The sequence below is a fragment of the Budorcas taxicolor genome, chromosome 4 (genome assembly GCF_023091745.1).
Source record: "Budorcas taxicolor isolate Tak-1 chromosome 4, Takin1.1, whole genome shotgun sequence".
NCBI classification, from domain to species: Eukaryota; Metazoa; Chordata; class Mammalia; order Artiodactyla; family Bovidae; genus Budorcas; species Budorcas taxicolor.
This window is the reverse complement of record NC_068913.1, coordinates 73796609-73922378: the sequence shown is the minus strand read 5'-3', so window position 1 is coordinate 73922378 and position 125770 is coordinate 73796609. Positions and strand designations below refer to the sequence as shown.

Sequence of the window (125770 nt, the reverse complement as noted above, 5' to 3'; positions counted from 1 at the left end):
CACTCCAGTATTCTTGCCTGGAGAATCCCACGGACAGAGGAGCCTGGCAGGGTACAGTCCATAGGGTTGCAAAGAGTCGGACATGACTGAGCAATTTCACTGGTTCATAGGGTTGCAAAGAGTTGGACATGACTAAAGCGACTTAGTAAGCATGCACATTAACTATGAATTACTGATAAGTGTATTGAGACCTCCTGTGTGCCATTTCAATTTTTTTTGGTCCCCCTCTAACCACAGTACTGCTGTGAAACACTTCCAAGCAGACTTCTGACAGCTTCACATGGAAGCTGTTTGATGGCACTCTGTCTTGGGACCACGCCATTACTCTCTTGCTGTATTATCTAAAGATCCTCTGACACTGTAGCTTGGGATGCTCACTGGAACCCCTCTGCATCATACATGTTAGTGCATGTGGAACATTTACTATGACTGACTACATTCTATGACATAAAACAAGTCTCAATGCTTTTTTAAGATTCAGATAATAAATTATGTCCTCTGACTCCAATGGCATTAAATTAGAAATCAGTAACAAAGATGTCCCAATATCTGGGACTTCGCCAAATATTTGAAAGTTATACAACATATGTCTAAATATCCCATGGGTTGAAAAAGAATTCAGAAAAAGAATCAAACCACTTAATGGAATGAGAATGGAAATAAAAATATGTGTGATTCAGCTAAAGCAGTAGTTAGAGGGAAATTGAGAGTGGCAAATGCCTATACCAGAAACGATTTCAAATCAGTGACCTCAGCTTTCACCTTAAGAAACTAGAGAAAGAAGAGAAAATGAAAATCAAAATTAAATAGGAAAAAGGAAATAATAAAGATCAGAGCAGAAATGGAAAACAGAAAAGTTATAGAAACATGAATAAAACCAAATGCTGTTGTTTTTTTTTTTGAGAAAAAATTGATAGACTTCTATTAATAGCTAGATTAATCAGCAAAGGAGAAAAAGCACACAATTCACCATTAGGGACAAGAGTGGTGATGTTACCATAGTTTCTGAGATAGTAAAGGAATGTTATCAACAATTCATGCCAATGAATTTGCTTACATTCCTTAAAAGACACAAAATGTAAAGTTCATTCAATAATTAATAGATGACTAGCCTTAGATTGATTTTATGCTGATTAGACTTTTTTAATTAAAGAAACTGAATTTGTGGTTAGTGGCATTCCCACAAAGAAAATTCCAGGTCTGAATGGCTGCACTGTGAATTTTACCAAATATTTAAGGAACAAAGATTACTAATTCTATGCAGACTTCTTCAGATAATTGAAGTTAGTAGTTTTTACAGCTCATTCCGTGTGGTCAGTATTGCTCTGATAACCAAACCAGACAAAGACATTGCAAGAAAGGAAAATTTCAGACCTATATCCCTCTTGAACATACATGCAAAAATACTTAATATTTTAGCAAATCTAATATAAGAATATATAAAAAAAAGAATACATCATGACCAAGTTTTATGCAAGGGTTGCAAGTTTAGTTTAACATTTGAAAATTAACCAGTATAATTTATCAAGCCCAAATTGATCATTTGGGCTTCCCTGGTGGCTCAGTGGTTAAGAATCTGCTTGCCAATGCATGAGAGGATGGTTTGATCTCTGGGTTGGGGAAGATGCTCTGGACAAAGAAATGTCAACCCACTCCAGTATCCTTGCCCAGGAAATCCCATGGACAGAAGTCTGGTGGGCTACAGTCCATAGGGTCCCAAAAGAGTAGGACACAACTTAGTGACAATAACTCATTGTAGTTAACAAATTAAAAAAGAACCACATGATCATTATCACAGATGCAGGACTATTTGATAAAACAATATACATTCATAAAAACTCCCAGCAAACTAAAAATAGAAGGTAATTTCTTCAACTGGTAAATGGTATCTACTAAAACTCTACAGCCAGTAACAATGGAAAGAAAGGCAGTGCCAAAGAGAGTTCAAACTACCACACAATTGCACTCATCTCACACGCTGGTAAAGTAATGCTCAAAATTCTCCAAGCCAGGCTTCAACAATACATGAAATGTGAACTTCAAGATGTTCAAGCTGGTTTTAGAAAAGGCAGAGGAACCAGAGATCAAATTGCCAACATCTGCTGGATCATCAAAAGAGCAAGAGAGTTCCAGAAAAAGATCTATTTCTGCTTTATTGACTATGCCAAAGCCTTTGACTATGGGGATCACAACAAACTATGGAAAATTCTGAAAGAGATGGGAATACTATACCCGGCTCTTGAGAAATCTGTATGCAGATCAGGAAGCAACAGTTAGAACTGGACATGGAACAACAGACTGGTTCCAAATAGGAAAAGGAGTACATCAAGGCTGTATATTGTCACCCTGCTTATTTAACTTACATGCAGTGCATCATGAGAAATGCTGGGCTGGATGAAGCACAAGCTGGAATCACAATTGCCAGGAGAAATATCAATAACCTCAGATATGCAAATGACACCACCCTTATGGCAGAAAGTGAAGAAGAACTAAACGGCCTCTTGATGAAGTGAAAGAGGGAGTGAAAAAGTTGGCTTAAAGCTCAACATTCAGAAAACAAAGGTCATGGCATTTGGTCCCATCACTTCATGGCAAATAGATGGGGAAACAGTGGAAACAGTGTGAGACTTTATTTTTGGGGGCTCCAAGATCGGTGCAGATGGTGACTGCAGCAATGAAATTAAAAGACGCTTAATCCTTGGAAGGAAAGCTATGGCCAACCTAGATAGCACATTAAAAAGTAGAGACATTACTTTGCCAACAAAGGTCCGTCTAGTCAAGGCTATGGTTTTTCCAGTAGTCATGTATGGATGTGAGAGTTGGACTGTAAAGAAAGCTGAGTGCCAAAGAATTGATGCTTTTGAATTGTGGTGTTGGAGAAGACTTTTGAGAGTCCCTTGGACTGCAAGGAGATCCAATCTGTCCATCCTAAAGGAGATCGGTCCTGAGTGTACATTGGAAGAACTGATGTTAAAGCTGAAACTCCAATACTTTGTCCACCTGATACGAAGAACTGACTCATTTGAAGACCCTTATGCTGGGAAAGATTGAAGGCAGGAGGAGAAGGGGATGGCAGAGGATCACATAGTTGGATAGCTATTTATGGACTAAATGGACATGAGTTTGGGGTAACTCCAGGAGTTGGTGATAGACAGGGAAGCCTGGCATGCTGCAGTCCGTGGGGTTGCAAGGAGTGGGACACGACTGAGAGACTGAACTGAACTGAATACAGAGCAAGGAACTATTGATACATGTGACAAAATGGATGAATCTCAATTATACTGAATGAAAGAAAACAGAGTGGACACGCTGTATGATTTGGTTAACATGAAATTCTAGGAAATGCAAACTGGTGACAGAAAGCAAAATCTATTACTTGGAGTAGACGGGGGCCAACGACCATAAAGGGACAAGAAGAAACTTCCGAGTGCGCTGGGGGGCGTGGGGGGGGGGTGTGAAGGAAATGACTGTCCTCTTAATTGTGAGGTTAATTTCAACAGCGTACACATATAGTCTGTCATTAATATGTGTACTGTTACTACTTTACTGCTGTATTATTGTATATAATACTTCAAACTGGCAAAAATTAGTGGAGATAATTTTCAACTGTTGTGCAAGGTTTGCCAGAAAGTGTAACATCTGCTCATAACCAGATAAGCTATATTAATTACCCACCCCCCCCACCCCCCGCCTTAATGTGAAAAACGCAGCAACGCGAGCGAGAGCTGACCCTAGGCTGGACTGAGAAATGCTTGCAAAGCTACTAACCTGAGCATCATGCTTTCATCATTTTCCCCTTTCTACCTTGTTAAAAAAACAAAAATGCTGGGATTCTTCCAACTTGGGTATTTAAAATAATTTAAGCAACATGTACAAATTACGAAAGGACACAAAAGTCCACACCACTATCTCACGTCACCGTTTGAAGTTTGCTAAACGAGACAGCAGACGGCCATTAGTCTACAGGTGCTGGGAATGCCGTCATATAAAGCCTGTGCGCAGACTCCGTGCGCTCCTCGCAGAGCGCGTGGTTCCCAGCCGGCACGCCCCGCCCTAGGCCGCATGCCCTGATGCTCACGTGAGCGAGGCAGTTGAGCAAAGGCAGGATGTTGGCACAGCAACGAGCGCGCAAGCGCCGTTTGGAGACCCAGTGGCCAGAACACGTGAGGTAAGTGTGCACGTTTGCGGCGGCGGGCAGAGAGCTGAGGGCCCAGCATGTGGGGCCCGGGACATTCTTCTAGAACTTCTGTGGCAGGAAGTGCGAGGTCAGTAGCAGTGCTTTCGGTGGGTTTGGTGGTGGTAGCACCGTATTTTTACCCTGGGTTGTCTTTTAGGTCCACAAGTGTGGGCGTGGCCGTTTCCTGGCCTTCTTGGTTTCCAAGCTGCCCGCTGCTTCTGAGGGTGAAGCCACCCCAGTCGCTAAGTAAGGGTGCTGCCAGAAGGCGAAGCTGGCCTGCAAATAACTGGGCCTGCTGCTCTGGGTGAAGACAGAGGCCTGCAGACCAGTTGTAGGGTGGGATTCTCTCTTCCAGCAAATTCTGTGCCCTTTTAAACTTCGAAATGCCTGCTAAGACAGGCGTTGAGGAGCGACCTGGACTCACTCCTAATTCTCGATGTGAATTGGAAGTGCTGTTTGGTAATCCTGGTTTGCAGATAGTGGGTGCAGCACCACTCCCTTCTTGTGAGTGTGTGAAAGTCTCTCAGTCGTGTCCGACTCCCTGAGACAGACCTGGTGAACTGTAGCCCCCTCCAGACTCCTCCGTCCATGGGATTCTCCCGGCAAGAAGACCGGAGCGGGTTGCCATTTCCTTCACCACTCTCGTGTTAACCATTGCCAAAAAGTGTTTTTGACCCCTTTAAAAATAAGACTTTAAAACATTTTACGTCGTGTGGTGCCATTTCCAAAGTAAAGGTTTTCATTTTAGAAAGAAAACAAAATGAAAGTCATTCAGTCGTGTCTGACTCTCGCGATTCTCCAGGCAAGAATACTGGAGTGGGTAGCCAGTCCCTTCTCCAGGGGATCTTCCCAACCCAGGAATCAAACCGGGATCTCCTGCATTGCGGGTGGATTTTTTACCAGCTGAGCTACCAGGAGAGCCCCCTTCTTTTAAATTAAGCGAGTGTCTTCCAGCGAAATAAGTTTCTTTGGACAGATTCTAACTTGTTTTTACAACTTTTTGCTCAACTTAAAATTTACCTTTTGAGTAGTATATGAGCAAGAATCCTTGTTTTAAAGATGGTTTGATCCTACTTAGTGTATGTGAAAAATGTAAAGTTGTAACAAAAATCCTAATAGTTTAAAATTTTTTATGACCTTTCCCCCACTGTGACACAAGATTAACTTCTTTTCCTGTGGTTGGGAGAGGATTTGGATATTTGGTGTTGTGATGTTCTTAATTAACTCTTAAAATTCTTTAAAAGATCTATTTTCAATTCCAAAACCTAATGTTTATGCATATAAAGTGCCATATTCTAGTGTTTTAAGGGCAAAGTTAGAACTAGTACACATCTTGAAATACCTTGCATTTGGGAAAGCAAATTATGTAATGAAAATTTTTGAAGTTAGGGGCACAATTTGATTGACTTTGCAGTTTTTAAATGCAGCGTATCTTCAAAAGCAGAAACCATAAAATGGATATTCTTGTTTAAAAATGAAATACCAGTCTGAAGCATTTGTGTTATGTATATATGTTTGTAGTGTTTCTTTTTGTTTTAATTGTGGGAGTGCTACTCTTGTTTAGTGCAGGTGTGTTTAGTTGCCCAGTTGTGTTAGACTCTGCAGCCCTTTGGACTGTAGCCTATCAGACTCTGTCCGTGGGACTTTTTCAGGCAAGAATACTGTAGTGGGTTTCCATTTCTTCCTCCAGGGGATCTTCCCAGCTCAGGGATTGAACCCACCTCTCCCGTGTCTCCCACATTGCAGGTGGATTCTTTACCTGCTGAGCCATCAGGGAAGCCGCTACTCTTGTTTAGGAAAGGCATCAATTATTTTAAAGAATATACACTTTGTACTGAAATATTTATGTAACTGAAAAGAGTGTGCATCAATTATACTATTCAGTGTAAATTTATAAAAGTTTGTTTAGAGAGATAATTTCAAAGATAGAAATTGCATCCAATGAAATTGCAAGATATACTCAAAATAATTATTGCAGAACACATCTTTGAAGTTGTTTTTAATATAGAGTTTGGATTTTGATAACTTTATTTGGGACAAAACATGCACAGAGGAATTTGAACGTTATATGATTTTGTCTTTAATTCACTGTTAATGGCCAGATTAATAGAACGTAATTCAAAGTATTGAATTGTTTTAGTTTTTCAGGAATTGTCCAAATGGAGGAAGATAAACATTGCAGTAAAGGTACTGACACTAAAAATTATTTTTGTATGTAAAAGTTAGATGATCTTGATGAATTTCTGATTTTCTTTGCATTGTAATTTGATTTTAGTTGAAGATGTGGTTGGAAGTCACGTGGAAGATGCAGTAACATTTTGGGCCCAGGTAAAATAGCCTGACTCATTTCCTCTCCCACCTCTTCCTCCACTAACCCAGATCCTCCCCAACAAAAATGAAAATAAAACCCTATAATATGATGTATATATATGTCATTGTTACTGTCCATGCTTAATTTTTATTGAACATTATTTAACACAGGGCATTATTAGAAGACAAATGGCTAAAAATTGAACTTAATACCAGAATTATGAATGTGAGGTTTTAAAATTACACTTAATTTAGCATCAGCAATCTAGGCTGCATAAATTACTGAAGATGCTGAGAAACTTGTATTTGTGAAGTTACAGCTCCATCTAGAGGTCTTGGGTGTGATTGTTTCTTAAGTGATTCAGTTCAGTTGGGTGCCTCAGTCATGTCAGACTCTGCGACTCCATGGACTGCAGCACACCAGGCTTTCCCGTCCATTACTAACTGCTGGAGCTTACTCAGACTCATGTCCGTTTAGTCGGTGATACCATCCAACCATCTCATCCTCTTGTCATCCCCTTCCCCTCCTGCCTTCAATCTTTCCCAGCATCAGGGTCTTTTCAAATGAGTCAGTTCTTTGTATCAGGTGGCCAAAGTATTGGAGTTTCAGCTTCAGCATCAGTCCTTCCAGTGAATATTCAGAACTGATATCCTTTAGGATTGACTGGTTAGATCTCCTTGCTGTCCAAGGGACTCTCAAGAGTCTTCTCCAACACCACAGTTCAAAAGCATCAATTCTTCGCACTCAGCTTTCTTTATAGTCCAACTCTCACATCCGTACATGACTACTAGAAAAACCATAGCTTTGACTATATGAACTTTTGTTGGCAAAGTAATGTCTCTGCTTCTTAATATGCTGTCTAGGTTGGTCACAGGTTTTCTTCCGAGGAGCAAGCAATACTGTTTTTAAATTTCTTAAGTGATATTGTTTTTAAATTTCTCTTTTTTCTGTTGGCTTAATTTTGAATTTGAGGTACAATATCTTTTTCATCATATAATTGAAAGTACTAATGGAACATTTATAATTTTATATTGGCAGTCTTCAAGGCAAATAAGTTTACTCAATTTTAAATACAAAGCGAAGCACCAAAGTGCTTATGTTCCAGAATTTAAGAAGGTGAATCTCTCTAATGTACAGTTACTCAATAACTTTTAATTTTATGAGCTGTGTGATATGAAGGGGAAGGGAATAACATTTCTGTGTACTTCTGCAGCCTGAGAACAACTCTCTCTGTGCGGGTAGAGTGAATTGGCAATATGGGAAACAGGATTTATGAAAAAGAATGATTAAAGAAGAAATAAGATTAACTCAGGCTTCTTAAATCTACTTAGAAAACATATTTTAGAAGAGTGATATTCGTAGAAAAATTCAACAAATTTCTATCCTGGCTTATGGACACATTTTCTAAAGGGTGCCCACATGTTCTGGTTCTTTGCCCATTTCCCTGTTTCCTCTGCATTAATAGCACCCGTGTCCCTCTCAGTAGTGTCCAGTGTTAGATGATAAATATTTTTAAGCTTATTAAATAGGAACAACATTTGCTATCTTAATTAAATAAGATTTTCTAGACGAGTACTGCCTGGTAGAAATATAATTTGAGCCATATAAGTAATTTAAATTTAAAAGACACATTCAAAATGAAAAAGAAACAGGCAAGATCAATTTTAATAAAAACATTTTATGTAACTCAGCACATCCTAAATATCTTTTTAAAATATAATGAACACAAGTATGTTAACAAGGTATTTTATTTTCCTTTTTTCATAGTAAGTTTACAAAACCCAGTGTATATGTTAGACTTACAGTACAACTTAGATGAGCCACATTTCAGGTAAGAATTGGCTAGTATTGGTCAGTGCAGCTCTAGACTTCAATTTTTGTTGACATTTTGTGAATTTGTAGCCTGAATTTGAAATTATGATTTAAACCAGATGTCAGCAAACTTTTTCTGTTTAATATTAGTAAGTATTTTAAAGCTTGTGGCTGTTCTGCAACTGTTCAGCTCTACAAAAGTTGCTATTGTAGTACAAAGGCAGCCATAGACAATATATAAATAAATAGGTATATCTGTAAATAAAATTTTATTTACCAAAACAGCAGAACTCATAATTTTCGAACCTCTGATTTCAGCCATGAAGTTGAGGCCCCTGTAGAAATTGAAACACATTTCAAAAAGAGAGAAAGCATGTCTTAATTGCATGAAAAGATTAAGAAATAAAACTACTAAAGTGTCCATATGAATCAGATTTTTTTTTAAGAAGCAAATTGTTTGTGCACACGTGAATCCATATTGGAGACAGGCCCTATGTGTGCCCCTTTGACAGTTGTAATAAGAGATTTCCTTAGTCGACTAACCTGAAATCTCGTACCTTAACACATGCTAAGGCCAAAAACAGTCATTAAGAAGAAGAGCAGACCCTTCTCAACCTTGGGAAGCATCTTCCAGAAGGTTGGTTGGGAATAACTGTGTTTCTCCTTTGTATGTTGTTTCTAGGAAAAAAATTTTTAAATGAATCCTGTACATCTAAGGGACATCTTTTGATGTTTGATGAAATTTTGATATGTTTTGATAAAATGCTAAAAATGTTAAAAATTCAGGATGACATTGCTAAGATGCTCTATCTTGGTCTGTAATCTCATTTCAAGAACACATGCATGCTAAGTCGCTTCAGTCCTCTCCTACTCTTTTACAACCCCGTGGGCTATAACCCACAAGGCTCCTCTGTCCGTGGCATTCTCCAGGCAAGAATACTTTAGTGGGTTGCCGTTTCCTTCTCATAGGGATCTTCCCGACCCAGGGATTGAAGCCACATCTATGTCTCCTGCATTGTCAGGCAGGTTCCTTACAATTAGCGCCACCTGGGAAGCCCAGGTCATTTCAAGAACACAGTATTTTTGTAAAGTGTGGTCCCAACAGGGGGACACTTCATGAATTTCACTTTAAAAGACATTTCTTCATATAGCAGTGCTAAGCATGGAAGGACTTCTCATATTCTTATAAACATGAAGCTCACTCTGTTGCTTAACAGTTGTTTTCATTTTGTGTTTTCCAAGTGTGCATGTGGTATACTTTGTGAGAATAGACTTAGTATATGTGATTTTTCTGGAGGTTGATAATTTTGCATGCAGTGGATTTTCTTTAAAAAGAATGGTCAGTTACATACCTGCTTCAAGAGTATTTTCCTGTAAAAAAAGACTTTTTTGCTATCTTAATTTTGGTTTTATTATTTGATGTTAACATATTTTGTATAATTGTATTGGATCTCTTAGTATCAAATAGTAGATGTAATATAATAGTCACTTTTTTTTCTGAAAACCTCGTCACTTTTTTTTTTCTGAAAAATGCTGCACGATGCTAATTTTCTGTGTAATTTCCTCCCCTGCTCAATTGTAAGATGTACTTTTTAACACCTGATATGTACATACTGTTTAACAGAAAAGGCAACGATAAAACAGTAATTCTACAGAAAGAATATAGCAGAAAAAAAGCTAATTATAGCATTTGATTAGGGTTTTGATAGGCTGTAGATGAAGAGTAAATAGAGATTTAGAAACATACGGAGGCAGGTCAAGATGAAGATCTGCTCACATGTATTCTCTGTTTTTCTACCACTTTGGATTTTCTGCCATTTAAGCCACTTACATGAGAACACTTTGAAAATTTCAGTAGGCCTAGTTTGCTGAGTAGCCATTGGAGGAATCCTAAGGATTTGACATTTGAATAAAGAGCTTCCATTTATGCTAGTCCATATAGCTACAAAATCTAATTATGTAAAATGTTTTGGTGTATTCTGAACTTCAGAGAGTTCATTCCTGGGGATTATTAAAGACTGATTTCAGTGTGTTTTGGGGTCGGTTTGAATTCACTTCACATTTTTACTGTGCATAGAAACTCAAGAGTTTGTTTTCATTTATCGAAGATAATCATATTCTTTCTAGCCTTATTGACTGTGTTATTGATATATTTTTAAAGAACATACGTACTTAACGGTTTACTTTGAAATAACTTTATACTTACAGGAAAGTTGTAAAATTATTTTCAATACTATGCCCTTCACCTAGCTTTCCTTGTTTCTAACATTTTACATAACCATAGTACAGTGGTCACAGTCAGGAAATTGACACTGGTACAGTACTAGTAACTCTTAAGTACGGCCCTAATTCAAATTCCACCAGTGTTTTTCTTATTTTCTTTTTGTTTCTATTCCAGGATCTGCTTCAAGATCTCACATTTTACTTAGTTGTCATGTATCCTTAGTCTCATCCAACATTTGGTAGTTCTTTTATACTTTTATCTTTCATGATTTTGACATTTTTAATGAGTACTGGTTACTTTATAGAGGATCCCTCAGTTTGTATTTGTTTATGGTTTCTCGTAAACAAATTGGCAGTAGTACTACAGAAGTGACTAGCCCTACGGTACATACTACAGTATGATGTACTGAAATTATGTCATATTGAGGACTTATAATATGGAGATATTTCTTTATTGGTGATATTAACCTTGATGCACTTTATAAGGGGATAACTGCTATGTGTCAATTGTAAAGTTACTGTTTTTCCTTTTGTAAGTAATGAGTGTTTTAGAAGAAGATACATTGAGACCATCTAATCTTGTTTTTCTTAAACTTTTTACCCACGGATATTTTATTTATGACTATGGTCTTTGATGATGATTTTCTGTTTTCCTCATTCCCTCTGCATTTGTTAATTGGAATTACTCATTAAGGAAGAGTTGTTTCCTCATGACCTTTTGTTTAGTCAGTCAATTATTTATATTAGTATACACCTGTGGCTTATAATCTAGTACTGTCATTTATTTTGTTGTTTACATTGTTCCAGCTTTGGCCGTTAGGAGATTGTTCACGTTGTCTAAGGTATCATTTAAGCTACACTCATTCTTTTTTTGAATATTTCTTTACTTTTTGGCATCGCCAGATATTCCAGGATCATCATTTATTTCCCTGTCCTTGTCCTGGAATGATCCACTCTCCAGAGAAATCTTGTTTCTTTTATCAGAGAATGGTGTTTAGAAATCAAGATCTGGGTACTAGGTGTGCTTGTCGCTACTTGAGTATTATTGCTTCTAGTTCCTCTTAGCAGACAGAGCTAGGAAATAAATTTATCAATGTAATACAAAAATACAAATACATATAACTAACACGTGCATATTTATATTTATCTGTATTCTTTCATATATACATATATTCACACATAAACATGTGTACTTGTGTACATATGTATGTATATATACATGAATTCATACTGATACTTCACAATTGTAATCAAACGTTGCAGGTTCATTCTAGCCTGCCTTCCTTATTTGTAATTTCTTTCTGCCTGCTTTCATTATATACAGTGTATTTATTTATTTGTTCAATCCTCGTATACATCTAAAGTAGTTTCAAAATCTTTAACCCATGCCCCTATGAGAAATAAATTTACTAAGTAGATAACAGTGTTTATGTACAGAGGAACCTATATATTTTGAAATCAGTTTTACATCTTTTTCCTGTACACAGCAACAAATATGTGAGAAGACCCATGTCACTTGACTAAAATACGGTACCTATTTTGAGCAATTAGGATTTGATTTAAAGTAAAATCCAGAGACAAAGTTATCTCTTCATATGATATTAATAATATTTAGTATCTAATTTTGAATTCCATGTAATTTGAACTCATTGGGAGGTAAAAATTTTCTATAGCCTAGTTCCATTTCTAGTAAAGAACTCATTTGAATGATGAAAAGTAATGATGTGAGAATTTATTTAATTTCTAATGCTCCAAAACCTTTTAAGTATCATGCGTAGTAGAACTCTTGTTTGTATAACATTGCAAATATTAATAATATTTTACTGAATTTATGTCTGTCCTTCCTTCTAGAGTATCAATAGAAATAAGGATATTATGAAGATTGGTTGTTCACTGTCTGAAGTCTGTCCCCTTGCCAATTCAGTTTTTGGGAATCTTGATCCAAAGAAGGTGAGCCATATTCTTGGATACAATTATTCCATCTTTCCTGTTAGCTTTCCTGATCTTAGATTTTATAGATTTTGGAATTTTTGTTATATTTGAAGAAAGAGGCACATTTTTAGAATTTGTATAGACTATAGTCATTATAAATTTATTTTTTCAAAAATACTTATGAACTGTCTGCTATCTACCAGGCACTGTGTTAAACACTGGTACTTAACACAGTGGTGAACAGAATAGAATCATTGTCCTTGACCTTGATTCACAAAAATTTATAAGAGAGATGTTTATGGAGAACAGTTTGACAGTATATATGTGCATGTATTTTTTAATTGGCATAATTTACAATGCAGTATGTATCTTTTAAGTACACAGCTTGATGAATTTTTCATATGTTTTCATCTGTGTGATCACCACCCAGATCAAGATACAATTCTGTCAGCTTAGAAAATTCACTCAGGCCCCTTTCAGTCAGTTCTTAGTCAGTAGTCCTTTAACAGAGGTAACTATTATTCTGACTTCTGTCACCATAGGTTCATTTGCCTATTCTTAAATTATACAATATATATACTCTTTTGTGTATGTATGGCTTTTTTTGTTCAATGTAATTTCTGAGATTTATCCATATTATTGTATGTTTGTTCTTTTTCAACCTATGCAGTATTTCAGTGTATGAAAGTGAAAATACTAGTTGCTCAGTCTTGTCCAACTCTTTGCGACCCTATGAACTGTAGTCTGCCAGGCTTCTCTGTCCATGGGATTCTCCAGGCAAGAATACTGGAGTGGGTTGGGATTCTCTTCTCCAGGGGATCTTCCTGACCCAGGGATCAAAGCTGGGTCTCTTGTATTGCAGGCAGATTCTTTACCACCTGAGCTACCAGGGAAGCCCAAATATATAAATACACCAAAATTAATCTCCTCCTTTGCTGGGCATTTGGATTGTTTATAGTTTTTGGCTACTGTGAATGAAACTGCTATGAACTCCTTATACAAGACTTCTGATGGATGTTTTAACTAATTTATTTTGTGTATATACCTAAGAGTGAAATTGCCAAGTCATAGAGTAGGTGTGTTTCACTTTAGTAGGTACCAGCCAGTCAGTTTGGCAAAGTATTGAACCACTTTGCATCTTTACCAGCAAAGTTTGAGAGTTCTAGTTCTTCTGTGTCTTCACCAACCCTTTACATTGTCAGTCTTTTTAATACTAGCCATTTCTGGTGGGTGTGTAATGTTATTTTGTGATTTTACTTTTATTTACCTTAGGAATCTGAGCTTAAGCATGCTCTTCAAGTTTTATTAGCCATTTGGATATCTTTTGTGAAGTACCTATTTAGATCTTTTTCCAGTTTTCAAGGTTATTTGTCTTGATTGATTTATAGGAAGTTCTATACAGTTGGGCCTCCATTATATATGTATTCCACGTTCATGAATTCACCCAACTGCAGGTTAGAAACATTCCAGAAATTTTTCAGGCAATTGCAATAAGCAGAACTTGAATTTGCCACATACTGGCGACTATTTGCATAGCATTTTCCTTGTATTAAGTGTTACAGATAATCTAGAAATGTTTTAAATTGTATGGGAGGATATATGAAAGTTATGTGCACATATTGTGACATTTTATATAAGGGATTTTAGTGTCGAGGGGGGTCCTGGAAACACTCCCCTGTGGATACCAAGGGACAACTGCTTGTGTTCTTTATATATTCTGGAAATGAATCCTTTGTCTTACACGTGTTGCCAGTGTCTCTTAGTCCATGGCTTCCCTGCTCACTTTCTTAATAACATTTGAAATCCATTAAATTTTTCTTTTTTGGCTTCTGCTTTCTGTTTCTGACATAAGATATCTTTACTTACCCCAAGGCCTTGACTGTATTCTCCAATTTTGTTTTTCCCCTAGAAGTTTTTGCATTTAGGGCTATGGTATTTACCTCCAATAAATTTTTGGTTGTGATTTGAAGTTGAAAGTGAAAGTCACTCAGTCATGTCCCACTCTTTGTGACCCTATGGACTATACAGTCTATGGAATTCTCCAGGCCAGAATACTGGAGTGGGTAGTCGTTCCCTTCTCCAGGGGATCTTCCCACCCCACAGACCTTCCCACCCCAGGGATTGAACCCAGGTCTACCACATTGCAGGTGAGTTCTCTACCAGCTGAGCCATAAGGGAAGCCCAGGAATACTGGAGTGGGTAGCCTATCCCTTCTCCAGCAGATCTTCCTGACCCAGGAATTGAACCGAGGTCTCCTACATTGCAGGCAGATTCTCCACCAACTGAGCTATCAGGGAAGCCCCTGATTTCAAGTAGAGATCACATTTAATCTTTTTCCATATGAATATTCAATTATATCAGCCCCATTTATTGAAATGATAATCCTTTCTTTGTTCAATTGTATTGGAATCTTTTTTTTAAATCAGATGGCTATATATGAGTGTTAATCATCTTTTTCAAAACAGTAAATGCCTGTAATCATGGACACATCAACTTCTCTGCCAAGAATTTACCCATTGGACATTTAAGTACAGAAAGTACACAAAGGTGTCTATACAAAGATATTCTGTATAGCATTATTTGTAATAGGCAAAAATGAAGATTAGCTAAATATCATTTAATACATACAGTAGTAGTAGTGATGATAATGATAGCTAGCATTTGATAATGATAGCTAGCATTTGCGGGGAAGGTGTTGGCACCCCACTCCAGTACTCTTGCCTGGAAAATCCCATGGACAGAGGAGCCTGGTAGGCTGCGGTCCATGGGGTCGCGAAGAGTCGGACATGACTGAAGTGACTTAGCAGCAGCAGCAGCATTTGAATCTTACCCTCTATGAGACAGAGACAGTGTTCTAAGCACTTCGCTACTAACTCATTTAATCCTTACTCATTTGTACCAAATTATTTAATCCTCACAGCAGCCCTGTGAGGCAGATACTTGTTTTTTCTTTTTTTGGAAATTGAGACACAGCTAGAATAACTTTATGAAAGTCGCCAGCTAGTTAATGGTGGATCAAATATTTAAACTCACAGAGCCTACCTTCTTAACTGTTATCTATCTTGGAATAGTTAATGGATTGTGGTAGATCCTTATTTTAGAATACAAAGTAATCCTTTTTTTCATTTTGCCCTTCTGAGGCACTTTTCTTGCCAGTGGGTCTCCTCTCTGTAAGACATTTTAACACTCCAGATACACTGCATATCTGTTTATGTTGTCAGGTAGGGTTGAACTCGGGAGGGCTACAAACCACTGTAATATCTAAGATTCTCCTCCACACTCCAGGAACCAATATTCACTCCCTTAGGGATATTATTTCTCCCATTCTCCCATTAAGAATGTGTGATTTAAAGTAATTATCAACTTGGGATGACTTTGTATCTCCCATTTCCACCCTCAGGAGACATTTTCAACATTTGGGAATAATTTTGTTTGTTACAACTGGAAGGGAGGCTATTGGCATGTTATAGTGGTAGAGGCAGGGGGCCTGGGTTGGGGGAATGCTAAACACGTAGAATGCTAAACATTCTACAATGTATAGGAGAGAAGACATCTCCCTCCCTCCCCCACCAAAGAGTTCAGTTCAGTCACACAGTCGTGTCCCACTCTTTTCGACCCTGTGGACTGCAGCACGCCTGGCCTCCCAATCCATCGCCCTCTCTTGGAGTTTATTCAAACTCATGTCCATTGAGTTGGTGGTATCACTGGCATCACCAAAGAATTATTCTGTCTCAAATGTCAGTAGTGGTGCGGTTGACACACTGACTTAAAGGATGTAAATTTTTCTTTGTTCTTTTATTAAACATAATTAAGATATAAATTTAAAATAAATGAAGGTTCAGTATTAAGGATATTATCTAATATCATTTGTTTATTTTTAAATAATACCAGGGTCCTTCTGTGTGAAGTAAAAAACGTGTTAGTTGCTCAGTCGTGCCCAACTCTTTGCGACCCCATGGACTACAGTCCACCATGTTCCTCTGTCCATGAGATTTTCTAGGCAAGGATACTGGAGTGGGTTGCCATTTCCTTCTCCAGGGGATCTTCCCAACCCAGGGATCGAACCCAGGTCTCCTGCACTGCAGGCAAATTCTTTACTGACTGAGCTACAAGGGAAGCCCGAAGTAAAAAATGTGAGAATCTTTTTTGGCCGGTTGAACATAGGAATCCTGTAATGGTCAAGAATTATAGTTAAGTGGCATATACCTTGGCATGTTTGTGTTTTAAGAGCGATTAATGTCTTCAGACATCAAAACAGCATGATTTGAAGTCTTTGATGTTTGTGCTTTTTTTTTTTTTTTGAGTTTTCAGTTTTTATGCTTTTTGTCTTCTCTTTTTTTATTTTTTAGAGAGGCAGTATAATATGATGGACTCTAAAGGCAATTGCCTGAGTTTGAACTGGTTCTGCTGCTTACTAGCTTGTGACTTTAGGCATGTAATGGTGAAAACAAAGTACCTGCCTCATAGGGTTGTAAGAATAAAATAAGTTATTATACATAAAGTGCTTAGTAAATGAGCCAATCTACTTAGCATTACTATTCATTAAAATGCCAAATAATTTTGCTTTCTTTTTCTGTCTGTAGATTTATGGTGGATTATTTTCTGAAGATAAATGTTGGTACAGATGCCAAGTACTGAAAGTCATTAACGATGAAAAGGCAAGAACAAGTGTTCAACATTTTTTTGCCATGAGGAATATTTATTCTCATTCCAAACTTTGATGCTTATTTAGCCTTTCATTGCTTATTCATAGTGGTATAAAATATGGTTGAATACCACTACAATATTGTAAAGTAATTAGCCTCCAATTAAATAAATTTTAAAATATGGTTGAATAACATATGAATTGATTAAAACATACATCCCCCCGCTCAAAAAACAACAAAAGAAATGAAGTGCTTACAAAAGTCAAAGTTAGATTCAGAAATATTCTGATTTTACGTTGTCATATAATCACCCCGGATTATCAAAGAATAGATTACCTAATTTGTGCATTATTTTTGGTGACCAGTTGGTTCTTTGTATTTTAGTTCTTAATAATTATATTTGAGTCTTGCTGAGTAAGTTAAAGTTTATTCTATTAAGATTGAGTAGAAAAAGAACATTTAATTCTAAAATTACGTTTATATTGTACTTAGTAGACATGCATGCCGTTAATAGTGAAGATTTGCTTGCCTCTTTTTTGTGCCTTGGTTAAATATGATGAATTTTCTTTGCATTTAGCTATTTTGTCTTTTACATTGTGAAATTCTGGAATATTTTTAAGGGAATTTGTGGAGATAGGATTCTAAATAGTTGTTTGGTGGCAGTTGGACATCTCAGGCTGTGTAAAAGCATCTCTGTAGGGTTTCTGTTACTATTTTTTTTTTTAATGTCTGCTTTCTTGGACTTAAAAATATGTTATAATATATAATATTTTGTAAATATTGTTCTTGGTGCAATAAAGTAAGATAAAACGCTTTGAGTAATGTTCCAAATATATTTTTAAAATCTTGTGATTTATTATTGTTATAGGTTATGATTTATCTTAGTAAAATAGACCTGTTCCCCACAGTTTGACAACTGGAAATGATATTTTGTGTTTTCTTTTGATTTGGCTTTAACTTTTTAAATTAAGGGCGAAATGGCTTTTGACCTTGTGATAAACTATCTATCTTTTTTACCTTTTATAGATATAGAGCTGGAGGAAAGGGTGAATTTGATTCATTTCAAAGGTCTAATAGCTGGAGTTAAGTTTATCAAAGAAAGTTTCCTAAAACTTTGCCTTTTCAGATTTTATTGTTTCCAACTTGAATTTAAGAATGTTGATTGGTTTTTAACATTAGAGATAGAAGAGAGTCATAAGTTTCAAAGACTTATGTTTATTTAAATACACTGTTTAAAAAAATCAAAATGAGAAATGGTACTGTTGGAAATAGTAGTTTGGTACTAGTTGAACTAGTACCAAATAGAAAAGTCCCTGGGATCTCATGGACTATGGGTTTTCTGTATTTTGAGGATATTGCTGGAGCTCTTGTTTCTGAATGCATTTAGACAATTTCAGGTGAAATGCTGTCATGATTTACAGGTAATTGACAAAAAGCAGCAAATATGTGATTTTTTTTTGAGATATTGAATCTAAGTTCTGTATTAGTATTTATCTGATTATTTTCCAGTGTCTGGTGAGATATATTGACTATGGAAATACAGAAATTCTGAATCGATCGGATATAGTAGAGATTCCTTTGGATCTGCAATTTTCTAGTGTTGCCAAAAAGTATAGACTTTGGGGACTACAAATTCCTTCTGGCCAAGAAGTTACCCAGTTTGATCAGGCAAGTCACAGATTTAAAATATTTTTGTTAATGGAAAGAAAACTATGTGCTTGAAAAAAAAAATGTCTGGTTAAAATCCATTCATTTTCTATAATATGAAAGCTTGTATAAATTAGTGAAAAATGTGACATTATGGAATAATTCAGAAGCAATTATATAATAATATATTTGTACTCTTCTTTGCTAGGATACACATTCTAGATCAGATAAGACTGGTGTTTGTGTGTATACACATATAATAAATGTAAATAGTTTCTTCTGATGAGAAAGCTTCAAAGAATAGTCTCTTATTATTGAGAGACTGATGCATATAATTATTGTTATCTTTTGCTTTTGAGAAAATATTTATAAAATAAAAGTGATCTTTAGCTATGGCCATAAACATGACAAGTTTGAAATAAGCAGAGTTGTAAATTAATCAGATTTTATCTTCTTGGCAGAGGCTCATAACTGTTCAACATAGTAATTGGCAGTGACGTTTCTGTTAATCTAGATTCCAGTTTGCATTCATTTCCATTAAATTTTAGGTTAGCAACCTGATTCTGGAAGACCTCATAATTTCAGTGGTAGTCTTAAGAGGAATCCTACCTCCTTTTAAATCTGTGCAAAAATGTTATTCTTTTGGTAACTGATACTGCTATTGAAGGAACGTTACACTGTGCAGTAATCAGATACGTATTTTATATTCAGCAGCTCAAATGACTTATGTGAAAATAATCAGTACTAGAAGGAACAATAAAATTTGAAAACCTTCTCTTTGCCTCTTTTTTGTGAAGTTTTTAGTATCTTTTAGGTCACTGACTGTAGTTTTGTCTGCACTATACTTTTAAGAAACATTTCTGTACCTAGAACTGTGTTGTTCAGTTACCGAGTCGTGTCCAACTCTGCGACCACATGGGCTTCCCTGTTCACTACCTCCCAGAGTTTGTGCAAATTAATGTGTTTTGAGTCAAGTGATGCTGTCTAACCATCTCATCCTCTGCCACCATCTTCTTTTGCCTTCAGTCTTTCCCAGCACCAGGGTTTTTTTCAGTGTGTCGGCTGTTTGCGTTAGGTAGCCAAAGTATTTCAACTTTAGCTTCAGTGTCAATCCTTCCAATAAATATTCAGGATTTATTTCCTTTAGAACTGGTTTGATCTCCTTGCAGTCCAGGAGATTCCCAAGGGTCTCTAGCACCACAACTCAAAAGCATCAATTCTTCAGCTCTCAGCCTTCTTTATGGTTCAACTCTCAGATCTGTACATGACTACTGGAAAGACCATAGCTTTGACTATACAGACCTTTGTTAGCACAGTGATGTCTCTGGTTTTTAATACACTGTCTAGGTTTGTCATAGCTTTCCTTCCAAGAAGCAAGGATCTCCTAATTTCATGGCTGCAGTCACCATCCACAGTGTCTTAGAGCCCAAGAAAAGAAAATCTGTCACTGCTTCCACATTTTCCCCTTTTTCCTAGATACCAGATTTCATTTTTACATGCTATAATTCCTCAGGACACCTTTATATTTAGTTAGGACCAAAATGGTCAACGGAATCTGCTTGATTTAAAGAGATTATTCTAGGGTATTTAATTGGTACACTTTAAAACATGTATAAATATAGATGCCTGTACAGGTCTTAGCTCTTCTTCTGGAAAGGATTTATCAAGTGTGTAACTGGAGTATAGTATTCACATAAGGAAGTATATTTAGCCAACAAGGTAAAACCACGTTTGTAGAGATTTCAGAATGAAGAAGAAATGATGATTGGAAAAACTAGATATTAATAGAAAAAATAAGTGAAGAAAAATACGTTGGTATAGCTGATTAATATCTTCTTTTTTCTTATCTTTCTTAGGGCAGAACCTTTTTGGGGAGCTTGATTTTTGAAAAGGAAATTAAAATGAGAATTAAAGCTACCTATCAAGATGGAACAGTAATTGCACAGGCTGAGTATGGCAGTGTAGATATTGGGGAAGAGGTGGCTAAGAAAGGATTTGCAGAAAAATGCAGACTCACTTCCAGCACTAATGTCTGTGAGGAAAAAAAATCAGATCCTGGTCAGCTTGTCCTCAGGAACCTCAAAAGCCCCATTCCTTTGTGGGGGCATAGATCAAGCCAGTCAACCTTCACCCGGCCAAAGGGGCGCTTAAGTGGGAGAATGTCTCTTGACTTGAAGAATGAAAATGATGCAGGAAATAATGTGACATTTCCAAAGTAAGATTGTAGTGGGATTTTTAGTCTTACCTAATTTTTGATTTATGTTAGAAGCTCTTGTCATAATAGTCAAGGCTTATGTTTTTAGAGTCCTCAGCTATGTCAGTGATTTTGAGGGATGATACTGATTATTTCTGTTTTTCTCAAACAGGTATTCCTTTCTAACACACTGAAAAAATAAATTCCTCTCTAACAGGGATACTTTAATTAAAAGTCATTTTGAAAGAAAAATCATTCCTGAATTGTTTGAAGTTCACATACCAACTCTTCTTTCCAAGTCTTTTGAATACACTTATCATAAAAATCTACCCCTAAATCTAAATTATTCAGTCAAGAGACAGAATTTCAGATAAACTTTGAAGTTTTTCCTATGGCTCTGAGAATATTTTAATGAGTTTTAGGGAGTTGCCTTTTCTCTAACAAAAGAGAGGCTCTTTTTTCTTCCTGTGAAAATTTACTGTGATGGAATTTGATTATAACAAAAATGTTCACTTTTTAGATAATTTTTAGTTATAAACTTGAAGCAGAAAGCCAGATTTGATTTTTAAAAGTACAAAACTATCCTTTTACTTCTGTATCATGATCTAGCCCATGATACTGTGTCATGGGTAATAAAGCTTTTTGTTGGGATCTTATCAGTGCTTTAGGAACTAAATGGTCAAATGGAGTGGGAGTAATGAGGAGAGACTGGGAGAAACTGATACAGAAATGCTTTTTACTGTCTTTGCTGGAGTTGATATCAAAAAGTTGGAATATAAAATATCTGAGATTAGGAGGCATTGCTTTTGAAGTATGACTTCAGTTATAAAATCTAGTTTGCATTAAAATGCTTTCTAATGGACATAAGTTTGAGTGTACTCTGGGAGGTACTCTGGGAGATGGTGATGGACAGGGAGGCCTGGTGTACTGCGATTCATGGGGTTGCAAAGAGTTGGACACGACTGAGCGACTGAACTGAACTGAATGTTGAAACTAGGTAAAGATTAGATTAGTTTCCAGAATTAACTTTATATAAATACACACACATATATATATTTATTATGGTATAAAAAGCCAAATTTTAAGTTTTTATCTCTGTCACACTTAAAACAGTTTGGTTTTTAAAATGAGTGAATTTGTTTTTAATAGGGAAAATTTGGCTGTTGGTGACTTTAATTTAGGGTCTAATGTCAGCCTGGCAAAAATTAAGCAGGACCAGAAACTGATTGAAGAAAATGAAAAACTTAAAACAGAGAAGGAGGTTCTTCTTGAAAGGTGCAAAGCATTAGAATTGAAAGTAGAACAGACTGCCCAGGAGCTGCAGGTATGGAATGTTTCAGTGGCTTAAGATAAAGAATGATCAACTGGGAAATCATTGTGTTCATTTACTCTTATTTTTTTTTTTAAAGATTTATTCATTATTTATTTTTGACTGCATTGGGATCTTCACTGCTGTGCTCAGGCTTTCTGTAGTTGCTAGGAGTGGGGCTACTCTCTAGCTGACGACGCGCAGGCTTCTCATTGCAGTGACTTCTCTCGTTTCTGAGCATGGGCTCTAGGTGCACAGGCTTCAGTAATTGTGGTGCATGGTCTTAGTTGCTCTTAGGCATGTGGGATCTTCATGGACCAGGGATCCAACCCCTGTGCCTTGCATTGGTGGGTGGATTCTTAACCATCTGGCCACCGGGGAAGCTCTGATTTGCTCTTATTTGTCTTTATACTTTTCTGTCTCCTTTTCTTAACATCCCTTCTTCTCCCTACTCTTTATTCTCTCTTTCTTCACACTTATTTATAGATGAAATTTTTTCTTATGCTACAAACTAATGATCTTTGAATTTCATTGGATGTTTGAAAGATTAATAATTTCTCATTTATATTTCCTTTTATGTTCTTTAAATTTTTTTTAACTCTGGAAATTTTCAAACATTTTATAAAGAGAATTGAATAATTAGTACTATGTATCCATCACCCAGTTTTTACAATTATTAAATAGATAGTCTTTTTAAAAATCTAAGCCTCCTAGTAATTTCAAAACAAATCCCATTCATAATAGTTTAATGTATATGCTTTAATGTATTGTGTATCTCTAATAGAAAAGAAATTCAAGAGACATAACCATGATACAATTACATTTAAAGATTAGTAATAATCCTTTCACTAAGTTCACTAACTTATGTTCACACTAAGTGAAAGTCACTCAGTCGTGTCCGACTCTTTGTGACCCCACAGACTATACAGTTCATGGAATTCTCCAAACCAGAATACTAGAGTAGGTAGCCTTTTCCTTCTCCAGGGAATCGTCCCAATCCAGGGACTGAACCCAAGTCTCCCGCATGGCAGGAGGATTCTTTGCCAGCTGAGCCACCAGGGAATCCCATAATATCATTTAATATCCAGTGTTCAGATTTCCCATATTGTTCCATGAACGTCATTTATGTTTGGTTTCTTCCAATCAGATTTCCAGTTAGGCCTATACATTCCATTTTGCTTGATAAATCTCTTAAAAGTGCTTCATCTGCATCCTATTGTTGTTTAACAGGCTGCTATATCTCCATGTATTTCCTTTTATGATAGTTAAGTATCAAGGTTTGCTCAAGTCTTCAAATGTATAACTTTTTCTAATACCAAATATGTTACCCCAACACGAGTTGCCATTTCTCTAACATCAACTGAATGGCCACAGTTCATTTTTGACACTAAATGCCAAGAGTTATCTCAGACTCCACAAGGATTAAGTCCCTCAAGACTTAGCTCAATTCAGGCACCAGCCACAAATCAGGTCCCAGGCTACCCATACTTTTTTCTATCAGTTTAGGACTTCTATGACCCACTCCCGCACCTTGCTCTCAATTCAGTAATAACTGTCAGGACTCATGAAAGTGCTGTACTTACGGTGACAGTTTTAGTATAAAGGATACAATTCAGGAACAGGCAAATATAAAAAGACTCCGCAAAGAGGAAGTTATGATGGGAGTGGAGATGGGGATCGTTTGGAGGATTCTCTGGACCTGTCAGTCTCCCAGCACATGGATTTGTTCACCAGTCTGGAAGCTTCCCCCAGACCTCATCATTCTGAGTTTTTTAAAATCAAGGTTTCATTACTTGGGCCTGGTTAAGTCATTGACCATTGGTAGTTGAACTCAATCTCCAACCCTTGAATTCATATGTGGCATTCTTCAGGGAACACTGCCTCATAAATCCTTTAAAATTTTAGTTAAAAGTTATTTAAATAACAGTAGAAATACAGTTTCCTATGTGGGTCTATGTGTGACTAAGATATGTTTCTTCTTTGCTTCAGCAAGAGAAAGCAACTACCGTGGATTTGACTAAACGTTTGGAAAGTGCTCTGAAGACTTGTATAGGTACCAGAATGAAAAATCTGGCAGCTAAGGTTGAAATATTGAAAGGAATTAGGTAGGTAAAAGCGAATTTTTGAGGAGAATGCTTTAAAACAATGCTGATTAGTTGTGTTTTCTTTATTTCATTTTTGCTTTTTCTTTTTTAAAATTAACTTTTTTAGTGGGGAACCTTGATGGTTTTATTCCCGGTTTTCTCTGTCTCTCTTTCTCTCCATGTGTGTATATATATATATATATATATATATATATATGTGTGTGTATATATATATATATATGTATGTATATATACACATATATATAGTTGTTCAGTTATTGCATTGGTTTCTACCAAACATCAACATGAATCAGCCATGGATTTACCCATGTCCCCTCCCACTTCATATTTACTTTGAAACTTATTCTTTGTATTTTCATTATTTTAAAGAGGGAAACTAAAGATAGTTACTCCTGAGACAAATTTTATACTGTTTTTATAGTGTTCTATTGTCACCATGTGGGATGATGGTGTCTAAAGTTGTATATGAGAATGGAATTAAAAAGTCAACACAACTTCTAAGTAATAGTTTGATGGGAAACTACTAGGTCCCATTGTTTTGCTTGGGGTTATTTTCAGTCCTATACAGAAACTATAGATTTCAGTAATCCAGATTATTTAATTATACTCTGTCTAAAGAAAGACAAAAGTAGTCTTCCTAAATCAGAGGAAAAGTGATCTTCATGGAGTCAGAAGAAAAGCAGTTGGTTAGCAAGTCTCACACTTGTGAGAGACTTAATCAGCATGTCCCAGATTCTATATGTGAATTAAGTAGGTATTTTACTTTATAGAAAATTGCTTTATTGTTGGTTAGGGATAATTTTGCACCCTTTTCTGGAGTGTGGAAAAAATGGTTCTCAAAACAATCTAGTTCTGTTTTTGTGCTATGCATAAAATTTAAACCAGTAATTCATTTCTTCATGTACTTGGAAACACTAAGATGTTGCTCTCAATTAATACGGTGTGTTCATTTTTTGTCCATTGGGAATCTATTTTCCAGTATAAATCTGTCAGTCAGCATCTGGTTTATAGGTTTTAAATAGTTTGAATAATTTGGTCTCTCTAGAGGTTAATCAACTTTTAATGCACAGCCAAAGTAACTACACTGGAAAAGCTGTGAGACAGACTTTAGACCGAAATAGTTCAATATATTTTGACCTGTATTTGAGGAAATAGTGTGCTATTAGAATGGCGGAAGTCTGGTTGGAAGCTAAAACAAATAAAATGGTGAACCTTGTTGGTTTTCCTAAATTGGCCTCTCTGATTGCTTTGTTGGGTTTTTTGGGGGGATTTTTTTAAGATTATGCAAATGATGGTCTGCTTATTAAGGTACAAGTACTCTGTGCCTTCATCTTGATAAAATTGGCTTAAATATAACATTTTAAAAGAAGTATTTACAAATCTAATTTTATATCATTTTAATTCTGTGGACTTTTGAAGCTGTCCTTTTATATAAAATATTTAATTTTTTCCCAGTGAAATGTATTTTTAGTTAAAGGTTTGTATCAAAGTTATCTATGATTTTATATAGTTTTAAAAAACACCTCTTCATAGCCAGTGTTGTAAATAGTAACTTTAGACCATTATTATTTGTGTAATTTTTTTTCTCGCACCACCTTAAACATTTCTTGATCTTTTCCTTTTGCTATTTTTTTTTTTTTTGAATAGACGTGTCAGTATCAGTGTTCGTTTTGGAAATGACCTGTCAGATGCTATACAAGTGTTGAATGAAGACTGCTTTACTATCCCAGCTTCTTTGAATGAATTAGAGCTAATTTGGGCAGAATATAATCTGGCTCAGGAGAAGATTCAAACTTGTGAGAATGTGGTGGGTCAAGAATTTTTCTCCATTATGATTTTTATCTGTTGACTATAAGGAGATAATATCTTTCAAAAAAGCAGAAGGACTGCAGATATTGTAATGACACTTTATATGAAATCTTTAACTTTTGGAATATCTTCATATTAGTAATTTGATTTCTTTTGTTGCCTTAGAAGAAGGGTAAGGTAAATGAGTAGTGGTTGTGGAAAAGGGTTAACAAAATCTTTTCCCATTTTGCCTGAGGATTTACCTCTCTCTGTTCCCTTGGTAATTTGATAAATTGAAATTTCAGTCATGTTACTGGCAACATTGTTTAGGTAAATAAAATCCCTGATTGGTAAATTGTATCTGGATTGGGAGGAACTGCAAACTACAAATACTAAACAACTGGGCATACTCCTTGAGGGACCCTGGGAGCTATACCTATAAGAGAGAATGGTTTTTGAGGGGCATGAGGCTTATAAGCCAGGATGACTCCCACACCTGCTAATGTGGATCTTCTGGTCACAGGGGCATGCTTTATGCTACAGTATAGGACTCTGCCTTACTATTAAATGCTCTCTAAACCATCTGTTCTTGAAAAGGTAATTCTATGTGGGTGCCTCCCTGGTGGCTCAAACGGTAAAGCGTCTGCCTGCAATGTGGGAGACCCGGGTTCGATCCCTGGTTAGGGAAGATCCCCTGGAGAAGGAAATGGCAAACCACTCTAGTACCTTGAGTCAGACACAACTGAGTGACCTCACTCTCCTGTCCTGTCCTTTATATGTGGGTAGGAAAGGGGTATGAAGAATGGAATATTTCATGTGAATTCTTAATTAGTGTAGGTACAAATATTTTTTCCTGTGGGAATTTTCTTTATTATACTCAGCTGAGTGGAACTCCATGTTTTTCATATAAGATACCTGATAAGATAGTCATAGCTTTCCATAGTACCTGTGAGCTTTATACTTGAGTTTGAAGTTGTCCTATCTTAAGTATTGGTGGTTTCTGCCTCTGAAGATTGTACCCTAAAGGTCTTATTCCCTAGTCATACCTCGTTTGGCCAGTTGGCAGCCTAACTGGCTCTGAATGAGAAAAGTAAATAAGATAACTAAGCCTTTGGAAATGCCAGGAATATTTAATTTGGTTAGGGGATTAGATTTGGGTTACTTTACACATTAGACCTTTACTGGTCACTTCTGATGGTAGACAAAAAAAGGTGACAGAAGTAATAATTTCTGCATCTTTTAGAAACATGTATATATAGGTACTTTATAAACATGGGCATTTTTGCTCCTCAGGAAAATGAGGCCCACAAGGTTTAAGGAAATTGCTCAAGATTACATACTTCAAGATTATATACTTCTAAATGTTAATCTGGAATTTTAAACCAGATGTCTTGATTACGAAGTGTATTCTATTTCCATACTGCCATCATTAAAATATTTCACAATTATTTTCGTGTAGTAAGGTGAAACTTGAAAAAGAACTGCTTTTTAACTTCTGTTTTTTCATTTGAAAATAGTTAAGTGATTCAGGACACGGAGGGGAAAAGGTCTTATAGTGTTTGTCAGATTTGGTATTCTAGTAGGAGAAATGTGATTTTTTAAAACAATTTGTCTCCACTACTGCTGACACTTCAGGACTTACTTTTGGGCTTTATTGCCCTAAAGTTCATTTGACAGATTGAAGAGTAGATTACTGTAGATTATTAAGGACAGAGGCATAATTGTCCCTCAGATAAAGTTGTCTTTTTATTTCCCTTGTTGCATTTAATTTGCATCTTAAGATTGTTATTTTCATTTATATATTTTGCACAGTTCTTTGATTGCCATGTGTACTTCTTAAAACATTTTTAATTTGTGTATTTATTTTTGGCTGTGCTGGGTCTTCATTGCCACACAAACTTTTCTCCAGTTCTGGCACACGGGGGCTACTCTCTGGTTGTGATGCATGGGCTTCTTATTGCGTGGCTTCTCCTGTTGAGGAGCACAGGCCATACAGAGCACCAGGGCTTTAGTAGCTGTGCTTCCTGGGCTGTAGAGGACAGGGTCAGTAGTTGTGGCACATGGGCTTAGCTGCTCCATGGCATGCTTCCCAGATCAAACCCATGTCTCCTACATTGACAGACTGATTCTTGACCACTGAACCACCAGAAAAGCCCGCCATGTGTACTCTTGATGAAAGAGAGTCTTTTCTTTTGTCTTCATAATTAGTTATATAATGGTCTGGTTGAGCTTACACAAAAAAGAATACTCTAAAATTCGGACATTTAAGTATATGTACCTCCGTTACAGGTAGTAGAGACACAAATTTAAGACGTCCTGTTCCTCTCTCTACTTCAGGTATAGGACAAATACATAAATAGGTAGTTTTAATATAGTTTAGTAAGAACTAGAATAGAGCTAATGCATAGGGTTCTTGGATATCTCTCATATCTGTTTCCAGGCATAGCTTCTTGGGGGAATTGGAGGTTTTATCCTGTTGGAGATTAAGTAAATCTTGAAACATAAATAGGTGAATGACTTGAGCATGGGGTGGGAGTAGGAAGGAGGCAGTATGTAATTAGTCACAGACACTTGTATAATTTTCTTAACTAAAATTTTATTGTTTTGGAAAAGTAAAGATTAACAGAGCAGAATTGTGGAATTTAAATCTTATTTCTAATTAAGGAAAAGAAACTTTGTCAGTTTGGTGATCTAAGAAGAGAGGGGTTTGTCTTAAATATTATGTTGGAGAATGTAATGTTAAATTTTGCTAATTTTAAGAGATCAGTTTTTTTCATATAGGTCAGTGTGTAAAAACACCTGATATATTAATGATGGTTATTCCCTTTTTCCTTCCTTCAGAATGAAGGGAATATTTTGATTGCTGAAAGAAATGAAGTACAACAGAAGCTGTACATGGCAGTAGAAGTTTTTATTCTGGAAGTTGATGAGTTATCTCTTAATAAACGCTTAAAAACATTGCAGGTTGGACTTTTAAAAGATATTAAATATACATTAAAATATGTTTACCATTTGAGAGGTGAAATTAGCATTTGCCTTTAGACTTCAGACAGTACTGATGGCGGCAGAACTTTTTTTTTCTTTGATGAATCCTAGTTTCTTTTTAATGATGTTAAAATTTTATATTGATATATTTAGTATGTTTTTATATATATATGTATGTATGTATGTATCCTGGAAACAAGGTAAAATAGTCAGGCATATAAGGCTTATTAGAGCCGCATTCATTGGGAAAACTCACAGAGAAAAAAGCAGTAGCAAGCAGGTTAGACATTTTTCTAGCAGAAAATCTAGTAAAGCTTTTATGTCAGTTAGGGAGAGGGATCTTGATCCTTGAGTGATAATGGCTCCTAAGATCTTTAGATAGAGTACAGTACCTCATAAGATATTGTGGAACCTTCAGTTCAGTTCAGTTTAGTCTCTCAGTCCTGTCCAACTCTTTGCGACCCCATGAATCGCAGCACGCCAGGCCTCCCTGTCCATGACCAACTCCCGGAGTTCACTCAGACTTGCGTCCATTGAGTCAGTGATGCCATCCAGCCATCTCATCCTCTGTCGTCCCCTTCTCCTCCGGCCCCCAATCCCTCCCAGCATCAAAGTCTTTTCCAGTGAGTCAGCTCTTCGCATAAAGTGGCCAAAGTACTGGAGTTTCAGCTTTAGTATCATTCCTTCCAAAGAAATCCCAGGGCTGATCTCCTACAGAATGGACTGGTTGGATCTCCTTGCGGTCCAAGGGACTCTCAAGAGTCTTCTCCAACACCACAGTTCAAACGCATCAATCTTCGGCGCTCAGCCTTCACAGTCCAACTCTCACATCCATGCATGACCACAGGAAAAACCATAGCCTTGACTAGACAGACCTTAGTAGGCAAAGTAATGTCTCTGCTTTTGAATATACTATCTAGGTTGCTTGTGACTTTTCTTCCAAGGAGTGTCTTTTAATTTCATGGCTGCATTCACCATCTGCAGTGACTTTGGAGCCCAAAAAAGTAAAGTCTGACACTGTTTCCACAGTTTCCCCATCTATTACCCATGAAGTGATGGGACCAGATGCCATGATCTTCCTTTTCTGAATGTTGAGCTTTAAGCCAACTTTTTCACTCTCCTCTTTCACTTTCATCAAGAGGCTTTTTAGCTCCTCTTCACTTTCTGCCATAAGGGTGGTGTCATCTGCATATCTGAGGTTACTGATATTTCTCCCGGCAATCTTGATTCCAGCTTGTGTTTCTCCCAGTCCAGTGTTTCCCATGATGTACTCTGCATAGAAGTTAAATAAGCAGGGTGACAATATACAGCCTTGACATACTCCTTTTCCTATTTGGGACCAGTCTGTTGTTCCATGTCCAGTTCTAACTGTTGCTTCCTGACCTGCATACAGATTTCTCAAGAGGCAGGTCAGGTGGTCTGGTATTCCCATCTCTTTCAGAATTTTCCACAGTTTATTGTGATCCATGCAGTCAAAGGCTTTGAAATAGTCAATAAACCAGAGATAGATGTTTTTCTGGAACTCTCTTGCATTTTGGATGAGCCAGCGGATGTTGGCAATTTGATCTCTGGTTCCTCTGCCTTTTCGAAAACCAGCTTGATCATCAGGAAGTTCACAGTTCACATATTGCTGAAGCCTGGCTTGGAGAATTTTGAGCATTATTGTACTAGGGTGTGAGATGAGTGCAATTGTGCAGTAGTTTGAGCATTCTTTGGCATTGCCTTTCTTTGGGATTGGAATGAAAACTGACCTTTTCCAGTCCTGTGGCCACTGCTGAGTTTTCCAAATTTGCTGGCATATTGAGTGCAGCACTTTCACAGCATCATCTTTCAGGATTTGAAATAGCTCTACTGGAATTCCATCACCTCCAATATCTTTGTTCGTAGTGATGCTTTCTAAGGCCCACTTGACTTCACATCCCAGGATGTCTGGCTCTAGATGAGTGATCACACCATAGTGATTATCTGGGTAGTGAAGATCTTTTTTGTACAGTTCTTCTGTGTATTCTTGCCACCTCTTCTTAATATCTTCTGCTTCTGTTAGGTCCATACCATTTCTGTCCTTTATCGAGCCCATCTTTGCATGAAATGTTCCCTTGGTATCTCTAATTTTCTTGAAGAGACCTCTAGTCTTTCCCATTTTGTTCTTTTCCTCTATTTCTTTGCACTGATCACTGAAGAAGGCTTTCTTGTCTCTTCTTGCTATTCTTTGGAACTCTGCATTCAGATGCTTTTATCTTTCCTTTTCTCCTTTGCTTTTCGCTTCTCTTCTTTTTACAGCTATTTGTAAGGCCTCCCCAGACAGCCATTTTGCTTTTTTGCATTTCTTTTTCATGGGAATGGTCTTGATCCCTGCCTCCTGTACAGTGTCACAAACCTCATTCCATAGTTCATCAGGCACTCTATCTATCAGATCTAGGTCCTTAAATCAATTTTCACTTCCACTGTATAATCATAAGGGATTTGACTTAGGTCATACCTGAATGGTCTAGCGATTTTCCTTGCTTTCTTCAATTTCAGTCTGAATTTGGTAATAAGGAGTTCATGATCTGAGCCACAGTCAGCTCCTGGTCTTGTTTTTGTTGACTGTATAGAGCTTCTCCATCTTTGGCTGCAAAGAATATAATCAATCTGATTTCGGTGTTGACCATCTGGTGATGTCCATGTGTAGAGTCTTCTCTTGTGTTGTTGGAAGAGGGTGTTTGCTATGACCAGTGCATTTTCTTGGCAAAATAGTCTTTGCCCTGCTTCATTCCGCATTCCAAGGCCAAATTTGCCTGTTACTCCAGGTGTTTCTTGACTTCCTACTTTTGCATTCCAGTCCCCTTAATGAAAAGGACATCTTTTTTGGGTGTTAGTTTTAAAAGATCTTGTAGGTCTTCATAGAACCGTTCAACTTCAGCTTCTTCAGCATTACTGGTTGGGGCATAGACTTTGATTACTGTGATATTGAATGGTTTGCCTTGGAAACGAACAGAGATCATCTCTCATTTTTGAGATTGCATCCAAGCACTGCATTTTGGACACTCTTGTTGACCATGATGGCTACTCCATTTCTCCTGAGGGATTCCTGCCCGTAGTAGTAGATATAATGGTCATCTGAGTTAAATTCACCCATTCCAGTCTATTTTAGTTTGCTGATTCCTAGAATGTTGACGTTCACTCTTGCCATCTCCTGTTTGACCACTTCGAATTTGCCTTGATTCATGGACCTGACATTCCACGTTCCTATGCAGTATTGCTCTTTACAGCATCAGACCTTGCTTCTATCACCAGTCACATCCACAGCTGGGTATTGTTTTTGCTTTGGCTCCATCCCTTCATTCTTTCTGGAGTAATTTCTCCACTAACCTCCAGTAGCCTATTGGGCACCTACTGACCTAGGGAGTACCTTTTTCAGTGTCCTACCATTTTGCCTTTTCATACTGTTCATGGGGTTCTCAAGGCAAGAATACTGAAGTGGTTTGCCACTCCCTTTTCCAGTGGACCGCATTCTGTCAGACCTCTCCACGATGACCTCCCCGTCTTGGGTTGCCCCGTGAGCATATCTTAGTTTCATTGAGTTAGACAAGGCTGTGATCCTAGTGTGATTGGATTTACTAGTTTTCTGTGAGTATGGTTTCAGTGTGTCTGCCCTCTGATGCCCTCTTGCAACACTTACCATTTTACTTGGGTTTCTCTTACGTTGGATGTGGGGTATCTCTTCACAGCTACTTCAGCAAAGCACAGCGGCTGCTCCTTATCTTTAGTCAAATCCTACCATCTCAGAAATGACTAATTTAGAATGAATGGGCATGACAGTGTTATCATTCCACCTATTAGTATAGTATTTCTTTCTGCTTATTGGGATCTTTTATATCTTTTAATGTTGTTTAAAATTTTTCTCTTAAGTCCTCATGCGTTTTTCTCGATTTAACTCCAAGATGTTTGCATTTTTGGTTCCTCTGTGAATGCTGTCTTACTTTCACTTCCCTTGTTCTTTTGATGGTATAGAGGCATACTGATGATTTTTATATACTGATGTTTTTCTGGCAACTCTGCTGAACTCTTTTTTAGTTTTTGTCAGTTGATACTCTGAACTTTCGATGTGATTTTATCATTTGAACAGAATAACCCTCTTCTACTCCTACATTTTATGTATCTTTGAATTTTTACTGCTTTTGACAGTATTTTTAATACCAAGCTGAATACTAGCTATCTTGTTTTGGACTGTAGGGAGGGGGTTAAGCTTGCTGGAAAATTGGATAAAAGGTTATTAAGGGACATCCGAGCACTTGTGTCTTTCTGTACACCTGGTTGAAGATGTTGTTGTTCAGTCACTCAGTCATGTCTGACTCTGTGACCTCATGGACTACAGCACGCCAGGCTTCCCTTTCCTTCACTGTCTCCTGGAGTTTGCTCAAACATCATGTCCATTAGGTTGGTTATGCCATCCAGCCATCTCATCCTCTGTCATCCCCTTCTCCTCCTGCCTTCAGTCTTTCCTAGCATCAGGGTCTTTTCCAATGAGTTGTCTCTTTGCATCAGGTGGCCAAAGTATTGGAGCTTCAGCTTCAACATCAGTCCTTCCAGTGAATATTCAGGACCCATTTCTTTTAGGATTGACTGCTTTGCTTTCCTTGCTGTCCAAGGGAGACTCAATTTCAAGATTGTCTTCTTCAGCACCACAGCACCACAGTTTGAAGGCATCAGTTCTTCAGTGCCCATCCTTTTTTATTGTCCAGCTGTTATATCTGTACATTACTACTGAAAAAACCATAGTTTTGACTATATGGACCTGACCTTTTTTGTCAAAGTAATGTCTCTGCTATTTAATATGCTGTCTAGGTTTTTCATAGCTTTTCTTCCAAGGAGCAAGCGCCTTTTAATTTCATGACCACAGTCACCGTCTGTAGTGATTTTGGAGCCCAAGAAAATAAAGTTTGTCACTGTTTCCATTGTATCTCTGTCTGTTTGCCATGCATGAAGTGATGGGACTGGATGCCATGATCTTAGTTTTTTGAAATTTGAGTTTTAAGCTAGCTTTTTTACTTCTTTCTTTCACCTTCATCAAGAGGCTCTTTAATTCTTCTTTGCTTTCTGCCCTGAGGATGGTATCATCTGCATATCTGAGGTTACTGGTATTTCTCCCAGCAATCTTGATTCCAGTTTGTGCTTCATCCAGCCCAGCATTTCTCATGATGTACTCTGCATATAAATTAAACAAGCAGAGTGCCAATATACAGCCTTGATATACTCCTTTCCCAATCCATATCCTGTTCTATTGCTTCTTGACCTCCTGCATACATGTTTCCCAGGAGGCAGGTAAGGTGATCTGGTATTCCTACCTCTAAGATAATTTTTCATAGTTTATTGTGATCTGCACAGTCAAAGGGTTTAGCTTAGTCAATGAAGCAGAAATAGATGTTTTTCTGGAATTCTCTAGCTTTTTATATAATCCAGCAGATGTTGGCAATTTGATTAATATGTAGTTTTCCTGTTATTATGTATGGTTCAGGAACCATTGGAGCCATTATTTGAAACATTTTCTTAAACAGAATTGAATAAATAGTATAGGTTATTCCAGAATGGTGAAATAAGATTTGCATAGAAAAGGCCAGTGATGTAAGAATTCACCTGTCTAATGTTCGTGACTGTGAAGGGTCCTAGGTATAACCCGCAAGGACTGTCAAACCCCCATTCCATAATGTGAGCTATACCTCGTGCCTCTGTAGGTGGGGGGAACAGTTAGCATTCTTGGGGAATGTGTCCGGGTGCAGTGAAGGCCAGTCCTTTGAGGGAATGAGCAACCATTCTGCGCCTGGGAAGACATGCGGTGTTGTGGAGGACCATGGCTGGAGACTCTACCAGCCAACTGGAGTGGAATTTGCACCCTAGTTCAATTGGCTGTCCTTTTCACCCTGGCATTTCGACACTCGGATCCACCTCTTAAGCAGACTAACCATAGAGCCAAAAGGAACACTCTTGCCCCGAGTGGGTCATTTGATCCCTATATAATTATTCTGTTGGGGTCCCTAGAAGTATTCCTAATGAATCCAAGGCTAGAAACCAAATAGCAGCAGGGTTCGAGTCGGTATTATTCTGGTGGTCCACCATTAATAAAAATGTTGATTGGATAAACTATATTTACTATAACCAACAGAGGTTTGTTAACTATACCAGAGATGCTCTAAGGGGAATAGCAAAACAGATGCTACCAGCAAAATGGCATGGGGAAAATTGACTGGCCTTAGACCTGATTCTGGAGAGGGCAGTGGCACCCCACTCCAGTACTCTTGCCTGGAAAATCCCATGGACGGAGGAGCCTGGTGGGCCGCAGTCCATGGGGTCGCTAAGAGTTGGACACGACTGAGTGACTTCACTTTCACTTTTCACTTTCATGCATTGGAGAAGGAAATGGCAACCCATTCCAGTGTTCTTGCCTGGAAAATCCCAGGGACGGGGGAGCCTGGTGGGCTGCCGTCTGTGGGGTCACACAGAGTCAGACACGACTGAAGCGACTTAGCAGCAGCAACAGTGCAGCTTTACTCTGTAATGGTTTATTTCTTTTCATTAACTGTTACAGAGTTAAAGGATCGGCAGCCAAGATCGTTTTAAAACTCTTTTCTTTTTAAAATTTAATCTTAAAAGACTTTTTGCCAAATCTGGTTTCTTTCCCTTTCTATTCTTCCCTTTTGTCACTAGATTATTCTTTATTTTTTTAACATTTTTTTAAATTTTTATTTTTACTTTATTTTACTTTACAATACTGTATAGGTTTTGGTATATATTGACATGAATCCGCCATGGGTGTACATGAGCTCCCAAACATGAAGCCCCCTCCCACCTCACATCATCCCTCCGGATCATCCCCGTGCACCAGCCCCAAGCATCCTGCATCCTACATCGAACATAGACTGGCGATTCGTTTCTTACATGATAGTATACGTTTCAATACCATTCTCCCAAATCATCCCACCCTCTCCCTCTCCCTCAGAGTCCAAAAGTCCAATCTACACATCTGTGTCTCTCTTGCTGTCTGGCATACAGGGTCATCATTACCATCTTTCTAAATTATATATATATATGTGTTAGTATACTGTATTGGTGTTTTTCTTTCTGGCTTACTTCACTCTGTATAATTGGCTCCAGTTTCGTCTATCTCATTAGAACTGATTCAAATGTATTATTTTTAATAGCTGAGTAATACTCCATTGTGTATATGTACCACAGATTTCTTATCCATTCATCTGCTGATGGACATCTAGGTTGTTTCCATGTCTTGGCTATTATAAACAGTGCTGCGATGAATATTGGGGTACATGTGTCTCTTTCTATTCTGGTTTCCTCAGTGTGTATGCCCAGCAGTGGGATTGCTGGGTCATAAGGCAGTTCTATTTGCAGTTTTTTAAGGAATCTCCACACTGTTCTCCATAGTGGCTGTACTAGTTTGCATTCCCTCCAACAGTGTAAGAGGGTTCCTTTTTCTCCACACCCTCTCCAGCATTATTGCTTGGATCGCAGCCATTCTGACTGGTGTGAAGTGGTACCTCATTGTGGTCTTGATTTGCATTTCTCTAATAATGAGTGACGTTGAGCATCTTTTCATGTGTTTGTTAGCCATCCATATGTCGTCTTTGGAGAAATGTCTATTTAGTTCTTTGGCCCATTTTTTGATGGGGTCCTTTATTTTTCTGGAATTGAGCTGCATAAGTTCAGATTATTCTTAAGTTCTCTATTTTGCTAAAAAATAGTTAGATTTTTCTTTATTTTCTTCAAGTATTTAAGTAATATAACTTATACTTTTATAATGAAGGTCAAAGAAGTGAAATGTCACAATATTTGATTTCATTAGCATTTGTTGGGGCTTCTTTTGTGGCCTACAATACATGGTTAATGTTTCATGACTGTTTTTATAAATTCAAAAATAAAATATATTCTAGGTTTTTGTGTGCAGTTTCTGATCTACAGCTTAAGCTATGATCTGAAGCTTTAATCTTCTGTATCTTTGCTTAGTTTTTTATCTGATTATTTTGTAAATTTTGAGATTTTTTTATATTTTCTAGTTAATATATATTCTAGTTTTCTTTAATTTTTCAAAATATTTCAGAGCTTATTGTTAAGTGTTAATGAATTCATGATTGTTATCTATTTTAAACTATGTATTTTTAAACTATTAGGTAATAATAGTTTTTCCTTAAGGTGTTTTGGGATAAATTTTTATTTTTGTTTCCTTTTAAAATTTTTATCCTACTTGTCTTTCTGGTTAATATTTGCCTTATATATAGATTCATTTTTTCTTCCATTTATTTTATGTGTCTCTCTTAGACAACACTTCAGTGGATCATTTTTTAAAAGAATCAGTAAAACATTTAAATCTGCCTTTTAATGAATGGGTAACTTAATTGATTTATATATAATTACTATTTTATTAGAACTTATTTCTGTGACTACTTTTGTGTTTCTGTTTATCATGATTTTTTTTTTCCTCCTTTTCTACCCTCTTCCCTGTATACCTTAGAACATTCTCCCTTGCCTCTGGTGGGTCTTATCTGTCTTTATCTCTCTCCCAAATACCAGCTAACCAAACAATCACAATTGCTGTCTATGATTTTACTCACAGACTGTTAACAGGTATCGTATATGAAAACTCAAGTAAGAAACTTTGTAGAGTTGAGTTATTTTCTGACTCTTCATAAATTGTTGGATATCTTTTGGTTCACTAGGTATTTTAGAGTACTTTCTCTGAGAGTCCTTTCAAGCAGAGATTGAGTGGTTGACTTTGTAAGGTATTAAATGTCTCAGGATATCATATTTAAACAACTCAAATATTTAAGCCGCTGATTACATTTAAAGTCTTTTCAATAGTTATTTAATGAGCTATAAAATATCTTAGATGCAAAGGCTATTTTCTCTTAAGACTTTTGAAAATAATAATCCATTGTTTTCTTATTTCTGTAGTTGTTGATGAGTCTCATTTTTGTCCTAATCAATAGTCACTAATTGATTCTTTGCTGTATTCTGCCATTTAACCAAACCATGTGTTCTTTATTTCAAAAATTATTTCTTCATGCTTAATAATTTCAGTTGTTTATTATTTATAATTACTTGGTTTTGCTTTATGTTTCCAATTTCCTTTCTATTTTTGAGAAGATTTGTTATGCTTATTTTGAGTTCTTCCTATTATCTGGGCCATTGATTTTGCTTCCTTTTTATAAGGTGGCTTCAGTTCCATTCGGTCGCTCAGTTGTGTCCAACTTTTTGCGATCCCATGAATCGCAGCACGCCAGGTGTCCCTGTCTATCACCAACTCCCAGAGTTCACTCAAACAACATCCATTGAGTTGGTGATGCCATCCAACCATCTCATCCTCTGTCGTACCCTTCTTCTATCCCCAATCACTCCCAGCATCAGTGTCTTTTCCAATGAGTTAACTCTTCGCATGAGATGGCCAAAGTATTGGAGTTTCAGCTTTAGCATCAGTCCTTCCAGTGAACACCCAGGACTGATCTCCTTTAGAATGGCTTGGTGGATCTCCTTGCAGTCCAAGGGACTCTCAAGAGTCTTCTCCAACATCACAGTTCAAAAGCATTAATTCTTCTGCACTCAGCTTTCTTTATAGTCCAAATCTCACATCCACACATGACCACTGGAAAAAAACCATAGTCTTAACTAGACAGACTTCTGTTGGCAAAGTAATGTCTCTGCATTTTAATATGCTATCTAGGTTGGTCATAACTTTCCTTCCAAGGAATAAGCGTCTTTTAATTTCATGGCTGCAGTCACCATCTGCAGTGATTTTGGAGCCCAAAAACATAAAGTCTGACACTGTTTCCACTGTTAACCCATCTATTTCCCATGAAGTGATGGGACCAGATGCCATGATCTTCGTTGTCTGAATGTGCAGCTTTAAGCCAACTTTTTCACTCTCCTCTTTCACTTTCATCAAGAAGCTTTTTAGTTCCATTTCACCATCTGCCATAAGGGTGGTGTCATCTGAATATCTGAGTCCTTATTGACAAATACAGACTTAAATTGAAGAAAGTAGGGAAAACCACTAGACCATTCAGGTATGGCCTAAATCAAATCCCTTATGATTATACTGTGGAAGTGAGAAGTAGATTAAAGGGACTAGATCTGATAGACAGAGTGCCTGATGAACTATAGACAGAGGTTCGTGACATTGTACGGGAAACAGGGATCAAAACTCCATGGAAAAGAAATGCAAAAAAGCAAAATGGCTGTTTGGGGAGGCCTTGCAAATATCTGTGAAAAGAAGAGAAGCGAAAAGCAAAGGAGAAAAGGAAAGATACAAGCATCTGAGTGCAGCGTTCCAAAGAATAGCAAGGAGAGATAAGAAAGCCTTCCTCGGCGATCAGTGCAAAGAAATAGAGGAAAAGAACAGAATGGGAAAGACTAGAAATCTCTTCATAAAAATTGAAGATACGAAGGGAGCATTTCATGCAAAAATGGGCTCAATGAAGGACAGAAATGGTACGGACCTAACAGAAGCAGAAGATATTAAGAAGAGGTGGCAAGAATACACAGAAGAACTATACAAAAAAGATCTTCACGATCCAGATAATCACAATGGTGTGATCACTCATCTAGAGACAGACATCCTGGATGTGAAGTCAAGTGGGCCTTAGAAAGCATCACTGTGAACAAAGATAGTGGAGGGGATAGAATTCCAGTAGAGCTATTTCAAATCCTGTGAAAGTGCTGCACTCAATATGCCAGCAAATTTGGAAAACTCAGCAGTGGCCACAGGACTGGAAAAGGTCAGTTTTCATTCCAATCCAAAAGAAAGGAAATACCAAAGAATGCTCAAACTACTGCACAGTTGCACTCATCTCACACGCTAGTACAGTAATGCTCAAAATTCTCCAAGCCAGGCTTTAGCAATATGTGAACCGTGAACTTCCTGATGTTCAAGCTGGTTTTCGAAAAGGCAGAGGAACCAGAGATCAAATTGCCAACATCCGCTGGCTCATCCAAAATGCAAGAGAGTTCCAGAAAAACATCTGTTTCTGCTTTATTGACTATGCCAAAGCCTTTCGCTCTGTGGATCACAAGAAACTGGAAAATTCTGAAAGAGATGGGAATACCAGACCACCTGACTTGCCTCTTGAGAAATCTGTATGCAGGTCAGGAAGCAACAGTTAGAACTGGACATGGAACAACAGACTGGTTTCAAATAGGAAAAGGAGTACGTCGAGGCTGTATATTGTCACCCTGCTTATTTAACTTATATGCAGAGTACATCATGAGAAACCCTGGGCTGGTGGAAGCACAAGCTGGAATCAAGAAATATCAATAAGATGGCTTAGTTTGTTATATTTCTTTCAGAGTGCTTGTGTTACTGCCACATTTCATGCTCCCCTGTACTTCTCCTCTAGACTGCATATGCTCTTGAAGAATTATCACCTATCTTGGTGTGCTGTTACGTGTGTATGTGTTAGTGTGGAAGAGGGACCTTGGGAAGAGTGAAAGCTTGGAGCATACCTTTTGAGACCTCAGGTGGATGTAGGGACTAGGATAGGCTTGCTTCTCAAAACTTACAGGGTTGCAGTCTTGTCAGGGAATTCCTTAATTTTAAGGAATCCTATACGTTCTTTTCTGTTTCTCAAGGGCCGTCTGTTCCTTATCAGTTGCTGGAAAACAGGAATGAGCAGAGCTGCACACAGCTCTCAGGACTGAGGTCATGAGGCAGAACACATACATGGATTCGTTTCAGTAACCTTTTACTTTTCTGTAAAACTCCTTAGTCATGTTCCTATTTCCAATACACGGATTGTCTTCTGGCCCTGTGATGATTGTTACTCCCCTAGTTACTGTTGTAGGCGTCTGGTTTTGGTGTTTTTTACTTAACCTTATTTTTTACCTAACGCTTCCTTGTATTACGATATGTAAGCACACGCTGCCCTGAATAAAGCACCCTTGTTCCACTAGAGACTTGGGTCCCCTGCATCCTTCTTTCCTTGGCCTTCTTTTTGTCGACTCCTGTTCCCAGGTTCTGGTCTGTCAAGAAGACCATAACACAGTCTCGGCTCAACTACTTCCTATTGGCTTCTGTTCTAGATAATCTTACTCTTCAGAGGACCTCTCAGTCCCTCTCCCTCAGCCTTTCCTCTTTTCCAGGGGCTGCTCCCCTTAGGTGTAAATGGTACTGGGTATTCGGGGGAAGGGGAAGAGTGCTTGGCCGAGTCTTCTGTCCTGGTTATCAGTTTTTGCCTCCTCTAGTTTTCCGTACTGTACTTGTATAAACCCATTGCCTCTTGCTTGTGCTGCTGCTTTCTTGCCCAGTGTGAGGAAGGGAGAAGAACATAAGAAGAAAATTCTTTTTTCCCAAGATGATTCTTTGCTGTGTACAGGCTGTCTCCTGCTTGCAGTGATTATATTCATTCAGTGCTGAATACCAGCCATCTTCTTTCTTTCCAAGGGTTTTTCAGTTTTGTGATAAAAATTTCTGGGATCTATTAAGTTTTCCTCTTGTCTCTGTGCTGTTTCTCGGGTCTTAGTCCTGGAGGGAGCCATCAAGCTATCTTGTCTCTTCTAGTCCTTTCTAAAAATGCTTTTAAATGTATATTCTTGTTCAGTAGCTCAGTCATGTCCAACTCTTTGTGACACTGTGGACTGCAGCATGCCAGGCTTCCTTGTCCTTCACTGTTTCCCAGAGTTGGCTCAAATTCATGTCCATTGAGTCGATAATGCCATCCAATCACTTCATACTCTGGCCCCCTTCTCCTGCCTTCAGTCTTTCTCAGCATCAGGGTCATTTCCAGTGAGTTGGCTCTTGTCAGGTGGCCAAAGTATTGGAGCTTCAGCTTGAGCATCAGTCCTTCCAGTGAATGTTCAGGATTGATTTCCTTTAGGATTGACTGGTTTGATCTCTTTGTGTCCAAGGAATACTCAAGAGTCTTCTCCAACACTATAGTTTGAAAGCATCAATTCTTCAGTGCTCTGCCTTTTTTATTGTCCAGCTCTCACATCCGTACATGACTACTGGGAAGATCAAAACTATATGGACCTTTGTTGTCTAAGTGATGTCTCTGCTTTTTAATATGCTGTCTAGATATATATGCTTAATGTCTTTCCTTAATTGGAATTATTTGTACAATTTGGTATGTTTATTTTTACTTAGCAGTAGCCCTTAGAAACTTCCATGTCAGGACAAAATAGACTCTTATGTAAAGTCAGAGAAAAGAGGATACTTTCTACTTAATTAAAAGCCTAAGACTATAAAGCCGTCTGTTTATAAACTTAATTCATTTAATGAACTTCTACTATTATAATCCAAGTAAATCACCTTCTAGGTAGTTTTATGCTTTTATGTCTAGATATTCAAAGTTTTATTTATAAACTTCTCCAAGATAGAGATTCAATATATCATTTCACTGTCTCTCAGATTCTAATATGGTGCTTTACTCTTAGTATAAAGTTAATTAACTTTAATAAACAGAAGTATCTCTCTGCAGGATTTGTCAGCCTCTTTAGAAGCAGTATATGGACAGGCCAAAGAAGGAATTAACTCTGAAGAAATACTGGAAAAATTTAATGACTGGAGGTGTAATAAAAGAGAGGAGTTCACCAGTGTTAGAAGTGAAACAGAGACTTGTATACAACGTCTTGTAGCATGGTTCCAGAACACTTTAAAGGTAACAGGAGTTCTGTTACCTGGTGATGTTATAGCATAAACCAGGGAATATATATTTTTAAATTTCCCACATGTAATTTAATTCTTTCTGAGAGCAAGGGAGGGAGGGGGAGAGAGAGAAAACAAATAAGAATGAGAATGCTGGGATAGTAGAGTGAGGGATTTACCTATTTACATTCTCTGTTTAGGACATATATGAAAACAGCTTCAGTCAAGCTACAGGTGTAAGATAATATCTGGAGTTTATTACAAGTGAATTGTTTATTTTACAGCTATAGTGTAGAGATAATGGTATGTGCTTTAGAAGATAGAGCTTTCCTCCTTTTGGTTTCTTTTTTAGAAAGATATGTGTTTTAACATTAGTTGGCTAACTAATCATCATTAAAATGTTTGGCCGTGTTTAAGTCATTCAGGTTTTACTTATCTTAAATATCTTAAAGATATCTAAAATGGCAAATATTAGTCTTGGTTATTAAATATTAGAAAAGATATAATTTTTTTAGTTCTTATTTATTATTGTGAAAACACTACATAATTTTCTAAAAGGCTTTGAGATATGTGGTTTGTATAATGTACTCAGAACCCTAACTGAATTTTTGCCCAATTTTGTTACTGATTCTCTGTTCTTCTGTCTGCTTTGCAACCTCCTGAGCAAGGACAAAAACATCTTTGGTATCATTTATCTCTCTCTGTGATTGGTTTCCATATATGCATTTCTAGCTTTGTTTTGGGAAAAAAAAACACTTTTTCTCTAGCTACTTGTAGAATTCTTCTTTTTTGATGCTTTCTTATGGATACATTAACATAACTAAGTTCTTTCTTTGTCTTCATTTGTTTCAGAATCATCCTCTGTTTAGGTTGTCTGTTATCTTTCATTTCCATTGCTATTTCCCAAATCTAGACCTCCATAATCACAGATCTGAACCTCTGAAATCAGAGTGACTGCTTATGACCTTTATGTTTTATATAATAATTTGGACCCATGATTTTATTCTATTTTATACCTTATTATAAAGTCTGTTTCCTGATAGGAATTATCTTAGTTTTCCTAATGAGATGAAAACTATCAGAGTTTAATTTTTAACTTTTATTGTTTAGATTCCTCAATTCTAGTGAGTCATCATTATATATCAGGTGTAATCATACCCCCATTCCTTTGTATAAAGGCTGGTTTTGTCTACCTACTATCTGTCCAGTTTGAACTTGCCACCTGAGCAGTCAAGGTTCTTTACCAGTTGGACAGTGTCTTTTATTATTCCCTCAAATCATCCTCGTCTTGTCCCTGTTTTTTTCTCATACTTTTCCTCTGTATTGTTCTCTCATCTCTCTTAACCACTAATTACTTTAACAAAATCTGTATTTTCTTTAAGTGTGTGAGGTGTGTGTACTTTTTCTTTTCCCATGCATAATGTTTTTGAAGGTAGTACTTTATATTTCTTATGTTTATTTCCCTCATATGATGCAATACATAGGCTAATGCTCTTCTCCAAGTATAAGAATACAGTACTAATTGAAATAATTAAATGAGATACTTCATGCTTTTATTTTTACAAATGAGGCCTTTGATCTGTCTGTGGAAGAATCACTGATTTCTGATGACACAATTGATAATATTGATGAAATCCTGGAGAATACTGAGTCAGGTGTCTGCAAGGAGCTGGAGATATCTCTGATTGTGAGTACTGGTATTCCTTAAAGCAAAGTGTGATGTTGTGTTTTTTTTAACTTGGTAGACTTAGCTTTCCTTGTAAAAAAGCCTGTCTGAAATACTAATACTGCCAAGTTCTAATCCAAACACAATGAGAAGTCTTATTCTTCCACAGGGTGATATTTTCATTTTAGTAGGATATTTCACATCAAGAAAAAAAAATCTAATGTTTAATTCTAGGAAAACAACTCTTAGATTAATCTGATTCTATCAGATTTCAATAGCACTTAAGTCTGTCGTACTCAGTAACCATAAGATAAGACTCTTCAGAGTTTATAAAAACTTGAAATAAAATCTGAGAGACCTTTTGGAAGTGAATACACAAGATTGATTAGTAGCTGTCTTTCCATATTGTATATATTCTCTCTTGCTGTATAAAGCTAAAAATTAGTATATTTTGTAATGTTAATACTGCTCACTGGGACTCCTGACCAGCTCTTTAGGTTGCTTACTAAACTGGTTATGTTCTTTATTTTGTTTCTCTTTTCCCTTTGTAATTTTATAGAGTGACATCAAAAAAAATGCATATGCGTTACTGTATTTCCCCACTGTCAACTGTGTCAAGTTGTCGTTATTTAGATGGTTTGTCAGGCTTGATTTTAGATGTGGTTGTTAATAAAAATAGTGTTGAAGTTCTATATATTATTTAGTTTTTATGTCTAGCATAGTAGTATTCCTGATTTCCTTTAATGCTCTAGTTTAGACAGCTTTAGGAATAATAGTGTTATAGGAATAAAATTTCCCATATGAGCATCTTTGACATAAGTTTCACTTCTCCCTAGAAAAAGATGTATGTTTAAGACATATTTTGAAATATACAAATTTGTTAAAGATATCATTTTGAATTTTGTCCATTGTTATCAAAAGTTTTAATTATTTTGTACTCCTTTAAATATAATTCTCTTTGTGTAATTTCATTTAGGAACAAGGTGATGCAGACAAGGACATCATTTTAAAAACATGTAGTCAAGTACTACAAAAGATCCGTTCAGAGGAAAGCCTTATTGCCACAGTACAATCCAAGTACAAGGACAGTGTTGAGGTTGGAGTATGCTTTATATTATTGGTCTTATATACAGATGCTTTGAAATTTTTAATACTTAAACTTTTCTTAAGTAGTTAACACCCAGTGTGTAGATAAATTATTTACTATTTCTGGAAAAATACTACAGCCATTGTTAGCTGGTATATAATTAAACTCACCCTATAGTGGCAATAGCAAATTTACTGATAAAATACATGGAGTTTTTTTTTTTAAACTTTGGTTTTTATTATGCTCACCAAAACATAACTTATCTTTTTCTTTCTGCCTATACAAGTTTACAGTGGAAAACTTGCTATATACAGAAAGATAAGGAGGAGAAATAAAAACACTGATTGTATTCCCCTTAGCTTAAGAGATAGTCAGTGCTAGATTTCAGAGTATTTACTTTCTGAATAGTAAATTATTTGTTCAGTTCAGTCGCTCAGTCGTGACTGACTCCTTGCGACCCCATAAATCACAGCATGCCATGCCTCCCTGTCCATTACCAACTCCTGGAATTCACTCTAACTCATGTGCATCGAGTCGGTGATGCCATCCAGGCATCTCATCCTTTGTCTTCCCCTTCTCCTCCTGCTTTCAACCCTTCCCAGCATTAGGGTCTTTTCCAATGAGTCAGTTCTTCACATGAGGTGGCCAAAGTATTGGAGTTTCAGCTTCAGGAACAGTCCTTTCAGTGAACACCTAGGACTGATCTCCTTTAGGATAGACTGGTTGGATCTCCTTGTAGTCCAAGGGACTCTCAAGAGTCTTCTCCAACACCACAGTTCAAAAGCATCAATTCTTGGGCGCTCAGCTTTCTTCACAGTACAAATCTCACATCCATACATAACCACTGGAAAAACCATAGCCTTGACTAGACAGACCTTTGTGGGCAAAGTAATATCTCTGCTTTTGAATATGCTATCTAGGTTGGTCATAACTTTTCTTCCAAGAGTAAGAATCTTTTAATTTCATGGCTGCAGTCACCATCTGCAGTGACCTTTGTGGGCAAAGTAATATCTCTGCTTTTGAATATGCTATCTAGGTTGGTCATAACTTTTCTTCCAAGAGTAAGAATCTTTTAATTTCATGGCGTCTTTTAATTTCATGGCTGCAGTCACCATCTGCAGTGACTTCGGAGCCCCCAAAAATAAAGTCTGACACTGTTTCCACTGTTTCCCCATCTATTTCCCATGAAGTGATAGGACCAGATGCCATGATCTTCGTTTTCTGAATGTTGAGCTTTAAGCCAACTTTTTCACTCTCCTCTTTCACTTCCATCAAGAGGCTTTTTAGCTTCTCTTCACTTTCTGCCATAAGGGTGGTATCATCTGCATATCTGAGGTTATAGATATTTCTCCCGGCAATCTTGATTCCAGCTTGTGCTTCTTCCAGCCCAGCGTTCCTCATGATGTACTCTGCATAGAAGTTAAATAAGCAGGGTGACAATATACAGCCTCGACGTACTCCTTTTCCTGTTGGAACCAGTCTGTTGTTCCGTGTCCATTTCTAACTGTTGCTTCTTGACCTGTATACAGATTTCTCAAGAGGCGGGTCAGGTGGTCTGGTATTCCCATCTCTTTCAGAATTTTCCACTGTTTATAGTGATCCACACAGTCAAAGGCTTTGGCATAGTCAATAAAGCAGAAATAGATCTTTTTCTGGAACTCTCTTGCTTTTTCCATGATCCAGCGGATGTTGGCAATTTAATCTCTGGTTCCTCTGCCTTTTCGAAAACCAGCTTGAACATCTGGAAGTTCACGGTTCACATATTGCTGAAGCCTGGCTTGGAGAATTTTGAGCATTACTTTACTAACGTGTGAGATGAGTGCAGTTGTGCAGTAGTTTGAGCATTCTTTGGCATTGCCTTTCTTTGTGATTGGAATGAAAACTGACCTTTTCCAGTCCTGTGGCTACTGCTGACTTTTCCAAATTTGCTGGCATATTGAGTGTAGCACTTTCACAGCATTATCTTTCAGGATTTGAAATAGCTCTACTGGAATTCCATCACCTCCACTATCTTTGTTCGTAGTGATCCTTTCTAAGGCTCACTTGACTTCACATTCCAAGATGTCTGGCTCTAGATGAGTGATCACACCATCATGATTATCTGGGTCATGAAGCTCTTTTTGTACAGTTCTTCTGTGCATTCTTGCCACCTCTTCTTAATATCTTCTGCTTCTGTTAGGTCCATACCATTTCTGTCCTTTATCGAGCCCATCTTTGCATGAAATGTTCCCTTAGTATCTCTCATTTTCTTGAAGAGATCTCTAATCTTTCCCATTCTGTTGTTTTCCTCTATTTCTTTGCACTGATTGCTGAGGAAGGCTTTCTTATCTCTTCTTGCTATTCTTTGGAACTCTGCCTTCAGATGCTTTTATCTTTCCTTTTCTCCTTTGCTTTTGCTTCTCTTCTTTTCATAGCTATTTGTAGGCCTCCTCAGACAGCCATTTTGCTTTTTTGCATTTCTTTTCTATGGGGATGGTCTTGATCCCTGTCGCCTGTACAATGTCACAAACCTCATTCCATAGTTCATCAGGCACTCTTGTCTATCAGATCTAGTCTCTTAAATCTATTTCTCACTTCCACTGTATAATCATAAGGGATTTGATTTAGGTCATAACCTGAATGGTCTAGTGATTTTCCCCACTTTCTTCACTTTAATTCTGAATTTGGCATTAAGGAGTTCATGATCTGAGCTACAGTCAGCTCCAGGTCTTATTTTTGCTGACTGTATAGAGCTTCTCCATCTTTGGCTGCAAAGAATATAATCAATCTGATGTCAGTATTCAGCATCTTGTGATGTCCATGTGTAGAGTCTTCTCTTGTGTTGTTGGACGAAGGTGTTTGCTATGACCAGAGCGTTCTCTTGGCAAAACTCTATTAGCCTTTGCCCTGCTTCATTCCATATTCCAAGGCCAAATTTGCCTGTTACTCCAGGTGTTTTTTGACTTCCTACTTTTGCATTCCAGTCCCCTATAATGAAAAGGACATCTTTTTTGGGTGTTAGTTCTAAAAGATCTTGTAGGGCTTCATAGAAATGTTTAACTTCTTCAGTGTTACTGGCTGGGGCATAGGCTTGGATTACTGTGGTATTGGAATGGTTTGCCTTGGAAATGAACAGAGATCATTCTGTCATTTTTGAGATTGCATCCAAGTATGGCATTTCAGACTCTTTTGTTGACCATGATGGCTACTCCATTTCTTCTAAGGGATTCCTGCCCACAGTAGTAGATACAATGGTCGTCTGAGTTAAATTCACCCATTCCAGTCCATTTTAGTTTGCTGATTCCTAGAATGGTGACATTCACTCTTGCCATCTCCTCTTTGACCACTTCCAGTTTGCCTTGATTCATGGACCTGACATTCCAGGATTCTATGCAATATTGCTCTCTACAGCATCAGACCTTGCTTCTGTCACCAGTCGCATCCACAGCTGGGTATTGTTTCTGCTTTGGCTCCATCCCTTCATTCTTTCTGAAGTTATTTCTCCACTGATCTCCAGTAGCATATTGGGCATCTACCGACCCGGGGAGTTCCCGTTTCATTACCCTATCATTTTCCTTTTCTTTTTTTTTTTTTTTTTAAATTTTTATTTTTACTTTATTTTACTTTACAATACTGTATTGGTTTTGCCATACATTGACATGAATCCACCACGGGTGTACATGCGTTCCCAAACATGAACCCCCCTCCCACCTCCCTCCCCATAACATCTCTCTGGGTCATCACCATTCACCAGCCCCAAGCGTGCTGTATCCTGCATCGGACTTAGACTGGTGATTCGATTCTTACATGATAGTATACATGTTAGAATGCCATTCTCCCAAATCATCCCACCCTCTCCCTCTCCCTCTGAGTCCAAAAGTCCATTATACACATCTGTGTCTTTTTTGCTGTCTTGCATACAGGGTCGTCATTGCCATCTTTCTAAATTCCATATATATGTGTTAGTATACTGTATTGGTGTTTTTCTTTCTGGCTTACTTCACTCTGTATAATCGGCTCCAGTTTCATCCATCTCATCAGAACTGATTCAAATGTATTCTTTTTAACGGCTGAGTAATACTCCATTGTGTATATGTACCACAGATTTCTTATCCATTCATCTGCTGATGGACATCTAGGCTGTTTCCATGTCCTGGCTATTATAAACAGTGCTGCGATGAACATTGGGGTACATGTGTCTCTTTGAATTCTGGTTTCCTTGGTGTGTATGCCCAGCAGTGGGATTGCTGGGTCATAAGGCAGTTCTATTTGCAATTTTTTAAGGAATCTTCACACTGTTTTCCAAAGTGGCTGTACTAGTTTGCATTCCCACCAACAGTGTAGGAGGGTTCCCTTTTCTCCACACCCTCTCCAGCATTTATTGCTTGCAGATTTTTGGATCGCAGCCATTCTGACTGGTGTGAAGTGGTACCTCATTGTGGTTTTGATTTGCATTTCTCTAATAATGAGTGATGTTGAGCATCTTTTCATGTGTTTGTTAGCCATCCATATGTCTTCTTTGGAGAAATGTCTATTTAGTTCTTTGGCCCATTTTTTGATTGGGTCGTTTATTTTTCTGGAATTGAGCTGCATAAGTTGCTTGTATATTTTTGAGATTAGTTGTTTGTCAGTTGCTTCATTTGCTATTATTTTCTCCCATTCAAAAGGCTGTCTTTTCACCTTGCTGATATTTTCCTTTGTTGTGCAGAAGCTTTTAATTTTAATTAGATCCCATTTGTTTATTTTTGCTTTTATTTCCAGAATTCTGGGAGGTGGATCATAGAGGATCCTGCTGTGATTTATGTCGGAGAGTGTTTTGCCTACGTTCTCCTCCAGGAGTTTTATAGTTTCTGGTCTTACATTTAGATCTTTAATCCATTTTGAGTTTATTTTTGTGTGTGGTGTTAGAAAGTGATCTAGTTTCATTCTTTTACAAGTGGTTGACCAGTTTTCCCAGCACCACTTGTTAAAGAGATTGTCTTTACTCCATTGTATATTCTTGCCTCCTTTGTCAAAGATAAGGTGTCCATATGTGTGTGGATTGATCTCTGGGCTTTTTATTTTGTTCCATTGATCTATATTTCTGTCTTTGTGCCAGTACCATACTGTCTTGATGACTGTGGCTTTGTAGTAGAGCCTGAAGTCAGGCAAGTTGATTCCTCCAGTTCCATTCTTCTTTCTCAAGATTGCTTTGGCTATTCGAGGCTTTTTGTATTTCCATACAAATCTTGAAATTATTTGTTCTAGTTCTGTGAAAAATATCGCTGGTAGCTTGATAGGGATTGCGTTGAATTTGTAAATTGCTTTGGGTAGTATACTCATTTTCACTATATTGATTCTTCCTATTTTGCCTTTTCATACTGCCCATGGGGTTCTCAAGGCATTATATTATATATGTACATATGAATATTAGGTGTATTGCATCATTTTGTAAACTGTTTTGAAAATGTGTTTGTCATTTAGTGGTTTTTCTTGAACATTTTCCCATATGATTAATAATTCCTGTATACTGTGATTGTGAGTGAATAAAACATCATCTCTTGCATAGATATATGATGTTATTTAACCTTTCATCTGTGTTAGATATTAAGTTTACTTCCATTTTTTTTACCATGAAACTCTATGGTTTTTGTACATAATCTTGTGTATTTCCTCAAGTAGATTCCTAAAAATTGTTAATTACTTAGTCAAAAGGAATGAATATTCTTGAAACTTGATATATATTTTCAAACTACTTTTGGAAAAGATAAATTCAGTTTACATCCTCACTGGAAATTCCCTTTTGCATTTTCTGTAGTGAAGTGCGTCTCACTGTGTGTCCAGCTTGAAATACTTTTTACCTTTTCTCCTTTGACTGCTAGAATGATATTCTTCTAAATAGATATGCAGAAATTCAAGAAGTCAGTGGGTAGAATTGTCTTGTTGAAAACTGTAGAATTTTTTATTTCAATCTGAGCTCAGTAAATATTAGTTGAAACTTTATAGAGAGAGTGGTCCAAAGGTGACTGTTCAATAAATATTGCTATTTGTGTGTTGAAAATATAACGACTCTTTCTCTCACTTAGTTTAAGAAACAGATTATTGAATGTTTAAATGAGAGTCCCAGCGTGGATCACTTGCTCTCCATTAAAAAGACACTGAAAAGCTTAAAGGCTCGACTGAGATGGAAATTGGTTGAAAAGAATAATTTGGAAGAAGTAAGAAAACAGTTGGTTCTTAATGAACTCTGTGTGTACCTAATTTTACTTGGGGTCTGCTTCTTAAATACACTCTTTAAAATTATTCCCTTTTTGTTTTATATATTTTATCTTTTTCCCTCTGTATGTTACTGTTAATAATGTAAAACATTTTCTTATGTCATGAAATGTTTTCTAAAAATGTTTTACATGGTTGCCTTGGTTGTTAGTAACATAAATGTTTTTGAATAATTTAAAAAACTTTTACTGGGACTGTTGCAATGTCTATTAAAAACAAGCCTTTACATGCTGAGAGGTGACAGGGTGCTCCCCCAAAGGTAGAATTTTGTTATAAAGATCAGGATGTCTTTTGTTAACTCTCTTTTTAAGGGCTGGACATAGTATTTCTTGCAGATATTTTAAGTTGTTTTCATATGTAATAGAACAAAAAGAATTAGGACACTTTTAGCTTTTAGGCTTGAAACTTTGTGAATAAACTGTCATTCTTTGTTCCCTTGAGGATTCCATTTACTTATCAAAGGGGTTTACATTATATCTTAATCCAACTTGAATTAGCTTTCTTTCTCATTGGAGCAGTTAAGCATGGAACTAATTTAATAGTTTAAAATTCTTCTAGTTTTATCCTCTTCTGGGCTGTAGGACGTGAGGTCTTTTTTAGTTTACTTTTTTTAACTGTTATAGAAATACATCTAACCTTAAAGACATGTACCTTTTAAGGAGACTTATTTATTATCATTGATGTTTACAGAGTCTTTAGGAGTCCTACATTGTTTTTCCTAGGCATGCCACATGTTTACTGATTTTTTTAAACTTAAGTTTTACATGGAGAAAGATTCCGTGGAATTTAATTGTATTCTGGTTTCCTGTTCTTGATATTTATTTTATGGTGGCAGTTGGTCATCTTAGAGAACATCTATACAGCAAATTAAGAGATAAGAAAAATCTATGTAATAGACTTTATGGCTTTATTTTTATAATCCCTTTTTGTAGGTTTTAGAAAATTCAGGGTTAGAATAAACTAATATTAAACTAATATTAATTTGACAATTATGTTATGAGGGACTGTTAAGTGCTAGCTATGGAAGGATACGTGAAAATCAGACAGTGATTTGCCATAGAAGTTACATTAATTCTTACTAGGAAGAACTTGTTTTCAGTCTACTTTAATAAGCCTGTAACGTTATTTTTTTCTTTCTGGTTAAAGTCTGATGACCATGATGGATCTGAGATTGAAAAAATAAAACAAGAAATAACTCAGTTACGGAATAGTGTCTTTCAGGGAATTTATCATGAGCAGGAGGAATATGTAAGTACTTGATTCTTTGAAATGTTGATTTAGTTTTAAAATTGGATTCAAATACCTGTTTTTATGAAGTGGACTGTAATCACAAGGCAGAGATTATATTGGCATAGTTATCTTGGTATGGGGGTTTCCCTGGTGTGTCAGATGGTAATTTGCCTGCAAAGCAGGAGACGTGGGTTTGGTCCCTGTGTTGGGAAGACCCCCTGGAGAAGGGCTTGACTATCCACTCTGGTAGTCTTTCCTGGAGAATTCCTTGGACAGAGGATCCTGGCAGTCTGTAGTCTATGGTGGCGCAGGGAGTCAGACACAACTAAGTGACTAACTGTTGATAGAATAATATTTATGTGAACTTAGATGTTAATTTCTGATGACAGAATATTTCATAACCATTGTTCCGGATGCTTGCAGAAAATTGCAGAAAAGTATAAAGAAATATCATCTGTAACTTTCTCAATCGGTGGTAACAGTAGTATAATTATACTAAACTTTTAACTTATCTTCCTTCTAGTCTTCTTTTTACAGGAATCAAGATTATATCACAGACAGTTTTGCATACTACTTGTTTTCTGTTTAACATAAAGCCCAAAGATTTTTCCTTTATTAAAATCTATATGATTATTATTTTAGCTTAAGACTGCAGTGAAAAAATTAACAGGGTACCATAATTTAGTTGAATATTACAAAATAAAACTACTGGGTTGAGGGTAAGTTTTACCACTGATTTTTGTTACTTTGGAAGAATCAGTCAGCATATCTTGTCTTTAAAATGGAAAGAATATTGCATTTTATATTTTAGGGATATTATGGGAAGAAAAGGAAGGTAAGAAACAGTGCTCTGAAGAATAAAAGTACTATGAAAATAATAGGCACTTTATTATGTGATATTTAGCAAACTTACCTGTGTGTACTTCATTATTCATCTTGTGAATATTGGATAAAATAACTGTCTCCCATGAACTTGATAACTGTCTGGAAATTTTACTGAATAAAACACGTGATAAATGACTTTTCTAAGGATATTCAGGTGACACACTTGCTGCAAATTAGCTTTTGTCGAGCTACATGTTTATTTTTTTCTTTCTAGGCTTTTATGATTTTTTTTCCTACATGAAATAGCCAGCATTTTAAAGTGTTACTGTGTTCTTATATTTTGAGGACTAGTGACAATTTGTGATTCCAGTTGATTTTTCATCACATTTTTTCATTTTAGCTTGAAAGTGAGTGTGGACTTTGACCTTAGGCAAGATTTTGTGCCTGTATATGTAAGCCAAGCTTAAAATTTGTAGTAAACTTTTTCTTCTGTTAGTAAGGTGGTTAATTTAGATCCAGGTTGACGCTTGGTTTTCATTCATTGTGGTAGAAGGCAAAATCAATGATTTTATGTCTTATGAGGTTATATATATATTATTAGATTAGAAGTCTTGTTAGATATTTAATAAGGGAGGTACCAGGATGTACGGTTGAATATACATTGATCTATAATAAAAAATATATATTTTTAAAATTTAGGCGAAGCTGAGTAGTTTAGTACAAAAATGGTTCCCTGAGCTTCCTCTACTTCATCCTGAAATAGGATTACTTAAGTACATGGTAAGCTTTGTTTCCTTTGAGAATTACTACTATGCAGAGTGCTGAAAAGTGATGATGTTACAATTATGTATCATTGTTAAATCTATAATAATCTCGCTATAAAAATGTTTCTGCTGAATGGTTTTTAGTATTAGAACTTTCTCAAGACTGTCTTTCATACTTGCATTCTGTATTTTAATTTTTATATCAGTTTGCATGTTTTCTGTATTTTCTCTTTTTCTCATAACTAAAGAGAAAACATTTTGCATGGCACTTATTTGAATTAAATGTGTTTATCTTTTGAATTGATGAAGCAATTTTACCTCCTGTTCCCAGAGTTAGAATAAAAGCAGGACTCTGATAGTCATGAAGAATTTTTAAACAGAATGTATCTTTTAAAGCAGGCTGGAAAAATTGTTCTAGAGAAGTTGAGATAGAAGTTAAGGTAGATATGTTAATGTGACTATGATTTTCTAGGCAGTCAGGATTCAAAGCTAGGAGATCAGTGTATTGGATAGGACATTGTGGAGCAGGATTGGTAAACTCTGGCTCTCAGAGCAGAGTCTGTTAATTCTGTGTTTTATTATTTTGTTTGCTGCCCATGAGGGTCTAGAGGAGATGTTTATTCTTTAACATTGTCATTAAATTCATGATAATAGTTTAAATATAGTACCTAAAGGAATGTTCACATAGATGTGTGAACTGATAAATATATAAGATTAAAGTCCTGTAAACTGTTAAAGCAATTACTGAATAATCTTTTCAGACTAAACTTTAAAATAATGTGAGATTTTCCTTGCAATTATTTAATTTTGCTTAGAGACTATTTTATGTAGGATGCGTGAGTAAATATGTGATACTGTATGGGGCTTGAAAATTAATTTCAAAAATACGCTAATCTGTTTTATTGTGGAAGATTAATCATGGCTTATGATTCTCTTCATTGACCTGCAAAACTGTTAATCATAATCATATGATTGGTTATGGATACCCTTAATTATTTTAAGGTGTTTTCCTGTGATATGTGCTTTAGGAAATCCCTTGTAGGTTGATTATATATTGTGGATTACTTAAATATGGTGACAACACTTAAAAAAACAAAATAATTCCACAATCCCTCATTATTAATAAGACTATACCACAGTAAAACTCAGCTTGATTTAAAATGTCGATAGGCATGTTTTAGTGCAAAAAATTATTCCTTTTAAAAAGTATCAGGAATATATAGTAGAATTAAATTATTTGAAAGAAATTTTCAATTTTAGTGATTCCATTTCGAACAGAGGCAGGGCTGTTAGAACTCTGTTAGTTCCTAGAATTGTGGTAGTCTTAATTTTTAGACTTCTCATTCCCATTCTACAGCCTTCTTTTTATTTTTCATCATTTTAATATTTTTTTAGTAAACACATTGTTTCCCAAGTAAACATCAAGGTTCCTTGGACACAGGGTTCATCCCAGTCATTTTCAGAATCTTGTGTGGAGATGTAGCATGATTAAGTGTATGGTGATTACATTCTGGGTGGGAATTCAAGTGCCAGGAAATAGAAAAAATATAAAACTTTAAATATTCTTATTTTATTGGTATCTCCAGTAGAGTTCATGATATCCAGTCCATCTGATAGTATGTAACTAATTTTGTTATTTGAAAGTGCTGTGGTTGTTTGGTTTCTTGAACTAAAACAAAAACTTGTTCTTAGAACTCTGGTGGTCTTCTTACAATGAGCTTGGAAAGAGATCTTCTTGATGCTGAGCCTATGAAGGAGCTTAGCAGCAAGCGTCCTTTGATACGTTCTGAGGTTAATGGGCAGATAATTCTTTTAAAGGTAAGTTTAAGTTCTTTGGACTTGGGGGAGATTCAGAGAAGTACCATGTGGTGGTGGTAGTTTTACAGGAAAGTAAAGACCCACTGTTTATTTTCTAAATTATATGAATTAACTGGTATCATGATTATGTTTCCAGTTTGGCTGCCGTAACTACCTTGTATTTAAAGTTTCCCTCATTTCCCTAAATAATATATGTTTTTAATAGGATATACTTGCTTTTCTCTTTTCAGGAGAACTTAATATGATCTAGCTAAGATTCAAAGTTCTTATTTTTCTTAGGTTTCTATTTGAAATCTCAACTATTTTGCCAACAGTCTTCTGTTCTTTGATTTCTTCTTTTCGTTGACCTGCAAAACTGTTAATCATAATAGTTGGATAATTTTGGCCTTAGTGGGTTTATATTGTAGACTACATTTTAAGCTACTGGTAGAATTGTTCTTTTCTTTTTAAATTACATCATTAAAAGCAGATAGGAAAACTACTCATGCAATTAAAAAATAAATTTAGATATATTTTAACTTACATAAAATTTAAGTTGAAATGATATATAATTAGAGTGAGATTTTAATCTTAGGACTGCCACTTCCTCTCTTTTGGTAAAAGGGCTATTCTGTGGATGTCGACACGGAAGCCAGGGTAATTCAGAGAGCAGCTGCCTATCACAGAGCTTGGAGAGACGCTAAAGGAGAATCTGGGTTGCTACCACTGATATTCTTATTTTTGTGTAAGGTAAAGTTTTTATGCTAATCTCTTTCAGAAAACTTTTTATTTAAAATATGTTTTAGTTACAAGCTTTATAGAAGTAAATGCTTTTAACTTTTTAAATTGAATATATAGTTGATTTACAATTTTGTGTTAATTTCAGGTATATTAATTTCATAGCACAGTATTTTTGCAAGTTTTATTCCATTGTAAGATAATGGGTAGAATTCCCTGTATTACATAGTAAATCTTTGTTGCTTATCTGTTTTATATATAATAGTTTGTATCTACTAACCCCATACCCCTAATATGTCCCTTGCAGTTTCCATCTCCTGTTTGGTAACCACAGTTTGTTTTTTATGTCTGTCAGTCTGGTTCTGTTTTGTATATATATTCATTTGTATTATTTTTTAGATTCTATATGTAAGTGATATCATATAGTATATGTCTTTCTCTGAGTTATTTCACTAAGCATAATATGCTCTAGGTCCATCTACATTGCTGCAAATGGGAATATATATCCCATTGTATATACCACATCTTCTTAATTCACTCATTTGTAAATGGACATTTGGGTTCCATCCATGTCTTGACCACTGTTAATAATGCTGTTTTGAACACTGGAGTGTATATATCTTTAGGATTTTTGTTGTTGTTACTGTTTTCTGGATATATACCCAGAAGTAGAATTGCTGGATTGTATGGTGGTTCTATTTTTAGTTTTTTAAGGAACTCCATCTGTTTTCCTTAGTGGCTGTACCAATTTACATTACCACCAACAATGTAAGGGCTCCCTTTTCTCTATATCTTCTCCAAAGTTAGTTATTTGTTAAATTTTTTTTGATGATAGCCCTTCTGATAGCTGTGAGGTGATAGCTAGCTCATTGTGGTTTTGATTTGCACTTCTCTAATAATTAGTGATATCGAACATCTTTTCCTGTGCCTGTTAGCCATCTATATGTCTTCTTTGGAAACATATCTATTCTTCTGCTTATTTTTGTATTGTTTTTAATATCAAGTTGTATGAACTGTTTGTATATTTTGGATATGAACTACTTGTTGCTGCTGCTGCTAAGTTGCTTCAGTCATGTCCGACTCTGTGCGGCCCCATAGATGGCAGCCCACCAGGCTCCCCCGTCCCTGGCATTCTCCAGGCAAGAACATTGGAGTGGGTTGCCATTTCCTTCTCCAATGCATGAAAGTGAAAAGTGAAAGTGAAGTCACTCAGTCGTGTCCGACTCTTAGCGACCCCATGGACTGCAGCCTTCCAGGCTCCTCCGTCCATGGGATTTTGCTACTGGAGTGGGGTGCTATTGAACTACTTGTTAGTCACATCATTTTTTAATATTTTCTCCCATTTCATAGGTTGTCTTCATTTTGTTGATGGATTCTTTTTGCTGTGCAAAGCTTTTACGTTTTATTTAGACGGTTTTTTCAGCAAGTGGTGCTGGGAAAGCTGGATAGTGACATATGAAACAATGAAATTATAGCATTCCCTCACACCATATACAAAAATAAACTCAAAATAGTTTAATACATAAATGTAAGATAGGAAACCATAGAGCTCCTAGAAAAGAACATATGTGAAACACTCTTTGACATAAATTGTTAGCAATATTTTCTTGTATCGGTCTCCCAAGCAAAAGAAAAAAGCAAAAATAAACAAATGAGACCTAATTAAATTTAAAAGATTTTGCACAGCAGAGAAGTAATTCTTTGTGGAAAAATTATTTTGTACATTCATTGTATACTAAAGATATTTTGAAGAATTTTTCACTTAGATTCTCATTTTCTGTTTTGCTCTTTAGTCTGATCCTATGGCTTATCTGATGGTCCCATATTATCCTAGGGCAAATCTGAATGCTGTTCAGTCCACCATGCCTTTAACTTCAGAAGTAAGTAAAAACAAAAAACAAACAAACATTATTTCCATGGATGTGTCTAGTGAGAAAGTATCACCTAAAGTTTGTTGAGGGTATGCTGCACACTTTCAATGTACAGTTTTGATTATTTAATCGTCACATCACCCCTGGGATATGAGTTATCCCATTATATACAGATTAGAAAAGTGAGGCTCACAGAGATTAAAGTGACTGGTACAGGGTCCCTCATCCAGAGGCTGAGTTGGGACTTGGGGTTGGAACTTTTTGCCACCAAAGCATAATCCTTGTAACTGTTAGGCTGTGTCATATGTAAATTGTATAGTATAGCACTTAGTCTTAAGCAGTAGCTTTCATTTCTGTTGTAAATTTGAATTAGTAATAACAGTAAACAATGACCTGATTCTTTCTGCACGGTAACTCTTTTGGCCTCTTTTCTTTTCTAGATGGTCTATGGTCATTGTTTGTAATCCAAGTCTTCTTAGAGACTATAGTCTCTCAGTCATATTAAACATATATATATACACACATATGTGATACATATGTTTACATGATATTACCAGTTACATAATCAGGACTTCTGGCCTTTAATTCTTTCTCTATGCTGTATTGTTTTTAAAGGTTCATTCGGAGGAAGCTTAGTCACTTCTGAAAAAGTGTTTTAACTAGAGAAAAGGTTCAGTTATTAAAATGATTTGTCTACTTCCTGACTTCTTTTTGTATTTTCTATAGGAAGCTTTAAAGGTCATGAAAGGTGTAGCCCAGGGCCTTCATACATTGCACAAGGCTGACATAATTCATGGATCACTTCATCAGAACAATGTTTTTGCTTTAAACCGTCAACATGGAATTGTTGGAGATTTTGACTTCACCAAATCTGGGGTAAAATATTGTGGTTTTATAAATAAGTTCTAGACTTCATTTAGTATTATTAGGCACTTTTGCATCATATGGTAATTTATTATAAGATCTTTGCCTTCGGTTAACGTATATCATGTAGTGTAAGCTATTAATCTGTTATCAGCTAGATGCTAGGACAAGAGTTTCTAAAGTTGTGCATTAAAATTTTTTTTTAACCATAAGTTTTAGGAGCAACCTGAAATTACAGTCGATGGCATTGACAACATTAGCATTAATTATTTTATCAGTTGGAGGTTCCCTGGTGGCTCAGTGGTAAAGAATCTGTCTGCCACTGCAGGAGACGTGGGTTCAGTCCTTGGGAGAAGGACGTGGCAACCCACTCCTGTATTCTTGTCTTGGAAATCCCATGGATAGAGGAGCCTGATGGGTTACAGTCCATGGAGTCACAAAAGAGTGGGACATAACAAATAACAGCAAACAATTATTTTATCATCATCAAGAAACATTTAATTGCTAGAATACACAAGGAAAAGTAGATGGCTATCTGTCTCCCCATCTGCTGGTGCTCTCCCAATTAATAGATTAGATTTAGATACACAGGCTTTGCTATTTTTTGATTAGTGGGCATTTTTAGAAACTTGGGAATCTTGGACTTTTCCATTTAGTTTAAGTTCTAATTTGATGACATTAGCTGTTAATTTGGTGTCATGTTACCTCAGAAGAGGCAGTTTGTAGCAATAACATGTATCAGATAAAGAGAATATTGTGATATATTTTTTTTTTTTTGGTAGAGTAAGTAGTTTCAATATTTTTTCTTTTTGGTAGAGTAAGTAGTTTCAAAATACAATCACAAGGGAGCATTTATCTTTATTAAAATATAATTCACATATGATGTGTACATTTCAGTACTAATTTTAATATAGTCACAATATTCTGCATCAGTCACCACTGTCTAATTCTGAAACATTTTTATCACCCTCGGAAAGAAACCTCATACTGCTTTGCAGTCACTCCTCCTCTATCTCTATTAAGTCTCTTGGAAACCACTAATCCACTTTCTGTCCCTATGGACTTAACTTATGGTGGACATTTTCTGCGTATGGAATCATACAATATGTGGCTTTTTGTGATTAGCATATTTCATTGTGGATAATGTTTTCAAGATTTATCCATCTTGTAGCATGTGCCTGAACTTCATTCATTTTCTAAAAATTTTTTAATAACATAACCACATTTATTTCAGAATGTATTCCAGTATCAAATGGTAAAGTTCAACAATGCAAAACTGAAATTGCTTTTGCACCAGTTTAATAATTTTACACATAATAATCCATATGTTTCATTACTACTCTCTCAATTCTTCCCACCCCTCTCCTTCCCCACCTGTGTCCATATGTCCATTCTGTATGTCTGTGTCTCTACTGCTGCCTTGAGGATAGGTTTATCAGTACCACCTTCCTAGATTCCATATATATATACATTAATATATGATCTTTGTCTTTCTCTTTCTGACTTACTTTACTCTGGATAATAGGCTCTAGGTTCATCCCCCTCATTAGGACTGACTGAAATGCATTCCTTTATATGGCTGAATAATATTCCATTGTATATATATACCACAACTTCTTTATCCATTGATCTGTTGATGAACATCTAGGTTGCTTCCATGGCCTAGCTATTGTAAATAGTGCTACAGTGAACATTAAGGTACATGTGTCTTTTTTGATTATGGTGTTAAAATGCCCAATTAGTATTTCATTGTATGGATGTACTGTACTTTGTTTTTACATTCATCAGTTTGTGGGTAATTGGGTTTCTACTTTTTGATTATTATGAATAATGCCTCTGTGAACATCAGTATACAAGTTTTTGTGTGGAGATATGTTTTCCTAGGGAAGGAATTATTGGGTTAAATGTTAGATGCCTGTGTTTCACTTTTTAAGAAACAAAGCTGTTTTCCAAAGTGTCTGTACTGTTTTACATGCTCTTCAGTGATAATATGAGGATTCCAGTTTCTCAGCATCCTTGCCAATATTTATTGTGTGTGGAGTTCCCTTTTGACTAGTAAAAGTCAGAATGCTTTATATATAGGTCATCTGCAAGTCATAGAATAATGCCATCTGTTTATATACAGTTTCAGTGGTTTTCATGTGGTACCTCAAAAAGATGAGAAAATAAAAATGTAAAACTGTAATGAAATGCTTGACTATAGAGGATTTATACAAATAAAATTTGCTGAAAGGTTTATTTTATATTTATTTGAAGATTAGGATAACATCTTAAAAATAACTGAACTGTGTGTTTTTAAAAGTTCTGTTTTTAGGAATCCTGGTTAGTTTACCAAGGCATGCCATTCTTCCAGCTATAAATATGAGTCCAATGTATTCTTCCTGATTTATACTGATTTGTCAGCTGTTATGCACATGCGCAGTTGCTTCAGTCATTTCCGACTCTTTGTGACCCCCTCAGCCAGGCTCCTCTGTCCATGAGATTTTCCTAGCAAGAATACTGGGGTGGGTTGCCATTTCCTCCTCCAAGAGATCTCAGTCCAGGGATTGAGCCCATGTCTTGTGCGTCTGCTACATTGTGGTGGATTCTTTACCATTGACCACTGGGGAAACCCTTAAAATTATTTATTCTGAAATATGGATTGAACTCACCTCTTGCTTAATTTTTTACCCTAATCTCAGTTGAAGTACTAACCAGAAGAGTAATTTGAAAAGTAGTCCATAGTCAAAAACATTGCTTTTCAGATTTTACACTACATGTGATTCTCCTGGGAATCTTGTTAAAATGCAGTTTTTAGAAATTGAGGTGAAGTTATTATATGATAGTATATGTTTCAAGTGTGCATAAAATGCAGATTTTTACTCAGCATTTCTGCAGTGGAAATTTTGTGTTTCTAACAAGTTCCCAGGTGTTACTATAGCTACTGGTCTTTGCAAGTACTACTCCCAAACTATCCTACTCTGAGAAGCAAGGATAAGGATGGTAGGAGAAGATAATTAACACTTAGCAATATATGCTAAGTAAGTAGTGTGCTGATTACCTTTACAATAACTCTAGGGTAGTTACAAGTTAATTTCCTTTGTACAAATTAATTAAGGCTGAAAGAGATTAAAGCCAAAGGTCATATAGCAAGTAAATGACAGAGTGAGTATTGCAGTCAAGGTTTATCTGAATCCAGGGTTCATGTTCTTGCCATTGATCATCCTTTTGACACATTAGAAATGGTATACTTAGAAAATGGTCAGTAGGGAAGGAAAGTACTTTATACTTGTGTTTTTAAAAACTACTTATAATTTTCAGAGTTAGAAAATAGCACTACCTCTTGCCTTAGTGAAGTGTATATTTTAAGAAAGTACTAAATTTTATTGAATCAATGATTCTTAATATTTAAGCTGGTGTCTACAATGTGCAGTGTAACGATAGTCTCACTGTTAAATTTCATGAGACTGATTTTAAGAGCAGTTTATAATAGTGGAAATTAGGTAAAAATATTTCAGAATGGAGAGAGAATAAAATATTTCAAATGAATATTTTTTTGTGTTGATTAAATGCAGATTACTTCACAGAAAGCTGCTTCAACTGTGTTGCCTCTAAAATATTTGACCTACTGTTTTTGTAGACTCAGCGAGCCTCAGTGAACATGATGGTTGGTGACTTAAGTTTGTTATCACCTGAACTGAAAATGGGAAAACCTGCTTCTCCGAGTTCTGACTTATATGCTTATGGCTGCCTTTTATTGTGGGTATGTTACATTTTTATTAAAACAGTCATTTTGTTGTTGTTAAGTGCTTAGTTGCTCACTGGAGTCCAGCTCTTTGCCATCCCATGGTTTGTAGCCTGCTAGACTCTTCTGTCCATGGGGATTCTCCAGGCAAGAATACTGGAATGGATTGCCATGACCTCTTCCAAGGGATCTTCCCAGCCGAGGGATAGAACCCAGGTCTCCCGCATTGCAGGCAGATTTTTCACTGTTTGATCCATGAGGGAAGCTCAAGATTGCCACCACTGAGCAACTAACACTTTCACTTTTCACAGGAAAACAGGAAAAAAGGCCATTTTGCCTTTATAATAATGCATTATACAGGGATGTATAGTGTGTGTAGATATACACATACAGATGTGTTATATTTCAGTATAAGAAGGAAAGTGATGATCTGAAGTCATTTTTTTCAATATATTAAAATGTCTCTGAACATGTAGAGACATTTGTAATAACCAAAAGTGGGAAAACCTGGATGTCCATAAACAGGTAAGTGGGTAAATAGTCTACTGTATATCCATTGGAATACTTATCGTTTTTATTTAGTTGCTAAGTTGTGTCCTACTCTTCGTGATCCCGTGGACTGCAGCCCACCAGGCTCCTCTGTCCATGGGATTTCCTAGGCAAGAATACTGGAGTGGATTGCTGTTTCCTTCTCCCGGGGACCTTCCTGACCCAGGGATTGAACCCACATCTCCTGCATTGGCAAGCAGATTGTTTACCCCTGAGCCCCCAGGGAAGCCCCATTGGAATACTACTAAGTAATAAAAAGGAATGAAGTATTAATACAAGCATGCCTTATACTATTGCCCTTCACTTTATTGCACTTTGCAGATACTGTATTTTTTTATATATTGAAGATTTGTAGCAACTCTGCATTGTCAGGTTATGGTTGGCATTTTTTAGCAACTAAGTATACTTAAAGTATGTACATTGTTTTTTAGACATAATGCTATTGCATACTAAATATGTTATGGGAAGCCAAAAAAATTGTCTCACTTTTTCATTGCAGTTTTAGCTTCATTGCAGTGATCTAGAACTGAATTCTCACTGTCTCCAAAGTATGCCTTTATACCCAGTAATATGGAGGAATCTCAAAATAATTCTTCAAAGTTAAAAAAGCCGAAGTAAAGAAAGAATTCATACTTATGGTTTTATTTATATAGAATTATAAAAAGTGCAAATTTACCAATGGTGATAGAAAGGAGGTTTGCAGTGGTCTGGGGTTTGCGGGTGGAGGGGAAGGGAGGGATAGATTACAAAAGAGCACAAGGAAATGTTTTGGCATGATCACCATGTTCATCGATAATGGTGATGATTTTGTAGAAGTATATATCATATATACTTTAAATGCACGTGGTTTACACCGCAATAAAGCTATTATTAAAAGGGTGTTTATACCTACCCAAGTAGTAATCAGTGGGAGTTCCATGCCCCAGTTAATCCTATGTAAGTTTTAGCCTTATGTTGTCATATGTATTTAAAGTTGTCTGGTTTCATAGAACCATGATAGCCGTAGAAATGATTATTGTACTGGCATGATTTTTGTCATTGCTTCAGTAATCTCTTCATTCTTTACATCATAAGGATAAAAGTAAATGTCTGAAATGTTCTTAGGTTCCTGAGAGTTATCATAAAATATCAATTAAGTGTGGCAATGGCACTCTTTATTCCATCAATTTCCTTTCTTCATTAGCTGGTAGTAAAACGCTCTATGAATATGACACTATTGTGCTGAATTCTTGCTCTTCTGTAATGTTGACTGAGGTCTTCTACAAATTTTATTTTTTAACTATCATGTAATATAGTTGATTGGATTTTGGTGTTCAATCCTGTGAATTTTAACAAACTGTAGATTAGTATACTCATTACTACAGTTAGGATGCACAACAGTTCCATAACTCATAGAAAAAAAAAGAAATCCTATTTGCTGTCCCTATTCTCTCTCCCTAACCCTTGACCCTTGGCAACTGCTGATCTTTTCTATCACTACAGTTTTGTCTTGTTAACAGAAGATCATATAAATGTTACCTTACAGTATGTAACCTTTTGAGACTAACTTCTTTACTCAGCATAATGACTTTGAGATTCATTCAAGGCTTGTAGTATATTGAGAGTTGATTCCATGTTTGTGGCTGAGTACTACTCTGTTATGTGACTGTAGCAGCTTTGTTTATCTGTTCACCTGTTGCAGGACATTTGGATTGTTTCCAGTTTGGGGCTATTCCAAATAAAACTTTGATGAACATTTAGGTATAGGTTTTTGTGTAATCCTATTTTTACTTCTCCAGAATAAATTCTCAAGAGGGAGACTGTTGGGTAGATTGTAACTATATGTATAACTTTATAAAGTGCTGCCAGACTTTTTCAGAATGGATATACCATTTTGTGTTATCAGAACCAGCACTGTATGAGAGTTTCAGATGCTCTGCATCATTGTTGAAGTTTTAATGTTTTAGCAATTCATGTATTTTTGCCTTTCCATACACATTTTAGAAACAGCTTGTCTATACATGCAGAAAACCTCTGTGACTTTGCTTGGAACTGCATTAAATCTGTAGATCAATTTAGGGAGAATTAGCATTTTGAATAATTGACATCTTTATTAAGTCCTTTAATTCACAAATCCATTTATTTAGGCCTTTTTAAAAATTTATTCTATCAGCATTTTGTTATTTTTGAACTTAGAGATCCTATTTTATGTGTTGTTAGATTTTATACTTCAGTATTTAATTTTTTGGAGCTATTGTGATACCGTAAAAAAACTAAAAAACTGTTTTCTAATTGTTCAAGTTCTTTTTAAAAACAGCTATTTTATTGATAGGAAAGTTAGTTATTACCAAAGTTTACAGACACTTTGATCTTCCTTCTCAAAGAACTAGGTAAGTTAAAATAGAAACCACAGTGTAAAATATATAAAAGGGCAAAAAAGTCAGGACCCAAGGGCTGTGTTTCAAAGTTAAACGAATCGTTAGCAAAGGATCTCATTTCCAGCATCATGAATAGTTTACTGTTACATTATGACTTTCAAAAGTTTTGGAATTAGCAAAAGTAAAAGTTAACAGCTTATTTAGTATTAAAACACCGGAATACTGACTAAATATTTTGGAATGTATCATAAAAGATAGTTTGATTTAGGATCATTTTTGTTGTGAGACCCATATTAAATGACAGAAACATTCTGAAAACTGCCTTTAACTACAGAAAATTTTAGTATTTGAGTGTTGGCGACCCTCCCACCTCTAGCAGTTAAGTCGTCTTTTAACTGGTACATTCTTAAAGTTGCTTGTATTAAGGTTCTTTTGTATATTTCTAGGTTATAATGAAATTCTTAAAGGCATTTCTAGAAGTCAGTTTTAAAACTTAGAGCAGTTCTGACGTGATACTGAAAAAAAAAATTTCGTGGGTGTTACTGCGAGGAAGCAGAATAATTTTAAAATGAAGAGTGAATGTTTTTTTCTTTTATTCAAGTATCACTTTTTCAACTTGGCCTTCTTTAAAATGCAACTCTTTTCACCCTGCTTCAGTTTTCTCTTAGCATACTACTTATGTCTTTTGTCTTTTTTATCATCTGCTTCTCTCCATAGAATGTAATCTCCTTTTAGGCAGCTTGTCTGTCTTGTTTGCTACTGTTTCCTGTGCCTAGAAGTGTTCCTAATAGTGCTGTTACTGGAATAGTAACTGAACAAAAGCATGCCTTTGTGGGTAGCAAATTGGACATTTAAATTTTAGCCACAATTATGTACTAAAGTATTAGGTTTTTCTTTTTTTTTTTTTCCTTTTAAATAAATGTTTCTTGTTTCCTGAGTGAAACAAGATCAGTAGATGAACTCTCCACCATGGCCACTTACACCTTTCTTTGCAACCTTATTTGAAGATTTTCTTTTTTATTCCAACTCCAAAGGTATTCCTGGAAGATGTTAGTGGCCATATTGATCACCCATTGAACAACTTTGCTGTTGTTCAGTCTCTCAGTCATGTCTGATTCTTTGCAACCCCATGACTGCAGCACGCTAGGCTTCCCTATCATTTTTTGGACCTTCTTAACAATTTGAGACCCATGTCTTCATGAAATTTCAGTTACTTTCCAAGACCAGGATTTTGTAATTTCCTATAATTTTTCTTTTACGAAAGTAGTAGAATCCAATCCAGTACATTTTATCTGGACAAGACTTTCTATCTTCTCATCTTACTGTAACCACTATTACATCTACTGTGTTTGTTAACTATCTTCCCTTTCTGCCAAATCAATCAGCAACCTCCTAGCTTCTCTTCCTTTCTTCTTCAGCTTTGGATTTCATCATAGAACATCTAGACCACCCTTTGACTCCTATTCTTCTGCTTAGCCTCTTTACACAATCTTCATTTTTAGATGTTTTGTAATCTGCTTTATATGCTTTTAGAAAAATATTTTCCCTTTAAGGTTTTATTTCTTGAGAATAACTTTATAAAAGATATATGTATTTTATTTTTCTTCAAAGTATGACCAGACATTATATTTATTCATTTAAGAACATTATTGGGCTTCCCTTGTGGCTCGACTAGTATGCGAACCCAAGAATCCACCTGCAATGCGGGAGACCTGGGTTCTATCCCTGAGTCGGGAAGATCCCCTGGAGAAGGGAAAGGCTACCCACTCCAGTACTCTGGCTTGGATAGTCCATGGGGTGGCAAAGAGTTGGACACGACTGAGCGATTGTCACCAACTAACTAAGGACATTATTATGTCTATTTATAACATGGTGATAACATCCTCCCTTTTTGGGAGCACCTAGTAAGTATCTAAAGTACTTACTAAGTACTTTTTGAACTTTATCTCATTGCTTTCTCCTAAACAGTTGTGTGAAGGGAGCACATCATCATCCCGAGTGTAGGCATTAGGCATGTGAGAGTCAGAGAAGGGTACCACTTCCTAAGTAATGCCCTGTCGCAGGACTTCTGTGTCTTGAGGCTCCATGCAAGACCACCTGCTGCATTCACATCACATATCCAGCCTTGGAGGTATAGCCTTCACTGAAGCCAGTTGATGAACAGTTGCAGAAGGGGCTCAGGCTTCAGAGATAAGCTACTAAGTGCCATTGCCGTGACTACTATGAAGAACCTTACATTTTACAGTGCCCTATCAAGACATCTCCAACCTTGAGTTCTTTGATGAGACGTCCTCCTTCTAGAAAGTCTTGAGTAGATGTGAGTAACACTTACGTTTAGAGTTCAGGTATACCTTTGGCACATTATGCTTCATTTTGATGTTTAACTCCAAAATGAGAGACAAGGGAAAAGTAATATTCCATGTCTTGTTTTTCCTTTTAGACCCAGCTAATGTGATCAATAATGATTACCTCTCAAAAAATACTCCAATTAAGAGAAATCTCAGAGAAATAAAATGGATGGCAGTCCCCTAAAATCTGGAAGTGATTCTAACATCATGATTCAGTAGACTGAGTGGAATAGATCTCATTATTATGGAGTTGGCTGTAGGAGGATTAAGGGTTCCTAGCTGGATGGGACTGCTAACATCTCTAATGCCCTCTGTGCAGGAATTTCATATGTTTCTGAACTTGCTCTGAGATCCAACCAAGAATCTCAGACTTTCTCAAAGTGTGAAGTGAAGGATCATTTATAACGTCTACCCATGTTTTTACTCTTTTCTTTGTTCTTTCTTGTTCCTGATGTTCCAGTGTTTCTTCTTTTATCATTTCCTTTCTATTTTAAGAACTTGTTTTTGCCATTCTTTTAAGGTAAGTCTCCTGAGCAAAAACTCTTTAGTTTTCTTTTTCCTTCATCTGAGAGCATCTTAACTGCACCTTCATTTCTGAAGAATATTTTTTGCTGGTACAGAATTCCGAGTTTATAGTTCTTTTTTTTCATTGCTTAAAAAATGCTATTCAGTTTTCTTTGGACCTTCTTGGTTTCTCATGAAAAATCCACTGTTATTTGAATCATTCCTCTGTAGGTAATTTTTCTCTCCATCTGGTTTTAAGACTTCTCTGTCAGTTTTTTTCGGAAGTTTGATTATGATGTGTCTTAGCATGGATTTCTTTGGGTTTAACTTTGTTTGGGGTTTGTTCAGCTGCACTTTGTTTTTCCGCAAATACGTAGAATTTGGTTCAGCTATTACTCCTGCAGTTTGTTAGTCTTACACTCTCCTTTTTTTCTGAGATTGATGATACACATTTTGAGTCTTTTGTTATTGTCCCACAGATCCTGAGTCTCTGTTCATTTTCTTTTTCTTGTTCAAATTGGGTATTTTGTGGTATTTTTGTCTTCAATTTCATCAGTGCTTTCCATTGTCATATTTATTCTGCTATTGAGCCAGTTCAGTGAGTTTTTTCTTTCTGTTGTTCTCTTGTGGTTTTTCAGTTCTAAAATTTCTATTTGATTTTGTCTGTCGGTTCTGTCTTCTTTGCTGAGGCTTTTTTTTTCTTTCATGCAGGTTTCTAATTGGTCTCTAAGCATTGTTATGATGGTTACTTTAAAATCTTTGTCAGATAATCCCTATATCTGTGTCATCTTGATGTCTGTTGATTATTTTTTTCTCATTTAAGATCTTGTTGGTTTTTATTTTGACATGATTTTTAACTGTAGCCTGAACATTTCTGCTATTATGTTCTGAGACTGTGCATCCTATTTAATCTTTTTTTTTTTTTTTTTTTTTTGGCAGACAGTCATTACCCTGTTTAGGTGTAGTGTACAGTTTCAGATGAGATTAGATCTGCAGCTCCCTTCTGAGCTCAGCTGACACCACCTCAGCAAAAGTGAAATGCTGATTTGTACTGCTTTGCCTCTTCTTTTTCTTGGTGGGTAGGAGAGGAAATCATCTCTCTGTTGACTCCTATTGATGCTGGGGAGAGGGGGAGCAAAGTGTTAAACTGTTATGGCCTTGTTGCTGCCTTGTGAGGGTATAAGTTTCGTTTCCACTGGCGTGGTCCTACTGACCCTTGGGGAGTAGAGAGGGAAAATAGAGTGCTGGCTAATAGTGCCTACACTACTTTTTCTGCTTTGTTGCTGCTGAGGGTAGAGTAGAAGATACCTCTCTGCTGGGTCCCATTGGCAGTACCAGTTTGGGTAGATGGCAGCTAGTGCCATCATATAGAGCTTTGTTCTGCCTCTTTGTTGATGGTTAGGGTGGAGGTCCAACTCCCCACTCAGCCTTGCTGACACAGTTTTTCCCTTGGTATTTGGCTGGAATAGAGACTATTACTATATTCTTTGCAGCCAAAGATGGAGAAGCTCTATACAGTCACCAAAAACAAGACCGGGAGCAGACTGTGGAATAGCTCATGAACTCCTTATTGCCAAATTGAGACTTAAATTGAAGAAATTGATTTAGGTATGACCTAAATCAAATCCCTTATGATTATACAGAGGAAATGAGAAATAGATTTAAGACACTAGATCTGACGGACAAAGTGCCTGATGAACTATGGACGGAGGTTCGTGACATTCTACAGGAGACAGGGATCAAGACCATCCCCAAAAAAAGAAAAGCAAAAAAGCAAAATGGCCGTCTGAGGAGGCCTTACAAATAGCTGTGGAAAGAAGAGAAGCGAAAAGCAAAGGAAAGATATACCCTTTTGAGTACAGAGTTCCAAAGAAGAGCAAGGAGAGATAAGAAAGCCTTCCTCAGCAATCAGTGCAAAGAAATGGAAGAAAACAATAGAATGGGAAAGACTAGAGATCTCTTCAAGAAAATCAGAGATACCAGAGGAACATTTCATGCAAAGATGGGCTCGATAAAGGACAGAAATGGTATGGACCGAACAGAAGCAGAAGATATTAAGAAGAGGTGGCAAGAATACACGAAAGAACTATACAAAAGAGATCTTCACGACCCAGATAATCACGATGGTGAGATCACTCACCTAGAGCCAGACATCCTGGAATGTGAAGTCAAGTGGGCCTTAGAAAGCATCACTACAAACAAAGCTAGTGGAGGTGATAGAATTCCAGTGGAGCTGTTTCAAATCCTGAAAGATGATACTGTGAAAATGCTGCACTCAATATGCCAGCAAATTTGGAAAACAGCAGTGACCACAGGACTGGGAAAGATCAGTTTTCATTCCAATCCCAAAGAAAGGCAATGCCAAAGAATGCTCAAACGACCTCACAATTGCACTCATCTCACATGCTAGTGAAGTAATGCTCAAAATTCTCCAAGCCAGGCTTCAGCAATATGTAAACCGTGAATTCCCAGATGTTCAAGCTGGTTTTCGAAAAGGCAGAGGAACCAGAGATCAAATTGCCAACATCCACTGGATCGTCGAAAAAGCAAGAGAGTTCCAGAAAAAGATCTATTTCTGCTTTATTGACTATGCCAAAGCCTTTCACTGTGTGGATCACAAGAAACTGGAAAATTCTGAGAGAGATGGGAATACCAGACCACCTGACCTGCCTCTTGAGAAATCTGTATGCAGGTCAGGAAGCAGCAGTTAAAACTGAACATGGAACAACAGACTGATTCCAAATAGGAAAAGGAGTACGTCAAGGCTGTATATTGTCACCCTGCTTATTTAACTGCTATACAGAGTATCTCATGAGAAACACTGGGCTGGAAGAAGCACAAGCTGGAATCAAGATTGCTGGGAGAAATATCAATAACCTCAGATATGCAGATGACACCACCCTTATGGCAGAAAGCAAAGAAGAACTAAATAGCCTCTTGATGAAAGTGAAAGAGGAGAGTGAAGTTTGGCTTAAAGCTTATCATTCAGAAAACGAAGATCATGGCATCTGGTCCCATCACTTCATGGCAAATAGATGGGGAAACAGTGTCAGACTTTATCTTTTTGGGCTCCAAAATCATTGCAGATGGTGATTGTAGCCATGAAATTAAAAGACGAAATTAAAAGTTTACTCCTTGGAAGGGAAGTTAGGACCAACCTAGACAGCATATTAAAAAGCAGAGACATTACTTTGTCAACAAAGGTTCGTCTAGTCAAGGCTGTGGTTTTTCCAGTAGTCATGTGTGGATATGAGAGTTGAACTATAAAGAAAGCTGAGCACTGAGGAATTGATGCTTTTGACCTGTGGTGTTGGAGAAAACTCTTGAGAGTCCCTTGGACTGCAAGGTGATTGAACCAGTCCATCCTAATGGAGATCGGTCCTGGGTGTTCATTGGAAGGACTGATGTTGAAGCTGAAACTCCAATACTTTGGCCACCTGACGCGAAGAACTGATTCATTTGATAAGACCCTGATGCGGGAAAGATTGAGGGCAGGAGGAAAAGGGGATGACACAGGATGAGATGGTTGGATGGCTTCACCAACTCAATGGACATGAGTTTGGGTAAACTCTGGGAGTTAGTGACGGACAGGGAGGCCTGGCGTCCTGGGGTTCATGGGGTCGCAAAGAGTCAGACACGACTGAGCGACTGAACTGAACCAAAAACATTTTCTGTTCTACAAGACCCTATTCCCAGTCCTTTGACTAGATGTAGTAGGCTTTTCTTGGGACTTTTTTGGTCTATGGCTCTTGCCATTTCTGGGTTGCAGACTTCTCTAGCATCCAGTGTGAGATATAGGAGAGTCAAAACCCGCAGAATTCACCATTGTGTCATTTCTTAAGTCCCAAGGTTCCTCGTCACCTCACCTTCTTCTTTCCATTTTACCTTCTCATTTCCGCCTTTCTGAGTCGTCTTAGGTTTGTTGATTGTGTTTTATTCAGGTTTAAAAGTGGATACTAGTGTGAAATGGGAGCCCTTGAATACCTTGGGAAGTGAATGCTTTTGAAGAATGTTGACACCCCATCAGTCTCAGTTCTGTTAGGTCTCAGGCTTGCTTTTACTCCTTTCACCTGCCCGTTCATTCTCATATTTCCCTCAATGATTACTTAAACCTTTTACTGCTATCCTCAGGCCCCTGCCTAAATTTCATCCCCATTCATTTAAGTAGACCTTGCCTTTAAAAAAAAATAAAACAAAAAACTGAGATCATGGTAATGTGCTTTCCATCGAATTTCAGTGCTTCTGTCTACAAACTGGTTGTCTCTTTACCCAGTTTTCTGTCTTCTTCCTCTGTCTCAGAGAATTAAAGTGCTCTTTCTTCATTGCAAGCCTTCTGTATGTGCTCTCGACCTTCACTGTATCTTTAGTCTATTTCTCTTACTTTTCACCTTTCCTTCAGCCTAAAATTATGGGTAAGTCTGATCTATCTGCAAAAATATCTAAGGTAATAATTTTTTATGACACACCACCTACTAAATTATTCCTTTGCCTTATGTTTGGGCATTTGTTTTAATCCTCTTTAGTACTGCCTATCTATTAAACATTAGCATGTCTAAGGATTTAGCTCACAACCTGCTGAAGTTTTCACTTACAGACCTCCCTTGGCTGGTGTTTTTTATTTTCATAACTTCTTGTGTCACCTGTTTGTTGTGATTCTCACATTTAAGAGAGTAAATCTTGAATGATTTGCATTGTTACATAGCAGAAACCAACACAGAACTGTAAAACAGTGTTCCTCCGATTAAAAATATATCAATTAATTTTTTAAAAAGTAGTCCTTTTGCCGGAGTTTCAGCATTGTATATATATGCCTTCCTTCTGGCTAACTTTACCTTCATTTGCAAAATACCTTGTCTTGTTCCAGAAAGGCTATAAGACAGTTCATGGGGGTATTGAAAGCAGAACAGGACATTATATATTGAAGATGAGAAGAAAGAAAAAAAAGGGTGTGGATATAAAGTGGAGCCATGAATGGGAGTGCTTCAAAATGCACACCCCAAAAACCTACTTAAAGCTGATAATATACAATGTATACATTGCCATTCCTTTCTACTATGCTCATAGTAAGACACTGCAACATGATGATAATCATGTTCACTGAGCTCTTACATGACCTCAAACAGCACCTATTAAGAAGCAGCATTGACTGAACAGAGTTGGTATTTATAAATAAACCTGTTTCCCATCCCTGATGAATGAGTCACTAGGATAGCTCTTATCTTTCTTCCAACCATTATGAGAAACTTAATCTGTTACATAAATCATTATCCCTCAGGTAAAAGCAAGTCAGTAAGTCAAGACAAGCACAGATATTGCCTTAACTGTTGTTGTGGAAAGTTTTACATATTTAAAGCAAAGGAAGAAATAAGGAAACCCCTTATCTTCAGCCAGATTCAACTATTGTCAACATTTAATTATAGTTGTTCTTGGTAATAAGACCAGGGACCCTCATAGAGACAGTATATACATTGCTAACTATATGTTAGGTCAGTTCAGTCCAGTCACTCAGTCGTGTCCGACTCTTTGCGACCCCATGAATTGCAGCACTCCAGGCCTCCCTGTCCATCACCAACTCCCGGAGTTTACTCAGACTCCAGAATGGACTGGTTGGATCTCCTTGCAGTCCAAGGGACTCTCAAGAGTCTTCTCCAACACCACAGTTCTAAAGCATCAATTCTTCGGCACTCAGCTTTCTTCACCGTCCAACTCTCACATCCATACATGACCACTGGAAAAACCATAGCCTTGACTAGACGGACCTTTGTTGGCAAAGTAATGCCTCTGCTTTTTAATATGCTATCTAGGTTGGTCATAACTTTCCTTCCAAGGAGTAAGCGTCTTTAAATTTCCTGACTGCAGTCACCATTTGCAGTGATTTTGGAGCCCAAAAAAATAGTCTGACACTGTTTCCACTGTTTCCCCATCTATTTCCCATGAAGTGATGGGACCAGATGCCATGATCTTCGTTTTCTGAATGTTGAGCTGTAAGCCAACCTTTTCACTCTCCTCTTTAACTTTCATCAAGAGGCTTTTTATTTCCTCTTCAAACTCTATTGCTTTTTCAGTGATCCAGCAGATGTTGGCAATTTGATCTCTGGTTCTCTGCCTTTTCTAAAACTAGCTTGAACATTTGGAAGTTCACAGTTCACATATTGCTGAAGCCTGGCTTGGAGAATTTTGAGCCTTATTTTACTAATATGTACCAAGTTATCTGAAATTTTTAAAAAGTAGATAACACTTATGGAGTGTGTGCCATGCATTAGTTACTTTTTAAGTATTTAACCACTTTAATTCTTACATTAGCCTTGTAAGTGAGGAACCTGAGGCAAACAGAAATGAGATGATTTGTCCCAAATCCCCATCGCTGTTAATGAGTGGTTTTGTGTTATTTGGATAAATATTCAGAAGTAGAATAGCTGAGTCGTATATAAGTTCTGTTCCTAGTTGAGAATTCTCTGTATTTTTACACAGCAGCTGCACTAATTTACAGTGTCATCAATAGTGTACAAAGATTCCAGGATTCCTTTTTTTCCACATCCTCTCCAGCACTTGTTCTTTCTTGTCTTTTTGATAATAGCTTTTTTCACATTTGTGGGTCTTCCCCATTCTACTGGTATGAGTGTTCTAACAGTTTGACCAAAGTGCTGAAGCCTTCTATTTAAGTTGCTTTACCCACCCCACTTTTAAATATCATTATGTTGAACATCAAAATAGTGTTATAACTTCTGTTTGAGTCATCATATATGATTTAGGAAAGTAATGACAGGAAGGAAAGTCTTTGGTATTTATTCATGTGTCTGTTCTTTACATTGTTATTTCCTCTTTTCTAATGCTCCAATACTCCTTTTTTAGAAAAATTATTTCCTTTCTGTTTGAAGTATTTCTTTTAGCCATTCTTTAAGTCTCATAGTGACAAATTCCTTTAGTTTTCCATCATCTGAAAACTGCTTGATTTCACCTTCTTTGCTGAGTTTCACTGAATATAGAATTTGTGGTTGAAAATTCTTTCTTTTTATCAGTTGAAAATGTCCCACTTATTGTTTCCATGGTTTTGCATGAGAAATTCTCTTTTAGTCAAATTTCTGTTACCGTGTAGGTAATGTTTCTTATGCTTATTTTCACTTAAGATTTTTTTCTTTGCTTTCACTTTTCATAAATGTTATTAATTTTTGTTAATTTCATTAGTTTTCATTAATTTCATTAATTTACTTTCAGTTTTTAGGAATGTAGTTAGTTTTCTTTGAGTTTACCCTATTTGAGTCATGTTTTTTAAAAAAAAACTGGGTAATTTATATTAAAGAGAATTACTAATTTTTATTGTGATACTGTGATTGTGTCAGAATAAGACTTTATCTCTTTTTAGTGGAAGAAAGTCATAAGACACCTTGTCACTGTGTTGTAGTCCAGTTCTGGGACTTTTCATCAGTTTGCCTTCCTCTTTTGACCTGTGGAGCTCTCCTTTGATTATATGTTATGTTATTTTCAGCCTTTATAGTTATACTTAGTGATGAAGAACAGGAAGATATTAGAAGTGGCTTTGCTCATTTTTAAATTATAATATATGGAATTTATTTGGATCTAAACTTAAATGATATAAAAGTAAAGTATGAGATGATTAAAAATTTGAAAATGATATTTTATATTAATTTTCAATGTGGTATTGTGACTCTGTCAAAATAAGACTTTATCTTTTAGAAATATCTCTTCATGGCAGATAGGTAGGGAAGAGTGGAAACAGTGACAGATTTTATTTTCTTGGGTGCCAAAATCACTGTGGATGGTGACTGCAGCCGTGAAATTAAAAGATGCTTGTTCCTTGGAAGAAAAATGATGGAATATATGGGCAGCAAGTAAAAAAGCAGGGACATCACTTTGCCAGTAAAGGAGTGTATAATCAAAGCTATGTTTTTTTCCAGTAGTCATGTATGGATGTGAGAGTTTGACCATTAAGAAGGTTGAGCACCACAGAATTGATGCTTTCCAATTGTGGTGCTGGAGAAGACTCTAGAGAATGCCTTGGACTGAGGGGAAATCAAACCAGTCAATCCTAAAAGAAATCAATCCTTAATATAATTGGAAGAATTGATACTGAAGCTCCAATACTTTGGCCTCCTGATGCAGTGAGCTGATTGATTGGAAATGACCCTGGTGCTGCAAAAGTCTGAGGACAGGAGAAGCAGGCAGCAGAGGATGAGATGATTGGATAGCATCACTGATTCAATGGACAGGAGTTTGAACAAACTCTGGGAGATAGTGGAGGACAGGGAAACCTGGTGTCCTATAGTTCCTGGGTTTGCAGAGTCAGACACAACTTAGCGACAGAACAACAAATGTGATTTTGTGATTATGTCAAAATAAGACTTGACCTTTTAGAAGTATATACTAAAATATATATAGATAAAATTATGAGATGTGTAGAATTTCAAAAATAATATGCGTGGATTTGTACATAGGGCAAAAGTTGTCATTGGTTGATGGTTGTCAGGGCTGGGTGATAGATACATGGGATTTAGAGTATCTTTGTACTGAAAGAGGAACTCCCCAGGTCAGTAGGTGCCCAACACGCTGCTGGAGATCAGTGGAGAAATAACTGCAGAAAGAATGAAGGGATGGAGTCAAAGCAAAAACAGTACCCAGCTGTGGATGTGACTGGTGATAGAAGCAAGGTCTGATGCTGTAAAGAGCAACATTGCATAGGAACCTGGAATGTCAGGTCCATGAATCAAGGCAAATTGGAAGTGGTCAGACGAGATGGCGAGAGTGAACGTCGACATTCTAGGAATCAGTGAACTAAAATGGACTGGAATGGGTGAAATTAACTCAGATGACCATTATATCTACTACTGCAGGCAGGAATCCCTCAGAAGAAATGGAGTAGCCATCATGGTCAACAAAAGAGTCTGAAATGCAGTACTTTGATGCAGTCTTAAAAACGACAGAATGATCTCTGTTCGTCTCCAAGGCAGACCATTCAATATCACAGTAATCCAAGTCTATGCCCCAACCAGTAATGCTGAAGAAGCTGAAGTTGAACGGTTCTGTGAAGACCTATAAGACCTTTTAGAACTAACACCCAAAAAAGATCTCCTTTTCATTATAGGGGACTGGAATGCAAAAGTAGGAAGTCAAGAAACACCTGGTGTAACAGGCAAATTTGGCCTTGGAATGCGGAATGAAGCAGGGCAAAGACTAATAGAGTTTTGCCAAGAAAATGCACTGGTCATAGAAAACACCCTCTTCCAACAACACAAGAGAAGACTCTACACATGGACATCACCAGATGGTCAACACCAGAATCAGATTGATTATATTCTTTGCAGCCAAAGATGGAGAAGCTCTATACAGTCAACAAAAAACAAGACCAGGAGCTGACTGTGGCTCAGATCATGAACTCCTTATTGCCAAATTCAGACTCAAATTGAAGAAAGTAGGGAAAACCGCTAGACCATTCAGGTATGACTTAAATCAAATCCCTTATGATTATACAGTGGAAGTGAGAAATAGATTTAAGGGCCTAGATCTGATAGATAGAGTGCCTGATGAACTATGGAATGAGATTCGTGACATTGTACAGGAGACAGGGATCAAGACCATCCCCATGGAAAAGAAATGCAAAAAAGCAAAATGGCTGTCTGGGGAGGCCTTGCAAATAGCTGTGAAAAGAACAGAGGCGAAAAGCAAAGGAGAAAAGGAAAGATAAAAGCATCTGAATGCAGAGTTCCAAGGAATAGCAAGAAGAGATAAGAAAGCCTTCTTCAGTGATCAGTGCAAAGAAATAGAGGAAAACAACAGAATGGGAAAGATTAGAGATCTCTTCAAGAAAATGAGAGATACTAAGGGAACATTTCATGCAAAGATGGGCTCGATAAAGGACAGAAATGGTATGGACTTAACAGAAGCAGAAGATATTAAGAGGAGATGGCAAGAATGCACAGAAGAACTGTACAAAAAAGATGTTCACAACCCAGATAATCATGATGGTGTGATCACTCATCTAGAGCCAGACATACTGGAATGTGAAGTCAAGTGAGCCTTAGAAAGCATCACTACGAACAAAGCTAGTGGAGGTGATGGAATTCCAGTTGAGCTATTTCAAATCCTGAAAGATGATGCTGTGAAAGTGCTGCACTCAATATGCCAGCAAATTTGGAAAACAGCAGTGGCCACGGGACTGGAAAAGGTCAGTTTTCATCCCAACCCAAAGAAAGGCATAGCCAAAGAATGCTCAAACTACCTCACAATTGCACTCATCTCATGCTAGTAAAGTAAAGCTCAAAATTCTCCAAGCCAGGCTTCAGCAGTACGTGACCCGTGAACTCCCTGATGTTCAAGCTGGTTTTAGAAAAGGCAGAGGAACCAGAGGTCAAATTGCCAACATCCGCTGGATCATGGAAAAAGCAAGAGAGTTCCAGAAAAACATCTATTTCTGCTTTATTGACTATGCCAAAGCCTTTGACTGTGTGGATCACAATAACCTGTGGAAAATTCTGAAAGAGATGGGAATACCAGACCACCTGACTTGCCTCTTGAGAAATCTGTATGCAGGTCAGGAAGCAACAGTTAGAACTGGACATGGAGCAACAGACTGGTTCCAGATAGGAAAAGGAGTACGTCAAGGCTGTATATTGTCACCCTGCTTATTTAACTTATATGCACAGTACATCATGAGAAACGCTGGACTGGAAGAAACACAAGCTGGAATAAAGATTGCCAGGAGAAATATCAATAACCTCAGATATGCAGATGACACCACCCTTATGGCAGAAAGTGAAGAGGAACTCAAAAGCCTCTTGATGAAAGTGAAAGAGAAGAGTGAAAAAGTTGGCTTAAAGCGTAACATTCAGAAAACGAAGATCATGGCATCTGGTCCCATCACTTCATGGGAAATAGATGGGGAATCAGTAGAAGCAGTGTCAGACTTTATTTTGGGGGGCTCCAAAATCACTGCAGATGGTGATTGCAGCCATGAAATTAAAAGACGCTTACTCCTTGGAAGAAAAGTTATGACCAACCTAGACAGCATATTCAAAAGCAGAGGCATTACTTTGCCAACTAAGGTCCGTCTAGTCAAGGCTGTTGTTTTCCCTGTGGTCATATATGGATGTGAGAGTTGGACTGTGAAGAAGGCTGAGCACCAAAGAACGGATGCTTTTGAACTGTGGTGTTGGAGAAGACTCTTGAGAGTCCCTTGGACTGCAAGGAGATCCAACCAGTCCATTCTGAAGGAGATCAGCCCTGGGATTTCTTTGGAATGAATGATGCTAAAGCTGAAACTCCAGTACTTTGGCCACCTCATGCAAAGAGTTGACTCATTGGAAAAGACTCTGATGCTAGGAGGGATTGGGGGCAGGAGGAGAAGGGGACGACAGAGGATGTGATGGCTGGATGGCATCACGGACTCGATGGACATGAGTCTGAGTGAACTCCGGGAGTTGGTGATGGACAGGGAGGCCTGGCGTGCTAGGATTCATGGGGCTGCAAAGAGTTGAACACGACTGAGCAACTGAACTGAACTTGTACATGTAAGAAATTCTTCATATTTAATAATTCATAAAATTTTAACAAGAATTTTTTGAACACAGTTATCAGGGAAGAAGGAAAGTTGCATGATAAATTTTCTTTGTGTTTAACCTACGAGTATGTGTGAAACCAACATCTTATAAGCCACTGTATTTTAATATATTTGCTTGTAAAATGAATTATTCAATGTGCTTAGCATGTGTGCATTGATACGTTAGGAACCCCAGGGACTTCTTGGTAGTTGTTATTATGAAAGTTTTTTTTTTTTTTTCCTTGCAAGGACTAATATGCTTTCTTTGAGTTCTTCTCCTCTCTAGAACCTTAACAGTTTTCAGAGTTGCCTTTGCTGTGGGATCGGTATTTTAGTATGTTTGGAATTTATTCATTCTCATTTCTTTAACAGCTTTCAGTTCAGAATCAAGAATTTGAAACTAATGAGGATGGAATCCCGAAGATGGATCAGTTTCATTTGGTATGTGACCTTTTTGTCATTTACTTGTTGGAAACCTGTGATATAGGTGTGAGCAGTAGTATCAACTTATTTAACTGAAGAAGTCCTCTAATTTTTTTAAGAATACAAATAACGTTCCCAGTAAATAAGTATTGAAAAAATTTAAGTGCCCTACTTACACCATTGCCAGAAAATTATTGCTATAGATTACTACTGGAATTTTTAAAATAAATTATATATATAATCTGTGTAATAATTAAGGAAAAGCAGTAGTTTCTATATCTTCAAAGATAATATTTTATTAAAATTAGTGTTCTTCTACTTTTTATAAGTACCTAGCTGTATCTTTCAGAGAAGGCAATGACACCCCACTCCAGTACTCTTGCCTGGAAAATCCCATGGACAGACGCGCCTAGTAGGCTGCAGTCCATGGGGTCGCTAAGAGTCGGACACAACTGAGCGACTTCACTTTCACTTTTCACTTTCATGCATTGGAGAAGGGAATGGCAACCCACTCCAGTGTTCTTGCCTGGAGAATCCCAGGGACAGGGGAGCCTGGTGGGCTGCCGTCTATGGGGTCACACAGAGTCAGACACGATTGAAGTGACTTAGCAGCAGCAGCAGCTGTATCTTTTCTTTGTCGTACATCTATGCTATTCATATTGCTTTGAGATACACATATGTATACAACCAACATATTTTGAGTCTGTTCTATATCAGGAATTGAACTAGGGTCTGCTTTTTAGGATTGAAACATTGAAGAAATTAATGATTTAGAAATATGAACAAGTAAACAACCAATATCTGTATATATAGAATTTTAAGAAAATAGTTTGGAGGAAGCAAATATTTAATTTGTCAGGAAAAGATGGAGGGAAGAAGCTATTGGTAAATGCCACCACATAGTTATTTGAAGTGAATCTTCAAGGTTGAATTAGGATTTTATGAAAGTTAGAATGAGGTACAAGGCATTTCAGGTAAAGACAGTATCTGAACTAAGACATGAAAACATAAAAGTCTTTTGTAATGGAATCATCCCCAGTGTGACTAGATGTTAAGGGGTTAAATATGGCAGTAAACAAGTCTACAAAAGTATAATGATATTCCCTGGTGGTTCAGTGGTTACAAATCCTCCTACCATTTCAGGGGACGTGGGTTTGCTCCCTGCTCTGGGAAGATTTCACATATTGCAGGGCAGCTAAGGCTGTGGGCTGCAACAGCTGAAGCCCACGTGCCCTAGAGCCCTTGTTCTGCAACAAGAGAAGCCACCACAATGAGAAGTGCACACATCACAACTAGAAAACAGCCCTTCTAGCACAAATAGAGAAAGGTCTCACGCAGCAATGAAGATCCAGTGCAGCCAAAAAATAATAATAGTAATTTTTTTTTAAGTATAATGATCAGGCTGTACAAGTTCTCTTGCCAGTTTTTTTTAAAGAGATTATTTATTTTATGTTTTACAACTGCTTTTATGGCTTTAAGAGCAATTTTAAGATTTATAGCAAAAGTGAATAGAAGGTAGAGATTTCCCATATATCTCCTTCTCTCTCATACATAGTTTATCCATTATCAACATTCCCTAGCAGAGTTATTTGTTGCAGGTGATACCTCCATTGACATCGCTGTTGCCGTAAGTCCATCGTTTCTATTAGGGCTTACTCTTAGTGTGGTACATTCTTAAAGTCTGAACACATGTATAATGCCATATATCTACCATTAATATACAGAGTATTTTCACTGCCCTAAAAATCCTCTATACTCTACCTGTTCATCTCTACTTTCTCCAAACCCCTGAAGACTGATCTTTTTCTTGTCTCCATAGTTTTGACTTTTCCAGAATGTCATATAATTGGAGCCATACAGTATGTAGCCTCTTAAAATTGGCTTTTTCCCACATAATCATATGCACGTAAGATTCCTTCACATCTTTTCATGGTTTGATAGTTCATTTATTCTTAACCTTTTTCCATTATCTGTATGTACCACAGTCTATTTATATGTTCACCTACCGAAGGACAACTTGGTTGTTTCCAGGTTTTGACAAATTATGAATGAAACTGCAGTAAACATCCATGTGTAGCTTTTTGTGTGGACATAAGTTTTTATTTCCTTGGAGTGCAATTGTTGGATTATATGGTAATAGTATTTTAAAATAGTATGGTTTTTAATAGTAGTTTTAAATAATATAGTATAGAATTGTCTTCTAAGTACCATTTTTGAGTTTTGGTTGCCATCATCAATAAATGAGAGTTGCTCCACAGCCTTACTGCTATTCAGTCAGTATTTTGGATTGTGGCCATTCTTAGAGATGTATACTAGTATCTCATTGGGCTTCCCGGGTGACTTAGTGCTAAAGGATTTGCCTCCCAATGCAGGAGACACGGGTTCTATCCCTGGGTTAGGAAGATCCCTTGGAGAAGGAAATGGCAACCCACTCCAGTCTCCTTACCTGGAAAATCCCATGACAGAGTCTAGCAGGCCACAGTGCATGAGGTCACAAATGAATCAGACACACCTTAGTGACTAAACAATAAAAACAAAACATACTAAAGGTACTATTGAAAGGCTGTTGCTGAACCAGGAAAGACACTGGGATTCTTCACCTCCGGAGGAGAATTCAATCTGGGGCCAGAGATGAGGCTTGATTGCTCAGAGCTTTTGTGTAATAAAGTTTTATTAAAGTATAAAAGACAGAGAAAACTTCTGACATAGACATCAGAAGGGGGCAGAAAGAGTGCCCCCTTGCTCATGTTAGCAAGGGAGTTACATACTTTCTATGTAGCAGACGCAGGCAGATGCAGGTGTCTGCCTGTGTCTGCCTGCAATGCAGGAGACCTGGGTTCGATTCCTGGGTTGGCAAGATCCCCTGGAGAAGGAAATGGCAACCCGCTCCAGTATTCTTGCCTGGAGAATCCCATGGACAGAGGAGCCTGGTGGGCTGCAGTCCATGGGGTCACAAAGAGTCGGACACGACTGAGTGATTCACTTTACATACTTTTTAATTAGTTATTGCAATAAATCAAAGGAATATCTAGAGGTTGTAAAGATCTTATTAGACCCACTCCTATAATTTACATTTTAAGATAATCTTAGCCAGAAGGTTTTCAGGAAGGAGAAACTGTCCTCAAGCAGGATAAATTGTTGTTCTATAATCCTTAGTTCAGTTCAGTTCAGTCGCTCAGTCGTGTCCGACTCTTTGCGACCCCATGAATCGCAGCACGCCAGGACTCCCTGTCCATCACCATCTCCCGGAGTTCACTCAGTCTCACGTCCATCGAGTCCATGATGCCATCCAGCCATCGCATCCTCTGTTGTCCCCTTCTCCTCCTGCCCCCAATCACTCCCAGCATCAGAGTCTTTTCAGATGAGTCAGCTCTTCGCATGAGGTGTCCAAAGTACTGGAGCTTCAGCTTTAGCATCATTCATTCCAAAGATCCCAGGGTTGATCTCCTTCAGAATGGGCTGGTTGGATCTCGTTGCAGTCCAAGGGACTCTCAAGAGTCTTCTCCAACACCACAGTTCAAATGCATCAGTTCTTTGGTGCTCAGCCTTCTTCACAGTCCAACTCTCACATCCATACATGACCACAGGAAAAACCATAGCCTTGACTAGATGGACCTTAGTCGGCATAGTAATGTCTGCTTTTGAATATACTATCTAGGTTGGTCATAACTTTCCTTCCAAGGAGTAAGCGTCTTTTAATTTCATGGCTGCAATCACCATCTGCAGTGATTTTGGAGCCCCCCAAAATAAAGTCTGACACTGTTTCTACTGTTTCTCCATCTATTTCCCATGAAGTGATGGGACCAGATGCCATGATCTTCCTTTTCTGAATGTTGAGCTTTAAGCCAGCTTTTTTCACTCTCCTCTTTCACTTTCATCAAGAGGCTTTTGAGTTCCTCTTCACTTTCTGCCATAAGGGTGGTATCATCTGCATATCTGAGGTTATTGGTATTTCTCCCAGCAATCTTTATTCCAGCTTGTGTTTCTTCCAGTCCAGCGTTTCTCATGATGTACTGTGCATATAAGTTAAATAAGCAGGGTGACAATATACAGCCTTGACGTACTCCTTTTCCTATTGGAACCAGTCTGTTCCATGTCCAGTTCTAACTGTTGCTTCCTGACCTGCAGACAGATTTCTCATGAGGCAGGTTAGGTGGTCTGGTATTCCCATCTCTTTCAGAATTTTCCATAGGTTATTGTGATCCACACAGTCAAAGGCTTTGGCATAGTCAATAAAGCAGAAATAGATGTTTTTCTGGAACTCTCTTGCTTTTTCCATGATCCAGCGGATGTTGGCAATTTGGTCTCTGGTTCCTCTGCCTTTTCTAAAACCAGCTTGAACATCAGGGAGTTCACGGTTCACGTACTGCTGAAGCCTGGCTTGGAGAATTTTGAACATTTCTTTACTAGCATGTGAGATGAGTGCAATTGTGCGGTAGTTTGAGCATTCTTTGGCATTGCCTTTCTTTGGAATTGGAATGAAAACTCACCTTTCCCAGTCCTGTGGCCACTACTGAGATTTCCAAACTTGCTGGCATATTGAGTGCAGCACTTTCACAGCATCATCTTTCAGGATTTGAAATAGCTCAACTGGAATTCCATCACCTCCACTAGCTTTGTTCATAGTGATGCTTTCTAAGGCCCTCTTGACTTCACATTCCAAGATGTCTGGCTCTAGATTAGTGATCACATCATCACGATTATCTGGGTCATGAAGATCTTTTTTGTACAGTTCTTCCATGTATTCTTGCCACCTCTGCTTAATATCTTCTGCTTCTGTTAAGTCCAGATCATTTCTGTCCTTTATCGAGCCCATCTTTCCATGAAATGTTCCCTTGGTATCTCTAATTTTCTTGAAGAGATCTCTAGTCTTTCCCATTCTGTTCTTTTCCTCTATTTCTTTGCATTGATCGCTGAGGAAGACTTTCTTATCTCTTCTTGCTATTCTTTGGAACTCTGCATTCAGATGCTTATTTTTTTCCTTTTCTCCTTTGCTTTTCGCCTCTCTTCTTTTCACAGCTATTTGTAAGGCCTCTCCAGACAGCCATTTTGCTTTTTTGCATTTCTTTTCCATGGGGATGGTCTTGATCCCTGTCTCCTGTACAGTGTCACAAACCTCATTCCACAGTTCATCAGGCACTCTGTCTGTCAGATCTAGGCCCTTAAATCTATTTCTCACTTCCACTGTATAAATCATAAGGGATTTGATTTAAGTCATACCTGAATGGTCTAGTGGTTTTCCCTACTTTGTTCAATATAAGTCTGAATTTGGCAATAAGGAGTTCATGATCTGAGCCAGCTCCTGGTCTTGTTTTTGTTGACTGTATAGAGCTTCTCCATCTTAATTCTTAGTACAGAGTTTAAACTGAGTTGTTTGTTGTGTAATCATCAGTTATAGATACATCAGGCTTAAAGATTAAAAATGTTTTATGTGACTAAGACTAAGGAATGCAGAGGGGAAAAAAGTTTGTCCTTTCCTCTTCCTTGAGAATTCCAGACCCCTATCTCCTCAAGAATCCCAGACCCCTCTCTCCTTGGGGATCCCCAGAATTCTTATCAATCTGCCTATGAATTGACTCTGTTTCTATCTTAAACATTTTAACTATGTTTAAAAACATACTCTGTAGAACGCAGTATGGGCATTGACATTCATTCAGTTACCAGATGTAAACTGAATACCTGCTCTATCACTGTGCTCATTGTTGGGGATGAAATGAGAAAGTACAATTTCTGGTCTTATATTCCTTAGAGGACACTAGCAGTAAATAGGTGATTTTTATTCCATATAAAATGTGCTCTGATTGGAGTCATCCACAGGGAACAAAAAAGAAAAAACATACTCTGGGAGGTGGAATTAATGCAAGAACAACATGATAGTGTTATTAACATGTGATAACACAAAATAACGTGCTTTCAAATTGTGGTACATTATAAATTCTGACCTCCATAATGATCATGGTAATGTTAGTGGTGGTGGATTTGTTTCAAGAGATCATTTCAGAAGTGAAACCAAAAGCAGTTGACCAAGTAAAGGAGGCTATCGTTTCAGACAGAGGCACTTATATGTAAAATTTTCATTGTCAAATTCTGACTACTACCCTAAAAAAAGGGAAAATGGAAAGTAAAAAAATATTAGGTGTTTTTGGGGAATTTCACTTGTTTTTGATAAATGTTTCAGTTGTGATTCTTTTCTTTTCCCTTCTGCATTAACCCCCCTGTCATTTGATTCCATTGTTTTAATACTAGATTAATCCCTTTCCAATAAAAACTAGTTGATTTTGATAAAAAGCTTTAAAAAATGGGAAAAATTGATTTTAGCTCTACATCATTAATTGAGATTATTTTTGAATTGGGTACTCCTTATTACAAGTTTGTCCTTTTATTCATTTTGATTTTATTTTTGCTTTGTAACATCTCTGTTTTCTTGCAGGATGATAATGTCAAATCCCTCCTCTGTAGTTTGATCTGTTGTAGAAGTTCAATGACTGCCGAGCAGGTTTTGAATGCTGACTGTTTCTTGCTACCAAAGGGAAAGTCAATGCCAAACTCAGAGAAAGATACTGAATACATCCCCAAAAAAGAGGAAGAAGAATTAAAGGTGAAGAACTTGAATAAAGATAAGGAAAAGACAAGAAATGGTGAAGCCAGCTTTGATTGATAGATTAGTATTCTTTTGTTGTTGCAGATGTTCCTTTTAAAACCTTTGTTTAGTTTGGTTAAATAAACAAAAAATCTGGAAGTGTTCTGGAGCTAGTTGGGTTGTATCTTTGGTATTCTAGTTGTAAAAAATAAAAGATGTTTGGCTATGCAAAAAAAAATGTATACTTTGAAATTTCATTTAACTGGAGTTATTAAGGAAGGATTTTCTGTCTGTAGTTACTTTTTGAAATTGCATAATCAGACTATATTACTTGTAATAGAAAAGGTTATTAGATTGTTGGACAGGTTCTATACAGAGTTACAGTGTGTAGGCCAGTTCACGATGAAGGGTGATACTTTTGTTTAACAGATGGTAGTTGGCATCTGCTTTATTCCCAGTTCTGGGAATATAAAGATAAATTTAACATGGTTCTTACACTTAAAAGCACATACATCTGTTGAGAAAGTTGGAGATCTAAACAGATCTTCATAATACAATGTAGAATATCTAATGATAGCTCTAGACAGATTTTATGTGATTACACAGAAGGGATACTCATCCTGTGGAAGAGGGATGTCATGGAAACCTTTCTGGAGGAGGTACTACCTTAGTTAAATTGTAAAGGATGAGTAGTAAAGGTGAAGGAGGATCAAGAGTACCTTCTTAGCAGAGAAAGCATGATGAGAGCACTGAAGGGAGAAGCAGTTTGTTAGAGAACAGTCATATGGGGGATATAACATGAAATACTAAAATGCCTCATACCTTATAATTCTATAGGAAATGTGGAGCTATTGAAGAATTTTAGACCACTTTGGTTCCCTCAAAATCCACCTTATACCTACTACCAGGATAAGAGGTAGGGAGAGTGATCAAAAGGATATTATGATAAAGTAGGTGAGCTGTGATGAAAGTAAGATCTACAGAAAGAGAAAAAGTAATGAAACATATGGGTCAGATTTATGAAATAGGCCAAGTTTTGTTGGACTTGGTGATATGTAGACTAAAGTAGTATGTTAGAGTCTCTAAATGCCTATTCAAAAATCTAATCTTCCTTTCTTCCTTAGTAATACGTAACAGTTTTATTTAGGATGGCAGTGTACTTGGTTAAAAGAATACGTTTACCATTTTCCTTTTTAGTTTAAGCTTTTTGACTAAATTTTGCAAAGTAAGGCTACTTCAAAGGAGCTGACTTAGACTGGAGATGTATCCTTTTATCCTGTCCTTTTCCTGTTGCCTAGAAGCTAATGTCGGAGAAGGCAATGGCACCCCACTCCAGTACTCTTGCCTGGAAAATCCCATGGATGGAGGAGCCTGGAAGGCTGCAGTCCATGGGTGCGCTGAGGGTCGGACACGACTGAGCGACTTCACTTTCCTTTTTCACTTTCATGCATTGGAGAAGGAAATGGCAAGCCACTCCAGTGTTCTTGCCTGGAGAATCCCAGGGACAGGGGAGCCTGGTGGGCTGCCGTCTATGGGGTCGCGCAGAGTCAGACACGACTGAAGCAACTTAGCAGCAGCAGAAGATAACATGGTGGTTAGAATCTGAGCAGTCTCCTTGGATCATGAGGTAACTTTGAGGATGAAACTCATGAACTAGGAGGATGGAGCAGCAAGTTAGAAGAACTGATGTTTCTGGTAATTCTGGAGTTTTTGAACTACTCTCAAGATTTCATGTTACTTGAGAGAGAAAATCCTTATGTCAGAGTGTGGTCCCTATATCAACAGACTCAGCATCACCTGAAGGCTCATTTGAAATGCAAATTCTTTTATAAGAAGAATCTGGGGGTGGAGCCTGACAGTCTGTTTCTTAGCAAGCACTGTAAGTCATTGTTCAGTCACACAGTCGTGTCCGACTCTGCCACTCCATGGACTACAGCACACCAGGCTTCCCTGTCCATCACCAACTCCTGGAGCTTGCTCAAACTCATGTCTACTGTGTCAGTGATGCCATCCAACCATCTCATCCTCTGTAGTTCCCTTCTCCTTCTGCCTTCAACCTTTCCCAGCATCATGGTCTTTTCTAAGGAGTTAGTTCTTAGGATATGGTGGCCAAAGTATTGGAGTTTCAGCTTCAGCATCAGTCCTTCCAATGAATATTCAGGACTGATCTCCTTTAGAATGGACTAGTTGGATCTCATTGCAGTCCAAGGGACTCTGAAGAATCTTCTCCGACACCACAGTTCAAAAGTATCAATTCTTCAGCGCTCAGCTTGCTTTATAGTCCAACTCTCACATCCATACATGACTACTGCAAAAACCATAGCTTTGACTAGATGGACCTTTGTTGGCAAAGTAATATCTCTGCTTTTTAATATGCTGTCTGTTGGTTGGTCATAGCTTTTCTTTCAAGGAGCAAGCGTTTTAATTTCATGGCTGCAGTCACCATCTGTAGTGATTTTGGAGCCCAAGAAAATAAAGTCTGTCACTGTTTGCATTGTTTTCTCGTCTGTTTGCCATGAAGTGATGGGACTGGATACCATGATCTTAGTTGTTTGAATGTTAATTTTTAAGCCAGCCTTTTCACTTTCCTCTTTTACCTTCATCAAGAGGCTCTTTAGTTCCTCTTCACTTTCTGCCATAAGGGTGGTGTCATCTGCATATCTGAGGTTATTGATATTTCTCCCAGCAATCTTGATTCCAGTCATCCAGCCCGGCATTTTGGATGATGTACTCTGCATAGAGATTAAATAAGCAAGGTGACAATATGCAGCCTTGAGATACTCCTTTCCCAATTTGGAACCAGTCTGTTGTTCCATATCTGGTTCTAACTGTTGCTTCCTGACCTGCATACAGGTTTTGCAGGAGGCAGATAAGGTGGTCTGGTATTCCCATCTCTTAAGAATTTTCCACAGCTGTTGTAATCCACACAGTCAAAGGCTTTGGCATAGTCATTAAAGCAGAAGTAGATGTTTTTCTGGAACTCTCTTGCTTTTTCGATGATCTAGCGGATGTTGGCAATTTGATCTCTGGTTCCTCTGCCTTTTCTAAATCCTACTTGAACATCTGGAAGTTCACGGTTCATGTACTGTTGAAGCCTGGCTTGGAGGATTTTGAGCATTACTTTGCTAGCTGTGAGATGAGGGCAATTGTGCAGTAGTTTGAACATTCTTTGGCATTGCCATTCTTTGGGATTGAAATGAAAACTGACCTTTTCCAGAACTGTGGCCACTACTGAGTTTTCCAAATTTGCTGGCATATTGAGTGTAGCACCTTACCAGCATCATCTTTCAGGATTTGAAACAGCTCAACTGGAATTCCATGGCCTCCACTAACTTTGTTCTAGTATAAGTCATTTTCTTCTAAGTAATTTTTGTAATATATACTAAAGAGAACCATTGCCACACATTGAAGCTTTTGTTCCTTTTGGGGCTTCTTGTTTTACAGTAGAACTTAATTCTAGCTGATTAAGTAATAAAGAGATAGTAGTTAGGTTTAAAACAAACCTGAATAAAGGGACAAAGAATAGATCACTTTACTTTTTTAAATAAAGAATTAAATAAGCACTTTCCAGATGTGTTCTGTACACTAGTCCCTTGGGATGTTCATCACAGAAAAATTGTGACTAGCTGTTTTGGAGAGTAATGCTAAATTGGAGACTTGATCATGCATATTAGAGGGTAAAGTTTCTAAAAAGTTTTCCAGAAAAGAAATTTGTTTAGTTTTATTTAACCAACATATGTTGAAATTGGCGCAACAATTTTTTTTTGCATACCTAGTAACTTCTGAAACTAGAGTTTCAGATTTTCTGGCATACCAAGTTAGATAGTAATTATTTTTACTTGTTTTAAAATGGCAAATATTAGTACTCTACATAGAGACAGATTTCATGTGTCACTTCATTGCCATAGATGTTCCTTGAGATACGTGTTTATATGTGTAAGGGCAAGGCAGAGGCAAACGAATGTGCTCACTGCCCTGTGGGCAGTCCGAGAGTGATGCAGTGTATAACAAGCTACAGGAACAAAACATATGTCTATCATGAAGAAGAGGAAAGGAAGAGAGGAATAATGAGCTTGTGGGATAGACTTCTGGCTCATTTTAGAAGTACAGTAGGATTCTGCTTATTTGGAACTGGATAAAGCAACTTAATGCTCAAAGGATTTGGGAAAGAGTAAGAATTTACCTGGAGTATAGCATATTCATGGGGTAGCTGAGAAAGCTTAGAAAAGTATTTTGGGGGCAGATCATAGAGGGTCATGAGTTGCTCTATAAGAGATGGTACTCTATTATAAATATGAGCAGCTGAATCACATAGTCATGTTTATTTTAGAATAAAATAGCTAATGATTTGGAAATAATGGAAATAAAAAAAGTCAAGGATGGCAAAGAAACATCCTGTTTTGCATCAAGGTATTGAAAAGGAGAGAATTAAGAATATAAACTGATCCTCAGAAGAAATCTATGGGGAACTTCTGGTCCATTTCATAGATTTCATTGTATCAGTGCTAAGTCATTTCAGTGTATATTTAAGTATTAGTATTTGTTAAATTTCTTTTTAGCATTTCTCTTTTAACTCAATAAATGACATACTTCATTTCTTAGCTGTTAGTATAACCATATCTTCTACCATTAAAACTACAGTTCTGGATGTAAGGACCTCTGAAAAGCTATTCCTTCATAGAAGTAACAAGAACACTGGCAAAAATTGTCAGAATCAACGTTTTCATAACTCTGGCATTAACCAGGGACCTGCAACAGTTTGAAGAACTTTTATTAAAAAAAAAAAAAAACCAGCTGAATCTTGGTAAGAATTGCAAGCTTTGTAGTGTTTTAACTTGCCCTATTGCCATTTCCTGTCCCCAGCTCCATAATAACCTTAAAAACCAACAGCCTCACAATTATGTTAACTATGAAAAGCAATGGTCTAATAGGCCTTGGAATTTGCAGAATGCTTTAAGTTCCTCAGCCCCGTTACCAGAGAATTGTCACTATTTGGCCAATCTGGCAGCTCCCTGGAAAAGCCTCATTTATAGGTCTTGTCATTAACTGATGTCACTCAGATGTTGCTCAATGGAAAAAGACTTTTCCCCAGGGCATTTGTTGAAAAAAGTCGTGGCAGTTGTTTAACGTCACAGGTGCTTGAAGTGGTGACGTGTCACAGCTGCCTGAGGTGGTGATACGTGTGCGTGCTCAGTCACTTCAGTTGTGTCTAACACTTTGCAGCCCTATGGACTAGCTCATCAGGCTCCTCTGTCCATGGGATTCTCCAGGCAAGGATACTGGAGTGGGTTGCCATGCCCTCCTCCAGGGGATCTTCCCAACCCAGGGATCGAACTTGCATCTCTTATGTCTCCTGAATTGGTAGGCAGGTTCTTTACTGCTGTGCCGCTGGGGAAACCCAAGTTGGTGATATGTCTTGGTAAAACCGTTTAGTAGGAAAATCTGGGAAGAATGTTCATAGGGTGTAGAAAAGCTCCAACAAATTCTCAGGGTTCTGTAAGGTCATACACATATTCAGAGCTGAGTGCATGCCCAAGAAAGACATGCAAATTTATGATCTTCCACCTCTGGCAGATTTTAAGGTTTAGGAAACAAGTTCTTGTGAAGTGTAAGGCAGAGTTGTAAACTGCCAGAATTGAGTGTGTGCCCTGAAATACATACAGCCCCTCAACAGTCTGGGCAGGGAGGTTTACGGCTTCCAGGCATTTAAGGAAACATCTTTCCAGTTATTAGCTGACTGTTAAGCCAAGCTCGGCTTCCCAGCTGGTGCTAGTGGTAAAGAACCTGCTTCCCAGTGCAGGAGATGTAAGAGAAATGGATTTGATCCCTGGGTCAGGAAGATATTCTGGAGAAGAAAATGGCAACCTACTCCAGTATTCTTGCCTGGAGAATCCCATGGACAGTGAAGCCTGGTGGACTGCAGTCCATAGCGTCGCAAAGAGTCGGACACGGCAGAAGCGGCTTTGCAGGCAGTCAGGCAAGCTAAGCTGCACTGAAAAGAGTACAGACTTCACAGAAATTATTCTAGCAAAGTTACTAAGCAAACGTCATGATTGTCATCAATAACAACTAGCAATAACAAATTTTGTGTTGAGGGGAGGAAATGTAATTTCCAAAGTTGGAAATTACTATTTAAGATGTCCAGTTTTGTGCAAAAAATAAGCGAGACATGAAACAGAAAAATATGGTCTATATGCTAGGAAAAAAAGCAAGAAATAAAAACTGTCCCAAAGGAGGCTAGATGTTGGACTTCAAAGTTCACAAGGACTTTATATCAGGTATTAAAACGTTCAAAGAACTGTAGGAAACCATTTTTGAAGAATTAACATATGAGAATAATGTATCATCAAATAGAGAATGCCAATAGAAATTTCAGGAAAGAACCAAATAGAAATTAAGGCATTGAAAAGTATAACCAGAATTTAAAAAAAAGACTCATGAGACGGGCTCTATAGCAGATTTTAAAGTGACAAAAGGAAAAATCAGTGAACGTAAAGGTAGGTCAATTTAGATCATCTAGACTGAGGAAAAGAGAAAAGAGGGAATAGAAGTGAAGAGACTGAGGGGACTGCGACGCATCACCAAACATACCAGCAGAAGTTCAAATAATTGCTTGTTTTCTGGAAAACCTTGATTTATTTTAAATGTGTGTGTGCAAGTTACTTCAGTCACGTCCAGCTGTTTGCGACCCTATGGACTGTAGCCCACTAGGCTCCTATGCCCATGAGATTCTCCAGGCAAGATTAGTGGAGTGGATTGCCATGCCCTCCTCCAAGAGATCTTCTGGACCCAGGAATTGAGCCCATGTCTCTTACTTTGGCTGTGTTGGCAGACAGGTTCTTTATCACTAGCGCCACCTGGGAAGCCCCAAGATACAGTCCATGGGATTGCAAAGAGTCAGCCAGGACTGAGCACACACACACAAATGTGTTACGTTTTCCAGTCAAAAGATAGAAACTGGAAAAATAATTTTTTTTCCAAAATACCAACTTTTGTGCTATCTGTAAGATACGCGATCTTAGTGTCATTACCACAGAGCAGCATTGACACCTTCAAATCAGCATGAGGGAATGCCTTTCCATTCATATTGGCCAAGCTGATACCTAGATTGAGACACTTGCTGGAAACTTTGTTGCCTGGAATATGGGATTCAGTCAGAAGGTGTCATTCTTGGCAGCAAAAAGGATCAGTAGGAAAATGCTAAGATGAAGCATATGAATGCATCTTTTGATATCTTATTTGTGAGACAAGAGGTGGGAATCCTATGCCCAAGCACTCTTCCCAACCTGGAACTGTTACATATGGGATTCATACAGGGAAGTACCAGTCACCCAGAACAGCTTGTTAGCAGAAAGGTGGGGATGTCACTACTATGTGGGGTCAGAGGTTATCTACCTTGGACTAGAGAGCATCTGAAAGCTTTCAGAACAGTTTCTCACTTTCTGAAGCTTTGGAGGAAATAATGAATCAGGATTTACATATTTCTTAGTGGAGTGGCTCATGGTAGAATATAGCTGGAAGACTAAACTGAGTTCTCTGTATTTGCAGCCTTCAGTATCTTCACTGCTGTAGAGCCTTGGACTCTGTTCTTAAAGCACTTGAACTGTAGCTGCACAGTGGACTTCATGCCATCGGTGACATATGCCATCATATGCCTGGTACAGAATGCCTCCTCTTATGCCAGTATGACTAGGCTTATAGGTCGTCTACTCCTGCTTGCTTCTGGTTTTAAGGGCCTTTGAATGGGTACCTAATTGAATTCCAGAACAAATTAGTGCCTTATCTGAGAATATATTTCCCCATGACAGTCATCATCATTCCCTCATCATCCCCACTGACAAAACCTACCAGGAGCAGCTCTCCATGTCAGACATCAGTCTGTCTTTCAGTTCTCCAACCAGCTGATTAAGTGTGATCCTCAACTTGGGAAGCTCATGGACTGCTACCCACTATACAAAGTGGATGTTGTGCCCAAGGGTGTTCCCAACAATTGCAGCCATAAAGTCAAGGAACTCTGTTCAGTTTGTACATTCGCTTTCAAATGGTTTCGGGGTGGCCATCAATAATGAGCCATGCATGGTGATACCAGGAGTTAACCTAGCTGAAGTCCAGAAAGCTGTCTGTGTGCGGAGAAACAGCACGGCAATTGTGAAGGGCTACAGTTCGTGGGATCAGAAAGAGTCAGATACCACTGAGCTACCAACACTTTGACTTTCACTGTTACCTGCCTAGACCACATGTTTGACCTTAATGTATACCAAAAGGCATTTCTGCGTTGATTTATCAGAAGAGATGTAGGAGTTCTCAGACACCCAGGAAAGATTTGGCAGCCTTAGGGAAGGATTATAAGTAAGTGGGATAAAGTTTCTGATCCAAGTATGATTGGTTAAAAAATGAATAAGTTAAAAGTGTTAGTCTTTCTTTCTAAGACTATACACTTAATCACAACAAACTGTGAAAAATTCTTAAAGAGATGGGAATACCAGACCACCTGACTTGCCTCTTGAGAAATCTGCATGCAGGTCAGGAAGCAACAGTTAGAACTGGACATGGAACAACAGACTGGTTCCAAATAGGAAAAGGAGTACATCAAGGCTATATATTGTCACCCAGCTTATTTAACTTCTATGCAGAGTACATCATGAGAAACGCTGGGCTGGGTGAAGCACAAGCTGCAATCAAGATAGCTGGGAGAAATATCAATAACCTCAGATACGCAGATGACACCACCCTTATGGCAAAAAGCGAAGAAGAACTAAATAGCCTCTTGATGAAAGTGAAAGAGGAGAGTGAAAAAGTTGGCTTAAAACTTAACATTCAGAAAACTAAGATGATGGCATCTGGTCCCATCACTTCATGGTGAATAGATGGGGAAACAGTGACAGACTTTATTTTTTGGGGTTCTAAAATCGCTGTGGGTGGTGACTACAGTCACAAAATTAAAAGACACTTGCTCCTTGGAAGAAAGTTGTGACCACCCTAGACAGCATATTAAAAAGCAGAGACATTACTTTGCCAACAAAGGTCTGTCTAGTCAAAGCTATGGTTTTTCCACTAGTCATGTATGGATGTGAGAGTTGGTCTATAAAGAAAGCTGCTGCTGCTGCTAAGTCACTTCAGTCGTGTCCGACTGTGTGACCCCACAGACGGCAGCCCACCAGGCTCCGCCTTCCCTGGGATTCTCCAGACAAGAACACTGGAGTGGGTTACCATTTCCTTCTCCAACGCATGAAAGTAAAAAGTGAAAGTGAAGTCACTCAGTCGTGTTTCCGACTGAGCACTGAGGAATTAATGCTTTTGAACTGGTTTTAGAAAAGACTCTTGAGAGTCCCTTGGACAGCAAGGAGATCCAACCAGTCAATCCTGAAGGAAATCAGTCTTGAATATTCATTGGAAGGACTGATGCTGAAGCTGAAACTCTAATACATTGGCCACCTGATGGGAAGAACTGACTCATTGGAAAAGACCCTGATGCTGGGAAAGATTGAAGGCAGGAGGAGAAGGGGACAACAGAGAATGAGATGGTTGGATGGCATTACCTACTCAATGGATATGAGTTTGAGTAAGCTCCGGGAGTTGGTGATGGACAGGGAAGCCTGGTGTGCTGCAGTCCATGGGGTTGCAGAGTCAGACACGACTGAGCGACTGAACTGGACTGAACTGACTGAGGTAGGGTTCCCCTGATTAGAAGAAAAAGAAACAAGACCCTAAAGTTTTACACTATTTATCAGTTGGCTCAACTCAACAATGAGTACATATTTTCCTGTCTATCAGTGAAATTCAGCATTACTACCTGTGAACCTTCTAAGGTTTGGAGTCATTTGAAATACTGGGTCACTTCTGAGTGTATGTATGTGTATGTGTGTATGAGAGAATGAAAACCTTACTTTATCCTTTGCTTTTTAAACCAAGAGACTGTGACATCCTGTGCATTTACACTTTTCCTTTCCTGTACATGAGGTAGAAAACTGCACATGTAGATCACTAATATCATTTCATATATATATAAAATATATAGTATATATAGCATTCACTTAATAATTAGAATTTTTAAAAAAAGATCCAGTTTAGATCCAAAGATACAAATAGATTAAGAATAGAGAGATGGAAAGATAGATCATGCAAACAGTGCCTGGAAGAGCTGCAGTGCTCACACTGAGACAAAACAGGCTTTGGCAAAATTATTACTAAAGAGGAAAAATTCTTTACAGTGAAAGTCAAAGCATCACAAAGGTGGTGCATATATACATCTAATAACAGAGTCCCAAATACATAAAGCGAAACCTGACAATTGAAGGGAGTAATAGACAATTCAACAGTGACAATGGGGGATTTTATTACCTCACATTTAATAGTGGATGGGATAACGGGGCAGAAGATAATATTTTAAAAAAAGCAGACATGAACAGCACTATAAATTTAAGGCCATATTTAGAACACTATAACCAGAAAGAGCAGTATGCACATTCTTCTCAGGTATACATGGAACATTGACCATATATAAAATCATAAAACAAGTCTCAAATATTTTAAAAGTATGTAGATCATGTTTTCTAATCACAGTGAAATGAAACTAGAAATCAATAACAGAAGGAAACTTAGGAAATTCACAAATATATGGAAATTAAAAAAACACTTCTAAATAACTGACGGATCAAAGAAAGTAATAACATAAATTAGAAAATACTTCAAAGTGAATGAAAATGAAAATACAATATACCAAAACTTAAAAGATGCAACTAAAGCAGTGCTAGAGGGAAATCTGGACTTCTCTGGTGGCTCAGAGGGTAAAGAATCTGCCTGCAGTGTGGGAGACCTGGGTTTGATCCCTGGTTTGGGAAGATCCCCTGGAGGAGGGCATGGCAACCTACTCCAGTATTCTTGCCTGGAGAATCCCCATGGATAGAGGAGCCTGGTGCGCTACAGTCCATGGGGTCACAAAGAGTTGGACATGACTGAGCGACAAAGCACAGCACGTCACAGAGTGAAATCTATAGCTGCAAAAGCTTATATTAAAAAAGAAGATATCAGTCACTAGCCTAACCTAACACGACTTTAGTTTCTACCATTAAAAGAACTATAAAATGATGAGCAAGCAGAATAAAAGAAATATTGAAGATCAAAAATAGAAATAAATGAAATAAAGAACAGAAAAACATTAGAGAAAATTAGTTGAGACCAAAGCTCAGTTCTTTGAAAACATCAGCAAAACAGAAAAACTTCAGTTAGATGGCCCAAGGGGAAAAAAAAAAGACTTCAGTTGTTAACATATCAATAACCTCAGATATGCAGATGACTCCACCCTTATGGCAGAAAGTGAAGAAGAACTAAAGAGACTCTTGATGAAAGTGAAAGAGGAGAGTGAAAAATTTGGCTTAAAACTCAAAATTCAGAAAACTAAGATGATGGCATCTGGTCCCATCACTTCATGGCAAATAGATGGGGAAACAGTGACAGACTTTATTTTGGGGGGCTCCAAAATCACTGTGGATGGTGACTGCAGCCATGAAAGTAAAAGACACTTGCTCCTTGGAAGAAAAGTTGTGACCACCCTAGACAGCATATTAAAAAGCAGAGACATTACTTTGCCAACAAAGGTCCATCTAGTCAAAGCTATGGTTTTTCCAGTAGTCAGGTATGGATGTGAGCTGGACTATAAAGAAAGCTGAGTGCTGAAGAATTGATGCTTTTGAATTGTGGTGTTGGAGAAGACTCTTGAGAGTCCCCTGGACAGCAAGGATATCCAACTAGTCCATCCTACAGGAAATCAGTCTTGAATATTCATTGGAAGGACTGATGCTGAAGCTGAAACTCCAATACTTTGGCCACCTGATGCAAAGAACTGACTCATTTGAAAAGACCCTGATGCTGGGAAAGATTGAAGGCAGGAGGAGAAGGGGATGACAGAGGATGAGATGTTTGGATGGCATCACCGACTCTATGGACGTGAGTTTGAGTAAGCTCCAGGAGTTGATGATGGACAGGGAGGCTTGGTGTGCTGCAGTCCATGGGGTTGCAAAGAGTCAGACACGACTGAGCAACTGAACTGAACGAACTGAAAGAAGGGACTTCACTACAGATCTTACAGAAATAAGATTGTAAGGAAATACTATGAACAACTGCATACCAACAAATCAATGAACAGAAAGACAGAAACCTGTAAAACTGAGAAAAAGAAGTAGGAACTCTGAATACACTTTGAGGAGAAAGAATTATTAAGTCAGAAAACTTAACCAAAAAAAATCCAAGCTAAAGAACTTAATGGTGAATTCCACCAGACAAAGACGTCACACACACAAGCACTATAGATAATTATCTCTTATGAATATAGATGCAAAATTTCTCCATTAAAAACTGGGACTTAAGAATGCAAAGTCAGGTTAATATTTGAAAATCAATCAATGTAACATACTATATTAACAGAATAAAACAAAACTCATATTTTCTTAATAGATGCAGAAAAAGCATTTGACAGCATCCTATATCCTTTTTATGATAAAAACCCTATGAACAAACTAATAATAAGGAATTTACTGAACCTGATAAATAGAATCTATAAGTAACTCATAGCTAGCATAATACTTAATGGTAAAAGACTGGATGATTTCTCATAAGAAGGAATCTACTGCCACTTCTCTTCGACACTGTACTATTGGTTCTAGCCAAGACAATTAGACAAGAAAAAGAAATAAAAGGCATCAAGATTGAAAAGGAAGGTGTAACATTGTTTCTGTTTTCAGGTAACTTGATCTTGCCTACAGAAAATTTTAAGAAATCCATTTTACAGTTTTAGAATTAATCAGTTCATCATGTCTTGCAGATCCAAACTCACTCCATAAAAATAAATCACATTCCTGTAGCCTAAAAATTTTTATAACAATTTCATTTCCAAAATCATAAATAAAATAAAAATTGGGAATAAATTAAACAAAAGAAGTATAAGACTTGTACACTAAAACTAGAAAACATTGGTGAAGGTAAAGAAAGTTGAATAGCTTCAAAGAAATATTAATATTGTTCAATATTATTACAATAATAATATCGTTCAGTTCAGTCAGTTCAATAGCTTAGTCATGTCTGACTCTTTGCGACCCCATGGACTACAGCACACCAGGCTTCCCTGTCCATCACCAACTCCCAGAGCTTGTTCAAACTCATGTTGAGCTGGTGATGCCATCTAACCATCTTATCTTTTGTTGTCCCCTTCTCCTCCTGCCTTCAATCTTTCCCAGCATCAGGGTCTTTTCAAATGAGTCAGTTCTTCCCATCAGGTAGCCAAAGTATTGGAGTTTCAGCTTCAGCATCAGTCCTTCCAATATTCAGGACTGCTTTCCTTTAGAATTGTCTATCTGGATCTTCTTGCATCCAAGGGACAATTCTTCAGTGCTCAGCTTTCTTTATAGTCCAACTCACATCCGTATATGACTACTGGAAAAACCATAGCTTTGACTAGATTGAACTTTGTCATAATATGCAGTCTAGGTTGGTCATAGCTTTTCTTCCAAGGAGCAAATGTCTTTTAATTTCATGGCTGCAGTCACCATCCACAGTGATTTTGGAGCCCAAGAAAATAAAGTGTGTCACTGTTTCCATTGTTTCCCCATCTATTTCCCATGAAGTGATGGGTCCGGATGCCATGATCTTCGTTTTTTGAACGTGAGTTTTAAGCCAAATTTTTCACTCTCATCCAGAGGCTCTTTAGTTCTTTTTCGCTTTCTGCCATAAGGGTGGTGTCATCTGCATATCTGAGATGATTGATATTTCTCCCAGCAATATTAATTCCAGCTTGTACTTCATCCGGCCTAGCATTTCACATGATATACTCTGCATGTAAATTAGGTAAGCAGGGTGACAATATGCATCCCTGACATACTCCTTTCCCAGTTTGGAACCAGTCTTGTTCCATGTCTGGTTCTAACTGTTGCTTCTTGACCTGCATACAGATTTCTCAGGAGGCAGGTAAGGTAGTCTAGTATTCCCATCTCTTTCAGAATTTTCCACAGTTTGTTGTGATCCACACAGTCAAAACTTTAGTGTAATCAATAACGCAGAAGTAGATGTTTTTCTGGAATTCTCTTGCTTTTTTTTAATGACCCAATGGGTGTTGACAATTTGATCTCTGGTTCCTCTGCCTTTTCTAAATCCAACTTGAACTGGAAGTTCATGGTTCACATGCTGTTGAAGCCTGGCTTGGAGGATTTTGAGCATTACTTTGCTAGTGTGTGAGATGAGTGCAATCGTGTGGTAGTTTGAATATTCTTTGGTATTGCCTTTCTTTGGGATTGGAATGAAAACTGACCTTTTCCAGTCCTGTGGTCACTGCTGAGTTTTCCAAATTTGCTGGCATATTGAGTGTAGCACTTTAACAGCATCATCTTTTAGTATTTGAAATATTGTTGATAATAATCTTTAATTATCTAAAGATTCAACATAGTCTCTCTCAAAATCTGTGCTTTTCTTTAGAAATTAACATACTGATCCTAAAATTCATGTGAAAATGGAATGGACTCAGGATAGCCAAAAAAATACTGAAAAAGGAAAATGAATAGGAGGAATCACACTCCTAATTTCCAAACTTACTGTAAAGCAATGATAATCAAGACAGTGCAGGTGCTGGCATAAGGATTGATATGTAGATCCATGGAATAGGGTTGAAAGTTTCTAGTTTACTTTTATGTGTGTGTGTGTGTGTGTGTGTGTAAATAAACTCTTACATATATGGTCAATTATTTTTTGGCAATGGCACCAGGACAATTAAAATATGAAAGATGTGTTTTCAGCAAATCATACTGGGGCAACTGGATATTCACATGTAAGAGAATGAAGTTGGGCCTCTATCTCACACTATATGCAAAAATTAACTCAAACTGGTTCATAGACACCAAGGTCATACTATAAAATTCTAAAAAGAAGAAAAGAAGTATAAATCTCTGTGACCTTGGGTTAGGCCAAGTTTTCTTAGGTATGATGCCAAAAGCATAAGAAAGAGAAGAAATATTAGGTATATTTATTCATTACTATCTGAGCCACCAGGGAAGCCCCATTTAGATATATTGGAATTTATTGTTACAAAATTTTGTACTTCAAAAGACACTATCAAGAAAGTGAAAAGATAGCCCACAATATGGGAGAAATATTGTTCAATCATGCATCTGTGAAAGGATGTGTAGTTAGTATGAGAACTCCTACACCCAAATAATAAAAAGAGAAACCAATTAAAAATGGGCAAATGTTCTATAAGGATATTTCTCCTAAGAAGATACACAAATGACCAATAAGCACATGAGAAAATGTTCAACCTCATTTATCATAAGGAAATTCAAATCAAACTATGAGATACCACTTCATACCCACTAGGATGGCTAAAATTGAGAAGTCAGATACGTATGTAAAATTTTTTTTCAAAAATCAGAGAAGTATAAATTGACCTCTGAATAAAAGCAAATTTCGTGCTTAGTAAAGCAGCAAAATTGAAATGGTGAGGTCTTATGATATTAGTAAGTTGGTGCTGGTTTTCATTTACAGTGTGAAACTGGTAGATAGTTTGATCCTATGTCTCATGAGCCATGAAAATGATTCTCCCCCTTGATCCTAATGATACCAGTCTTAAAATTGTGTCTTAGGAACATGATTTAACAGAAATAAAGTTATGTAAATGTTGAATTGAAAATTGAATAAATACAGAACAAAGAATTGTTTCCTGATTCATTCCACATCAATATAAGGTGCATGCAAGCTAAGTCACTTCAGTAGTGTCCAACTCTGCGACCCTATGGACTGGAGCCCACCGTGCTCCTCTGTCCTTGGGATTCTCCAAGTAAAAATACTGGAGTGGGTTGCCATGCCTTCCTTCAGGGGATCTTCCTGACCCAGCAGTCAGACCCACATCTCTTATGTCTCCTGAACTGGCAGGTGGATTCTTTACCACTAGAGCCACATGGGAAGCCCCGCATGAGGTATAAGATTCCTATAAAAGCGTGCATTATGAACACACACACATGATGCTCATATATACTGAAAACAATATCTAAAAATGTGTTTGTGAGAAAAATATGGATGATGAAACATTTTAAACATTATTTTTTCAATATTTTATTATCAACATTTCCCAACATTGTGCAAAGTTAAAAGAATTTTACAGTGAATATTCATATATACTAATTAAAATATATCATTAGCATGTAGTTATACTTTAATACAGAGCTACCTATGTTAATCTTTTTATATTTATTTTTTATTGAGTTTAAAATTTCTTTCAGAATATTGAGCAGAGTTTCCTGTGCTATACAGTAGGTCCTTCTTGGTTATCTATGTCAATATTCTGTAATAACCTTAATGGGAAAACAATTTTTTAAAGAATAGAAATAAATCAATAAATAACATTTTAAAAAATTCCCCCCAGCTGTCAAGTAATAATATGTCATTTCCTGAGAGAAGATTATTTTTGATTCACTGAGGAGCAACTTAAATTTTATTGGTTTAGAACAGTGTAAGTTTCTGTCTGGCCACAAGGTGTCGCTCTGGGCCTAGCACATCCTGGGATAACCCTTTGCAAGGAAGGTTTTACAGAAAGGAACTTCTAAATGCAATTAGACTTCTGTTTATTTGGGTGGCTCGTATTTTCCAAAAGAGAAATACCAGAGAAACAAGGCCACAGGATTACTTAGCTCAAGAGTTAAATTGTTGATAAACTTTTTGTATCCTTCTATACTGCTTTTACGAGCTTCTGTGGTGGTACAGTGGTAAAGAGTCCACTGCCAATGCAGGAGACGTGGGTTTGATTCCTGATCCAGGAAGAGCCCCTGGAGTAAATTTCTCCTCCATTAAGATCTAAAGTTAAATTTAGGTTATATATTTCTTTCATTGTTCAAAATACCTTTGCCACAGTTTTTCTTACCTGAAATTTGACTTTTTTACTTATGTTTGTTACCAGCTGCTTGAAATGATACCTTTAAGAAGGTTTAAATTAGTCATGGAAATAGAAAATTTCAAATTTATACAGTGAAAGCTTATCAAAATTATATTTTTTCTTTAGTGTGATTATTTGATTAATGTCTATATTTCCTTAAACGTAGACAATAAGGTTTGGGACTAGCACAGTGACAGACACTCAAAAAATATTAGTTAATTGATAAATTTAAGAGTGATTCGAAACTTTCACTGAAGGCTATTTTGTAAGAATTGATAAATCTCTTTAAAAAGTGTACTTATTCCATTTTAATTTTTTTTTAATGATACATGGTGAGGATTAACTTTAGATCCCCTTCATTGTTTAAAAATAACTCCTAGATTAAAATTTTTTTTCTGTTTTTAGTTGCAAAAAAGAATAGTCATTTTAAAAGGAAAATAAAGCCTAATTTGTTGAAATCCATTTTAAACAAAAATGATTTCTCTTCTTTCCCTGTAGGAAATTCTCCATTTCTGTCTACATTAGATGCCACCAACTGTCAATTTGTTTCTCCACACCAGAGAACACAACCATGGAAGCAAGAATTCAATAGTATGGTCAAATAAATTAAACTGTCTACTGGAATAACCAGGGAAAGGGTTTTCCAATTTAAAGTATTTTTCCTTTTTAAAGGGGAGAATATTTGACAAACAGTCTATGAAGCACAGTAGTCTTTTTCATAAAATTAAGCTATTCAGAATTTAAGGTCTTGGGAAATCTTTATTGTAAATAAAGATGTCCTTCTCAAAGAATTTAGTGTCATTCTTTTGAATTTCAGATAAGATGGTAAAAAAAATTCATCAAGCAAGAATGTAAGAACAAACATTAGTGTTGTTTTCAGGACTCACTTTATAGAAAGAAAAGAAATGCCAGAGAAGCAAAACTACAAAATTACTTAGCTCAAGAATCCAATTGTTGATAAACTTTTTGTTTTAGTCCTGTTTATTGCTTTTACAAGCTTCCTCCATGGCTCAGCAGTAAAGAATCCACCTGCCAATGCAGGAGATGTGGGTTTGATCCCTGGATCAGGAAGATCCCCTGGAGAAGGAAACGGCAACCCACTCCAGTATTCCTACATGGGAAATCCCATGGACAGAGGAACCTGGCAGGCTGCAGTCCATTAGGTCACAGAAGAGTTGGACATGACTTAGCAATTAAACAACTGCTTATTATGTATTCTTTCAACTGTACTTGACAAAAAAGAGTCATTATATAAATTCAGCCTGTAGGGCTTGGACTTCAAAAGTCTTCAGTATCCTTCATTTCCTTCAAATGAAAGTAATATTCTATATTGCATACCCATTTTGTGTATACCTGCCCTCCTCCTCCTTTTCTGCTCTCCTCTTTGCCCTCTTTCCTTTTCCCTAGGCCTTTAAAAACTTTTTTTTTTTAGTATTAATAGTTCACTTAGAGGAAGATTGATTGCTGCTGAAAGAATTAAGTTTGAAACATAAAATATTTCTTGAATTTCTACTAAGTTACACTTATTATTGCCATCATGTTTTTGTTGTTGTTCAGCTGATAAGTTGTGTCTAACTCTTTGCGACCCCATGAACTGCAGCATGCCTGGCTTCCCTGTCTTTCATCATCTCCTGGAGCTTGCTCAAACCCATGTCCATTGAATCGGTGATGCCATCCAACCATCTCATCCTCTGTCACCCCCTTCTCCTCCTGCCTTCTATCTATCCCAGCATCAGAGTTTTTTCCAATGAGTCGACTCTTCGCATCAAGTGGCCAAAGTATTTGCAACTGCCCCATAATAATATACATATTAATATTTTAACACTTATTTGCTTTTCCTTGAACGTCACGATTTATTTTTATCTGATGTCAGCTCCATTTATGGCACCCAACTGGCAACTGCAAATCACAATTGCTATGAAAAGCTAGATATGAAAAATGCAAGCATAATTTTGGTCTTGATTGTTGTACTTGCCTGAGTCATGGCTTGCATCATCTCCTGCAGTTCTGTTTATGATTCACAAATTTTATTTCCACTATATCCTTTTCAGTCTCACATAAGTATCAGTCATACCATATAAAAATGTGAGGACAATTTGCTTTGGTAGGAAGACCCAGATAATTTTTTTGGCTGCTATAAGAATTTTTAGCCTTTTCTTTAAAGCAAATAATAAACTTTATGCCCCATTAAATGATCTTTTTTCCTGTTTGATGTGTTTAAATTCATGGTTAGAGGTTATTTTAAATGTGATTCTTTATTAGTTAATGAGCTGAACAAATTATGTCATCGCATTTTTGCAGGTTGGGAAGGGCTGTGGTTTGTTCTAACATGATGGTAACATATTCAAAGTAAATTTCTGAGCCAAAGTAGCCATAGATGACTTTACTTAAGTGCATTAGACCCTAATAGTTTATTCTAAAAACATACTTTGCTCTTTAATCTACTGCTTTCAATTCTCCCCTCTTTTTGCGTTAAAAATTTCTAAAGTCTGGAAATGTTTCATTTGTTTCATATTTTGTTTCATATTTAAAGGCTATGCAGCACCTCTATGTTCACAGCAGCTCTATTTGCAATAGCCAAGACTTCAAAATGATCTAAATATCATCAACAGATGAATGGATAAAGAAGATGTGATACACACACACACACACACACAATGGACTACCACTCCATTAAAAAGAATGAAATAATGCTATTGGCAGCAACATGGGTTGAACTAGAGATTATCATACTAAGTGAAGTAAGTCAGAAAGAGAAAGACAACTACTGTGCGATATCACTTTTATGCAAATTCTAAAATGCAATACAAATGAACATTATGTATGAAACAGAAGCAGACTCACAGACGTAGAGAACAGACTTATGGTCGCCAAGGGCAAAGGGGAGTGGAGGAGGGATGCACTAGGAGTCTGGCTTTAGCAGACGCAAACTATCACATGTAGAGTAGATAAACAACAAAGTCCTACAATGAAGCATGGGGAACCGTATTCAATATGCCGATGTAAACCACAATGGAAAAGAATATTAAAAAAATGTATGTATGTATAACTGAATTACTTTGCTATACAGCAGAATTTGACACAAATTTGTAAATCAACTATACTTCCCTGATGGCTCAGACAGTAAAGAACCCACCTAGAATGCAGGAGACTAGGGTTCAATCCTTGGGTCAGGAAGATCCTCTGGAGAAGGGAATGGCTACCCTCTCCAGTATTCTTGTCTGGAGAATTTCATGGACAGAGGAGCCTTGTGGGCTACAGTCCATGGGGTCTCAAAGAGTCAGACACAACTGAGCAACTAATACTTTTACTTTCATACTTCTTTTTTTTAAAAAAAAAAAAGAACAATCTTTATTAAGAGAGGTATTATGCTTATAGTCAATTAGAATATAAATGTATACTCACATTTTTATGAAAAAAGATGTATAGATATATAAAAACAGGTTTGGAACACTACACACCAAAATGTAAATACCGAATAAGAATAATTCTAAAGAAAATATAAAATGCATGATAGTTATATAGAATATACATATATAAATGTAAAAGTAAAAAAAAAAAAAGATTATATTGAGTCAATTTCCAGAGTGTAGAAGGTAGGTAGTGTGGATAAATGCTAGGTATTTTGTCTACATTATCTCATAGTCTTCACAACAGCCCCATAAAGTGCAAATATTATTTACAGAAAAAGAAAGAAAATGCATGAGAGAGTACGTTTTAGCAAGGATCACATTTATCATCTTTGGAATTATTTGTGAGACACCAAGATTGATGCTGAATGAAGACACCAAGTGGTATGAGTCTTTCTTTTAGAAAGCCTTTGGTATGGTTGAGACAAGGCATATCTTTGGGAAAAAAAAAAAAAAGAATTACTTGCTAAGTGCTGTTAATCCTAAAGTAGTGTCTCCCACAAAAGGGAATTAATCTTGGGGTCATTGAGCTTACCTAAAACTCTGTCTTAGCAGAGAAGTCCAAAATGAAGTGGAACGCCACTATTTTTGCATGAGTCTGTTTATTGCCATTGCATCCTTTTTTTTTTGAGAATTAAAAAAAATTTTAATTGGAGGATAATTGCTTTAGGTTTCTGCCATACAACAACGTGAATCAGCCATAGAAGTATACAGATGTCCCTTTTCTCTTGAAACTCCCTTCCAGCCATTACATTCTTAAAAGAGTTGAAATACATGTCTCCTGACTATTTTTTTTTTTTTTTTGAAGTAACACTTAGAAGGATAGCTTCTGTACAGGAAACAAATGTTCTTACCTTAGGTATCAAATCATATGTTGACCACTCTGGCAAGTGAAGCTTGTTAGTTTCAAGTGTAAAGATAATTTTATTGAATGGTTGGCAGAAAGATTCACTGTCTAATAAAGAAATAAATATTAATCTCTTTGTATGTTTAACTTTGTTTTTTTTCAAAATGTACTATTGTAGGAGATATCCCTTTAATAGAAACAGTTTGCTATTGAAGCTCATTTTTGAGGTCAAACTCATTGCCAGGGACCATTTATGTAGAACAAATAAGTAACAAATAGGTAAGCTTGGAATTCAAAATTACCAGTTCTAGTTTGAATAAGAGATTAAAATGAGTTTATTAAGCTCTCATACAAATTTGAGATAAATATTTCTCAGTTTGAGAGCAAATAAACACAGTAGATATGCTTCATAGGTTTTGCTTTCCTTTTTTATTATCAGAGCTTGAGAGAAAAGGAAAAGAGGCATTACACATGGAGAGATTAGAAAAAAGTGTTACCCATCTCAGTGTTCAAAACTTTCTTTATCAAGCACTTTGGAAGAGAAATTTTGGCATTTGATTTGAGGAATTTAGAAGATGGATTTTTTTTTTTCTTAAAAAAGTTCTGGGAAATAGAAAATGCATTTCACATTTATTGTATTCTTTGCTGTTATGTTTGAGACTATTGATCTTTTTGTCTACTTTTTCCTTCATACTCTGAGGCTTTCAGTTCTTACATGTTTTAGCAAATCATGGATTATTTTTTTTTCTGAACTGACCATATACTCCATCACATACCTTATTACTAATTTGCAGCAAGTTGTATCTTCTCTGTGCTAATCTCTCACATAATATACAAGTCTAATAACTAGTTATTGTTAACAGTATATATCCTTATATTCTTACTCATGGCAAAAGTAAATTTTATATGTATAGTAGTTCACCTGTGAAGGGTTTGTGGTATGCTAATGAACTGTGCCCTATATTACAATAAGCCTACATAGCAAGGGATGAAGGGACCAATTGGCGCTGAGACAAAAAGCAACTCACCTCTAGGAATTAAGAAACTTGGGACCTTTGAAGACCATGGCAGCCAGGAAGCTGAAAATCAAATCCCAGGTAGACATTTTGATGATGTTAGGCTTCTGACTGAATTGAAAAAGGAAAATTTGATTATTTATAAATTGCTTTTTAATTGCTCAGCCCAAACTACAGGGAGGGAACACAGTCCCACACATCAGCAGAAAATTGGATTAAGGATTTACTAAGCATGGCCTTGCCCACTGGAGCAAAACTCAGTTTTCCCCACAGCCAGTCCTTCCCACCAGGAAGCCTACACAAGCCTCTTATTCTCATCCATCAGAGGGCAGACAGAATGAAAACCACAATCACAAAAAATAACCAAACAGATCACATGGATCACAGCCTCTTCTAACTCAATGAAACTATGAGCCATGCTGTGTAGGGCCACCCAAGACAGATGGGTCACGGTGGAGAGTTTGAACAAAATGTGGTCCACTGAAGAAGGAAATGGCAAACCAATTTAGCATTCTTGCCTTGAAAACTCCATAAACAGTATGAAAAGGCAGAAAGATATGACACTGAAAGATGAACCCTCCAGGTTCCAATATACTGCTGGAGAAGAGCAGAGAAATAGCTCCAGAAGGAATGAAGAGGCTGAGCCAAAGTGTGAGCAATACCCAGTTGTGGATGTGTCTGAAAGTGAAAGTAAAGTTCGATGCTATAAAGAACAGTATTGCAAAGGAATCTGGAATGTTAGGTCCATGAATCAAGGCAAATTGGAAGTGGTCAAACGGCAGTTGGCAAGAGTGAACATTGACATTTTAGGAATCAGTGAATTAAAATGGACCAAAATGGGTGAATTTAATTCAGATGACCATTATATCTACTACTGTGGGCAAGAATCCCTTGGACAAAATGGAATAGTCCTCATAGTCAACAAAAGAGTCTGAAATGCAGTACTTGGGTGCAGTCTCAAAAATGACAGAAAGATTTGTTCGTTTCCAAGGCAAACCATTCAATATCACAGTAATCCACTAATGCTGAAGAAGCTGAGGCTGAATGGTTCTATGAAGACCTACAAGACCTAGAACTAACACCAAAAAAAAGAGATGTACTTTTCATCATACAAGACTGGAATGCAAAAGCAGGAAGTCAAGAGATACCTGGAGTAACAGGCAAGTTTGCCCTTGGAGTACAAAATGAATCAGAACAAAGGACAACAGAGTTTTGCCAAGAGAACACACTGGTCATAGCAAACACCCTCTTCCAACAACACAAGAGATGACACTATAAATGGACATCACCAGGCGGTGAATACTGACATCAGATTGATTATAGTCTTTGCAACCAAAGATGAGAAGTTCCATACAGTCAGCAAAAACAAGACTGGGAGCTGACTATAGCTCAGATCATGAACTCCTTATTGCCAAATTCAAACTTCAATTGAAGAAATTAGGGAAAACCAGTATGACCTAAATCAAATCCCTTACGATTATACAGTGGAAGTGATGAATAGAGTCAAGGGATTAGATCTGATAGACAGATTGCCTGAAGAACTATGGATGGAGATTTGTAACATTGTATAGGAGTCTTTGTGATCAAAGCTATCCCCAAGAAAAAGAAATGCAAAAAGGCAAAATGGTTGTCTAAGGAGGCCTTACAAATAGCTGAGAAAAGAAGAGAAGTGAAAGGCAAAGGAGAAAAGGAAAGATATATCTATTTGAATGCAGAGTTCCAAAGAATAGCAAGGAGAGATAAGAAAGTCTTCCTCAGCAATAAATGAAAAGAAATAGAGGAAAACAACAGAATGGGAAAGACTAGAGATCTCTTCAAGAAAACTAGAGATACGAAGAGAATATATCATGCAAAAATGGGCACAATAAAGGACAGAAATGGTATGGACCTAACAGAAGCAGAAGCTGTTAAGAAGAGGTGCAAGAATACACAGTAGAACTATACAAAAAAGTTCTTAAGGACCCAGATACCCACGATGGTGTGATCACTCACCTAGAGCTGAACATCCTAGAGTGCAAAGTCAAGGGGGCCTTAGGAAGCATCACTACGAACAAAGTTAGTGGAGGTGATGGAATTCCAGTTGAGCTATATCAAATGCTTAAGATGATGCTGTTAAAGTGCTGCACCCAATATACCAGAAAATTGGAAAACTCAGCAGTGACCATAGGACTGGAAAATGTCAGTTTTCATTTCAATCCCCAAGAAGGGCAATGTCAAAGAATGCTCAAACTACCACACAATTTCACTCATTTCACATGCTAGCAAAGTAATGCTTAAAATTCTTCAAACTAGGCTTGAATAGTACATGAACTAAGAACTTCCAGATGTTCAAGTTGGATTTAGAAAAGGAAGAGGAACCAGAGATCAAATTGCCAACATTCACTGGATCATAGAAAAAGCAAGAGAATTTTAGAAAAACATCTGCTTTATTGACTACCCCAAAGCCTTTGGGGTGGATCACAGCAAACTGGAAAATGTTTAAAGAGATGGGAATACCAGACCACATTACCTGCCTTCTGTGAAACCTGTATGCAGGTCAGGAAGCAACAGGGAGAACTGGACATGAAACAATGGACTGGTTCCAAATTGGGAAAAGAATACATCAAGGCTGTTTATTGTCACCCTGCTTATTTAACTCATATGCAGAGTAAATTATATGAATTGCTGGGCTGGATGAAGCACAAGCTGAAATCAAGATTGCCGGGAGAAATATCAATAACCTCATATATGCATAGGACACAACCCTTATGGCAGAAAGTGAAGAGGAACTGAAGAGCCTCTGGTGAAAGTGAAAGAGGAGAGTGAAAAATGTAGCTTAAAACTAAAAATTCAGAAAACAATGATAATGGCATCTGGTCCCATCACTTCATGGCAAATAGGTAGGGAAACAATGGAAACAGTGACAGATTTTATTTTCTTGGGCTCCAAAATCACTGCAGATAGTAACTGCAGCCATGAAATTAAAAGACGCTTGCTCCTTGGAAGAAAAGTTATGACCAACCTAGACAGCATATTAAAAAGCAGAGACATTACTTTGCCAACAAAGGTCCATTTAGTCAAGGCTATGGTTTTTCCAGTAGACATGCATGGATGTGTGAGTTGGACTATAAAGAAAGCTTAGTGCTGAAGAATTGATGATTTTGAATTGTGGTTTTAGAGAAGACTCTGAGAGTCCCTTGGACTGCAAGGAGATCAAACCAGTCAATCCTAAAGGAAATCAATTCTGAATATTCATTGGAAGGACTGATGCTGAAGCTGAAGCTCCAATACTTTGGCCACCTGATGCAAACAGCCAGGTCACTGGAAATAGCTTGATTCTGGGAAAGATTGAAGGCATCACTGACCCAGTGACTATGAGTTTGAGCAGGCTTTGGGAGATGGTGAAGCACAGGGAAGCCTGGCTTGCTGCAGTCCCTGGGGGTCACAAAGAGTTGGACATGACTGAGTGACTGAACAACAACAATAAATTGCTTTTTAAAAATTAAGAAATGCATGATATTAATTTTTTACAATATTTTGTCACTTCTCAAAAGTTGCAGTTTTTCATACTGTTAATTTTTTTACTATCACATGTATATACACTGAAGTGGCTTACCATTCCCTTCTCCAGTGGACCACATTCTGTCAGACCTCTCCACCATGATCCACCCGTCTTGGGTTGCCCCACAGGCATGGCTTGGTTTCGTTGAGTTAGACAAGGCTGTGGTCCTAGTGTGATTAGACTGACTAGTTTTCTGTGAGTATGGTTTCAGTGTGTCTGCCCTCTGATGCCCTCTTGCAACACCTACCATCTTACTTGGGTTTCTCTTACCTTGAGCGTGGGGTATCACTCATGGCTGTTCCAGCAAAGCACGGCCGCTGCTCCTTACCTTGGACAGGGCTATCTCCTTACCACCACCGTTCCTGACTTTCAACGTGGGATAGCTCCTCTAGGCCCTCCTGTGCTTGCTCAGCCACCGCTCCTCGGGTTGCTTCTCCCGGCCAACGGCCCTGGCCCGGGCGTGGGTGGCTCCACCCAGCTGCCACCCCTGGCCTCGGGCGCGAGGTGGCTTCTCCTGGCCGCCCCTGACCTTGGACGTGGGGTGTCTCCTCCCGGCCGCCACTGACCTCAGATGCGGGGTAGCTCCTCTCGCCCACCGCCCCTGACCTCGGACGCTGGGTGGCTCCTCCCGGCTGTTCCTGCGCCGTCGCAGCCTGGCACTCTGGGCTGCTGTCCCTGACTTCAGAGGTGGGGTAGCTCTTGGCCGTGCTTAGTGAGCCGGCCCACCACCCTTGCCATCAAAGTCGACTGGAGAGGGGAATGGCAAGCCACTTCAATATTCTTGCTTTGAGAACCCCATGAACAGTATGAAAAGGCAAAATGATAGGATACCAAAAGAGGAACTCCCCAGGTCATTAGGTGCCCAATATGCTACTGGAGATCAGTGGAGAAATAACTCCAGAAACAATGAAGGGATGGAGCCAAAGCAAAAACAATACCCAATTGTGGATGTGACTGGTGATAGAAGCAAGGTCTGATGCTGTAAAGAGCAATATTGCATAGGAACCTGGAATATCAGGTCCATTAATCAAGGCAAATTGGAAGTGGTCAACAAGAGATGGCAAGGGTGAATGTCGACATTCTAGGAATCAGTGAACTAAAATGGACTGGAATGGGTGAATTTGAGTCAGATGACCATTATATCTACTACTGCGGGCAGGAATCCCTCAGAAGAAATGGAGTAGCCATCATGGTCAACAAAAGAGTCTGAAATGCAGTACTTCGATGCAATCTCAAAAACGACAGAATGATCTCTGTTCGTCTCCAAGGCAAACCATTCAATATCACAGTTATCCAAGTCTATGCCCCAATCAGTAACGCTGAAGAAACTGAAATTGAACGGTTTTATGAAGACCTACAAGACCTTTTAGAAGTAACACCCAAAAAAGATCTCCTTTTCATTATAGGGGACTGGAATGCAAAAGTAGGAAGTCAAGAAACACCTGGTGTAACAGGTAAATTTGGCCTTGGAATGCGGAATGAAGCAGGGCAAAGACTAATAGAGTTTTGCCAAGAAAATGCACTGGTCATAGCAAACACCCTCTTCCAACAACACAAGAGAAGACTCTACACATGGACATCACCAGATGGTCAACACCAAAATCAGACTGATTATATTCTTTGCAGCCAAAGATGGAGAAGCTCTATACAGTCAACAGAAACGAGACCAGGAGCAGACTGTGGCTCAGATCACGAACTCCTTATTGCCAAATTCAGACCCAAATTGAAGAAAGTAGGGAAAACCGCTAGACCATTCAGGTATGACCTAAATCAAATCCCTTATGATTATACAGTGGAAGTGAGAAATAGATTTAAGGGTCTAGATCTGATAGATAGAGTGCCTGATGAACTATGGAGTGAGGTTCGCGACATTGTACAGGAGACGGGGCTCAAGACCATCCCCATGGAAAAGAAATGCAAAAAAGCAAAATGGCTGTCTGGGGAGGCCTTACAAATAGCTGTGAAAAGAAGAGAGGCAAAAAGCAAAGGAGAAAAGGAAAGATATTAAGCATCTGAATGCAGAGTTCCAAAGAATAGCAAGAAGAGATAAGAAAGCCTTCTTCAGTGATCAGTGCAAAGAAATAGAAGAAAAGAACAGAATGGGAAAGACTAGAGAGCTCTTCAAGAAAATTAGAGATACCAAGGGAACATTTCATGCAAAGATGGGCTTGATAAAGGACAGAAATGGTATGGATCTAACAGAAGCAGAAGATATTAAGAAGAGGTGGCAAGAATAAAAAAGATCTTCACGACCCAGATAATCATGATGATGTGATCACTAATCTAGAGCCAGACATCTTGGAATGTGAAGTAAAGTGGTCACATATTACATGATTCTATTTATATGAAATACCTGGAATAGACAGATTAATGGAGACAGAAAGTGTATTAGTGGTTGCCAAGGGTTTGGGGAGTTGTTGGTAAATGGGAAGTGACTGATAATCCATATGGAGTTTCTTCTTGGAGTGATAAAAATATTCCCAAGTTTGTCATAATGATGATGGTACAGCTCTGTGAATGTGATAAACTTCATTGAACTATATACTTAAATGGGTGAACTTGATGGTATATAAATTATATATCGATAACACTGTTGAAAGTAACTCATGGTTCAACTATTTGCAAATATTTTCACTATGACAGAAACTAAAGGCAAAGAGGACGCCATGAGCACTAGCAGTAAATAGCCAAAGGTTAGCAGTGAACCAAAGTACTCTGAATCATAATGGCTATTCGAGACCATAGACAGCAACACACAGGTTGTGCACTTTACTCCCATTTCCATGTGACACTCTAAAATTGTGCAAATATAGGTAAACTAGAGGAAAATAATGGAGAAGGTGATGGCACCCCACTCCAGTACTCCTGCCTGGAAAATCCCATGGGTGGAAGAGCCTTGTAGGCTACAGTCCATATGGTCGCAAAGAGTTGGACACAACTGAGCAACTTTACTTTCACTTTTCACTTTTATGCATTGGAGAAGGAAATGGCAAGCCACTCCAGTGTTCTTGCCTGGAGAATCCCAGGGACAGGGAACCTGGTGGGCTGCCATCTGTGGGGTCGCACAGAGTCGGACACGACTGAAGCAACTTAGCAGCAGCAGCAGAGGAAAACAACATTTTAAAAGATAATTTTCCAAAACATGATAAAAGCATATAGGTATAAAAATGAACATATATTAAAGATTTATTATTTAACCCATTCAAAATGGGAACTAGACAGATGTTATAATCAGTTCAAAAGGGAATTAAAAACATATAAAATGTATATTTATTGACTATAAATAGAAATAAATTTCAATTTATAGAATTAAAAAATAAAGACAATAAAAGGGCTCAAATCAGATGACTTGGCAGAGTATGCTATATGTAGACAGTGTTCAACAATGAAAGGCCACAAGCACATGACCAGGAGAGGTACCCCCTAGACAAGGCATAGTTTTCTACTGAAAGACTTTTTTCCCCCTCACCAAATGTTTGCCCAAATAGATCATAATGTGGTTGGAGGCTTATTGTAGAACTAGGATGAGGAGTGAGAGCAGAAAGGACACAAAGATTGAACAGTTTGTGCCCAGAGCCGTAGACCTGACAGGAGTGATGGAAATGTATACCAGAGGTAAGAGAAAGGAAAGTTTATTGTGACAAGAGGCAGTAGGTTGAGGAGTAGAGAGACACACATGCAAAAAAAGGGAAGGAAAGTGCCGCCTAGGTAAGGGAGAGGAAAACTAAATAGATGGGCTTTGACATATACTTGATCAGATGGACAGCACTGCAGAAACAGTCCAGGCTATATTCCTGCTTTTAAAATGCAAGGTTCAGTTGTTACTCAAGACTGCTTTTTCAAGTGACCAATTTAACTATTAACTAGTTTGCCAACATCAATTTGCCAAATGATGAATTCATAAGAAAATCAGTTCACCAATTTGTTTCAGTTTTGCTGTAACATTGGCAAATAGCTCATTCAATGAATTGATTTTCAGTGAGTTGATTTACTTCCAGATTTCGATTCCCCAGGCAAACCTGCTTGCCAAAGTTGAGTTGCTTTTTGTAAGCTGTACTCTTCATTCATTTATGAAGAATTTATGCATTCATTCACTGGCAATTTTTTAAAAAACCTACTGTGTGTATGGCATTATTCTAACAGAGAACTTCCTGCCAATAGATCTGATGAAGGAAATGGTTTCATCCACTGTATAATTCATAATCGACAAAGATGACTTATTTGCATGAAATACATTTCCCCAATATTATAAAATTACAAGGATATACCTAAAATAGAAGTCTAAATAGATAATATGAAGACATGAAGAACTATCTAAAAACTAAACTATCTAAAAATCCAACAAATATATATGAAGCCTTTTCTCTTTCCTGAATTGCCCTAAGGAGTATTTTAAGGGGTGCCAGGGTCCAGCCCCGGTGGATCCAGGGAATTCGAAGGTGGGGACGGCGTCGGCATCCTTGGAAAAATACATATTTAATTACAGATATATAGAGAGATTAGAAACGGATAGTGTATTAGGAAGATTAGTGGAGAAAAAGAGGCTGAATAACTTGGATTACGTGGAATAGCATCCATGCTCCTGATGGGAATTCAGCCAGAAAAACCGGGAGCAAGAAAGAAACGACATGGGGAAATCAGTCTTTCTGGAAACTGATCCGATTTCTTTATTTTGGGGTTTGCTTATATACCTTTTGTTACATATAGGGATGAATACAGAGTCACATGGGGGTCATCAGTTCTGACCTTTATCAAAATCAGGTGCTTCACATAAATGTATAAAAAAAGGTCTTAGGGATATTACATCATCTTCTGGCCATGAGATCTGCTGACATTTTATGATTCTTTCTTTCTGATAACAAAAAAACTTATTTTTTCCAAGGGTGTTTTTTCTTAAACCAGGCACCACCCTCCAAATAAAGTTGCATTCCTATAGGGTGAGGGTGTAGTGAGTTACAATCAAGAAAGGAATTTATTTAACCCAAGGTTAACATGATTAATCTTAAAGGTTAATACTTATTTCTCCTATATGCTTAAAGGTTAATACTTATTTCTCCTATATGTTAGTTATATTCGTTATAAGGGAAGGGAACATGGAGATTTAGCAGCAAACATCAGCCCAACAAATGAAAATCCTTTCACCAATGTTCCCCTTAAGATCGATTTAGTCTTAAGATAGTGATAAAGTTACATTTTTACATAGCAAGAACACAGTGATTTATAACAAAGCACAGTGATCTATTACAAAAGAGAAAATCCATTAACTCAAAAAGTCTAGTATTGCTAACCTTAAAAACTACTATATTTCCTTTTCTATATTCCAAATACATTGATTAATATATTCCCAGGTGGCTAAGGATATGGAGGCCTGGCAGCAATCATTGACTCAACAAGAAGAAAAAGCCCTATGCTAATTAAGACTCTCAAAATACTCGAAACCTCTCTGTGCTGTTTATGGTTAAGAGGTAGTAAACAATCATGTGCATAGTGGCAGGAGTATGGATAATCCTGTCACACAAGCTAGTCTGTCAGCAGAGAGGTTTGACCTGAGACATCCTTGTCCCACCCAGGGCAGGGAATTAGCAGCAATTATTGACACAACAAATGAAAAACCCTTCACCAGTATAATTCCTAACCAACCCACTATACTAATAATTTCCAACTCCCCAAAAGAATTTGCCTTTAGTAAGTCTAAAACATCTCATGCCTCTCAGGTTGAGAGGCTGTAAACAATCACATGTGGCCGGACGAACATATACAGGTGGGCTAGATAACCTTCAGAGAAGTCCGTAAGCTGAAACACTCTTGTCACGCCCAGGAATTTTTATTGCCTTGGAGCTGCACGTTTACTCCTTCTCCAAGAGAAACGGTTATGGGGGAGAGCCCCCCGTAAAGTCAGAGGTGTAGGTGAGAGCATAAAACAGACTCTGGTTTTGGGGTTAGATGCTTGGGAACAGGGGGTTTCCTGAGGCTTGATCACGCCTTTGCGTATGCCAAGCCTCCTTCCTCATGACCTTTGCCATGGGCGGAGTTCCTCACGCTGGCCCCCAGCAAAGGGGTAACAAGTGTATTACAGGAAAAACTGAAGGAATGAATAAGCTGAGTTTTTAAAATCCATGTGTAGGGTGCTTGATACGGGTCATCTATTCTTTCCAGAGAAATGATGCTATGAACAGGTATTAGATTCCTGTGTTAGCTCACAGCACTTTAGTACTCAATGTAGCAGTGAGCACAGCAAGAGAGACACAGTGTGTGATGCAATGTAAAAAGTAAGGACTTTGGAATCAGACCTGAATTTGAGTAGTTGGGTAACCCTGGGCAAATTACTTATGCTCTCTGAATCTCGTCTTTAACATGAAAATGATAATGTCTACCTCAAAGCAATTGGTGGTCAAATGAGATAATGTAATATGAAAATCCTTTTCAAAGTATCCCTATCTTTTTATAGGTAGAAAATAAAAAAAAAGAAAATTACATGTCTACCCTCCCCTTTTATTCTGTTTTCTCAAAAAGAGCAGATTAAACACAATTTAGTATTTTGGTAACTCTGGTTCATCAGCTATTTGTATTGTAATGTGGTAAGTGGTGCCCTCAGGAGCAGTTTGCTTATATAGGACTATTTCTTATACGTTAAATTATCTTAGAGTGTTCTTTTATGTTTTTATAGCTTTAGATGCCTCACCTTCACTGTAAAATATCACTCTGGCTGTTATTAGTGTCTATGTCTAGCTTTATTATGTGCTACTCTTAATCTTCTGGGGAGAGAACCCAGAGGACTTTATTCATTAGAATTGCCTATACACCAAGTAGACACAGGCTCTGAGAATTTAAAGACTCTATCATGAAGAATACATAGTCTTCCCTCATGTTAAATATTCCATAACTCCCAATATTTTTTCCTTCATGATATTTACTAAATGGTGATGTCATAAAAAAAAGAATACATAGTCTTTGCTATTTCTGTGATTGTGTGTACTCACTGCATTGCTTAACTGTCTTCAATATGTTTGCCTTGTTTGCATCTAGCTTTGAGGTCATATAGGCTTCCTTGGTAGTTCAGATGGTAAAGAATCTGCAATACAGGAGATGCAGGTTCAGTCCCTGGGTTGGGAAGATCCCCTGGAGAAGGGAATGGCTACCCACTCCAGTACTCTTGCCTGGAGAATTCCGTGGATAGAGGAGCCTGACAGTCCATAAAGTCATACATGAATATTATTAACCTCATCATATTTCTTTAATATAAAACAAAAAGAACGTTGACAGTGCTAGTTAAAAAGGCATTTGTTATGATGGAGGAGAAAGTAAACAAGAGAAAAAATAGAATGGCAAGAAAATGGGCACCTGGGAGAATCATTTAACAATAATTCTGAAGGTCCAAGAGCAAATTCTGGAACCTGTAAATATCATGCCTGGGCAATGGGCAAAAATAAGTAAGTATTCATATATGGGATGATTTATGCACAAAGCTAGTCACTGCAACTTTGCTGTAGTAGAGAAATACTGCAAACAACCTAACTATACAACAAAAGGAGATTGAGTAAATAATTATGATATATCCATGTAATGGAAAACTATCAACATCTGAAAAAATGAATATGCTGTTTGTGTACTGATATTGAATGGCCTTCAAGTTTATTTGTTAAGTTAAACAAAATCAAGATGCAGAAGGGCATTAATAGTATATTGTCATTTCTGTAAGGAAATGAATGAAAAATGTAATCTGATACTACAGAAATAAAAAGGATCCTAAATCCTCTATTATCCACCTCCCAGAGTATTGGAAATAAAAGCAAAAATAAGCAAACGGGACCTAATTAAACTTAAAAGCTTTTGCACAACAAAGGAAACTATAAGCAAGGTGAAAAGACAGCCTTCAGAATGGAAGAAAATAATAGCAAATGAAGCAACTGACAAAGAATTAATCTCAAAAATATACAAGCAACTCCTGCAGCTCAATTCCAGAAAAATAAACGACCCAATCAAAAAATGGGCCAAAGAACTAAACAGACATTTCTCCAAAGAAGACATATGGATGGCTAACAAACACATGAAAAGATGCTCAACATCACTATCGGAGAAATGCAAATCAAAACCACAATGAGGTACCACCTCACGCCAGTCAGAATGGCTTCAATCCAAAAGTCTACAAGCAATAAATGCTGGAGAGGGTGTGGAGAAAAGGGAACAATTTTACACTGTTGGTGGGAATGCAAACTAGTACAGCCACTATGGAGAACAGTGTGGAGATTCCTTAGAAAACTGGAAAGAGAATCGCCATATGACCCAGCAATCCCACTGCTGGGCATACACACCGAGGAAACCAGAATTGAAAGAGACATGTGTACCCCAATGTTTATCACAGCACTGTTTATAATAGCCAGGACATGGAAGCAACCTAGATATGCATCAGCAGACGAATGGATAGGAAAGCTGTGGTACATATACACAATGGAATGTTACTCAGTCCTTAAAAAGAATACATTTGAATCAGTTCTAATGAGGTGGATAAAACTGGAGCCTATTATACGGACTGAAGTAAGTCAGAAAGAAAAATACCAGTACAGTATACTAATGCATATATATGGAATTTAGAAAGATGGTAACAATAACCCTATATGCGAGACAGTAAAAGAGACACAGATGTATAGAACAGTCTTTTGGACCCTGTGGGAGAGGACAAGGGGTGGGATTATTTGGGAGAATGGCATTGAAACATGTATATTATCATATGTGAAACAAATCTCCAGTCCAGGTTCGATGCATGAGACAGGATGCTCAGGGCTGGTGCACTGGGATGACCCAGAGGGATGGAATGGGGAGGGAGATGGGAGCGGGGGGTTCAGGATGGGGAACACATGTACATCCATGGCGGATTCATGTCAATGTATGCAAAACCACTACAATACTGTAAAGTAATTAGCCTCCAATTAAGTAAATTTATATATTTTTAAAAAAAGGATCTTAAGAGGCTCAAAGAGGAACTAAAGAGCCTCTTGATGAGGATGAAGGAGAAGAGTGAAAAAGCCAGCTTAAAACTCAATGTTATAAAAACTAAGACCATGGCATCCAGTCCCATTACTTCATGGCAAATAGAAGGGGAAAGGGTGGAGCTCGTGATAGATTTCCTCTTCTTCGGCTCTAAAATCACAACAGATGTTGACTGCAGTCATGAATTAGAAGATGCTGACTTCTTTGCAGGAAAGTTATGACAAACCTGGACAGTGTATTAAAAAGCAAAGACATCACTTTACTGACAAACATCTGTATAGTCAAAGCTATGGTCTTTCCAGTAGTTATGTAGGGATGCGAGAGTTGGACCATAAAGAAGGCAGAGCACCGAAGAATTGATGTTTTTGAACTGTGGGGCCGGAGAAGATTCTTGAGAGTCCCTTGCACTGCAGGGAGATCAAACCAGTCAATCCTAAAGGAAATCAGCCCTGAATACTCATTGGAAGGACTGATGCTGAAGCTGAAGCTCTGATACTTTAGCCACCTGGTGTGAAGAGCTGACTCACTGGCAAAGACCTTGATGCTGGGAAAGATTGAGGGCAGGAGGAGAAGGGGGCAATAGAGGATGAGATAGTTGGATGGTATCATGGGCTCAATGGACATGAGTTTGAGCAAACTCCAGAAGATCATGAGGGATGGGGAGGCCTGGCATGCTGCAGTCCATGGGGTTGCAAAGAGTCAGAAATGACTTGGCGACCGAACAAGAGGCTTCTATGAACAATTGTATGTTAACAAACTGAACAACCTAGAAGAAATGGAAAAATTCTGAGACGTGTATTACTTACCGAGACTGAATCATGAAGAAATAGAAAATATGAACAGAGCAATATTAATAAGGAGATTGAATCAAAAATCAAAAATCTTCCAGTAAAGAAGAGCCTAGGACCATTTGTCTTCACTGGCTAATTTTATTAAGCATTTTAAGAAGAATCATTTCCATTTTTCCCCAAACCCTTTCAAAAAGGGGGAACACTCCTAAACATTTTATGAGGCCAGGATTTCCCTGATATCAAAGCCAAATAAGTGCAATTTATTTTTATTTCTAGGATGCAAGGATGGTTAAACAATCACAAGCCAGTAAATATCATAAATCATATTAATAGATGAAAGAAAAAAGTCATAAGATCTTCTCATAAACACAGAAAAAGCATTTGACAAAATTCAACATTTGTTCCTGATAAAAACTGTTAACCAAATTATGTATACAAAATGTATCTCAACGTAATTCCTGCAGCCTTCCTGCTGGTGAGAAAGAGCCATTTGACTTCCAAACCAGACGAAGGCAGTCCCTCTGCTCTCCTCTCTCTTGGCACAACCAGAGGGCAACATGAACATTGCATTCAGTGCACGACAGTGGCAGAAGGATTTAGTTTGGTGTGAGTGACCTATAATCATGAAACTTTCATTTTTTATTGGTAAAATTAGGCAAAATACAACAGCTGTATATAATTAAAGCCCAGGCAACAAGATAGTGATTATAAATTAATTTTAAAAACATGTATACAACATTTACCATGTGCCTCACTGCCAAATCCACAAAGTAAAAAATATATATATTATATATATATATTGTTCAGTGGTTTCTAATCTTGAACATTAGAATCACTTGTAGATTTTTTTTGAAAAAATGCTGTTGTCTGATCAATGCTTATAGACGTTCTAACATAACTTGTCTGGGGCACTGAGATTTTTGTAAGTTCTCTGGTAAAGTTTGAGCTTCCCTGGTGGCTGGACGGTAAAGAATCTGCCTGCTAAGCAGGAGACTCGGATTTGATCCCTGGATCAGGAAAATCCCCTGGAGATGGAAATGGCAGTTCATGCCACTTGCCATTATTCTTGTCTGGGAAACCCCATGGACAGAGGAGACTGGCAGGCTATAGTCCATGGGGTCACGAAAGAGTCTGACATGTTAGCAACCAAACAATAACAAGTCAGATTTAGAAGCACTGCACTAATATGCAGCGATGTTTGGAAACTACTGATATAGCCTTTTTAATCCTCTTGCAAAACATATTTTTTAAATCATACAACAGACATTTATTTGGACCTCCTGTGTGTCAAGCATAGGGATAAATGCCAGGGCCTACTAGGGAACCAGATATTTATAAATACTTATCATCTGGGAAGCATCATTTATTATGGAATCCCAGAAGGAGGGAAGATTCTGCCAGAGAAGTTTTCAAGGAGGTAAACTAGGTCTTGAAGAATGAATAGAAATTATCCAAATGGATGGGGAGAATATGGAATGAGGAGAAATTGTATTTCTGGTGGGGAGAGAATATGGTATAAAAACATTTAGGATATATTTGGTTAGGGTATGTATTGGAATGTGGTATGAATGATCAGAGATAAAAATGGAAAAGCAGACTGGGATTTTGTGATGAGCCTCACTAGTTCAGGAGTTTGGAGTTTATTATGCTCAAGTTTAATGTCTGTTTTCAATTTCTCCCAATGACACAGAAAAGTCTATGAGAGTGGATTTCTTATTAATAGTTCAGAAGCCAGTGAGAATGTTTCATGGAGAGTGAGGATCAGATTTGTTTTTGGAAAGATCACATTGGTGATAGGATAGAGGGAGGACCAAGGACAGTGCAATAGAAGAGAGATGAAATGGTAGGATTCGAGAAGGATGAGTAGGTGCACAGGATATGAAAATGTCTTAGTCTGCTCAGAGTGCCGTAACAAGATACCAAAGACTGGTTAGCTTAAACAGAAGTTTATTTTCTCATAATTCGAGAGGCTAACAGTCCTTGATCAAGGTTCCAGCCAATACAGTTTCTGGTTAAAGTCCATTTTCTGGATTATAGATGGCTGCCTTCCTGATGTGTGCTCACATGACTTCTTTTTATGTGCTCTTGGAGAGAGGGGAGAGAGAGAGGGAGCTCCTTGGTGTCTCTTCCCAGAAGGACACTAATCCTATTGGATCAGGGCCTCACTTTTATGACCTCATTTATCCTTGATTACCTCTGTAAGGATCCTGTCTGCAAATATAGTTACATTGGGATTGGGAGTTCAACATATGAATTTGTGGGGGGAGATAGTTTAGTCTATAGCATAGGGTGTCTTTTGATTCATCAATGACTATGACAGCACTTGTGCTCTCTGTTCACAGTGAAGAAAAACAAACCGTTTAGTAATCTATCAGAGCTGGGGGTTTATCACCTACCAATTGA

General features: G+C 37.4%; 1 protein-coding gene across 1 annotated transcript; it reads left to right on the top strand.

Annotated features, from left to right (window-relative positions):
- Nucleotides 1-4106: 4106 nt before the first annotated feature.
- STK31 (serine/threonine kinase 31) lies at nucleotides 4107-87943 on the top strand. Its single transcript, XM_052639048.1, has 24 exons — nucleotides 4107-4168; nucleotides 6318-6364; nucleotides 6453-6505; nucleotides 12375-12473; nucleotides 17039-17113; nucleotides 18611-18769; nucleotides 20605-20963; nucleotides 22092-22266; nucleotides 24241-24356; nucleotides 26004-26163; nucleotides 28986-29108; nucleotides 42587-42766; nucleotides 44324-44440; nucleotides 45396-45515; nucleotides 51551-51682; nucleotides 52887-52988; nucleotides 54495-54575; nucleotides 56252-56377; nucleotides 56981-57106; nucleotides 58888-58974; nucleotides 59692-59841; nucleotides 63449-63571; nucleotides 81235-81303; nucleotides 87716-87943. Exons 1-24 carry the CDS (start codon nucleotides 4107-4109, stop codon nucleotides 87941-87943), a joined length of 3069 nt encoding a protein of 1022 aa, XP_052495008.1.
- Nucleotides 87944-125770: the final 37827 nt, after the last annotated feature.

Coding starts and splice junctions, on each gene's coding strand:
- STK31 (XM_052639048.1), top strand. CDS start 4,107: ATGTTGGCACAGCAACGAGCGCGCAAGCGCCGTTTGGAGACCCAGTGG. Junction 17,114..18,610: donor AAGTCATTAACGATGAAAAG/GCAAGAACAAGT, acceptor ATTATTTTCCAG/TGTCTGGTGAGATATATTGA. Junction 42,767..44,323: donor GGTTCCAGAACACTTTAAAG/GTAACAGGAGTT, acceptor TTTACAAATGAG/GCCTTTGATCTGTCTGTGGA.